Genomic DNA, 108672 nt, shown 5'->3' on the forward strand with positions numbered 1-108672 from the left:
GATAATTTCTGACTTTGCAACAAAAATAAGCCTGTCTCTACACAGCATATCGAGAAGATAAGCGGTGCTGTCTATTTATTCCAGGAGGAATAACAGAGGAACTGCAGAGTTCCTAGGAGAGTTCAAAGAAACGATTTATTCAGAATCATTTCAAGTGAAATTTGAAAACAAAAAGGTGACTAATGGAAAAAATACACACTTTTCTAGTTTATTTTATGCTTCAATTTTGCAACATGTTCAAGATTGCTGCTTGCTGTCAGTGAATGGAACATTATTGTTATATCTAGCGGTGGAAAACCCATACAGACTTGCAACTTTTCATAGTGAGAGTTTACCCCGGTCATTTTCAGAGCAGACAATCCTTGCCTGGACTCCAGACTGATACATTTTCCCTGCACTGATACATTGTAACAAATTCTCAGTGCTGTGCAGAGTTAGGGCTCATTCACGCGGCCCTTGTCCCGCCCTGCCCACGCTGAGGACAGCAAATTGCGGGCTGCAATGCACGGGCACAAAACCATGGGTCTGCCGCATGCGGATCGCGGAACCATTTATTTGAATGGGGTCCGCGATCCGTCCGTTCCGCAAAAAGATAGAGGCACTATGGAGTGCTTCCGTGGGTTCCGCGCCTCCGCACCGCATCTCCGGATTTGCGGACCCATTCAAGTGAATGGGTCCACATCCGTAATGCGATACGGCAACGGAGGGGCGACGGCCGTGTGAATAAGCCCTTACTGAGCTCGAAGAGGATTGTCCAGACTGAGTGTAGGCTTTTAGCCAAAGTTCTCCCAAGAAATAAGAATTTCTGTGTGCTGACAGCAATCAGAGGTATTGAAAATAGGCACAAAACAAAACATATATTATATGCTTTCATTATATGGCGATAAAGGGTCTTCTTTAACATAAAATCGGATCTGATAAAAAGTCCCTAATGAGTAATTACTATGGGAAATCTGATTTTCCCGTGGTTTACCTTTAAGATAATGCGTTACGTCTATTTAAAGGGGACTCTCCATTTTTAATAAAGCAGCAAGGATTCCTCCAGACACTTCTTGCCTCATCTATTCAGCTCAGAGTTCAGTGTGAATAGTGACGAGCGGCTCTAAAAATAAACTCACAGGAGATTTCTGAGTAATTGAAGTTCTGCCGCCATCAAAACTATGTAACGTAGCCTATTAGATAATAGCCGAGTTATTCATTAATCAGACTCATCTCATAAAAAGGGACTGGGACCGTTCCCCGCAGACTCACTATCAACCCTTGCCTCCTGCAGAACTACAAAGAGGACCATGGGCAACTTCCATGTAAGCTTTCTTTAGGCTCCACATTGTTTGGGCAGATGTAGCAGAGCCCAATCGGTTAGACCCAGCAAAGAATTTGAAAGATATTTAAATAGTCGATGGTTTTACATAGGACTGCCGGCAGATCGATTACATTATCTGGCAATGGAATGAGCGGACTAACCAGCCTTAAATATGTACACGAGAAATTCAGCTCTGCTACATCTGCGCAAGGGATTGATTAATATTTATTACTATTATTATTATTTGCTAATATTACATTGTAATTTATCATGTTAATATCTTTACAAAAAATCATATATTTTTATGTTTACTAAACTGAGAATATTTCTGCTGTATTTTTTGTTTGATTTTAGTTTTTTTGCATTGAGTGAACAATATAATTTAAGGATTCATTTAATTATTTCAAGGGGTTTTCCGAGCACAGCCAAAGTACTCATCAGAATAGTCTCATGTGGATTTGCCATGGTAATCCGTGGCCCAAATCCAAGGCTGAGCCCAGGATTATTACTGTGGTCAAGAAACTGATTCGGCCAAATTGGTCAACTAATTTGATTTGGGTCTGAATGAATTCTACCCCAATTGACTGGAGAGTTTGAGACTGACCCTCTGAGGTCTCCTATTTTTTTTATCTCTTGACTTTCAGTTAAAAAAATTTGTTTACCGGTATTCATTTTTTTCTGTCTCTCTTTGCCCAAATTGAATCAACAAAAATGCAGATTCAAATCCATCTTGAATTTTACAGATTTTGGGTGAAATTTGATTAGTTTACGGTCGATTCGTTCATCTCTATACACCGATAAGTGACATTTCAAATCTGCATGAAGAAAATCACTCTGTACAGTCCCTCTATAGTGTTATTATTTGGTCCCTGTATAGTGCTGTTATTTGGTCCCTCTATACTGCTATTATTTGGTCCCTCTATAGTGCTGTTATTTGGTCCCTCTATAGTGCTGTTATTTGGTCCCTCTATAGTGCTGTTATTTGGTCCCTCTATAGTGCTGTTATTTGGTCCCTCTATACTGCTATTATTTGGTCCCTCTATAGTGCTATTATTTGGTCCCTCTATAGTGCTGTTATTTGGTCCCTCTATAGTGCTGTTATTTGGTCCCTCTATAGTGCTGTTATTTGGTCCCTCTATAGTGCTGTTATTTGGTCCCTCTATAGTGCTGTTATTTGGTCCCTCTATAGTGCTGTTATTTGGTCCCTCTATAGTGTTATTATTTGGTCCCTGTATAGTGCTATTATTTGGTCCCTCTATAGTGCTGTTATTTGGTCCCTCTATAGTGCTGTTATTTGGTCCCTCTATAGTGTTATTATTTGGTCCCTCTATAGTGCTGTTATTTGGTCCCTCTATAGTGCTGTTATTTGGTCCCTCTATAGTGCTGTTATTTGGTCCCTCTATACTGCTATTATTTGGTCCCTCTATACTGCTATTATTTGGTCCCTCTATAGTGCTGTTATTTGGTCCCTCTATAGTGCTGTTATTTGGTCCCTCTATAGTGCTATTATTTGGTCCCTCTATAGTGCTATTATTTGGTCCCTGTATAGTGCTGTTATTTGGTCCCTCTATAGTGCTGTTATTTGGTCCCTCTATAGTGTTATTATTTGGTCCCTGTATAGTGCTATTATTTGGTCCCTCTATAGTGCTGTTATTTGGTCCCTCTATAGTGCTGTTATTTGGTCCCTCTATAGTGCTGTTATTTGGTCCCTCTATAGTGCTGTTATTTGGTCCCTGTATAGTGCTATTATTTGGTCCCTCTATAGTGCTGTTATTTGGTCCCTCTATAGTGCTGTTATTTGGTCCCTCTATAGTGCTGTTATTTGGTCCCTCTATAGTGCTGTTATTTGGTCCCTCTATAGTGCTGTTATTTGGTCCCTCTAGTGTTATTATTTGGTCCCTCTATACTGCTATTATTTGGTCCCTCTATAGTGCTGTTATTTGGTCCCTCTATAGTGCTGTTATTTGGTCCCTCTATAGTGCTGTTATTTGGTCCCTCTATAGTGCTGTTATTTGGTCCCTCTATAGTGCTGTTATTTGGTCCCTCTATAGTGCTATTATTTGGTCCCTCTATAGTGCTGTTATTTGGTCCCTCTATAGTGCTGTTATTTGGTCCCTCTATAGTGTTATTATTTGGTCCCTGTATAGTGCTATTATTTGGTCCCTCTATAGTGCTGTTATTTGGTCCCTCTATACTGCTATTATTTGGTCCCTCTATAGTGCTGTTATTTGGTCCCTCTATAGTGCTGTTATTTGGTCCCTCTATAGTGCTATTATTTGGTCCCTCTATAGTGCTATTATTTGGTCCCTGTATAGTGCTGTTATTTGGTCCCTCTATAGTGCTGTTATTTGGTCCCTCTATAGTGTTATTATTTGGTCCCTGTATAGTGCTATTATTTGGTCCCTCTATAGTGCTGTTATTTGGTCCCTCTATACTGCTATTATTTGGTCCCTCTATAGTGCTGTTATTTGGTCCCTCTATAGTGCTGTTATTTGGTCCCTCTATAGTGCTGTTATTTGGTCCCTCTATAGTGCTGTTATTTGGTCCCTCTATAGTGCTATTATTTGGTCCCTCTATAGTGCTGTTATTTGGTCCCTCTATAGTGCTGTTATTTGGTCCCTCTATAGTGCTATTATTTGGTCCCTCTATAGTGCTATTATTTGGTCCCTCTATAGTGCTGTTATTTGGTCCCTCTATAGTGCTATTATTTGATCCCTCTATAGTGCTGTTATTTGGTCCCTCTATAGTGCTATTATTTGGTCCCTCTATAGTGCTGTTATTTGGTCCCTCTATAGTGCTGTTATTTGGTCCCTCTATAGTGCTGTTATTTGGTCCCTCTATAGTGCTGTTATTTGGTCCCTCTATAGTGCTATTATTTGGTCCCTCTATAGTGTTATTATTTGGTCCCTGTATAGTGCTGTTATTTGGTCCCTCTATAGTGCTATTATTTGGTCCCTCTATAGTGCTGTTATTTGGTCCCTGTATAGTGCTATTATTTGGTCCCTCTATAGTGCTGTTATTTGGTCCCTCTATAGTGCTGTTATTTGGTCCCTCTATAGTGCTGTTATTTGGTCCCTCTATAGTGCTGTTATTTGGTCCCTCTATAGTGCTATTATTTGGTCCCTCTATAGTGTTATTATTTGGTCCCTGTATAGTGCTGTTATTTGGTCCCTCTATAGTGCTGTTATTTGGTCCCTCTATAGTGCTATTATTTGGTCCCTGTATAGTGCTGTTATTTGGTCCCTCTATAGTGTTATTATTTGGTCCCTGTATAGTGCTGTTATTTGGTCCCTCTATAGTTTTATTATTTGGTCCCTGTATAGTGCTATTATTTGGTCCCTCTATAGTGCTGTTATTTGGTCCCTCTATACTGCTATTATTTGGTCCCTCTATAGTGCTGTTATTTGGTCCCTCTATAGTGCTGTTATTTGGTCCCTCTATAGTGCTGTTATTTGGTCCCTCTATAGTGCTGTTATTTGGTCCCTCTATAGTGCTATTATTTGGTCCCTCTATACTGCTGTTATTTGGTCCCTCTATACTGCTATTATTTGGTCCCTCTATAGTGCTGTTATTTGGTCCCTCTATAGTGCTGTTATTTGGTCCCTCTATAGTGCTGTTATTTGGTCCCTCTATAGTGCTGTTATTTGGTCCCTCTATAGTGCTATTATTTGGTCCCTCTATAGTGCTGTTATTTGGGCCCTCTATAGTGCTGTTATTTGGTCCCTCTATAGTGCTATTATTTGGTCCCTCTATAGTGCTGTTATTTGGTCCCTCTATAGTGCTGTTATTTGGTCCCTCTATAGTGCTGTTATTTGGTCCCTCTATAGTGCTATTATTTGGTCCCTCTATAGTGCTATTATTTGGTCCCTCTATAGTGCTATTATTTGGTCCCTCTATAGTGCTGTTATTTGGTCCTTCTATAGTGCTGTTATTTGGTCCTTCTATAGTGCTGTTATTTGGTCCCTCTATAGTGCTGTTATTTGGTCCCTCTATAGTGCTGTTATTTGGTCCCTCTATAGTGCTGTTATTTGGTCCCTCTATAGTGCTGTTATTTGGTCCCTCTATAGTGCTGTTATTTGGTCCCTGTATACTGCTATTATTTGGTCCCTGTATAGTGCTGTTATTTGGTCCCTCTATAGTGCTGTTATTTGGTCCCTCTATAGTGCTGTTATTTGGTCCCTCTATAGTGCTGTTATTTGGTCCCTGTATACTGCTATTATTTGGTCCCTGTATAGTGCTGTTATTTGGTCCCTCTATAGTGCTATTATTTGGTCCCTCTATAGTGCTATTATTTGGTCCCTCTATAGTGCTATTATTTGGTCCCTCTATAGTGCCGTTATTTGGTCCCTCTATAGTGCTGTTATTTGGTCCCTCTATACTGCTGTTATTTGGTCCCTCTATAGTGCTATTATTTGGTCCCTGTATAGTGCTATTATTTGGTCCCTCTATAGTGCTGTTATTTGGTCCCTCTATAGTGCTGTTATTTGGTCCCTCTATAGTGCTGTTATTTGGTCCCTCTATAGTGCTGTTATTTGGTCCCTGTATACTGCTATTATTTGGTCCCTGTATAGTGCTGTTATTTGGTCCCTCTATAGTGCTGTTATTTGGTCCCTCTATAGTGCTGTTATTTGGTCCCTCTATACTGCTATTATTTGGTCCCTCTATAGTGCTGTTATTTGGTCCCTCTATAGTGCTATTATTTGGTCCCTCTATAGTGCTGTTATTTGGTCCCTCTATAGTGCTGTTATTTGGTCCCTCTATAGTGCTGTTATTTGGTCCCTCTATAGTGCTGTTATTTGGTCCCTCTATAGTGCTGTTATTTGGTCCCTCTATAGTGCTGTTATTTGGTCCCTCTATAGTGCTGTTATTTGGTCCCTCTATAGTGCTATTATTTGGTCCCTCTATAGTGCTATTATTTGGTCCCTCTATAGTGCTATTATTTGGTCCCTCTATAGTGCTATTATTTGGTCCCTCTATAGTGCTATTATTTGGTCCCTCTATAGTGCTGTTATTTGGTCCCTGTATAGTGCTGTTATTTGGTCCCTCTATAGTGCTGTTATTTGGTCCCTCTATAGTGCTATTATTTGGTCCCTCTATAGTGCTGTTATTTGGTCCCTGTATAGTGCTGTTATTTGGTCCCTGTATAGTGCTGTTATTTGGTCCCTCTATAGTGCTGTTATTTGGTCCCTCTATAGTGCTGTTATTTGGTCCCTCTATAGTGCTATTATTTGGTCCCTCTATACTGCTATTATTTGGTCCCTCTATAGTGCTATTATTTGGTCCCTGTATAGTGCTGTTATTTGGTCCCTCTATAGTGCTGTTATTTGGTCCCTCTATAGTGCTATTATTTGGTCCCTCTATACTGCTATTATTTGGTCCCTCTATAGTGCTATTATTTGGTCCCTGTATAGTGCTATTATTTGGTCCCTCTATAGTGCTGTTATTTGGTCCCTCTATAGTGCTGTTATTTGGTCCCTCTATAGTGCTGTTATTTGGTCCCTCTATAGTGCTGTTATTTGGTCCCTGTATAGTGCTATTATTTGGTCCCTCTATAGTGCTGTTATTTGGTCCCTCTATACTGCTATTATTTGGTCCCTCTATAGTGCTATTATTTGGTCCATGTATAGTGCTATTATTTGGTCCCTCTATAGTGCTGTTATTTGGTCCCTCTATAGTGCTGTTATTTGGTCCCTCTATAGTGCTGTTATTTGGTCCCTCTATAGTGCTGTTATTTGGTCCCTCTATAGTGCTGTTATTTGGTCCCTCTATAGTGCTGTTATTTGGTCCCTCTATAGTGCTGTTATTTGGTCCCTCTATAGTGCTGTTATTTGGTCCCTCTATAGTGCTATTATTTGGTCCCTCTATAGTGCTATTATTTGGTCCCTCTATAGTGCTATTATTTGGTCCCTCTATAGTGCTATTATTTGGTCCCTCTATAGTGCTATTATTTGGTCCCTGTATAGTGCTGTTATTTGGTCCCTCTATAGTGCTGTTATTTGGTCCCTCTATAGTGCTATTATTTGGTCCCTCTATAGTGCTGTTATTTGGTCCTTCTATAGTGCTGTTATTTGGTCCCTCTATAGTGCTGTTATTTGGTCCCTCTATAGTGCTGTTATTTGGTCCTTCTATAGTGCTGTTATTTGGTCCCTCTATAGTGCTGTTATTTGGTCCTTCTATAGTGCTGTTATTTGGTCCTTCTATAGTGCTGTTATTTGGTCCCTCTATAGTGCTGTTATTTGGTCCCTGTATAGTGCTGTTATTTGGTCCCTCTATAGTGCTGTTATTTGGTCCTTCTATAGTGCTGTTATTTGGTCCCTGTATAGTGCTGTTATTTGGTCCCTCTATAGTGCTGTTATTTGGTCCCTCTATAGTCCTATTATTTGGTCCCTCTATAGTGCTGTTATTTGGGCCCTCTATAGTGCTGTTATTTGGTCCCTGTATAGTGCTATTATTTGGTCCCTCTATAGTGCTATTATTTGGTCCCTCTATAGTGCTATTATTTGGTCCCTGTATAGTGCTGTTATTTGGTCCCTCTATAGTCCTATTATTTGGTCCCTCTATAGTGCTGTTATTTGGTCCCTCTATAGTGCTGTTATTTGGTCCCTCTATAGTGCTGTTATTTGGTCCCTGTATACTGCTATTATTTGGTCCATGTATAGTGCTATTATTTGGTCCCTGTATAGTGCTGTTATTTGGTCCCTGTATACTGCTATTATTTGGTCTCTGTATAGTGCTGTTATTTGGTCCCTCTATAGTGCTGTTATTTGGTCCCTGTATAGTGCTGTTATTTGGTCCCTGTATAGTGCTATTATTTGGTCCCTGTATAGTGCTATTATTTGGTCCCTGTATAGTGCTATTATTTGGTCCCTCTATAGTGCTGTTATTTGGTCCCTCTATAGTGCTGTTATTTGGTCCCTCTATAGTCCTATTATTTGGTCCCTCTATAGTGCTGTTATTTGGTCCCTCTATAGTGCTATTATTTGGTCCCTCTATAGTCCTATTATTTGGTCCCTCTATAGTACTGTTATTTGGTCCCTGTATACTGCTATTATTTGGTCCCTCTATAGTGCTATTATTTGGTCCCTCTATAGTGCTGTTATTTGGTCCCTCTATAGTGCTATTATTTGGTCCCTGTATAGTGCTGTTATTTGGTCCCTCTATAGTGCTATTATTTGGTGCCTCTATAGTCCTATTATTTGGTCCCTCTATAGTGCTGTTATTTGGTCCCTCTATAGTGCTATTATTTGGTGCCTCTATAGTCCTATTATTTGGTCCCTCTATAGTGCTATTATTTGGTCCCTCTATAGTCCTATTATTTGGTCCCTCTATAGTGCTATTATTTGGTCCCTCTATAGTGCTATTATTTGGTCCCTCTATAGTCCTATTATTTGGTCCCTCTATAGTGCTATTATTTGGTCCCTCTATAGTGCTATTATTTGGGCCCTCTATAGTGCTATTATTTGGTCCCTCTACAGTCCTATTATTTGGTCCCTCTATAGTGCTATTATTTGGTCCCTCTATAGTGCTATTATTTGGTCCCTCTATAGTGCTGTTATTTGGTCCCTCTATAGTGCTGTTATTTGGTCCCTCTATAGTGCTATTATTTGGTCCCTCTATAGTGCTGTTATTTGGTCCCTCTATAGTGCTGTTATTTGGTCCCTCTATAGTGCTGTTATTTGGTCCCTCTATAGTGCTGTTATTTGGTCCCTCTATAGTGCTATTATTTGGTCCCTCTATAGTGCTATTATTTGGTCCCTCTATAGTGCTGTTATTTGGTCCCTCTATAGTGCTGTTATTTGGTCCCTCTATAGTGCTATTATTTGGTCCCTCTATAGTCCTATTATTTGGTCCCTCTATAGTGCTATTATTTGGTCCCTCTACAGTCCTATTATTTGGTCCCTCTATAGTGCTGTTATTTGGTCCCTCTACAGTCCTATTATTTGGTCCCTCTATAGTGCTGTTATTTGGTCCCTCTATAGTGCTATTATTTGGTCCCTCTATACTGCTATTATTTGGTCCCTCTATAGTGCTGTTATTTGGTCCCTGTATAGTGCTATTATTTGGTCCCTCTATAGTGCTATTATTTGGTCCCTCTACAGTCCTATTATTTGGTCCCTCTACAGTCCTATTATTTCGTCCCTCTATACTGCTATTATTTGGTCCCTCTATAGTGCTATTATTTGGTCCCTCTATAGTGCTATTATTTGGTCCCTCTATAGTGCTATTATTTGGTCCCTCTATAGTGCTATTATTTGGTCCCTCTATAGTGCTGTTATTTGGTCCCTCTACAGTCCTATTATTTGGGCCCTCTATAGTGCTATTATTTGGTCCCTCTATTGTGCCATTATTTGGGCCCTCTATAGTGCTGTTATTTGGTCCCTCTATAGTGCTGTTATTTGGTCCCTCTATAGTGCTGTTATTTGGTCCCTCTATAGTGCTGTTATTTGGTCCCTCTATAGTGCTGTTATTTGGTCCCTCTATAGTGCTGTTATTTGGTCCCTCTATAGTGCTGTTATTTGGTCCCTCTATAGTGCTATTATTTGGTGCCTCTATAGTCCTATTATTTGGTCCCTCTATAGTGCTATTATTTGGTCCCTCTATAGTCCTATTATTTGGTCCCTCTATAGTGCTATTATTTGGTCCCTCTATAGTGCTATTATTTGGTCCCTCTATAGTCCTATTATTTGGTCCCTCTATAGTGCTATTATTTGGTCCCTCTATAGTGCTATTATTTGGGCCCTCTATAGTGCTATTATTTGGTCCCTCTACAGTCCTATTATTTGGTCCCTCTATAGTGCTATTATTTGGTCCCTCTATACTGCTATTATTTGGTCCCTCTATAGTGCTATTATTTGGTCCCTGTATAGTGCTATTATTTGGTCCCTCTATAGTGTTATTATTTGGTCCCTCTATAGTGCTATTATTTGGTCCCTCTACAGTCCTATTATTTGGTCCCTCTACAGTCCTATTATTTCGTCCCTCTATACTGCTATTATTTGGTCCCTCTATAGTGCTGTTATTTGGTCCCTCTATAGTGCTATTATTTGGTCCCTCTACAGTCCTATTATTTGGTCCCTCTATAGTGCTATTATTTGGTCCCTCTATAGTGCTATTATTTGGTCCCTCTATAGTGCTATTATTTGGTCCCTCTATAGTGCTATTATTTGGTCCCTCTATAGTGCTATTATTTGGTCCCTCTATAGTGCTGTTATTTGGTCCCTCTATAGTGCTGTTATTTGGTCCCTCTATAGTGCTGTTATTTGGTCCCTCTATAGTGCTATTATTTGGTCCCTCTATAGTGCTATTATTTGGTACCTCTATAGTGCTGTTATTTGGTCCCTCTATAGTGCTGTTATTTGGTCCCTCTATAGTGCTGTTATTTGGTCCCTCTATAGTGCTGTTATTTGGTCCCTCTATACTGCTATTATTTGGGCCCTCTATAGTGCTGTTATTTGGTCCCTCTATAGTGCTGTTATTTGGTCCCTCTATAGTGCTGTTATTTGGTCCCTCTATAGTGCTATTATTTGGTCCCTCTATAGTGCTATTATTTGGTCCCTGTATAGTGCTGTTATTTGGTCCCTCTATAGTGCTATTATTTGGTCCCTCTATAGTGCTATTATTTGGTCCCTCTATAGTGCTATTATTTGGTCCCTCTATAGTCCTATTATTTGGTCCCTATATACTCCTTCCCGATCATTGTTGCATGATTAACATGCCAAATGTTGAGCTAATACAGAATAAAATGGCAGATTGTTGTTTGACGATACCTTTTAGGGTCCATTCAGAAGAACGTTAGTGCTCCGCGCCCGAATTGCGGCCCGTAAATGGCAGGTCGGCAATATACGGGCAGCAGCTCCGTTTCACTTGACTGGGTCTGCGATCCGCAAGATACGGCAAACGATAAGACATTTCCTTTCTTTTGAGGTGCGGGGGCACGGGACCCCAATGCCTACGGAAGTGCTTCTGTGGGCTTCCGATCCGTGCCTCCATGTAAATTGAGCTAAATTAGCCCCAATCGATTTGATTTCAACTGGAATTTTTTATAGGGCAAGAAATCTGCTGGTGTAAAAAGACTCTCTACAACAGTACATTAGAGAAAACGCCAAATATCCAGGGCGACAGATTATCGATTAGTCACCAGCAACTAGTCATTGATACTACCCACCCAGAATAGAGATAACATGCGTTGTACTTTGGACACAGTGCTACCCTTTGTCTGCGCGGTCTGATCCATACATGCATTTGATTGTGACAGACAGAAGTCTGGCGAACGCGCAGTAATGACTCCTTTACTTATTGATTCCAGCGCCCATCCCATTTATGGCATCTGTGCTGTTATCAGCTGCTAGATAAGGCCAAACTCTAATCAAGGAGGGAACTTACCTGAACAGGTGGGCTACGGGCTTTTATGAGGATCTCAAACAGCTTGCCTGATAATCAGACAAAAAGTGCCATAAACAAGAAAAAACATTACTGACGCGTTCCCTCCGGCAGGCTGCAGATAGCTAGCAGAGGACACCGCTCCTATTACATGCAGCGATGTCCTCCTCAGCTATGCCATATCTCGTCCCCACGCTGGACAGTGGCGGCAGATCGTGATTACACAGCAAATCCACATTTTTTGCATGCTGAAAGATTTGCATTGCCTGATAAACAAGTGCAACAAAGACTCGGTCCGCAAGGGGTCCCTTTAAGAGGAGATAAGTGTTTTGTGATGCCAGTCGCAATGAAGAAACAACATGACAGAGTCCCTTTAAGAAATGGTGTTGGTACCCAGGTGTAGGAATGGCCGAATGGTATAGGGTGGCCTATAATGTCCCTTAATGTTTTGTGCACGTGTCACGGTGCTCCTACCTGAATATGACTGGACCCTAGGCGTTGGCTGTGAAGCAGACAAAGGGGGTAGTTGAATTGGGGATTGGAGAGGGTTGGGAAGAAGTTACTGTGGGAAGGGGGGCCCCATTCAAAAATTTGCTGTGGTGACCAATTCATTTCTAGTTACGCCACTGGCGCAGGCGCAAAAACAATGGTGAGGTGCACGTGCGTGAGTTTCCAGCAGTTGCTTGATGATATTGAAAGAGGAGGCAAAGAGGGGAAGAGAGCAGAGCTCCGATACAGATAGGGGTTGGGAATAGATGCTGCCACTTGGGCTTTTTTATGCTTATTTGCATGCCAATATAAAGATGGTTTTCAGGGGTAATAAAGAACTAAAAAGGAACACAAAAGTCTATCTGGGATAGGGTGTACATGAGCAACTGGCGGGCCCCAGCGGTGTATCTGCTGGAACAGAGTACCAGACTGTACAATGTAGATGTGGACTTGGCCCCATCTATTGCTGATACTTATCTCCAGGAAGCAGACCATTTATGAGGAAATCTTCTGGCAGACCTTACTTTTTTACAGTTGTTTGCAGAAGATTAGAAGGTCATGATGATCGCTCAGTAAACATTATGTTAAGCTATGCCTTGTGCAAATATCCTAACATAATGGAGCCTATAGCATTGTAAGCCACTGCAGTGATGTCATGGTGCTGACCTGTTAAAAAGCCAGGCCCAACACAGAAGTTGGGATAGGTAAATTAAGATTAATGAGGTGGGCGGTATTTTGACTGCAGTACGGTAGCTTAATATGGCACTAATAGGGTACTTATTGGTACTGTGTGGGATGAAGAGGGTAATTCTGGAAACTGTATGGCACTGAAAGTGTAGTTCTTGCAACTTTGTAGCACAAAGAGGGAACTTTATGGCACTGTGTGGGACTAAGAGGGTAGTCCTTGGCACTTTGTGGCATTAAGAGGGTACTTCCTGACACTGTGTGGCACTAAGCGAATACTTCTGGACATTTTGTGGCACTAAGAAGGTACTGTTTGCACTATGCGGCACTATGAGGGTACTTCTGGGCACTGTGTGGCACTGAAAGGGTACTTCTTAACACTTTTGCACTAAAAGGGTGCTTTTCGACACTGTAGCACTAAAGAGACACTTCTGAGAATTGTAATACACTAAGAGGGTAATTTTGGGCACTATATGGCCCTAAGAGGGCACTTCATGGCACTGTGTGGTACTAAGAAGGTAATTCTGGGCACTGTATGGCCCTAAGAGGGCACTTCATGGCACTGTGTGGTACTAAGAAGGTAATTCTGGGCACTGTATGGCACTAAGAGGGCACTTCATGGCACTGTGTGGTACTAAGAAGGTAATTCTGGGCACTGTATGGCACTAAGAGGGCACTTCATGGCACTGTGTGGTACTAAGAAGGTAATTCTGGGCACTGTATGGCACTAAGAGGGCACTTCATGGCACTGTGTGGTACTCAGAAGGTAATTCTGGGCACTGTATGGCACTAAGAGGGCACTTCATGGCACTGTGTGGTACTCAGAAGGTAATTCTGGGCACTGTATGGCACTAAGAGGGTACTTCATGGCACTGTGTGGTACTAAGAAGGTAATTCTGGCCACGGTGTAGCACTCTTGGGCACTGATATAGTAGAGAAAATGTATTATTACTATCTCATATTTAGACGACGTACAACTTTTTTTTAGTAAGTGGCACCTTTAGCTTAGTAAGGCTACGTTCACACTTGCGTTGTTGTTTTCCGGTATTGAAATCTGGCAGAGGATCTCAATATTGGGAAAAAAAATTCTGTTTAGTCCTCATGCATTCTGAATCAGGATGTCTTCCGTTCCGGCAGCATTCCGTTTTGTGACCGGACACAATACCACTGCGAGCTACGGTTTTGTATCCGTCATAAAAACGGAAGAAAACAGATCCGGCACTGAAAACAATGTAAGTCAATGGTGACAAATCAGTTTTTTTTTTTAGGAGCCTAGAAACTGGACCCGTCATCCATCTACTTTCAATGTATTTAGTGACGGATCAGTTTTTTCCGTTTTGATTTCACACAACCGCTTCCTAACGGAACGGAAGCCTCCTGATCTGCAAAATCAAAATGGATGCGTTTAATTCCAGTATTGAGATCCTCTGCGTGATGTGTGAAAATAGCCTTAGGCCTCTTGCACACGACCGTATGGCTTTTTCATTATTTTGCGGTCCACAAAAAATACAGATGACGTCCGTGTGCATTCCGTTTTTTTGAGGAATGGAACAGCTGGCCCCTGATAGAACAGTATTATCTTTGTCCGTTATGCGGACAATAATAGGACATGTTCTATCTTTGAACGGAAAAACAGAAATACAGAAACGGAAGGCATACGAAGTAACTTCCGTTTTTTTTGCGGATCCATTGAAATTAATGGTTCTGTATACGGTCCGTATACGGAACGCTAAAAAACGGGACATAAACGAAAAAATAAACGTTCGTGTGCAAGAGGCCTTAGGGCTCATGCACACGACCGTTGTTGTTTTGCTGTCTGTTTTTCACGGATCAGTTGTTCCGTATCTGAGGTTTTTTTTCTCTGATTTAAGTCCTATTCCTTTCTGTTATTCCAACAAAACATATCCGTATGGTTTCTATATGTGATCCGTTTTTTGCGGATCAGAAACTGAAACAGTAACTTATTAATCACCAAACACATGAGTAATATGGGCTGGGCATAGCATTTCTACAGTATGGATACACAAAATGCGGATGAAATACGGATGACATACGGATGTGTTCCGTGGTCCCTCTATAGTGCTATTATTTGGTCCCTCTACAGTCCTATTATTTGGTCCCTCTACAGTCCTATTATTTCGTCCCTCTATACTGCTATTATTTGGTCCCTCTATAGTGCTATTATTTGGTCCCTCTATAGTGCTATTATTTGGTCCCTCTATAGTGCTGTTATTTGGTCCCTCTATAGTGCTGTTATTTGGTCCCTCTATAGTGCTATTATTTGGTCCCTCTATAGTGCTGTTATTTGGTCCCTCTATAGTGCTATTATTTGGTCCCTCTATAGTGCTATTATTTGGTCCCTCTATAGTGCTATTATTTGGTCCCTCTATAGTGCTATTATTTGGTCCCTCTATAGTGCTGTTATTTGGTCCCTCTACAGTCCTATTATTTGGGCCCTCTATAGTGCTATTATTTGGTCCCTCTATTGTGCCATTATTTGGGCCCTCTATAGTGCTGTTATTTGGTCCCTCTATAGTGCTGTTATTTGGTCCCTCTATAGTGCTGTTATTTGGTCCCTCTATAGTGCTGTTATTTGGTCCCTCTATAGTGCTGTTATTTGGTCCCTCTATAGTGCTGTTATTTGGTCCCTCTATAGTGCTATTATTTGGTGCCTCTATAGTCCTATTATTTGGTCCCTCTATAGTGCTATTATTTGGTCCCTCTATAGTCCTATTATTTGGTCCCTCTATAGTGCTATTATTTGGTCCCTCTATAGTGCTATTATTTGGTCCCTCTATAGTCCTATTATTTGGTCCCTCTATAGTGCTATTATTTGGTCCCTCTATAGTGCTATTATTTGGGCCCTCTATAGTGCTATTATTTGGTCCCTCTACAGTCCTATTATTTGGTCCCTCTATAGTGCTATTATTTGGTCCCTCTATACTGCTATTATTTGGTCCCTCTATAGTGCTATTATTTGGTCCCTGTATAGTGCTATTATTTGGTCCCTCTATAGTGTTATTATTTGGTCCCTCTATAGTGCTATTATTTGGTCCCTCTACAGTCCTATTATTTGGTCCCTCTACAGTCCTATTATTTCGTCCCTCTATACTGCTATTATTTGGTCCCTCTATAGTGCTGTTATTTGGTCCCTCTATAGTGCTGTTATTTGGTCCCTCTACAGTCCTATTATTTGGTCCCTCTATAGTGCTATTATTTGGTCCCTCTATAGTGCTATTATTTGGTCCCTCTATAGTGCTATTATTTGGTCCCTCTATAGTGCTATTATTTGGTCCCTCTATAGTGCTATTATTTGGTCCCTCTATAGTGCTGTTATTTGGTCCCTCTATAGTGCTGTTATTTGGTCCCTCTATAGTGCTGTTATTTGGTCCCTCTATAGTGCTATTATTTGGTCCCTCTATAGTGCTATTATTTGGTACCTCTATAGTGCTGTTATTTGGTCCCTCTATAGTGCTGTTATTTGGTCCCTCTATAGTGCTATTATTTGGTCCCTCTATAGTGCTGTTATTTGGTCCCTCTATAGTGCTATTATTTGGTCCCTCTATAGTGCTGTTATTTGGTCCCTCTATAGTGCTGTTATTTGGTCCCTCTATAGTGCTGTTATTTGGTCCCTCTATAGTGCTATTATTTGGTCCCTCTATAGTGCTGTTATTTGGTACCTCTATAGTGCTGTTATTTGGTCCCTCTATAGTGCTATTATTTGGTCCCTCTATAGTGCTGTTATTTGGTCCCTCTATAGTGCTGTTATTTGGTCCCTCTATACTGCTATTATTTGGGCCCTCTATAGTGCTGTTATTTGGTCCCTCTATAGTGCTGTTATTTGGTCCCTCTATAGTGCTGTTATTTGGTCCCTCTATAGTGCTATTATTTGGTCCCTCTATAGTGCTATTATTTGGTCCCTGTATAGTGCTGTTATTTGGTCCCTCTATAGTGCTATTATTTGGTCCCTCTATAGTGCTATTATTTGGTCCCTCTATAGTGCTATTATTTGGTCCCTCTATAGTCCTATTATTTGGTCCCTATATACTCCTTCCCGATCATTGTTGCATGATTAACATGCCAAATGTTGAGCTAATACAGAATAAAATGGCAGATTGTTGTTTGACGATACCTTTTAGGGTCCATTCAGAAGAACGTTAGTGCTCCGCGCCCGAATTGCGGCCCGTAAATGGCAGGTCGGCAATATACGGGCAGCAGCTCCGTTTCACTTGACTGGGTCTGCGATCCGCAAGATACGGCAAACGATAAGACATTTCCTTTCTTTTGAGGTGCGGGGGCACGGGACCCCAATGCCTACGGAAGTGCTTCTGTGGGCTTCCGATCCGTGCCTCCATGTAAATTGAGCTAAATTAGCCCCAATCGATTTGATTTCAACTGGAATTTTTTATAGGGCAAGAAATCTGCTGGTGTAAAAAGACTCTCTACAACAGTACATTAGAGAAAACGCCAAATATCCAGGGCGACAGATTATCGATTAGTCACCAGCAACTAGTCATTGATACTACCCACCCAGAATAGAGATAACATGCGTTGTACTTTGGACACAGTGCTACCCTTTGTCTGCGCGGTCTGATCCATACATGCATTTGATTGTGACAGACAGAAGTCTGGCGAACGCGCAGTAATGACTCCTTTACTTATTGATTCCAGCGCCCATCCCATTTATGGCATCTGTGCTGTTATCAGCTGCTAGATAAGGCCAAACTCTAATCAAGGAGGGAACTTACCTGAACAGGTGGGCTACGGGCTTTTATGAGGATCTCAAACAGCTTGCCTGATAATCAGACAAAAAGTGCCATAAACAAGAAAAAACATTACTGACGCGTTCCCTCCGGCAGGCTGCAGATAGCTAGCAGAGGACACCGCTCCTATTACATGCAGCGATGTCCTCCTCAGCTATGCCATATCTCGTCCCCACGCTGGACAGTGGCGGCAGATCGTGATTACACAGCAAATCCAAATTTTTTGCATGCTGAAAGATTTGCATTGCCTGATAAACAAGTGCAACAAAGACTCGGTCCGCAAGGGGTCCCTTTAAGAGGAGATAAGTGTTTCGTGATGCCAGTCGCAATGAAGAAACAACATGACAGAGTCCCTTTAAGAAATGGTGTTGGTACCCAGGTGTAGGAATGGCCGAATGGTATAGGGTGGCCTATAATGTCCCTTAATGTTTTGTGCACGTGTCACGGTGCTCCTACCTGAATATGACTGGACCCTAGGCGTTGGCTGTGAAGCAGACAAAGGGGGTAGTTGAATTGGGGATTGGAGAGGGTTGGGAAGAAGTTACTGTGGGAAGGGGGGCCCCATTCAAAAATTTGCTGTGGTGACCAATTCATTTCTAGTTACGCCACTGGCGCAGGCGCAAAAACAATGGTGAGGTGCACGTGCGTGAGTTTCCAGCAGTTGCTTGATGATATTGAAAGAGGAGGCAAAGAGGGGAAGAGAGCAGAGCTCCGATACAGATAGGGGTTGGGAATAGATGCTGCCACTTGGGCTTTTTTATGCTTATTTGCATGCCAATATAAAGATGGTTTTCAGGGGTAATAAAGAACTAAAAAGGAACACAAAAGTCTATCTGGGATAGGGTGTACATGAGCAACTGGCGGGCCCCAGCGGTGTATCTGCTGGAACAGAGTACCAGACTGTACAATGTAGATGTGGACTTGGCCCCATCTATTGCTGATACTTATCTCCAGGAAGCAGACCATTTATGAGGAAATCTTCTGGCAGACCTTACTTTTTTACAGTTGTTTGCAGAAGATTAGAAGGTCATGATGATCGCTCAGTAAACATTATGTTAAGCTATGCCTTGTGCAAATATCCTAACATAATGGAGCCTATAGCATTGTAAGCCACTGCAGTGATGTCATGGTGCTGACCTGTTAAAAAGCCAGGCCCAACACAGAAGTTGGGATAGGTAAATTAAGATTAATGAGGTGGGCGGTATTTTGACTGCAGTACGGTAGCTTAATATGGCACTAATAGGGTACTTATTGGTACTGTGTGGGATGAAGAGGGTAATTCTGGAAACTGTATGGCACTGAAAGTGTAGTTCTTGCAACTTTGTAGCACAAAGAGGGAACTTTATGGCACTGTGTGGGACTAAGAGGGTAGTCCTTGGCACTTTGTGGCATTAAGAGGGTACTTCCTGACACTGTGTGGCACTAAGCGAATACTTCTGGACATTTTGTGGCACTAAGAAGGTACTGTTTGCACTATGCGGCACTATGAGGGTACTTCTGGGCACTGTGTGGCACTGAAAGGGTACTTCTTAACACTTTTGCACTAAAAGGGTGCTTTTCGACACTGTAGCACTAAAGAGACACTTCTGAGAATTGTAATACACTAAGAGGGTAATTTTGGGCACTATATGGCCCTAAGAGGGCACTTCATGGCACTGTGTGGTACTAAGAAGGTAATTCTGGGCACTGTATGGCCCTAAGAGGGCACTTCATGGCACTGTGTGGTACTAAGAAGGTAATTCTGGGCACTGTATGGCACTAAGAGGGCACTTCATGGCACTGTGTGGTACTAAGAAGGTAATTCTGGGCACTGTATGGCACTAAGAGGGCACTTCATGGCACTGTGTGGTACTAAGAAGGTAATTCTGGGCACTGTATGGCACTAAGAGGGCACTTCATGGCACTGTGTGGTACTCAGAAGGTAATTCTGGGCACTGTATGGCACTAAGAGGGCACTTCATGGCACTGTGTGGTACTCAGAAGGTAATTCTGGGCACTGTATGGCACTAAGAGGGTACTTCATGGCACTGTGTGGTACTAAGAAGGTAATTCTGGCCACGGTGTAGCACTCTTGGGCACTGATATAGTAGAGAAAATGTATTATTACTATCTCATATTTAGACGACGTACAACTTTTTTTAGTAAGTGGCACCTTTAGCTTAGTAAGGCTACGTTCACACTTGCGTTGTTGTTTTCCGGTATTGAAATCTGGCAGAGGATCTCAATATTGGGAAAAAAAATTCTGTTTAGTCCTCATGCATTCTGAATCAGGATGTCTTCCGTTCCGGCAGCATTCCGTTTTGTGACCGGACACAATACCACTGCGAGCTACGGTTTTGTATCCGTCATAAAAACGGAAGAAAACAGATCCGGCACTGAAAACAATGTAAGTCAATGGTGACAAATCAGTTTTTTTTTTTAGGAGCCTAGAAACTGGACCCGTCATCCATCTACTTTCAATGTATTTAGTGACGGATCAGTTTTTTCCGTTTTGATTTCACACAACCGCTTCCTAACGGAACGGAAGCCTCCTGATCTGCAAAATCAAAATGGATGCGTTTAATTCCAGTATTGAGATCCTCTGCATGATGTGTGAAAATAGCCTTAGGCCTCTTGCACACGACCGTATGGCTTTTTCATTATTTTGCGGTCCACAAAAAATACAGATGACGTCCGTGTGCATTCCGTTTTTTTGAGGAATGGAACAGCTGGCCCCTGATAGAACAGTATTATCTTTGTCCGTTATGCGGACAATAATAGGACATGTTCTATCTTTGAACGGAAAAACAGAAATACAGAAACGGAAGGCATACGAAGTAACTTCCGTTTTTTTTGCGGATCCATTGAAATTAATGGTTCTGTATACGGTCCGTATACGGAACGCTAAAAAACGGGACATAAACGAAAAAATAAACGTTCGTGTGCAAGAGGCCTTAGGGCTCATGCACACGACCGTTGTTGTTTTGCTGTCTGTTTTTCACGGATCAGTTGTTCCGTATCTGAGGTTTTTTTTCTCTGATTTAAGTCCTATTCCTTTCTGTTATTCCAACAAAACATATCCGTATGGTTTCCGAATGCGATCCGTTTTTTGCGGATCAGAAACTGAAACAGTAACTTATTAATCACCAAACACATGAGTAATATGGGCTGGGCATAGCATTTCTACAGTATGGATACACAAAATGCGGATGAAATACGGATGACATACGGATGTGTTCCGTGGTCCCTCTATAGTGCTATTATTTGGTCCCTCTACAGTCCTATTATTTGGTCCCTCTACAGTCCTATTATTTCGTCCCTCTATACTGCTATTATTTGGTCCCTCTATAGTGCTATTATTTGGTCCCTCTATAGTGCTATTATTTGGTCCCTCTATAGTGCTGTTATTTGGTCCCTCTATAGTGCTGTTATTTGGTCCCTCTATAGTGCTGTTATTTGGTCCCTCTATAGTGCTATTATTTGGTCCCTCTATAGTGCTATTATTTGGTCCCTCTATAGTGCTATTATTTGGTCCCTCTATAGTGCTGTTATTTGGTCCCTCTACAGTCCTATTATTTGGGCCCTCTATAGTGCTATTATTTGGTCCCTCTATTGTGCCATTATTTGGGCCCTCTATAGTGCTGTTATTTGGTCCCTCTATAGTGCTGTTATTTGGTCCCTCTATAGTGCTGTTATTTGGTCCCTCTATAGTGCTGTTATTTGGTCCCTCTATAGTGCTGTTATTTGGTCCCTCTATAGTGCTGTTATTTGGTCCCTCTATAGTGCTATTATTTGGTGCCTCTATAGTCCTATTATTTGGTCCCTCTATAGTGCTATTATTTGGTCCCTCTATAGTCCTATTATTTGGTCCCTCTATAGTGCTATTATTTGGTCCCTCTATAGTGCTATTATTTGGTCCCTCTATAGTCCTATTATTTGGTCCCTCTATAGTGCTATTATTTGGGCCCTCTATAGTGCTATTATTTGGTCCCTCTACAGTCCTATTATTTGGTCCCTCTATAGTGCTATTATTTGGTCCCTCTATACTGCTATTATTTGGTCCCTCTATAGTGCTATTATTTGGTCCCTGTATAGTGCTATTATTTGGTCCCTCTATAGTGTTATTATTTGGTCCCTCTATAGTGCTATTATTTGGTCCCTCTACAGTCCTATTATTTGGTCCCTCTACAGTCCTATTATTTCGTCCCTCTATACTGCTATTATTTGGTCCCTCTATAGTGCTGTTATTTGGTCCCTCTATAGTCCTATTATTTGGTCCCTCTATAGTGCTGTTATTTGGTCCCTCTATAGTGCTGTTATTTGGTCCCTCTACAGTCCTATTATTTGGTCCCTCTATAGTGCTATTATTTGGTCCCTCTATAGTGCTATTATTTGGTCCCTCTATAGTGCTATTATTTGGTCCCTCTATAGTGCTATTATTTGGTCCCTCTATAGTGCTATTATTTGGTCCCTCTATAGTGCTGTTATTTGGTCCCTCTATAGTGCTGTTATTTGGTCCCTCTATAGTGCTGTTATTTGGTCCCTCTATAGTGCTATTATTTGGTCCCTCTATAGTGCTATTATTTGGTCCCTCTATAGTGCTGTTATTTGGTCCCTCTATAGTGCTGTTATTTGGTCCCTCTATAGTGCTGTTATTTGGTCCCTCTATAGTGCTGTTATTTGGTCCCTCTATACATACGGATGTGTTCCGTGGGCGTTCCGTATTTTTTGCAGACCCATTGACTTAAATGGGGCCTCGGACTGTGATTTGCGGACAATAATAGGACATGCACTACTTTTTTGCAGAACAGAAATACGAAAATATGGAAACGGAATGCACATGGAGTACCTTCCATTGTTTTTGCGGACCCATTGAAGTGAATGGTTCCGCATACGGTCTGCAAAAAAACAGGACGGAAGCAGAAAGAAAATATGTTCGTGTGCATGAGCTCTTAGATAGATAGATAATAGATAGACATCTGCCTTTTGAACGTACCCTGAACAGAATCACCGTGTTCAGCCACATTCAAGTGGCGTTTTTATGCCACCCTCAACACATTCCAAAAAGGAGTGCCAGGGGTGTGATGGGGCATGGTCATTTATGCCAGTTTACGTTGGTTTTGATAAATGACTCCTATTATGTTCCAATTCTGCCAGTAATCCATGATCAAATATTCTTTTTTAATATATCAATTTTTCTTTTGTTTTTTCAGCCAACCATCCGCCACCATCATGATTTTAATGCAGAAGGAGATGCCAAGAAGCTGCACAAAGCTTGTAAAGGGCTGGGTAGGTGTCCAATATATGAACTGCTCCGCAGAATCAGCAACCAAGGTGTTACTTAAAGGGAACCTGTCACCAGTTTTATGGTGTCCTAACTAAGGGCAACATAAATAAGTGACTGATTCTCTTAGCAAAATGCTGGGTCACTTTCTTTAATTGACCCAGTCAATCTGCCAACATCTTGTATTGAAAAGCTCCAGCTGATAATGATGAGTCCTGAATATTTATGAGCTCCTGACTCTCCCCGCCCACCAGCTGCTGAATGACAGTTTGTTTCCATATGAATCAGCAGCAGGTGGCTATAGCTCTGAATTAAATATACGCTGGACTCAATGACATCACGCTGGACTCGAATCAGCTCATTAGCATGCGGCATATTTGTGTGTATATTATGAGGTAACCATCTGTCACACCAGTAAGTGAATACATCTAAGGTACTTTTTAGTAGTTAATGATTGTATATAATTAGTTAGATTATAATAAAAAATCCACATGACAGGTTCCCTTTAAAGGGGTTTTCTGAGATTTTAATACTGATGATAGATTAAAGGCTGCGGCTCTCACAGGAGAGCAAGGTACCTTCTCGGACAGCTGATCGGTGGGGGTCTCACCAATCAGATACTGATGACTAGGGGCGTAGCTAAAGGCTCATGGGCCCTGGTGCGAGAGTTCAGCTTGGGCCCCCCTTCCCTCAGTGCTTTGTGGCCAGGGGCAGGGAAGCTCATAGCCTTCATGCTGCCTGAGGCAAGAATTGTAACGGCACCCCCCCGTCCTCCCATGCCAAATTCTTGACCTAACCCCTACCCTCCAGCCAGAGGTGCAACTTGACCAACATGAACTTTCTATAATACTAGCATTTTCTAATGTGTCACAAGGGTCTTTGGGCCCCCTCAGGCTCCTGTGCCTGGTAGTGACTGCTACCTCTATAGCTACGCCCCTGCTGATGACCTATCCAGGTCATCATAGGTCATCAGTATTAGAATCTCGGAAAATCCTTCAATGGGGTTGGGTCAAGGATTAAAGTTATCCCCTATCCTGTGGACCAGGGCCAGATTAAAGGGTTCCAGGAGTACGGAGAACTCCATTTATTGGGAGCTCCTCAACTAATGCGAAGCCCTCCTCCACCACACGCTGGACAACATTTAGTAAGACTTGTACACTGCTTTGGAATAAACCAGGAGGAATATTCAGTGCTCTACCCCTTTTTTTACAGTTGTGAACATGCCCCATTTTCCTGAGACTCCCGCATCTTTCATGACATGTCCTCCATGTGCTATGTGGAGAATTGCCAACTCAGTTCAGGAGGTCTTCCCTTTTATCAGAAGCCTCCAGGATGTTCCATGAGAGTTGGCAAGTTCCCAGATAGCAAGTAAATGTGCTGCAATTTTGAAAATGACTTGCTAAGCTATTGCAGACTTGCCAAGCTTCACAAGTATGTTGCAAACTTGCAGCAAGTCTACTTTGAAAGTCTCCAGATTAACTTGCTTTTGCAAACTTGCTGCAAGTTCTCGTTAAGTTATTATGCTCTTGTTAGAGACCTGCCAAGCAAATTTGCTGCAAGTTGAAAAAGTGTCAACTAGAATTTGTGCTGCAAGTGTACAACTTGCCAGAGAATGTGTGCAGCAAGTTAACAAGGCTTACAATTTAACCCTGCCACAAGTTTGTGGCAAGTTATCCTTGCTATTTGGGTTTGTACTATAGATATAATAACATTCACTATTTGGAAGAGAAAAGGCATAAGATCCGCACAGCACTATTCTTGCACTCTTTCTCCTCCCATGCCAATCCCACTTTTTTAGACCTGGCGTGAGTGGTGAAAAGTCGCAGATTGCAGCGCAAAGAACCTTAGTGCCACCATCTGCGCCAGAAATACTTCTAATATAGACATATTTCTGTTAGTAAATAATTCGCTATGACTCTCAGACTGTGAGAAACAAGATTCTCTGGTCTGATGAAACCAAGATTTTTGGCCTCAATTCTAGGCATTTGGAGGAAGCCAGACACTTCTCAATACCATCCCTATAGTGAAGCATGGTGGTGGCAGGATCATGCTGTTAGGGTGTTTTTCAGTGGTTTGGTCAGGGTTGAGGGAAAGCTGAATGTAGCAAAGTACAGAGCTATTCTTATTCTTAAAGGGGTTTTCTGGGTTCAGAGCTGAACCCGGTCATACCCATATTTTCACCCAGGCAGCCCCCCTGATAAGAGCATTGGAGCATTTTATCCTCCTTTGCCCTGTGCTGAATTGCACAGGGCAAAGACATTTTCAGGAGATCCAGTGACGTACCGGGCTCTCCTTAGGGCTGCCAGGCGGAGGCTTCCACCGAGCAGTGAGCCCGGTGATGTCACCGGCACTGATGGGTGGGCTTTAGCTCTGCACTAGCCTGTAAAACGGCTAGGGCAGTGCTAAAGCCCACCCATCAGAGCCGGTGACGTCACCGAACTAGGGTTGTTGCGGGTATCGAAATTTCGATACCCAATCGATACTTTTGTACTGGTATCGATACGATACTGGGATTTACATTCTTTCGATACTGGGCTTAGCTGCTGCGCAGTCTAGTATCACAGACCATGAGTGCGCTGCTGTGAGCGCGCTCATGTTCCCTCAGCAGCACAGGGGAGAAGGAAGCAGTGTCCCCCCCCCCCGTGCTGCTGCTGTCGCTGCCACCAGTAGGGAGAGAGGGGCGGGCGCACTGCGCCACCAATGATAGGACTTTTCCTACACAGAGCGGCGCCCAGAGATGTCCCAGCACTTACCATTATTCCTGGGCGCCGCTCCGTTCGCCCGCTTTGCCCCGTTACTGTCTCCTCTCCTGCTCCATATGCTAATTACTATCGGAGCAATGGGGAGGAGACATCAGCTTCACTAGTGGGCGTTCCTTCTCCCTGCGCTGCGATGCGATTGGACAGCGCTACAGCCAGGGAGAAGGAACGCCCACTAGAGAAGCTGATGTCTACTCCCCATTGCTCCGATAGTAATTAGCATATGGAGCAGGAGAGGAGATAGTAATGGGGCACAGCAGGCGAACGGAGCGGCGCCCAGGAATAATGGTGAGTGCTGGGACATTTCTGGGCGCCGCTCTGTGTAGCCTAATACTTAAAGTCTGGACCCAGGAAAAGTAGTCTAACACATAATACAGGAGGCGGGTGCCGGCAGCAGAATCGCATTGCCGGCACCCTGCCCCTGACAGGGAGCTGCGATCAGCGGTAGTTGATCCCTCAGGTGCAGCACCTGAGGGGTTAACTGCCGCTGATCTGCCAGTACCCGCCTCCTGTATTAAGGGGTAATTATCATTGGTGGCACAGTGCGCCCGCCCCTCTCAACCCCCCAGTATTAAAATCATTGGTGGCAGTGGCCACAGGGTCCTCTCCCCCTCATTGGTGGCAGTTGCAGCTTCTGATCGGAGCCCCAGCAGTCAGTTACCATGGCAGCCAGGACGCTACTGAAGCCCTGGCTGCCATGGTAACATCCCTGCTGCTGTGTGTACTATGCACAGGGCAGCAGGGACAGTGTGAGGTCCTATTCACCCTGATAGATCTCTATCAGGGTGAATAGGACAAGGGATGAAAAAATCCTAGGTTCTGGCCCCTAAGGGGGGGAAATAGTTATTAAATAAAAAGTGTAAAAAAAAAAAAATGTACCAAAATATTAAGTATAAATCACCCCCTTTCCCAATTTCACATATAAAATGTATAAACAATAAATATCACATATCGCCACGTCAGAAAAGTCCAAACTATTAAAATTTAAAAAAATTATGCGGTGAGCGTCGTAACAGAAAAAATAAATAAAAACTGCGCGATTCGCCATTTTTTAAAATGCGGAATGCACATGGATTTTTTGGTTTATTTTTTTCGCATGGTATCGAATGGTATCGAGTTTAGCAATACTTTTTTATGGTATCGAAACCGAATCAAAAATGTAATATCGCAACAACTCTACACCGAACACACTGCTGGGCGGAAGCCTCCACCCGGCAGTGTGTTATTGTAAATAAAAGAGCGATCATGCGCAGGACAAGGGTGATCATTCGAGCATGCTCCGATGCTCTTTTCAGGGGGGCTGCCTGGGTGAAATTATGGGTAGGTCCGGGTTCAACCCCTTTAATGAAAACCTAATCCAGAGAGCTCTGGACCTCAGATTCACCTTCCAACAAGACAATGACCCTAAGCACACAGCCAAGACAACACAGGAGCGGCTTAGGAACAACCTAGGTTTGAATTCGACCAAAGACAACCTCTGCATGGAGTTTGTATGTTGTCCCCGTATTTGCGGGGTTTCCTCTCACACTCCAAAGCATACTGATAGGGACCTTAGATTGTGAGCGCTCCATTGGGGACATCTTGAGGATAAGGTCTGTACAGCGCTGTGGAATATGTCAGCGCTATAGAAGTGCATAAAATAAATAAATACATAAAAAACCCTCTGTGAATGTCCTTGTGAGTGGGCCAGCCAGAGCCCTGACTTGAACTCAATGGAACATCTCTGGAGAGACCTGAAAATGGCTGTCCACCGACCGAAAATTCCCAATCCAGGTGTGGAACCCTTGTGGCATCATCCCCAAGAAGACTGGAGGCTGGAGTCACTGCCAAAGGGGCTTCAGCTAAGTTCTAAGTGAAGGGTCTCAAAAAGTTTGTCCTTCTCAATCATTATCAATGATTTCTAGCGTTCTGTTTTCACTTCCTCATTATGGGGTACTCGGCGCAGAACGACGGAGAAGAACTTTGTTTTTTTGCACAAGGTCGGAGCACAGCAAAATGAGAAAAAAAAGGGAAGGGTCTGAAGACTTTCTGAATGCTCTGTATGTCTATATAGACAGCCTGGAACACCCTCCCTGGACTAAATGTTATGCCTGATATCATTCCCACCAAGCATTTCAGGTTCTCCTTCCTTGTACTTACACAACTGCTGCCAGTTAAATCACCTACGTTTGGTCTGTAGAGCCCCCTAGTGACCAGGCTGTATATTGCCACAGGTATTAAAATACTGGCAAATTCTGCTCCTAAAACACAGATGACATCCGTGGGACATTCGTATTGCATGCGTTTTTTTTTGTTTGTTTTTTGCGGAACCATTGTAACAATGTCTGTTACGGACAAAAATAGGACATGTTCTATTTTTTTTGTGGAACGGACATACGGAAACGGAATGCACACGGAGTCATTTCCGTTTTTTGTTTTGCTGACCCATGGAAGTGAATGGTTCCACATACGGATCTAGAAAAAAATGTGTTTGTGTGCATGAGCCCTTAGTCTTTTGTTAAAGGGGTTGTGTCACTTCAGCAAATGGCATTTATCATGTAGAGAAAGTTAATACAAGGCTCTTACTAATGTATAGTGATTGTCCATATTGCCTCCTTTGCTGGCTGGATTCACTTTTCCATCACATTATACACTGCTCATTTCCATGGTTACGACCACCCTGCAATCCATCAGTGGTGGCCGTGCTTGCACACTATGGTGAAGAGCACTGGACCACGCGCGCTCCAATGGCCCCGGCCACCAGAGAGGCCGGCGCCTTTTCCTAAAGTGTGCCAGCACGACCACCGCTGCTGGATTGCAGGGTGGTCATAACCATGGAAATGAGTAGTGTATAATTCAGCCAGCAAAGGAGGCAATATGGACAATCACAATACATTAGTAAGTGCCTTGTATTAACTTTAGCTACATGATAAATGCCATTTGCTGAAGTGACAAAACCCCTTTAAGGAGCACCCGCGAGTGGAGCAATGCATTTAACCCTTAGGATACCGGAGGTTTTTTTGTTTTTGTGTTATCATTTTCTTCCCTATCTTCCTTGAGCCATAACTTTTTTATATTTCCGGTCACATAGCTGTATGAGGGCTTATTTTTTGTGGGACAAGTTGTACTTTCTAATGCGATCATTAATTATAGCATAAAATATAGTGGGAAGCAGTAAAAAAATTCCAAATGAGGTGGAATTGGAAAGAAAAAATGCAATTCCACCACCGTTTTACGGATTTTGTTCGCACAGCATTCCATTTGCGGCAAAACTGACCCATGCCCTTCATTATCTAGGTCAGTACGATTACAACGATACCCCATATGTGTATGTTTTTCTGTCTAAATAGTGTAAAAATAAATGAAAACTTTGAAAAAAAAATTTACATCACCATATTCTGACCCCCATAACTTTTTTTATAGTTACCGGTATATCTACGCAGCTGTGGGGGCTTATTTTTTGCGGGACAATCTTTAGTTTTTATTCATACCATTTTGGAGTGTGCGTTTTGATCATATTTTGTTACTTTTTTTGGGTAAGAGAAGCAATGAAAAAAATGCCAAATTGGCCATTTTGATCCTTTTTTCCGTTACACCATTCGCCGTATTGTAAAAATATTTTTATATTTTAATAGTATGGGCGTTCTTGGTCACGGTGATACCCATGATGTTAAATTTTTCGTTATTTAGGTATTTTTTTTATTATTATACGGAAAGGGGACTGATTTAAACATTTATATATTTTTTTAAATGTTATATATTTTTTTACATTTAATTTTTTTTTTATGATTTTGAAGCTCATACATGAGCATATAAAATGCAGCTTTTATTTTTTAATTTTGAACAATCATAGATTTTTAAACTGGACTTATTAGTAAGAATTGCTCATTTCTTATGTTGGCCTGCCATCTGGTGGCCAAAATAAGAATTGCAGCTTGAATGTTCTCAGCCTCTTCAGCGAGGCTGAGCGCATTCAAACCAATTACCTGCATCCCCATTGGCCGCAGGGGATGCCAGGTAACACTCCCGGATCTCACTTGATCACGGCATCTAAAGCCTTTAATTACCGCGATCGGCATAATTGCCGCAGGTCTCTGCTATTTCACTACCAGGCCATGTTTAGCCTACAGCGCTGGCAGCTAAAGGGTTAAAATAATAATATATATATATATATATATATATATATAGTATATAGCAACCACGCAGTCCTATATGTGGTCTGACCCTGAATTCATCTGTCTGCCTCCTCTTGTATTGCCTGTAGAAGAGTAACCGAGGCAGGTGGAAGGAGGTAACACAGGACTGCAGGGTCAGACTACAGGGGGTCTGCTTGTAGTCTGCTGCCATGGAGACACATAGGTCTGCACAGGAGCTGTGTACACAAAACAATATGATAGTTTTAATCAAGATTATTTGCAAAGTTGATTCTCTTCATAGGAAGGGTTACGTACTGAAGGTCGTGGATCCACCCCGATCGCCTCCTCACACTGACGACAATCATCTCTCTCTTGTATTTCATCAGGAACCGATGAAAAAGTAATTATTGACGTGCTGGCAAACAGATCTTCTGAACAGCGACAGCAAATAAAGCAAAAATTCAAGACCATGTATGGCAAGGTACAGTGTATTGTGTACTAAGAGTAACATTCACGCTAAGAGCACCTGTCAGCAGGATCAACCCTATCAAACCAGGTACTCTATCTCAGTGTTTCCCAACCAGTGTGCCTCCAGCTGTTGCAAAACTACAACTCCCAGCATGCACGCACAGCTGGAGGCACACTGGTTGGGAAACACTGCTCTATCTGGTAGGGTTGATACTGCTGATTAAAAAGAAACCCTGCCTTGTGAAAATCGGTTGCAGTATCCCTGAGAGAAAAATACATTTATTATTAATGCAAATGAAGGTTTCAATGCACAGGAGGGAGGGGCCTTGACCTCAGCTTTCCTCCTCTGGCCACGCCCCTCTGTGCCCTGGAGCCCTCATTGGCATGAAGAATAAGGGTCCATTCACACATCCGCAATTTCGTTCCGCATTTTGCGGAACGGAATTGCGGACCCATTCATTTCTATGGGGCAGCACTATGTGCTGCCCGGATCCGGAATTGCGGATCCGCACTTTCAGGTCCGCAATTCCGATCCTGAAAAAAATATAACACTGTCCTATTCTTGTCTGCAATTGTGGACAAGAATAGGCATTTTCTATTAAGTGCAGGCGATGCGCGGTCCGCAAAATACGGAATGCACATCGCCGATGTCCGTGTTTTGTGGATCCGCAAAACACACACGGACGTGTGAATGGACCCTAAAAGTCATTTTTTTCTTTCGAACGCCACAAACTGTTTGCACAAGACAGGTGTCATTTTAACCCTTTCAGCCCCTGAGTTTTTACGTTTTCGTTTTTCACTCCCTGCCTTTTTTTGGGGGTCTTTTTTTTACATTCATAAAGCTGTATGAGGGCTTGTTTTTTTGTGGGACACGTTGCAGTTTATACTGCCACCGTTTACTATTGCATACGATGTAGTGGAGAGCTGGAAAAAAAATCCAAATGATGAGGGTGAAATTGGAAAAAAATTAAAATAAAATAAAAAAATATATATATATACGCAATTCCGCAACAGTTTTATGTTTATTTTTTTTTTACGACACTCACTATACAGTAAAACTAACTTGTTACGGTAGTTTCATTCTCCGAGTCACAGCGATACCACAAATATACCGTTTGTATTAGTTTTTTCTTTTTGTCGCCATATTCTGACCCCTAAAAAAAAAACTGTGAATAGACCATTTTGACATTTTTCCCATTTTGCCGTTTGTCGTATGGGATTAATATTTTTATACTTTAATAGTACGGGGGGTTTCGTGCACAGAGATGTCCATAATGTTTTTTTTTTTTTTTTTTGGGGGGGGGGGGGGGGGGGGGGTTTATTAGAATATTTATATATATATCTATATATATATATATATATATATATTTTTTTTTTTTTATTTTTTATTATTATTATTTATAAAGTGGTAATATTACATTGGGATTATGGCTTTTTATATCTTTTAATACCCTCTAAAATCCTATTCGCAGCTGCTGTCTGACATTACAACCAGAACACCCAAGTCCTTCTCTCGTTCGGTTGGCATGATCATATCTTCTGCCATTCACAATATTTTGCCTTATTATTGTTTTCTTCAGGAGTTAGAAAAAGTATTAAAAAGTGATCTAAGTGGTGACTTTGAGAAAACCGTCTTGGCGTTGCTTGACCGCCCCTGTGAATTTGATGCAAGAGAACTCAGAAAAGCCTTGAAAGGAGCAGGAACCAATGAATCTCTGCTGGTCCAAATCCTGTGTACAAGAGCCAACCAGGTACTGCGTCCTCATAGCTTCTTCACTTTTAGATTGTCCCCATCTTTGTAACCATTTTTATTGATTTAATGCATATAAAGGATATCTGCAGCAACTTTGCAAACAGATATTTTACCATTTTGCTCATTCGGCTACGATGCAAACCTATGTGCTTCCATGGAAACAGACTACGAACAAAGCCTTTGTGTAGTCAGATCCTGCAGCCTGTCCGTTTTCTGCCTGTTTTTGCTTACAAACAGTATCAGGCCTCATGCACGCGACTGTGTCCGTTTTGTGGGCCGCAAATCACAGATCCTCACATTTTGGATGCCAGCCTTGTACTTCCCGCATTTTCATCTGATGAATGAGTGTTTCGCTCGTTCATTGGGTGATCGGCTGCACCTTTAGACGGGCAGAATGTCGAGAATGAGCATGCGCAGATACGTTAAACCCTGATAATCTGTCCGACTATCGCGCCATGTAAACCCAGCATTAGTGACCCTTTAAACCCCCTGCTGACTCTGTCCCAATCTACAGAGCAAAGCTGACAAAAGCTGCAGAAAACAGGAAATATCAGCCCATCGTGTGTGCTAAAGTGTGAAGACTAATTGCATAAAAAATAATTGCATTAAAAAAACACAATGAAAAATAATTGCCCCCCCCCCCCGATAAAACATTAACTAATACGTCATTGGCTGATAATACTTATGCTTAGATTCTTTGCTATACATGGTCATGTGGGATTCTGGATATTGTTATAATATACTATCAGATTGCTACTTCCCTGAAATCAGTGTACAACCAGAAGGAGGAGTCAAAGAAACAGGGAGGGGCAGAGGGAGGGGACAGAGGGAGGGGCAATGGGAGGGGCAGAGGGAGGGACAGTAGGAGGGGCAGAGGGAGGTACAGTGGGAGGGGCAGTGGGAGGGACAGAGAAGGGGCTCTGCATATCTATGGATGGGAGGTGACTCTGTGACTTATACCATACCAACTATACATCCTGCAAAAAAATAAAAATAAAAAAATGCAGAAATTCTATATTATATGTATCTTTATTATAACCATCTTTATTTTGCAGCAAATACGAAACATAAAAGAGTCCTACAAGAGACGTAAGTACCGTTACTCCTCTGAACTAATATACTATGGCGACTGTATTTTCACATATTACATTTCTACGTGTCCATTTTTTTAGTGTTTGACAGAGATTTGGAGGATGATGTCAAGAGTGACACCAGCGGTTACTTCAAGAAGATACTGATCTCACTGCTGCAGGTATTTAGTTATACTATAAGTTGTGCATAGTGACATACCTACCATGGAGGCGGACTAAAGGACTGCTATGGGGTCCCAGCGCAGTACTGCTTCTCTTGTTCCTGACAAAGATTCACAGTATTTTCCATAAGTCACCACTAGAGGGAGCTCAGTGCATAGAGATTATTCATTGCATTGTAAGTGAATGAATTCCTATGCACTGAGCTCCCCCTAGTGGTGGCTGCAGGCATATATATAATATACAGTGTGAAGGGAAGCATGAGATTAAAGCTGCTTTCGCATCTGCGCCAGAAGCTCTGTTCGGGGCTTCCGTCACATAATTCATAAAAATAGCAGGACTTTTTTGTCCTCCTAAATGGAAAACCCAACAGATCCCATTATAGTCAATGGAGTCTGTTTTTTGTTTAAAAAAAACGTAAATCCATCAGAAATCTGGGTGTCACACTTTGCCTTCTGACCTGCCTCGGTGTGTTTGATGCATGCGAACAGAGAAACTTGGTCGGGCAGGGGGGTCTAATAATACATTTTGCTAAGTAGCCCTATGAGACCTGTGTACGCACCTCTGGTGATCAGAAAAGTTTAAAATCAGGCAACAGGCAATGCAAAAAAACACCTTCTATCTTATCCATCTGTACCAAGAACCATCACATTTCTATTGCCCCATGCTGGCTCCTTATAGCCAAACTTCATTTGCCTAAAATATAGGATACCCCACCAGTCCACATACTGTAACTCCCATCTTTTGGAAAACTTGCACATAGCAGTAATTTTTTACACTACACCTCGCCTCTAACCCTGCCCAATGCCTATCTATACATACCCAAACCCCCAGCCACCAGACAGAAAAAGTGCCCCATGCATTGTAAGAATACCCCCTTAGTGCCGCCCTCACAGTAAGGATACCCCATTAGTGCCACAACGCCTTAAAAATGTCCCCTTAGTGCTCTTCAGACAGTAATGATCCACTGTTAGTGCCCCTGACATAGTATGATGCCCCCTTGGTGTCTCCCATGCCAGTATGATACCCCCCAAGTGCCACCCCACACAGTATAATCCCCCAAGTGCCCCCCACACCACAAAATGCCCTCAAAGTGCCTCCCCGCACAGTATAATCCCCCGGGTGCCCCCCACACCACAGATTGCCCTCAAAGTGCCTCCCCGTACAGTATAATCCCCCGAGTGCCCCCCACACCACAGATTGCCCTCAAAGTGCCTCCCCACACAGTATGATGCCCCTTAGTTCCCTCTCACAACAGAATGCCCCCTAAGTGTACCCCAGGCATAACAATGTTCCCATAACTGCTCGCCCACTCAGTGAAATGTCCCCGTAAGTGCTGCAACACAGAGTGATACCCCATAGTGCCCCCTACAGAATAGAATGCCCCTTAAGTGCCCTCTCACAGTGGGATATCCCCTATTTCTCAACACAGAGTAATACCCTCAAGTGTCCAGTATGATGCCCGCTTAAGTTTCCCCCATACAGAGTGATGGCACGGGCAGTTTGGCACATGTTGGAGGTCCATGATTTTGCATTGGGCCCATGAGGTTCAAGTTGTGCCTCTGGGCACAAGGTAGGTTGGGCCCCCTCCGTGTCCAGGGCCTGGATGTGACTATAAGCGCTACACCTCCTACATCTATTCCTCCGCCTAAAAAGTAGAATAAAATCTCCAAAGACAACAGTGGAGACAATGGAACAGCACCATGAGTCAGATCCTGCTGTCTGGGTAAAGCCGTCCCTGGTACTTTCAGAATTTCAATTACGATACCTCAAATAGCTGTGGTTTACAGCCGCCAACGACCCAGGACAATACGTAAGACATAATATATGACCGCACTGATTTTTTTTTTTTTACATGGTTCTAAATTTACCCCGGACTCCATGAACCCTGTACTTTTTTGCACCACGAGAGCAGCTTCAGACTAAGCCTAAAGTAACTTAGAACGGTTTACAATGGGTTAAATGGGAATCAAATACCATCATAAAAGTGGAGCGGTGCTGTCTTCAGAATTTTTTGTAATTTCAGACAAACTCTAATCAAAATAGTACATTAAATTTATGTGATGTGAGTAATCTGGATGTTACATCTTGTCTTATACTCAGCCCTATTAAATGCTGCATTCAGACTTTAATGGAAAAATACTGAACTGTGACAATCTTTGAATTTTTGGTGCAATCATTTAAAGGGGTTGTCTGATTTAGAAAATCCATTTTCTTACACCCTATTAGAGAATTCTGAACTTTGTTCAGGATCTTTACCTCTTGGCCAGAGAGGAGAACACTTTCAAAGAGCGTCTCTCGCTCTGGAGGACCTGTCCTATTCTGTATTATGCAGACGACAACCTATTGATATAAATGAGCACTGTGTAATTCTTGGTCTGTCCTGCGGTGGCACTGCAGGAAAACTAAACACCTACTACCAGGTTCCCCCACAAATTACAGCTGATCGCTGGAGGTCCCAGAATGAAGACAATTTATGATCATCAGCTCATTGTCCTGGGATGTTTCTAACAAGTAGGGGTTGTCCAGGGCAGACAGCCCTTTTGATACATCGAAGAGAGGTTAACTTTGTCCATAAACGATAGGTAATTGCTGACGGATCCTCCACAGTTTTGCCTGATAGCTGATGTAATGGGGAAAATCGGACTGGACTGTAGGGATGTATACTGGGTAATTCTTTCATTTCCACTCATCTAATAAGGTCCCCATGTAGCCATGGTGAACTTTCTTGGGAATGGGAGATCCTAAGTGGTTCAGTAGGTACAGCAAAACTCCTCTAAATCAGAACTTCTTGGTCTGAAGTCTTGAAGATCCAAGCCTGGAAACCAAACTATGGGTGATGAACACTGGACACCACCAGCACTGAATATAATGGTCTGAATGTGGTGGTGGTGGTGGTGCGGGGAGTAATTTTGTAATTACGGATTATTGATGTGGTAATATGAAAACTATGAGAATCTGGACCTCACGATATGTACTATACATTTTTTTTTTTTTAGGCAAACCGAGATGAAGGTCTAGACATTAATAAGGACCAAGCTGGTGAGGATGCCAAGAAACTATATGAAGTGAGTAATCCTGATATATTGCAGATCTGGAGAGATATCAATGGGAAAACGATCAGGACTTTTGTGTTTATATATTGCATAGATGACATTTCTTTAAAATATGTCGAATTAAAGGGGTTGTGTGTAATATGGATGACCTACTGTCACGGCTGTGTCACGGTATTGTTGTTGTTCGCCGTGACACGTGTGCTGTGCATGCTGGTTGCCAGGGGCAACGTGTTGTTGTTGCAGCATGTTTTTACCTTCCTCTTTCCCCGTCTGGTGCTGGTGGGGTTAACTACCTGGCTGGGTGTGGCCACTCAGGGTTTATATTGCCTGTGGCTTTCAGGATGGAGTCAGTTGTACTCCATCCTTTGTTGGTGCTGGAGCTTTGCTCCTTTCCTGGGTGTTCCATCTGCCCAGTCCTTGAGGGCCACCTAGTGGGACATCGATGTCTTCCCGTTGTCACCTTCCCTTCACTATCCGTTTGGTGTTGTTTATGTATGGGTGAGTGTTATGTCTAGTTTGGTGTTCCATGTCTGGTCTGTCTATGGTGTATGCTCAGTCCTGCTTGGATGCTAGACATCTCACCGTGTATCTGTGCCTTCGGTGAGAGGGCCCCAGGGTTCCCCGAAGGGGGAACTACTAATCAGTGAGCAGCTCTGCCTGGTGCCTTCATGCATCCTTTCCACACGGGGGTCCAGGCAGTTACTGGTGTGCTGGTTCCTATGTTTGGTGTTTGTACTGTGTCCTGTTTGGTGTGTGGGCTCCAGTACATATGCACGGGTTCCAGTCATGTGGCTGCAGCAGGTAAGTGTGGTGTTCTAGTTCTTACCTGCCGATCCAATAGCTATTGACGGTATCACGATCGGCGTAACTGTCACATACGTGACACGGAGGGAGGAAAAGAGGGAGGCCCTGCCCTAGTGAGAGGGAAGGTGGTGACCCCTGACTCACCTTGCGTCTGGCACCTGGCTGCCCTGTCGTCCCTAGACGGGTTCCTCACCCGTACGCCGATCACGTGCCTAAAACCCTGGCTTTCCCTAGGATGAGCCCTAGATAGTGAACAGGGCGGTGGGAACACTAGTCCGCACCACTAGCTCTAGAGGAAAACACCAAGGGGAGGTCAGACAATACAAACTAAACATATAATCCCAGGTGGGCAACAACAGGAGACAACAAAAGCCCAACAGGGATCCGGAGGGTAGCACTCTGGAACAACAACCAGATTCTCAGCTCCAGTGGGTCAGTATAGATGTCCAGGCAGGAAGCTCTATAACTGGCAACAAGAGAAGTGTGAGAGGAGAATATAAGGAGTTTGGGAGTGGCAGACAAGAAACAGCTGAGGAGGAGAAGCTACGGATCCCTGAGTGAGACAAAAAGGATAGCAAGGCAAACACAGAAAACAAACACTAAGAAACACCGTGATCTTTAGACATAGAGCGCGCAGCCACCCGCTGCGACTTCCTGACCCCGGGTATAACGGAGTCAGGCGTGGCTCTTGACACCCTCATGACAGTACCCCCCCTTTCACGAGGGGCCTCCGGACACTCAGGACCAGGTCTCTCCGGATGAGAGACATGGAAAGCCTGAATCAACCTGTTGGCGTTTACCTCTGACGCTGGAACCCACATTCTTTCCTCGGGACCGTAACCCCTCCAATGCACCAGATACTGAAGAGAGCGGCGGACCCGACGAGAATCAACAATTCTGGATATTTGAAACTCCAGATTACCATCCACAACAACAGGAGGAGGTGGCAGCGGTGATGGTTCTAGAGGTGGAACATACTTCTTGAGCAACGACTTATGGAAGACGTTATGGATCTTAAAAGTCTGAGGTAGCTCCAGGCGAAAAGCCACAGGGTTAATGACGGCTACAATTTTATAAGGACCAATGAACCTAGGACCCAGTTTCCAAGAGGGAACCTTCAACTTAATATTCCTAGTAGACAACCACACATAGTCATTCACTCCTAGGTCCGGACCTGGCGACCGTTTCTTATCGGCCATGCATTTGTATTTACCACTCATATTTTTCAAGTTAGCTTGCACCTTCTGCCATACCGATGAAAGAGATGAAGAAAACCGTTCCTCTTCGGGAACCCCAGAAGACCCCCCCTCTTTGAAAGTACAAAATTGGGGATGAAAACCGTATGCACCAAGAAATGGTGACTTGCCAGTGGATTCCTGACGGCGATTATTTATGGCAAACTCGGCTAACGGTAAATATGATGACCACACCTCTTGGTTTTCAGACGCAAAACACCTTAAATATGTTTCTAGGTTTTGGTTGGTACGCTCAGTCTGTCCATTCGACTGAGGATGGAAAGCTGAGGAAAAGGATAAGTGTACCCCTAAACGGGTACAAAAAGCTTTCCAAAACTTAGAAATAAACTGGGTTCCCCGATCCGAAACCACATCGGAAGGGACCCCGTGAAGCTTCACGATTTCACTGATAAACACCTGAGCAAGAGTCTTAGCATTAGGAAGTGCGGGTAGCGCAATAAAGTGTACCATTTTGCTAAACCTGTCTACTACTACCAAGATAACTGTTTTACCCGCAGACAAAGGTAAGTCAGTGATGAAATCCATTGATAGATGTGTCCATGGTCTATTGGGGATGAAAAGTGGCAATAAAGACCCTGCTGGACGTGTATGAGAGACTTTCGCGCGTGCACAAGTAGAACAAGTAGACACGAAATCTATTACATCCTGACGCAACCTTGGCCACCAAAAACGACGAGACAATAGCTCCAAGGTTGCTTTACTACCTGGGTGCCCAGCAAGTGCCGAATTATGATGTTCCTTCAATAACTCAAGACGCAGGTTCAACGGTACAAACAATTTCTCTGAGGGGCAAGAGGCCGGGGCGTCCCCCTGGGCCTCTAACACCTTTCCCTCTAGAACAGAGTGTACAGCCGAGACAACCACTCCTCTTTGTAAAATAGGTACCGGATCACTAACATTACCCCCTCCAGGGAAACTACGAGACAATGCGTCTGCCTTGGTATTTTTTGCCCCAGGACGATAGGTGATTACAAAGTTAAATCTGGTAAAGAATAGCGACCACCTAGCTTGTCTAGGGGTGAGACGCTTAGCCGATTCTAGGTACAGAAGGTTTTTGTGATCCGTAATTACCGTGACGGGGTGGATTGCTCCCTCTAAGAAGTGACGCCACTCTTCAAACGCCAGTTTAATTGCCAACAGTTCCCTATTTCCAATATCATAGTTCTTTTCTGCTGCAGATAATTTTTTGGAAAAGAAAGCGCAAGGACGCCATTTGCCAGGAGACGGACCCTGAGACAATACAGCCCCCACTCCCACCTCCGACGCATCAACTTCAACAATAAAAGGCTGGGAGACATCAGGTTGAATTAGAACAGGTGCCGAGGTAAATCTCTCTTTTAGAGAGGAAAATGCAATTTTAGCGGCGTCAGACCATTTAGAAAAATCAGTCCCCTTCCTAGTCATGTCAGTAAGGGGTTTAACGATCACTGAATAATTTTTAATAAACTTTCTGTAGAAATTTGCGAAACCCAAAAACCGTTGTAGAGCTTTAAGGTTCTCAGGAAGATCCCAATCTAAAATTGCCTGGACCTTCCTAGGATCCATACGGAAACCTGAAGCGGATAATAGATATCCCAGGAACTGTATTTCCTGAACGGCGAAGACACATTTTTCAATTTTCGCATATAATTTATTCGTCCGTAGGACCTGCAGTACTTGCCTGACATGTACTTCATGTGTTTTCAGATCAGCCGAATAAATTAAGATATCATCTAGGTATATGACTACAAACCTGCCGATGAGATGACTAAAAATATCATTAACGAAATGTTGGAAGACAGCAGGGGCATTGGTCAGACCGAAAGGCATGACTAAATTTTCGTAATGCCCCTCAGGGGTGTTAAAAGCTGTCTTCCACTCATCCCCTTCCTTGATACGAATCAGATTGTAGGCCCCCCTAAGATCAAGTTTGGAGAACCACCTAGCACCCGCAATCTGATTAAAAAGGTCAGGAATGAGAGGAAGAGGGTATGGGTCTCGGACGGTTATCCGGTTTAGCTCACGGAAATCTAGGCAAGGACGCAGGCCCCCATCTTTCTTTTTAACAAAGAAAAACCCTGCAGCCACGGGTGAAGAAGAGGGTCTGATGTGTCCCTTGGCCAGACTCTCGGAGATATAATCTTTCATGGCTTGTCTCTCGGGACCCGAAAGATTATACAACCTGGACTTGGGTAATTTTGCACCGGGAATCAGGTTAACCGGGCAATCATAAGGACGATGAGGTGGTAGCTTCTGACAACCCTTTTCAGAAAAAACGTCCTCAAAGTCCGAAATAAATGTAGGTAGGGAAGCTATGGAGGCGATTAAGCAATTGTTATTCAAGCAATTCTCTCTGCAATGCTCACTCCACTCCAATATCTCCCTGGCCTGCCAATCCACCACTGGATTGTGCGCTACCAACCAGGGAAGACCCAATACCACAGGAGAGGGAAGGCCCTCCAGAACGTAACATGAAAGACGCTCCTTATGGTGGTCCCCTACCCGAAGATGTAAGTTATGGACAACGTGAGTGAGGTTTCTCTGAGACAGAGGAGCAGAGTCAATAGCGAATATGGGAATGGGTCTCTGCAGCGTACAGAGAGACAAACCCATAGTGCGGGCAAAATGGGCATCTATCAAATTTACCCCTGCACCACTGTCTAGAAAAAAAGAAATAGACTCCGTCTTAACACCAAAAACAATAACCGCTGGCAACACAAATTGAGATGTTCGTATGGAGGAAACGTATACCCCCCGGCTGACATCCTCCGCACAGCCTGGGGTTAGTAGTTTTCCGACGGTCTTTTGTTTTTGGGAAAGGAGGGACAGACATTAATGAAATGACCCTTCCCCCACAGAAAAAACAAGCCCCCCACCTACGGCGAACCTCAGGAGGACGGACCTGACGAGAAGTTCCTCCTAGCTGCATAGGCTCATCCAAGTCCGTACAGACTAACTGCTGCTTGGGAGAGGTTACCGATTGCTCAGGAATTTTCGATCTCTCCCTAAGACGTCTATCTATCCTGATAGAGAGGGACATAACAGCATCAAGGGAAAGGGGGGTCTCATACAGCGCCAGCGCATCCTTAACCCTTTCAGATAACCCAGAGCAGAACTGACTCCTGAGAGCCGGGTCGTTCCACTGAGTATCCGTAGCCCACCTGCGGAACTCTGAGCAATATTCCTCTGCTGGCCGATCTCCCTGTAGGAGTCTCCGTAACTTCGACTCAGCCAGGGCGACACGGTCAGGGTCATCATATATGAGACCCAAAGCCCCAAAAAATCCCTCCACTGACCGGAGAGCCTGGGAACCAGGGGGTAACGAGAACGCCCAGGATTGCGGGTCCCCCTGAAGCAGGGAAATAACAATCCCCACCCGCTGTTCTTCATTACCTGAGGAGTAAGGGCGCAGCTTAAAATATAATTTGCAGGCCTCACGGAACAACACAAATTTGTCCCTTCCCCCAGAGAATCTGTCAGGAAGAACAACCTTGGGTTCTGTAAAAACCTGGTTACCCATAGCAACCGCTGGGCTTACGGTCTGCTGCATTTGCTGCTGCTGTTGGAGGACAGACGCCTTCAATCCTGCCACCTCCAAAGACAGGCCTTGAAGCTGTTTTGCCAAGGCAGCAATAGGATCCATATTGGATTCTAAGTAGAGAAAAAAAAATTAAATATATATATATATATATATATATTTTTTTTCTCAAAAAATAAGGGCCAGTTATAATATCACGATCGGCGTAACTGTCACATACGTGACACGGAGGGAGGAAAAGAGGGAGGCCCTGCCCTAGTGAGAGGGAAGGTGGTGACCCCTGACTCACCTTGCGTCTGGCACCTGGCTGCCCTGTCGTCCCTAGACGGGTTCCTCACCCGTACGCCGATCACGTGCCTAAAACCCTGGCTTTCCCTAGGATGAGCCCTAGATAGTGAACAGGGCGGTGGGAACACTAGTCCGCACCACTAGCTCTAGAGGAAAACACCAAGGGGAGGTCAGACAATACAAACTAAACATATAATCCCAGGTGGGCAACAACAGGAGACAACAAAAGCCCAACAGGGATCCGGAGGGTAGCACTCTGGAACAACAACCAGATTCTCAGCTCCAGTGGGTCAGTATAGATGTCCAGGCAGGAAGCTCTATAACTGGCAACAAGAGAAGTGTGAGAGGAGAATATAAGGAGTTTGGGAGTGGCAGACAAGAAACAGCTGAGGAGGAGAAGCTACGGATCCCTGAGTGAGACAAAAAGGATAGCAAGGCAAACACAGAAAACAAACACTAAGAAACACCGTGATCTTTAGACATAGAGCGCGCAGCCACCCGCTGCGACTTCCTGACCCCGGGTATAACGGAGTCAGGCGTGGCTCTTGACACCCTCGTGACAGACGGTCTCCTCTTTTCCCTGCATCTAGGCCGGATGAGACTCCTGTTCTTCCGTACCTTTCATTATCTGTAGGGCTGTTCAGGAATTCCAGGGCCCGAGGTTCCTGGGTATGAGTCGTCCTACCATCTGGGTCCGCTCATATGGTGTGAGGAGTCAGGGCCAGGATTAGGGTGGTTGTAGGAGGTGACCTGCTCCCTTTTCCCTGTTTCCAGGCCTAGTTGCTCTTCCCGCTTCCAATTGGAGTTCGGTTGGGAGTTTCCCCCCACTCCCCACCATGACACCTACCCTACGGAAATGTCGTCAATATCAAATCGGTAGAGGGTCTATCTCCCAGCACCCCTACGAATTAGCTGTTTGAAGAGCCAAGGTGCTCCGGTAAGCTCTGCAGCCTCTTCCTAGGCCAGTGATGTCACGCTAATTGGTCACATGGCCTAGGTGCGGCTCAGTCCCATTCAAGTGAATATGCCTGGGCTGTAATACCAAGGACAGCCACTATACAATGTACGGTGCTGTGCTTGGTAAGCTGCAAGGAGAGTTGCAGCCTCCTCCAACAGCTGATCACCAGGAGTGGTGGGAGTCATCAACCCACTGATGGTGAGGATAGGTCATCAAAATAAAACACTCAGAAAACCTCTTTAAACCAAATCAAGATCCTTATCTAATGGCATGATCAAAAGGGAAACTTGAGTCCTTAACCATCCTATTATATCAACTTTGGTCCTGGCTACTTTTGTGGTATTACACTTTTGCACAAGTATTAGGCAACTGAGTATTTTGACCATATTATCATTTTTATGCACATTTTCTAACTTCAAGCTGTATAAACTTTAATGCTTATTGGATTTAAGCATATCAGGTGATGTGTATTTGTGTAATGAGGGGAAGTGTGGCCTAAAAGGATCAAGACTCCATATCAAAGTGTGCATAATTATTAGGCAAAATGGGTCAAAAAAGAGATTTAACTGACTCTGAAAAGTCAAAAAATTTATTTCAGAGGAATGCAGCACTCTTGAAATTGCTAAGATCTTGGGGTGTGATCACTAGGGTTGAGCAAAGCATGCTTTGGATCATAGATCCGAAGTCGCTTTGTTCAAAACGTCGTTTGAATGCTGCGAGAAGGTGAAATTCGTTCAGTCCAAAGTCTCGTGGACTTTGATTGTACAACTTGAAAACCATTTTAAAGCAGCAGTTTTAAAATGGTTTTCAAGTTGTACAATCGAATGCCAAAGTTCTTCACCGAAGTCTCTTGAGATTTCGGACTTAATGAATTTCCCCTCCACGCAGTCAATACATTTGAATACTGGACGGAGATCGGTCTCCGTACAGAATTTAAACAAAGTTTTGAACAAAGCGACTTCACATATATGATCCGAACTGTTATTCGCTCAACCCCGACGTTTTGTTGCAAGCGCTGCATTGATCTGTTGCTTCTCGTCACAATATACATTGCTTTTCAGCATTATTACTAGTATACAACGCCATAGTCCGCATAATGTACACAAGGCATTTGTATGCATTTTGATCAAAGTGCATAAGTCCAATCACACGTCACTGTTGCCTCTTTCGAGTGCAGCGCCACATGGCAACCACCACTCACCGCCAACACAGCACGCACAGGCGGCGAGACCCAGCAGCCCAACAGCACCCCTGCTTTCAGACTGATCGCCCTTGGGACTGGGCCCAACCAACAGGCACAGCATTAAATCCACAGCAGCAACCAGGCAGTACTGCATCATGTGACCAGGAGTCTAGAATTCACCTGTCCATGTGGTCTCAGAACTTCAACTGAGACCAAGTAGCCTTCAATCTATATGCAGTCTTCTGCTAACTAAAAACACCGGGGCCGAATGAGAGGAGCGAGGATACCATGAGAGAAAGACAGAACACTAATACAATTCCAAAAAGAGATGGATCGCACATCCACAAGCTCTGCATTGATCTGTTGCCTCTCAGCACAATCTACATTGCTTGTAGTGATTGACACGTGGTGCTGCGCCAAATTAGAGTAGGTCCCACCTGAAAGAGGCAACCATAACGTGGTGAGTGGGCTTATGCACTTTGATCAATATTAGAGATGAGCGAATTATTAAAAAATTCAATTCGGTTGCTTCATCAAATTCTACAAAATATTGCGCCTCCCCAGTCATTGAACCTGACCCTCAGATGCCGCGTTCATACATGATCTCAGCTTGTGAGTCCCCTGATGATTTGGGTCACACCACCCAAGGAAACGTGTTGGGACAGCACTTTATATATAAGGACCCTGGTATTTATCCTCACATTGAGCTGGGTATCCTAGGAAGCATTTAGGGATGGCTTAGAGGGGTCGCCCCTTGTCAGGGTGGGTGCAACGCTACCAGGGCGTTACAGAACAGCTCAGGCCAAGTAGGGGCGAATAGGGTAAGATACCCAGCTCTATGACTTGGGAACCCAAAATACTGTGTACAACTGAGATGGTAAGACCGTTCCTTTTTTTTTATCGAGCCCTGGAACCAATTGCACTATTGTATACATTGATATATTATAGAAAATTGGGCTATATTTCATTACGATTAAAATAAAAGTTAGCTATTAGCTTTTCCACAAGGCCACCACATTAATGTGAATTGTGATTTGAATTATGGTTGCCCTATTGATACTATTGTAACCACGATTAATTTTGGTTGTGTGATTGCTGTAAATTGTGCTGAGAAGCAACACATCAATGCAGAGCTTGTGGATGTGCGATCCATGTTTTTTCTCTTTTTGGAATTTTTTTGCAAATACTAAATAAGGAGAAGAAACATGTTGAGAAAAAAAGATGCAAATTAACTGCCAAAGATTTAAGGAGAATCAAACGTGAAGCGACCGGGAAGTCATCATCCTCCAGTGCTGTCATGTTCGAGAACGGCAACCGCCCTGGAGAGCCAAGAAGTACAAGGTGTTCATTGCTGAGACATGGTCAAGGTGAGGAAGCCTGAAACCCGACCACCACTGAACAAGACGTGGAAGTTGAAACATGAAGACTGGGCCAAGATATATCTGAAGACAGAATTTTCAAAGGTTTTGTGGACTGATCAGATGAAAGCGACTCTTGGCGGACTGGATGGATGGGCCTGTGCCTGGATTAGTAATGGGCACAGAGCTTCACTTCAACTCAAATGGCAGCAAGGTGGAGGTGGGGTGTTGCTAAGAGCTGGTAATATTAACAATAAGCTAGTTGGACCTTTTTTGGTGAAGATAGACTTAAAATCAACTCCCAAACCTACTATCGGTATTTAGAAGACACTTTCTTCAAGCAGTGGTACAGGAAAAAGTCTGCATATTTCAAGAAAACTATGATTTTTATGCAGGACTATGATCCATTGCATTCATCAAAGTCTCCACTGCATGGCTCGCCAGTAAAGGCCTTAAAGGGGTTGTCTGGGTTCAGAGCTGAACCCGGACAAACCTCTATTTTCCCCCAGGCAGCCCCCCTGACTTGAGCATCGGAGCAGTTCATGCTCCAATGCTCTACTTTGCGCTGTGCTGAATTGCTCAGGGCAAAGGCTCTTTTGTTTACAATAACACACTGCCGGGCGGAAGCTTCCATCCGGCAGTGTGTTCGGTGATGTCACCGGCTCTGATGGGCCGGCTTTAGCGCTGCCCTAGCCGTTTTACTGGCTAGAGCAGCGCTAAAGCCCGCCCATCAGTGCCGGTGACGTCACCGGGCTCCCTCAAGAAACCCAGTATGTCACCGAGTCTAAGAAAACTTCACTTCCGGCAAAGAATTTCCTATAAGAAAACGGGGCTTCAGAAACATGTGGAAAAGGTAGGACATGGATGTATGTTATATGTATGTCTGGCTTGTACTAATGGAACAAAGTCGTCAATCCCGGACAACCCCTTTAAAGATGAAAGAATAACGGCATGGCCCCCTTCCTCACCTGACCTAACCCCTATTGAGAACTTGTGGGCCCTTCTTAAACTGGAGGTTTACTGTGAAGAAAAACAGTCCACCTGTCTGAACAATGTCTGGGAGGCTGCGGTTGCTGCTGCACCAAAAGTTGTTCGTTAACAGATTAAGACACTGACTCCATGGATGGAAGGCTTATGACTGCTATTCTTTTTGGGAAATGTCAGAAATGTTTATTTGTAAATTTAGAGTTTTTTTGTTTATTATTCTCACTTGATGAAAATGAACCGGTGAGATGGAAAATGTTCCTTTTTCATTCAGTCACATAATAATTCTGCATGCATAGATCTTCTCTTAAGAAAGCAAAAACCTCACTTTTACTTAGGTTTAAGGTTTATTAACATTTTGGATTGACCGCCAGTAATGTAGTTGTTCAATAATAAAAGTAATCCTTAACTAGAAAAGCTACAATTTCTGGGGAAAATGTATAAAGTGTTCTTGCCTCCACCAGTAGTCTACAACTGGAGTGGGCAGAGTAACTGGGTGGAGTGGCTTGAGTAACTGTGGAAAGGTTGGACTGGGCAGAGTAACTTTATGGAGTGGGCAGAGTAACTGTGTTGAGTGTTTCAAGTGAGTAAAGATAGTAAACATTACACTAACCAATTGATTATACAAATTTAAAAAGTGCACATGGCAAGCTTGATAGAGTGAGAAATGCATTTCAACTTTTATTTATTTATATAGCACATTTAATTGCAATGTTGTTGCCCAAAGTGCTTCACAGTTACATTAAAACATACATTTATAAAAACATGGTGGCAGTTTAGAAATCATGTCCTGATTTTTCAGCTCACACTCTAGCTTTTGTCACTCTGCTGGCTGCTCACACACCTGGGTTCCTATGGCAACTCACTCTACAGCAAGGGCGGAGAAGAGCGGTTAAAAACAAACTGCTCCAACTTGCTCACTTCACTGGCGGTTGCCATCTATAAACGGTTGTATTTTAAAAATTATAAATCCTACAGCGAAGAGCTTTATATTGTGAGAATCACAAGACCCAGACCTACATTTTGATGTATGTCTCTGAAATATTAAAAATGAAGGCACAGTCGCAGTTTAGAAATTGTCCTTCAAATTTGAGGTGTCCAGAGTGGAGTTTTAATGAATGTCAATGGGCGTTGTGAGTTGCAAACAAGTGGTCATATTGTGAAAACTATCAGGACTATAACTTAGCCATGGACATTTTTAGTGGCAGCAGGGATAGCTTAACGTTTTGATATAAGATTTGTGTAGGTGCTTGAAAATGAGGGAGTGGTGGCAGTTTATCATGTCCTGATTTTTCATCTCACACTCTAGCTTTTGTCAGCTCCCACTCTAGTTTTGAACATTCCGCCATTCATTGCTATGGGACCAATTTCGCCACAAAACTCCGATATTTTGTGAACCATTCGGCGAAACGTTCCACAAAGTAATAGCACACCAATCGGGAATAATCCACACGTTTCGGGAAATTACTGTCTATGTAGTGTAAAAACTGTGGGAGGAGTTAGGGTGCTAAAGTTGGCTATAATAATAAGAATATATATGTGAGATAACAGTAAGTGGTCTTGCCATGCAAGAACGCTTAAAAATACAACTTGCCTAAAAATTGTGCACTCAGTGTATTTAAGCACTGTGTGGAGGTGTAATTTTCCAGCAACATTTGTTGTGTACTAAATGGCGCTTTTGCCTTTGTACTTTAAGGCAGTATTATCTGGAACCTGTATGATACTCTTAGGCTACTTTCACACTACCATTTTTACTGGATCCGACATGGTTCAGCAATAACGCTTCCGTTACTGATAATACAACCATCTGCATCCGTTATATACGGATCCGGTTGTATTATCTTTAACATAGCCAAGAAGGGGGGACGGATCCGTTTTTCGATTGTGGCAGATTGCGGCAGAGAAAATGGATCCGTCCCCATTGACTTGCATTGGGGGTCCTCACGGATCAGTTTTTCAGTTTTTCCCAGGACGGAAAGCAAAATACAACCTGTTGCGGTTTGCTCTCCAGTCTGGGAACACAACTAAACGGAACGGAATGCATTTTGGAGTATTCTGTTCTGTTCAGTTCAGTTTTGTCCCTGATAATGAATGGGGGCAAAACTGAAGCGTTTTTTTTTCGGCATTGAGCCCCCTATGATGGAACTCAATGCCGGAAAACTTTAAAGCTAGTGTGAAAGTAGCCTAATTTGCACAGTTTTGGGAGGTAACCGCGGTACCACAGATTTTTGCCTCCACCGATATTGACCTGGCCCTTCGTCATTACACACATGTGTTTCCTGTTCCTCCTTTTTGGGTAAGGCCACATGGTCTGGCAGTCACACGCTGCCTTAATCCAGGCAATCCACCGTGGCCAATGGCCACACAGTTTTACTGCAAAATCGTATAGCCATTGGGCAGCATGGGCAAGGTTTTGGTCCCATGCGGCAGCTGGACTGTGTGGCTTGTGTTGATCCAGAGAAAGACAACATCAGAACCTCCGTGTGTTAGTTGCCAATTGTCTTCTAGAAAGGGGGTACAAAAAACTTTCCTGCAAATACGTGAATTACGAGAATAAGCACTCTAACTTTACTTTAGAGCCCAATTTTATGCTAGATCCAAGAATCCAAAAATTGCCTCATGTAGGCAAGAGCAAATGAACTGTACTAGAAGTGATATAGAATTTTTGGAAACATTTCTGTGCAAAAGCGGAGTCAGAAAGGGTGTCAGGGTGGGTAGAAATTTACCATCTATGTGACCGTTGTACTGAAGAGCACATATACGTTTACTATGGGATGAGTGCAATCTCCATAATGCATTACACATGATTGTCTCCACCCAAATATATTTTGCTTATTTCTTCATTTTTTCCCCCCTAGGCCGGTACAAATCGATGGGGCACAGATGAGTCGGAGTTTAATGTTATCTTGGCAACGAGGAACTACATGCAGCTACAGGCCACATTTAAAGCATATGAAATTGTACGTGGTATGGACATTGATATGCTACGCTGGTCCTGGATGTAAAGACTGTGTGATATGATGATGAGTTTTACAATATCCAATATTTAGTAGAATAGAACTGTCCCTCTAATACATCACCCTTACATAGGTCACCATATTTAGGTGACAGATTCACTTTAACATAGGGGAGCGCTGGCTCGGCTAATTCCGTTGACCCCATAAAAATGAATGGTATCGGTGGCCGCGTAAGCATGGTGGGCTCCCATTCAGTACTATGGGGAGATCACTTTGGTGGTGGCCGGACTTGGGGAAACCAGGGGTCTTCTGGCCCCCCGCTCCGTTTTTGGTGTAGCGATATGCCCCCATTGTCTCAGACGGGAATACCCTTTAAGATGAATAATTGGATGTACAGAGCCCGCACTGATCCGATAGTGATGACCTATGCTGAAGACAAATCATCAATTCCAGAAAAAACCTTTAATAAATTACTGTTTCTGCTTTTTCGCAGCTACACGGGAAAAACATTGAAGATGCAATTAAAAGTGAAACATCCGGAAACCTGAAGAAAGCTTATCTTACAATTGGTACGTGTGATTGGAATATTCACTTACAGGACATCAAATTCTCCTCTTTAAGGTTTCTTAAAGGCTATGTACACCTTCAGGGGCATTTTTATATAATTGCATTTTATTAATTTTGGGCTAAAAAAATAATTTTTTCAATTAGTCTTTATTAAAAATGTTCAGCCGTTTCTGAGATTCAAAGGTGGCCATACAGATGGATCGGCTGACAGCTATCACTACCGACTCCCTCGTGACTTCCCCATACACATAAGTGTTTGACTCGGCCAAGTGTCTATGTGTATTCGATGGGGAGAGAGGAGAAAGCTGCTGCCAGACACTCATTTGCCCAATCATTCGCTCTCCGACAGTCCGGAGCTCCCCATACTCTTTGGATTATCAGTCAAACTTGCCGTTCACTGATGCTTAGGCAGCATTTAGATCTTCAGTCAACATTCGTTTCGGCAGATGTTGAGGAAAACAAGGATGGGGAGTGTTGGATTTAACCTGCCCGATCCTGTGTTCTCAAGGCAGATAAGCTGCTGTCAGTGGTGCCGGCAGCAGCTTATTCACCTCTCCGCCTCGAGAACATGCATGCTCGGCTGTGGTCAGGAGGCCCAGCTGTGTATGATCATCTTTAAGCCATATGGTTGCCCATCTTCTCAGCTGCAAGGCACTTTTGATTATATCTGGACGTAGTAGATGAAGTCCAGCTCTCAGGTGGTATATCCTTAATTAGCCTTCTCAAGCACGGATCCTGGAGGTGTCCACTCCACACCCAACGATAATCCTTTGAAAATAATCAAATAGATCCAGCGAGTAAAATCAGTGAATGTTAAAATGCACACACAGACATGGTGATAGACTGACTCGTTTCAACCGATAAGGTCTTAGGTCGAAACGCGTCAGCCTATCACTGTGTATTTTAATATTTTCTATCTGAAATAAAAGAATTCACAGATTCTACTCGCTGGATCCATCTTATGACTGCAGATGATAGTCCAATGAGCCAGTAGGACTCGCAGTCTAGTCAGTGGGGGATGGGTAGTCATGAGAATTTTATAACTGAAGAACAAATTCTGCAACCCCTTTAATGTGGGCTTCTATATTGTCTGTAGTGTGCAGAGATGTGTGCGCAAATACCTAGTCTATTTGTATGGAAGTATTCCCCAAGCTCTGAATCCAGCAGCCATACTGACCCATACAAATATGACACATTTCCATAACTTTCTTGCTGGCTTGTGGTATTAATTCAGTATTTTATAGGCGCATTTTTTTGGCCATCATGTCTATAGTATGGGTTATTACGTAGACACTCCATGACAATATTACCAGAGCCACTGGATGGTTTGGTTTTGGCACTGAATGGTGGTAGTATTTGGACACTATCTACCTATGCTACATGGGCACTGTATGGCGCTTCTATTAAATATGCCCTGTTAGGTGCCTTTATTTGGAAGAGGGTTACAATCTACGATTTATCCACACACGATGCCCAGAGAGATATCACCTGTACATAGAACTCAGAGAGATAAGTCAGGGGTTAATAATCTGTTCCAGATCCCAGGAGATGTGTGCATCCAAGAATGCGGTGGACTGTAAGTAGACGTGTCTGGAAGGATGTGGTCGCGGAGCTTATGTGAGGGCTTTTGTTTTATTCTGGCGTGAGAGGTACTTAGTGCAATTCTCCCAGCTGGCTCGGGAGGCAGGGAGCCAGGAACCAAACGCGTAACCCATCTGTACTGACATGTTCAGACATGGATCCCAGTGATTCCATGAATATTTATTGTCTGTCGGAGACTATGCAGAGAATTTGGGAAACTTCTAGAGGTCCTGGCCCATATGCTGAAAGCCTCCATGCTGGAATGGAGTATTAGAGGGCGATGTCACATAGAACGCTGGTGTAAACACTACATCTCCTGCAATGCTCTACAGCAGAGCATGCTTAGACAGTAGACCAGCCAACAGGTGATACCTTACAGCTTGAAAGATAAAGGTGGCAGATATATCGAAGGCTGCGAGCCACTGCTGCCCTGCTTAGTTTGCGTAGCAGCCCAGAGCCACCTCCTTGTGTCTTCTGGGCTGGGCTTGCTTTGTCCCTACACGCAGGCTGGGGCCTGCTTGTTGGCAAGGTCTCTTCTCCTTTGCCCCTAGGGCACCTCCTCTGCCCCTTAAGGCACCTTCCCATGTGGAAGAATACCTAAGCAATAGGTCCCTTAGCTTGCTACGCTCCTGCAAAGGTGTGCTGTATTCTCTTGTCTGCCTGTGTACTGACCTCTGCCCATTTACTGTATTCTGACCCTCCACTGCCGGACCTCCATATTGACCCTTCACTGCCTGTCCTGACCTCATACAGATGTCACGGTCCCTCCAGTGACAGAGGTTAGAAGATCTAAGAGACTGGCTGCACATTAGGTTATCTGACAGCCTATCTGTTTTCACTTGTTGCAGTGTTGTTGGTAATGACCACATCTCTTGTCTCAGGTAGCTTGTGGTCATTACTGCTCCTGTATTTAGTCTGGACTCACACTTCGTACCATGAGGTTGATATTCTCTGCCTTGAGTTGGAAGAGCTGGTGTGTGGTCCTCATCTGAGTTCCTGCTCATCCATTTTCTGTTGAAGTTAAGTGTACTTCTCTTGGTATTTTGTTGCTCCCATTTGCTTGTTGTTTACTAGGCCTCAGGGAGACGCTGGTTCATTCATCTGGGAAGGAACCAGTAGTCTCAGACCCTGTCACTAATCCTAGGGATTTTCAGGGTTACTGTGGACTAGGTTTCCGGTGTATGAATATTCCCACCTTCAGGGTCTATATATACTGACAGGAGTCAGGGCTAGGTTAAGGGCTTCCTTAGATGGTCACCATTTCCCTTTCCCTAGCCTTGAGGCCTAGTTCCTGGTCATTTTCCTTCTGTTGTCATTCTGGTGTTCCTCCCCTCCCCCTACACTGTGACAACAGATTACCGTATAGCATGTACTCCGCCAGCCCTGACCTCATCCTGTTCCCGACTATGATTTTGCCCAAGGGGCGAACTGGCCATAGACCCTACAGGTAAATTTCCTGGTGGGTCGATGCCCAGGGGGCCGCCTGAGCCCTCCTCATGGCTGCCAGATGTGTACATATTGATCTGATCCTTTTAGCATTAATTAATGCTAAGGGCATCCGGTACATATGTACCTTTCCAATGATTGCAAGTGCCCTCCTGAACTCAACTGTATCACCGTCCTCAGGACAGTAATACAGTTGAATACTGTGCTTAGAGCAGAAGTATTTTGTGTGGCACGGCACTTGCTTCTGTAGAGGCAGTATTTTGTGCTGCACTGTGGTATTTGGTTCTGCTGGGGCAGTATATTGTGCTGCACTACAGTATTGCAGGCTCTGCCTAATTCTTTTGTCCTTGCCTACTTTTATTGCCCCACCTTCTGTAAATTTGAACCTGCCTACAACATGGGTCCACTTTTAGGGCTACTTTAAGTTCCTAGTCCGTCCATGATCTTACCTGACCCCTCGGTGCCCCGCACCAATGTCTCTGACTGCCTTGGGTCAGCTGTCAGTCACACAGAGGCTATTCCAGCAGGTATTAGCCTGGTAGTTCCCCTGCACTGAAGTCCGGATCTCTGTACAGGGGTTAAAGGGTGAATACCAGGAGACTGCCAGGATAACGCCATTAGGCTAGTCCTAAACCAAATCTGTTAATACAGTGCCTCTGCCCCCACTGCCGTGGCCATGTACCATATAATGGTGTCGGTCAAACACTCCTTCAGGTGCTATTCCTTCTGACTTCCCTGTAAACATGCACTCTTGGCTCAAGAGGAAAATAAGCTGCTGCCAGACACACACAAAACGACTGGGCAACATGTCCGGCCCTTTTTCCCTTGTCATGGTAGAGTTGGGACACCCGCATACAAATTCGATGGTTGTCCAGTCCTGCCAAAATCGGGTTTTGGATGACATTCTTCTAATGTGTATAGCCACCTCAAGAATTAAGAATGCAGCTCTAGATGTGAATGGGCTAAAAAGAATCATACTGTATGTTCACACAGCTGGATTTGTGAGAAGATAAAGTGTAGTCCTTGTCTCTGGAGGACCGTGGAGGTCCATACAAAATACTAGACACCCATGGAATTCTCTGTATACCCTGTAATGCCTCTTTATTCCTGCGGGAGTGCTATACCAACAAAAAGATCATTGACTTTCTGGGTTTGCTGCTCTTTGAAGGAGCTCCCAGCACCACACGGTATGTTTTTTTTTTCTCTGTGCCTTCGTATGCAGTACTTTAGTTGACAATATTCACTTTATGTGGATTTCGTGAGGATTTTCTGCATAGGTAGCCTAAAGGTGGCCATATGCATTAGATGAATGTCGTCCAAACCTGATTTCAGTAGGATCGGACAGTCATCTAATTGGTAACCTCGCAACTGATCTGCTAAAGAAAGGTCTGCCCTACCATTGTGCCTGGTTTAATAGGGTTGCTCCTGCTGACAGTTAGATAGTTACATAGTTAATACGGTTGAAAAAAGACATAAGTCCATCAAGTTCAACCAAGGTATAGGTGGGGAAACGAATCCTAGAAGGAAATTAAACTAAGATTTATACACATTTTTATAAACATTAATGTTGTTTATTTTTGAGAATTCATCTAAACCCTTTTTGAAACTGTCTACTGTTCCTGCTGTGACCACGTCCTGAATAAGTCTATTCCACAGATTCACAGTTCTTACAGTAAAGAAGCTTTGATGCTTCTGGAGACTGAACGTTTTCTTCTCCAGTCGGAGGCAGGGCCCCCTTGTCTTTTGAAGGCTTTTACATGTAACAGTTTTTCACAGTATTTTTTGTACAGCCCATTTTTATATTTGTATAGGTTAATCATGTCCCCCCCTTAAACGTTTTTTTTTCCAAGACTAAATAAATTAAATTCTTTTAATCTTTTTTCATAACTAAAACCCTTCATGCCCCTTCTCAGTTTAGTCGCTCTCCTCTGTACTTTTTACAGCTGCAGAGCTTCCTTTTTATGGACTGGTGCCCAGAACTGAACTGCATATTCCAGATGAGGCTGCACCAGCGCTTTGTAAAGTGGTAATATTACATCCCTGCCCCGCGATTCCATGCCTCGTTTAATGCATGACAATATCCTGGTGGCCTTAGAAGCAGCTGATTGACATTGTATGCTGTAATTTAATCTACCATCTACAAGGACACCCAAATCTTTCTCTATAAGTGACTCTCCCAGTGCTACATCACCTAGGACATATGAAGCACAGAGATTATTACTACCAAGATGCATAACTTTACATTTATCCACATTGAACCTCATTTGCCAAGTTGATGCCCAATCACTCAGTGTCCAAGTCAGCTTGTAGTTTATGGACATCTTCCATAGACTGTACAGTTCTACACAGTTTAGTGTCATCTGCAAAAATAGACATGGTGCTATTAATCCTGTCCTCAATATAATTAATAAATAAATTATATAATAGAGGACCCAGCACTGAACCTTGGGGTCACCACTTATAACCCGGGACCATTCTGAATAGGAATCATTAACCATAACTCTCTGGACACGGTCCGTCAGCCAGTTTTCAATCCAATTACAAACTATACTTTCCAAGCCTATTGGTCCTGTGGAGGACCTTGATTTTTTTTTTAATATGGGCACCACATTTGCCTTGCGCCAATCACTTGGCACTGTACCAGTACCTAGAGAATCTTTAAAAATTATAAAACAGGGGCACAGCAATGTCTGAACTGAGCTCTTTAACCCTTAGGCTACCAGCACCGTCAGGGCCGGTGCAATGATTGTTGCCAACACAAGCGAAGCTACATTTTGACACCCCCTCCCCGCAGCTCACCTGGCCCTGGTCCCGTCTGCATCAGCTGGCTTCTCCTCTGTGTGGTCCTAGTATCTTCGCTCTGCTTTAGACAATCGCTGGTTTGAGGACTGTATTTTTCGCCCTATAAGATGCACCGGCCATAAGGCGCACCTAGGTTTTAGAGGAGGATAATAAGAAAAAAAGATTTTCCATTACACCTCAGGTCAGACCAGCAATCAGACCCCCAATGTTATTCAGACCTCAGATCAGACCCCCCATGTCAGCCATTATGCCCCCCATGTCAGCCATTATGCCCCCCATGTCAGCCATCATGCCCCCCATGTCAGCCATCATGCCTCCATGTCAGCCATCATGCCACCCATGTCAGCCATCAGCCACCCATGTCACATTTCTCCCCCTGAATGTCAAATCACCTATGTCACATTAGCCCTCCATGTCACATTTCTCCCCCTCCATGTCACATGTTTCCCCCTCCATGTCAAATCACCTATGTCACATCAGCCCTCACATTTCTCCCCCTCCATCCATGTTGCCACATTTCTCTCCCTCCATCCATGTTGCCACATTTCTCCCCCTCCATCCATGTTGTCACATTTCTCCCCCTCCATCCATGTTGTCACATTTCTCCCCCTCCATCCATGTTGTCACATTTCTCCCCCTCCATCCATGTTGTCACATTTCTCCCCCTCCATCCATGTTGTCACATTTCTCCCCCTCCATCCATGTTGTCACATTTCTCCCCCTCCATCCATGTTGTCACATTTCTCCCCCTCCATCCATGTTGTCACATTTCTCCTCCTCCATCCATATTGTCACATTTCTCCCCCTTCCATCTATGTTGTTACATTTCTCCCCCCTCCATCATGTACATTTCTCCCCCCTCCATCATGTACATTTCTCCCTGCGGGCCGCACAGACAGACTACTCAGAGACATTTGCCCACACAGTTACTCACCAATAACAGCTCCGCCTCCAGTCTCCAGACCTCTGCTCCCCAGTCTACACCAGTTGCTGTTGCCTGCCGCCCAGCTGGGCAAGTCTGCAAGTTATGTATTAAAAAAAATATAAATAAAATAATAATAATTTTTTAGCTCAGGCGCCGCCCCCCCCCCCCTTCTCTGCGCCCTCAATCAGCCGCTTGGTCTGGCTTATTATAGAGCCGGCCCTGAGCGCCGTACATGTGAATGGCATGGGTCAGTTTTGCCGTAAACAAAATGCAGTGGGAACATAACCCGTAAAACGGTGGGGGATTCAGTTTTTTTTCCAATTCCACCCTATTTGGAATTTTTTTTACCACTTCCCACAACATTTTATACCATAATTAAGGGTGGCATTAGAAAGTACAACTTGTCTCGCAAAAAATAATCCCTCATACAGCTATGTGACCGGTAAAATAAAAAAAGTTATGGCTCACGGAATATAGGGAAGAAAAATGAAATCGAAAAAATGAAAAAACCTCCGGTAGCCAAAGGGTTAAGAACTCTTGGATGTAATCCATCTGAACCCAGAGCCTTGTTCACATTTACCTTATTTTACTTATCTTGGACCATATCTACAATTAGCCAATTGAGTATATCACTGGATGTACTAACAACCCCCGCGCCCCTTCTTTTGTATATACAGAGCTAATAAACCTTTTTAGTAACTCTGCCTTTTCCTTAACTTCAGTGACTACCCCCCTTTACCATTATTTAGGGGACCTACCTGCTTAGACCTTGGTTTTTTAGCATTTATATATTTTAAAAACTTTTTGGGATTTATTTTGCTTTCTTTTGCTACCTGCTGTTTGTTTTGTATTTTTGCTAATTTTATCTCCTTTTTACAGATTTTATTAACCCCTTTGTAATCTTCAAACGCTACAGCTGACCCCTCAGATTTGTGTTTTTTAAATGCCTTTTTTGTCTTTTATCGCTCTTTTTACAGTAGCTGTAAGCCACGGGGGGTTTAATTTTAGCCGCTTATACTTGTTACCTAAAGGAATAATTTTTTTTTAGTGCAATTACTCAATGTGGATTTGAATCTCTCCCATTTATCCTCAGTATTATTATGTGACAGTAGCTGCTCCCAGTCTATGCCCTGAAATGCTGCCCATAACCCAGGGAAATTTGCCTTTTTGAAATTCAGTGTCTTTGCTCTGCCTGACAGAGTTTGCTTCTTATAGTTTAGGGGGAATATAATTATATTGTGGTCACTATTACCTAGTGTTTCTCAAACAGTAACATTACCATCATTAGAGATTACCAGATCCAACAGAGCATCGCCCCCAGTGGGAGCTTCTACAAACTGGCCCATAAAGTGGTCCTGCAGCAAGTTGAGGAATCTTCTCAGTTTTAGTGCAGAATTTCAAATAGTACTTGAAGGGGTTATCCAAGAATTCTGTAATGCCCCACCATATGCCCGGGCCCCTCACAGAGGTTGTACTCACCTCACTTCACGGCACCTGCGTCAGTCCTGATGCCCGCATGGCTGCCGCTGCATCTCTCCGTTGCGCGGATGAAAACATCCGTCTTCGGGGAGGCAGCCAATAGCAGGCCGCGACGAGAACGAGCCTCCCTAGTATCACCCGCGATGCTAGGGAGACTTGTTCCCGTCGCTGACTGCTATTGGCTGACTACCCACAGACACCAGGGTTTTTCATCCGTGTGACGGGGGATGCAGCGGCGGGCATCGGGAGTGACGTGGGTGCCGGGGAGCGAGGTAAGGGGCCCGGGCATATGGGGGGCATTTTAGATCTTGGATAACCCCTTTAAGTCTGTGATAAAATTCTGCAACACATGTAGCGTACGCTTCTAAAGTGTTTCCGCAGAAGAAATTCTGCAGAGGATATACCATATGTGAATCCAGTTTTACTATCGAGTTATATATTGACTACTATTCCCAGCATGCTTGGACTCATAGCTGCCGCTGCTAATGACTGGACCCCAAGCATCAAGCAGAATGATTTGTACATTTCCCTTAATGTGATTATGAAACGTCACTAGGGTCAGACACTAGCAAAGCTCCGCTGGGAGAAGGATCCGGGTCAGGATCGGGGCAGGACATGCGTGAGACTGCATTGACATGTTCCCAAAATGGAATTCCTGGCAACTGTCTGTATGAGTCATGTGTCAGCGGGTTTAAGTGGTCTGTGCCCGCCGCCCCCGCTGCTTGTACTGTGAGGAAATAGCTTATTATCGTACAAACAAGATTATTAATGTGAAGGCAATTCACGTCTCTGCTGCTCCTGACTAAAATGTTATCCGCTGTACTATAGGGACTGTCTAAATTGGGCGACACCTTCTCACATGGTGAGTCCCCCTATCAGCGGCTGACAGGTGCTTGCTGGCGGTTCTGGGAGTTGGACCCCCACTGGTCTGATACTAATGACCTATCCTGGGGATAGTGCGAGCCCGCAGGGGAGGTGAGAGCAGGGAGGACGGGAGTGGTTGCGGAGGCGAGGATAGGAGTAGCAGTACCCATGGTGGTAGTCCTCACCCTGGCACTCCCAGTGATGGGAGGGGCGCACCCTTACTTCCCTTTGGGGCACACCTTCGACTTTTGGGGGCCTCCTTCCTGGTGGTGGCTGGGGTGCAAGGCAGAAGAGCAGCTTCAGGACACATGGTGGAGGAGGCAATGACCAGGCCCGTTTGGTTAGAATAAGTTCTCTCTCTTTACTGAGCAGAGGATGGGCGTTAGAGTAGAAATGCAAACAGCAGGCACAGTTCTCAGGATTCTCCCAAAGGCTGTATATAGGGGGTAGCAATGATGGTTGTAGGCCTCCTTGAGTCCTTAGATTCAGATAGCCAGTCCGTCTCAGACGTGTGGCGGCTGCCCGAAGCAAATAACCCTTACCACAAGCAGTAAAGTCTATCTTCACAAACATGTGTTTACCTTATTGTCCCAGTCCAGCACTGCCTTAAATTGGTCCTCAACCATCTGTAAATATATTCTATGGTTTCTTTCTCCCTGGGAGCGATCCTTAATAAAGTTGCTTTCTAGCAATTTTCCACTCTCAGGAATGGTGTTTTCCTGGATAAGTTCCTCTTTAGGGCCTACTTGACAGAGCACATCAAAGCAGGTCTTGTTGCTTGCCTGTTTAGCAGCTAACTCTCTCCTGTACAAACCAGGAGAGCATAGCCAGCCTGTCTCCTGGCAACTAACTGAAGACTGCAACCTGAGTATAACCCTTTGGGATTCACAGTGCACAAATCCTCATCACAGTAAACATTAACCCTTTTAGCAGTGATCCACAATAATAACCCTATTAGCAGTGATCCTCAGGGTCACTGCAATAGGACCATTAGTATTCTATTCCCGGAAAACCTATTTAAGCTTGAAATATAAATTGTATGCAGTAAGCTCCTGAGCTCCCCCTAGTGGTGACTGCAATGCAGAGTTATAACTTCTGTGTCTATGCAGGGGATTTGGAGCTCTGTATCAGGAAAATGGACCTTTGATCACTATAAAGATATTTTATAAAATTCAGAGCAAATAATTTTTCAGCATTCGGTACCTAATTAATACATCGGGACCAGTCATGGCACTTTCAGCATTAATACTATAAACCATATTCCATTTTTTTCTATTTTTTAGTACAATGCACAAAGGATTGTCAAGGATATTTTGCCAAGAAACTTAACAAAGCCATGAAGGGAGCTGGAACAGACGAAGACGCATTAATCCGAATTCTTGTCACCAGGGCGGAGGTAAGAGACTCCTGGAATCTATGGTAGACATATACGCCTGTGACACAATCTCGTTTTTATATCCATCATTCTGATTCGAAAAGTTATTTTGACGTATCTTAGTGGCTGGTTAGAGTTAAAAGAACTGCACTAAGTAGCAGTCTGCAATAGTCATTCCTTCCATCATCTTCATACCCAGTGATGTAGTCTATACCCATACCTTATAGACTGTAGGTGGACAGTACAGGGTCCGTTAATAGGTCTATGATGACTGTAGTATACTATTGCCCTACAAACTGACTGTGTACTTATTAGTACATTAGAAAAGTGTATGTACTATGGTATTATATAAAGTACAAATATGAATAATTAATACAAAGGGTTAAAAAAAGGTTCATAAAAAAAACTGTAAAAAATAAAAAAATTAATAAAAAAAAACAGTCTCATTACCTCTTTTAAACACTAGGGGGCAGAGACATTATGTCCACAACATACAATACCCGCCGTACGGCTGTAGAGATGAGGCCCCTTGTGGTGTTTGCTATAGACTTCAGCCAGAAATTAGGAAAGTCTTGGGAAAAGACAGACATGATGAGGACATACAGGAGAGGGAACGCCGGGACGTGCATTGTATTCATCTATGTCCAGTAGATACCGCTGGCCACACAATGTACAGACTGTACTGCACATTACTGTGCATAGTATTATATATCATACTACTGTGTATAGTATATCATACAACTGTATATAGTATTATATATCATACTACTGTGTATAATATGATATATCATACTACTGTGTATAGCATTATATATCATACTACTGTGTATAGCATTATATATCATACTACTGTGTATAGTATATCATACAACTGTGTATAGTATTATATATCATACAACTGTATATAGTTTTATATATCATACTACTGTGTATAGTATTATATATCATACTACTGTGCATAATATGATATATCATACTACTGTGTATGGCATTATATATCATACTACTGTGTATAGCATTATATATCATACTACTGTGTATAGCATTATATATTACACTACTGTATATAGTATATCATACAACTGTATATAGTATTATATATCATACTACGCTGTATAGTATTATACATCATACTGTGTATAGTATTATATATCATACTACTGTGTATAGCAGGGGTACTCAAGTACTTTTTCTAAAGGTCCACATACCTTTACAACACCATTGGCGTGTAGCGCTGCATTATTATTATAATTTTTTTTCAGTAATCCACACCAGTTTTGGTCAGTTTGCAGTATTCGCCAGCGAACACATGCAGGCTGCCATCTTTAGTAAGGTAGACTCACCCGTCCGGCGATGCACAGGTAAGCCCTTACCTGTGCTGTGTCGGGAGCCGGTCTGAAATCAAATGTAGTCACCGGGAGCAGGCAGTTCAGAGAACAGCCCGATGAAGGCCCCCGGCGACTGTTCACGGAACTGCCTGCTCCCGGTGACTGCATTTCATTTCAGACCGGCTCCCGGCACAGGCACAGGCAATGGCTTACAGTACAGGCAAGGGCTTACTTACAGTAAGAATGTCCTTTCAGTGCTCCCTAACAATAACGATGCCCATTTAATGCTCCTCAGACAGTATGATATCCCTTTAGTGCTCCACAGAGTATGATACCGCTAAGTGTACCCTCACAGCAGGGTGATCACTTGGTGCCCCCAGACCTTATGATGCTCCTTAGTGCCCCTGACACATTGTGATGTCTCCCTAGTTCCTCCCCACAGACTATGAATACCCTAAATGCCCCCTCACAGTAGTATTGCCCTATCTGTGACCCTAGTAATGCCCATTGTACCCCTTCACAGTAATAATGCCCATTGTGCCCCCTTAATAGTAATAATGTCCATTGAGCCCCCTTAATAGTAGTAATGCCCATTGTGCCCCCTTCACAGTAATAATGCCCTCTGTTCCCCCTCCACAGTAGAAATGCCCATTGTGCCCCCTTAATAGTAGTAATGTTCTCTGTGCTAGTAATGCCCATTGTGCCCCCTTCATAGTAATAATGCCCTCTGTGCACTGTGCCCCCTTCAGAGTAGTAATGCCCTCTGTGCACTATGCCCTCTCCATAGTAGAAATGTTGTGCCCCCTCCATAGTAGAAATGCCTATTGTGCCCCCTTCACATTAGCAATGCCCTCTGTGCCCACTCCAAAATAGAAATGCCAGTGTGTCCCCTCCACAGTAGAAATCCCCATTGTGCCCCTTCACATAAGCAATGCCCATTGTGCGCCCTCCATAGTAAAAATCCCCATTGTGCCCCCTTAATAGTAGTAATGCCCTCTGTGCTAGTAATGCCCATTGTCCCTCCTTCACAGGAATAATGCCCTCCATCCCTCTGTGCACTGTGCCCTCTCCATAGTAGAAATGCCCATTGTGCCCCCTCCATAGTAGAAATGCCCATTGTGCCCCTTCACATTAACAATGCCCTCTGTGCCCACTCCAGAGTAGAAATGCCCATTGTGCCCCCTCCATAGTAGAAATCCCCATTGTGCCCCTTCACATTAGCAATGCCCATTGTGCCACCTCCATTGTAAAAATCCCCATTGTGCCACTTTAATAGTAGTAATACCCTCTGTGCTAGTAATGCCCATTGTGCCCTCTTCACAGTAAAAATGCCATCTGTGCCCCCTTCAGAGTAGTAATGCCTTCTGTGCACTGTGCCCCCTTTAGAGTTGTAATGCCCTCTGTACACTGTGCCCCCTTCAGAGTAGTAATGCCCTCTGTGCACTGTGCCCCCTCCATAGTAGAAATGCCCATTCTGCGCCATCCATAGAAGAAATGCCCATTGTGCCCCTTGACATTAGCAATGCCCATTGTGCCCCTCCAGAGTAGAAATGCCCATTACCTTAGGTTACTGCACTGTATATGTACCATAGGTTACTACGCTGTATATAGTACCTTAGTTTACTGCACTCTATATAGTACCTTAGGTTACTGCATTGTATATAGTACCAAAGGTTACTACACTGTATATGGTACCATAGGTTACTGCACTGTATATAGTGCCATAAGTTACTGCACTGTATATAGTGCCATAGGTTACTGCACTGTATATAGTGCCATAGGTTACTGCACTGTATATAGTGCCATAGGTTACTGCACTGTATATAGTGCCACAGGTTACTGCATTGTATATAGTACCAAAGGTTACTACACTGTATATGGTACCATAAGTTACTGCACTGTATATAGTGCCATAAGTTACTGCACTGTATATAGTGCCATAGGTTACTGCACTGTATATAGTGCCATAGGTTACTGCACTGTATATAGTGCCATAAGTTACTGCACTGTATATAGTGCCATAAGTTACTGCACTGTATATAGTGCCATAAGTTACTGCACTGTATATAGTGCCATAGGTTACTGCACTGTATATAGTGCCATAGGTTACTGCACTGTATATAGTGCCATAGGTTACTACACTTTATATAGTACCTTACGTTACTGCACTGTATATAGTACCATAGATTACTGCACCGTATATAGAACTATAGGTTACTGCATTGTATATAGTACCTTAGTTTACTGCACTGTATATAGTACTGTAGGTTACTACATTGTATATAGTACCTTAGTTTACTGCACTTTATATAGTACTATAGGTTACTGCATTGTATATAGAACTATAGGTTACTGCATTGTATATAATACTATAGGTTACTGCACTGTATATAGTACCTTAGGTTACTGCACTGTATATAGTAATACAGATCACTGCATTGTATATAGTATTGTAGGTTACTGACTGTATATAGTACTATAGGTTACTGCACTGTAAATAGTACTATAGGTTACTGCACTGTATATAGTAATACAGATTACTGCATTGTATATAGTATTGTAGGTTACTGACTGTATATAGTACTATAGGTTACTGCACTGTATATAGTACCATAGGTTACTGCACTGTATATAGTACTATAGGTTACTGCATTGTATATAGTACTATAGGTTACTGCATTGTATATAATACTATAGTTTACTGCACTGTATATAGTACTATAGGTTACTGCACTGTATATAGTACCTTAGTTTACTGCACTGTATATAGTACTATAGGTTACTGCACTGTATATAGTACCTTAGGTTACTGCACTGTATATAGTACCTTAGGTTACTGCACTGTATATAGTATTGTAGGTTACTGACTGTATATAGTACTATAGGTTACTGCACTGTATATAGTACCATAGGTTACTGCACTGTATATAGTACTATAGGTTACTGCACTGTATATAGTACTATAGGTTACTGCATTGTATATAGTACCTTAGGTTACTGCATTGTATATAGTACCTTAGGTTACTGCATTGTATATAGTATTGTAGGTTACTGCACTGTATATAATACTATATAATGTCCAGCAGTATTGATCCCTTTAAAACATAACTTTTACTAATCAGATTATAAAAAAATACCACCGTGGTGGTTCACCAGTGCATAAGTGAAAAAGACATACAACAAATAATATTAGATGCAAAGATATGTCTGGGAGCTAGTCGTCAATACACTAAAAGAGGGACGAGTGAACACAGGGCAGCAGAGGGGAGGAGTGGGTATGCCTATACTCTCCCTAAGCTCGCCCTGGCTATAACCTCAGCCCAGGGACGTCCCCTTGTGGTGGAGACTCCCTGTCCTCGTTCCTGGGCTGACTGCCCTGCGTTTACCCTCCTCTTAAAAATAACAAGGGATGCTCCCCAGAACATTGATGGGTGTAATCATGTGTCCCTGGTAAAAAAATTCCAGCAGGGCCACTGAGATGGATACAGACCGATAAAGACCAATACAATAAAAGGTGAATTGGATAGATATCACCTTTAACCTATAGGGGCTGAGGTTAGGGAGAGGTTATAGCCAGGGCGAGCTTAGGGAGAGTATAGGCATACCCACTCCTCCCCTCTGCTGCCCTGTGTTCACTCGTCCCTCTTTTAGTGTATTGACGACTAGCTCCCAGACATATCTTTGCATCTAATATTATTTGTTGTATGTCTTTTTCACTTATGCACTGGTGAACCACCACGGTGGTATTTTTTTATAATCTGATTAGTAAAAGTTATGTTTTAAAGGGATCAATACTGCTGGACATTACACTGTGATTTTCAGATCCTTTTTCATTGATTTATATTGACTAAGCTGGACATTTATATAATACTATAGGTTACTGCACTGTAAATAGTACTATAGGTTACTGCACTGTATATAGCAATACAGATTACTGCATTGTATATAGTATTCTAGGTTACTGACTGTATATAGTACTATAGGTTACTGCACTGTATATAGTACCATAGGTTACTGCACTGTATATAGTACTATAGGTTACTGCATTGTATATAGAACTATAGGTTACTGCATTGTATATAATACTATAGTTTACTGCACTGTATATAGTACTATAGGTTACTGCACTGTATATAGTACCTTAGTTTACTGCACTTTATATAGTACTATAGGTTACTGCACTGTATATAGTACCTTAGGTTACTGCACTGTATATAGTACCTTAGGTTACTGCACTGTATATAGTATTGTAGGTTACTGACTGTATATAGTACTATAGGTTACTGCATTGTATATAGTACCTTAGGTTACTGCACTGTATATAGTAATATAGATTACTGCATTGTATATAGTATTGTAGGTTACTGCACTGTATATAATACTATAGGTTACTGCACTGTATATAGTACTATGGGTTACTGCATTGTATATAGTACCTTAGGTTACTGCACTGTATATAGTACTATAGTTTACTGCACTGTATGTAGTACTTTAGGTTACTGCACTCTATATAGTACCTTAGGTTACTACACTGTATATAATACCTTACGTTACTGCACTGTATATAGTACCATAGGCTACTGCACTGTATATAGTACTATAGGTTACTGCATTGTATATAGTACTGTAGGTTACTGCACTGTATATAGTACTATAGGTTACTGCATTGTATATAATACCTTAAGTTACTGCACTGTATATAGTACTATAGGTTACTGCATTGTATATAGTACCTTAGGTTACTGCATTGTATATAGTACCTTAGGTTACTGCACTGTATATAGTACTATAGGTTACTGCACTGCATATAGTACCTTAGGTTACTGCACTCTATATAATACCATAGGTTACTGCACTGCATATAGTACTATAGATTACTGCATTGTATATAGTACCTCAAGTTACTGCACTGTATATAGTGCCATAGGTTACTGCACTGTATATAGTACTTTAGGTTGCTGCACTCTATATAGTACCTTACGTTACTGCACTGTATATAGTGCCATAGGTTACTGCACTGTATATAGTACTATAGGTTACTGCACTGTATATATTACTATAGGTTACTGCACTGTATATAGTACTATAGGTTACTGCACTGTAAATATTGCCATAGGTTACTGCACTGTATATAGTACTATACGTTACTGCACTGTATATACCGTTTCTGATGAAGATGATTTTCTCCTTTTTTTACAGATTGACCTTGAAACAATCAAACAAAAATACCAGGAGCTGTACAAGAAGAGTCTAGCGGAAGCCATTAAGTCAGACACGTCGGGAGATTTCGGCAGGCTTCTGGTTGCTCTTCTGCACTGAGTCACGTTGTCCGCCCGGCAGAGGACGAGGCGCTGATCTCTTTCAATCTCAATGTTTTCTCCACATGTCATCTGCAATGTTAACACAAACTGAAATAAATTCTACATTCTGTCTTCATTTTCATTGTGTACATGAGGCAGATCCTCAGCCTGAGAGCGACCACTCACCTCCCGGCCATCACAGGACATCACAAAATCCTCAATAGCTCCATAATTGCCATGGTGCGAGGTGTTTATGCCCATGGACCTCCAAGAATTTATCCATCAACTCACTAACTGTTTTACACCACCAAGGACTATTATCAACCGCTTCACTATCCTTGACCACCAGGGACTGTTAATCCCTTCACTACCCTAGACCACCAGGAACTTACTCCATCCGTCACAGACACCGTCGAGCATATACATCATCCAGATCTATACACCACCATAGCCTATAGGTGATTTACGCCACTGTTAGACATCCATTGCAGCCTCCATGTAATGCATACAGCAGGAGCTTTTCCTGGCATACACTTTAAATGGAGAACATAAGTCTGTCACTACCCTACACCACCTGTGATTTTATCGTTAACCTCTTCACTGCCCTAAACTATTATGGATGAGGGAACTGATCCCTGTATAACCCACCAAGGATGTTCCCATTAACCCATTCACCCCAGGCCAACAAGAATGTCTAAACACCAAGGATGTCTTCATTAACCCCCTTTGCCACCCTAGACCACCACAGTCTTCAACTGGCAGTTTGGTATTCTAGTTTCTGGTATGTTTTCACAAAGATCCACTCACTTATCTGGATTTGGATATGTAGCATCATACACCAGTACTACCCTTCCTCTGGGATGTCGGCCATCATATTATGACACAATGAAAAACATACTGACAGCAATGAAACACATGAGTACAACAGGTCACAGGATACACTGACAGTAAACAATAGGTAAGAACATAATATTAAGAGTCTGGAAACAAAAGAACAGAACTTACACCCCGGCAACCAGAGAAGCAAAAGGCCTGGACTTTTAAAGGCTTAACCAATCAACAGCATTTCACGAATTTCACCAGGCCAAGCTAGGAGATACCATGGCCCAGATTCAGATGCAAAGCTGCCCCAAACAATGTTAGTACACAGATGAGGAACAGCCACTATGTGGTTTAGTGTACTTGTGCTTGGTCTTCATCAGTTTTGCTCCCCAGTTCCTGAGCTTATAATTTCAAAAAAATGTTGTCATAAATATTGTATCTTTTGAATAGGGATTTGGTTTGCATGGTGCAGTGGCAGCATGATACACTGGGTCCCCCAGACACCGTCAAGGTGTCACCACTTGTTGCTGCTCTCCGGAAGAGATGGTAAGGCGTGGTGCACCCCAAATGGGAAATAAGTCCAGAGAGTCAGGGTCTGCAGTGAACCAGTATGCTTCTTTACTGGAGGAACTCAAGTGCAAAACAATGCAGGCAATGCACTGAGCTGTTTTCTCCAGTCTCCTCCGGGGCAGAAGAAGGTTTCATGCTGAGTAAAGACCTAAGCTAGCTGTCCCTCTCTTTCAGAAGGTTGGAACCCTGGCCAAAGGTTGGTGGCCCAGGGTCTGTGGCTCAGTTGTCCAGCTGGCCCCCATGGTCATGGTCAATGGGCTGGTAATGTCACGGCGGACAGGATCTCAGATACACAGACAACCAAATACACAAGTGTCTAGGCTAGATGCTGGGGACAGGTCACCTCCTAGCACATCCCTGACTTCTCTCCTGCTGCTGCTAAGCCCACATTCAGACCTTGATGGTAGGTATGAAGTGTCCTCGTGCCTGGACTGCAAACACCCTAGAATCCCTGAGATGGTGAAAGGGAAGAAGGGGCAGAAGACACACAAATAGCCTAGACCGCAAACCACACAAACAGAAATAAAACTTATCTGAGCTGGAACAGACAATTCTTCCTTCCTTGAATCCAAGGCCAGACAAATCTATAACCCGCACTGCCCTCTGGGATTGAAGGCAATTTAAGCCAATGACCCCACTCAGAGCACCTGAAGGAAGGCGGATCCAGCATGATTCCAAAACAAACAAAAGGTTAGACACGTGCTGCCAATCTGACAGACCTCCGCACACCGTCCGAGCAGGGCATGACAGTACCCCCCCTTCTACGGGTGACCTCCGGGCTCCCCGGACCAACCTTATCCGGGTGGGCTATGTGAAAAGCCCTAACCAGTCGGCTGGCGTTGACCTCCAGTGCCGGAACCCACATCCTCTCCTCGGGGCCGTATCCCCTCCAGTGTACCAGGTACTGAAGGGAACCCCGAAGAACTCTAGAATCAAGAATCCTGGAGATCTCGAACTCTAAAATTCCCATCGACCAGAACAGGAGGAGGGGGCAATGGCGATGGTTCCACTGGTCTCACATATTTTTTCAATAAAGATCTATGGAACACATCATGGATCCTCCAAGTCTGCGGAAGATCCAGTCGAAACGCTACTGGATTGATCAGTGCAGATAATTTGTACGGGCCGATAAATCCTGGACCCAGTTTCCAAGATGGCACTCTCAATTTAATATTTTTAGTGGACAACCACACCAGATCACCCACACACAGGTCCGGACCAGTCACACGTCAGCCATTCGCTTATATCTCTCACCCATCGTCTCCAAATTCACTTGTATCCTCCGCCAGATAGAGGATAAGGTAGAATAAAACCTTTCCTCCTCTGGCATCCCAGAGGAACTAGTCCCAGAAAAGGTACCAAACTGGGGATGAAAACCATATGCGCCAAAAAATGGCGACTTACCCGTGGATTCCTGTCTACGGTTATTCAAAGCAAACTCCGCTAAGGGCAGGAATGAGGACCAGTCCTCCTGATTCTCCGTCACAAAGCACCTCAAGTAGGTCTCCAGGTTCTGATTAGTACTCTTCGTCTGTCCATTCGCCTGCGAAACGATCAACTACCACCAAAATTACTGTTTTCCCCGAGGAACTCGGCAGATCCGTAATAAAGTCCATGGACAAGTGCGTCCAAGGACGAGACGGAATAGATAAAGGAAGGAGTGAACCAGCCGGTCGAGTATGAGCAACCTTAGATCGTGCACAGGTCTCACACGCTGCCACGTAATCCTCAATGCTTCTAAGTAACCCGGGCCACCAGAACCTCCGAGACACAAGGTCACAGGTGGACTTACCACCAGGATGTCCGGCAAGGACAGTGTCGTGATGTTCCTTGAAAACCTTGTATCGCAGTTCTTCGGGAACAAACAACCTCCCTGGGGGACAGGAACCAGGAGCCCCCTCCTGGGCTCCCAACACCTCAATCTCCAATTCGGGATACAGAGCGGAAACCACAACCCCGTCAGCCAAAATCGGAGCAGGATCCTCTGAATCGCCTGCAATGCCTCCTCCGACCAAACAGAGATGTCAGTGCCCTTCTTTGTCATATCAGTCATAGGTCTAACAATGGTGCAATAGTTTAGAAAAAAATTTCTATAATAGTTAGTAAACCCCAAGAACTGCATCAAAGCTTTCTGATTCTCTGGTCGGTCCCATTCCAGAACCGCCCGGACTTTTTCGGGGTCCATACGAAAATCAGAGTAGGAAAGCAGATATCCCAAAAACGGAAGCTCCTGCACAGAAAACACACATTTTTCCAATTTGGCATATAACTTATTCTCCTGAAGGATCGTCAAAACCTGTCTCACATGATCCTGATGGGTCTTCAGATCAGGAGAGTAAATTAAAATGTCATCTAAGTAAACTATAACGAACCTCCCCACCAAGTGATGAAAAATGTCATTGACGAATCGCTGAAATACCGCTGGCGCGTTCGTCAACCCAAAAGGCATAACCAGATTCTCAAAATGACCCTCGTGCGTATTGAAGGCCGTTTTCCACTCATCCCCCTCCTTGATTCTGATCAGATTGTAGGCCCCTCTCAAATCCAACTTGGAGAACACCCTGGCACCAACAATCTGATCAAAAAGGTCGGAGATCAAAGGAAGGGGATACGGATCCCGGACCGTAATACGGTTTAATTCCCGAAAATCCAAACACAGTCTCAGTGATCCATCCTTTTTCTTGACAAAGAAAAAACCTACTGCCACCGGAGACTTAGATGGCCTAATATGACCTTTTGCCAAACTCTCGGCGATATACTTTCGCATGACCTCTCTTTCAGGTTGGGAAAGATTGTAAAGGCGAGACTTTGGCAACTTAGCTCCTGGGATGAGATTAAGGCTACTTTCACACTTGCGTTCAGAGCGGATCCGTCTGAGACAGATCCGCTCATATAATGCAGACGATGGATCCGTTCAGAACGGAACCGTCTGCATTATATTGCAAAATAAATTCTAAGTGTGAAAGTAGCCGCAGACGGATCCGTCCAGACTTTACATTGAAAGTCAATGGGGGACGGATCTGTTTGAAAATTGAGCCTTATTGTGCCAAATTCAAACGGATCCGCCCCCATTGACTTACATTGTAAGTCTGGACGGATCTGTTTGCCTCCGCACAGCCAGGCGTACATCCGAACGCTGCAAGCGGCGTTCAGGTGTCCGCCTGCTGAGCGGAGCCCAAACGCTACGGACTGATGCATTCTGAGCAGATCCGCATCCACTCAGAATGCATTAGGGCAGTACCCGTTTGGGGTCGCTTGTGAGAGCCTTCAAACGGAACTCACAAGCAGAGCCCCGAACCCAAATGTGAAAGTAGCCTAACTGGACAATCATAGTCACGATGAGGGGGCAATTCCTGGGTCCCACCCTCCGAAAAGACATCCGCAAAGTCTGAGAGATATTGAGGTAGAACCGCAGTGGACACACCAGAGATAGATGTGCCAAGACAATTCTCCGAACTAAATTCTCCCCAACCAATAATTTGTCTTGCTTGCCAATCAATAATTGGATTATGTTTTGTCAACCACAGTAAACCTAGGACTATAGGAGCAGGTAAATCCCTCATGACAAAACAAGATATAAACTCTACATGTGAATCACCCACCCTCAACTGAATACCATGTGCAATATGAGTGAGACTCCTTTGAGAAAGAGGTGAAGAATCTATTGCAAACACCGGAATCTCCCTTTCTAAAGTGCACGTACTTAGACCCAGATTTTGAAGAAAAAGAAAGTCTATAAGGTTTAACCCAGCACCACAGTCAATGAATACCTCAACAGAAAATTTTCTTGAGTCTAGCGCCACCATACCTGGAAGGAGAAAATGAGAATTACAGGGAGCTTGTTCCACTACTCCATTCACGCTACCAAGAGTCAGGACGTTTTTATTTTCTTTCATATCATCATGCGGTTTAACAAAAGGACAAGCAAAAACAAAATGGTAACTTTTTCCACAGTAGTAACATCGTTTATGTAATCTCCTAAAGTTTCTCCTACCAGAACGAAAAGATATCTGACCCAACTGCATGGGTTCCTCCCCTACCCCAGAGTTATAAGTAATATCACCCTGGGCAGCAGGTGAGACGAGACCACACACAGAAGGGATCCCTTGCGCGAAGGGACCCTTACTCCTCTCTCTGATACATCTATCCAACCGTATAGCCAAAGACATGGCATTCTCTAGAGTATCTGGGTACTCATGAAAAGCCAGGGCATCTTTCAACCTCTCAGATAACCCCTGACAAAACTGACTACGTAAGGCAGGGTCGTTCCACCCTGACTCAGTAGCCCATCTCCTAAACCAGGGATGTCAAACTCGTGGCCCTCCAGCTGTTGCAAAACTACAACTCCCATCATGCCTGGGCATACTACAGCTATCAGGGAATGATGGGAGTTGTAGTTTTGCAACATCTGGAGGGCCATGAGTTTGACATCCATGACCTAAACTCTACGCAGTAAACCTCTGCAGTATGTTCACCCTGTAATAAGTTACGCAATTTAGATTCTGCAATCGAGACCTGATCTGGGTCATCGTAAAGAGAAAAAGCCCAAGATTGCGCGTCCCCTTTAAGCAGAGACATGATGATACCAACCCTCTGACTTTCATCACCTGACGAAAATGGACACAGTCGAAAATACAATTTGCATGACTCTTTAAAGCGGATAAAATCATCCGTACCCCCTGTAAATTTCTCGGGAAGAGCGACCTTAGGCTCCCCACCAATTTGACCTGCACCTGATGCCAGAAACCTCTGACACTGTGTGACCGAACTACGCAGATCCGCAACCTCTAGGGATAATCCCTGCATGCGGTCAACCAGTGCATCAATTGACGCTATCACAAAACCGCTGAGTAATGGCAGTCACAGTATGGCGGGTTATAATGTCACGGCGGACAGGATCTCAGATACACAGACAACCAAATACACAAGTGTCTAGGCTAGATGCTGGGGACAGGTCACCTCCTAGCACATCCCTGACTTCTCTCCCTATGCTGCTAAGCCCACATTCAGACCTTGATGGTAGGAATGAAGTGTCCTCGTGCCTGGACTGCAAACACCCTAGAATCCCTTAGATGGTGAAAGGGAAGAAGGGGCAGAAGACACACAAATAGCCTAGACCGCAAACCACACAAACAGAAATAAAACTTATCTGAGCTGGAACAGACAATCCTTCCTTCCTTGAATCCAAGGCCAGACAGAAATCTATAACCCGCACTCCCCTCTGGGATTGAAGGCAATTTAAGCCAATGACTCCACCCAGAGCACCTGAAGGAAGGCGGATCCAGCATGATTCCAAGACAAACAAAAGGTTAAACACGTGCTGCCAATCTGACAGACCTCCGCACACCGTCCGAGCAGGGCATGACAGGTAACCTGAGGACTGTGGCTTAGCGTCCCCCTCTCAGCGTCTTCTTCTGGTCACTCATGCAGTCTGGCAGAGTGTCTCCTACTAAGCACTGGTCCCAATCTGCAGACTCGCAGAGTATCTCCTTATAAACATTGGTTCATATCTGCTGACAACCAAGAGCTATGACAGCTCCTTATATACGGTTTCTAGATGTACTAGAACCTTCTAGTGGGTGGAGTGGAGAATCACAGCCTAAACAGAAACATTGATACAATTTCTGTTGAGTGTCTATCATAGAGTTTCAATGCAAGTCTATGGGGATGAATAAGCAGTTTTTCAATACATAAGCATTAAGTGTTCAGACATAAACAACAGAGCTAAACCAGACGGTCAGAAGGTCAGTGTGTTTAATTTTTTCCCCTCCAAATCTTTGCACAGGTAGAAAGATCCAAAGTCATTCAGTATTAGGCTACTTTCACACTTGCATTTTTGCCGGTACCTGCAGGGATCAGCAAAAACACTTCCGTTATTGATAATACAACCAAATGCATCCGTTATGAACGAATCCGGTTGTATTATCTATAAAATAGCCATGACCCACCACCATTGACTTGCATTGTGTGTCATGCCAGATCCGTCATTGCTCCGCATCCCACGCCAGACAGAAAAAAGCTGCTTGCTGCGGTTTGCTCTCCGGTATGGGAACATAACCAAACGGTACGGAATGCATTTTGGAGCATTCCGTTCTGTTTAGTTCAGTTTTGTCCCCATTGACAATGAATTTACCGGAAAAGTAAAACGCAGATGTGAAAGGGGCCTTAGCCTGCTGTGCATTAACCCTTTCCACAGTGCAGTGCAGCTATAGTGTAATAACAGTGCAAATGAACAGGATATATTAATATGGCTTTGCATAGTATGGCTTTGCATAGTAGTAATAAGGGCAAATTTGCACAGACGTCCATAGTCCAAAGTACCCTTGCTCCAGGACACTACAATAGGGCCCCCTTGGGATGTTGCTGTGTGGCCCTATCCCTATCCAGATTTCCTCTGGTTGTATCAGCCATAACTATACAGAATACAGATATAGTTAGAGTTCTTCCTTCCAATCAGTTGCCCGGAGTTTGCAGAAATCTCTGTTATTGCAAGAAACAGTAGAAAACTGAGTTTCCACCATCGCCAGAAGTCCTCCTCTCTGTTTACAGCCGTCTCCTACTGCAGTTACTGTAAGACACGGAACTGGAGAAGCTTCTAGAGCAGCCGCTAAATCCTTGTATCTGGATAAGCTTTATATATAAACATTTGCTGGAAAAACAAGGCCGGGACATGATGTGTAACTCCACAGACCCAACGTCAGGTCACATGTCCCAACACCGGGAGGCCAGCATACGGCTAATATTAGCATCTCCCATCATGCCTGCCCAGCAAGGTTCCGAAGTCGCCCCACAGTAAGCTAGGTTAGAAAGCAGGACCTAAAAGACAAGCACTGGACAAGCAAGAAAATGCCCTATCCAGGTAAGTCTATCTCTCTATCTATCTATCTATCTCTCTATCTCTCTATCTAGTTGGAGCTGGGCAATTGCCCAGGAACCTTATTTACAAGACAGCCCCAAAGATGTGAACATCAGGAGCATACTTAAACCCCTAAGTATTGTTTTGGGAATTTAGTTGCAATGCTACATGTGAACTATATGGCAGCATTACTTGGGCTCTTTAAGGGTGTATTATTAGAAAACTATCTTAATTTAGCAGTTGGTCTTATGTGGGCTGTATATGACAACATTATTTTGGCACTATATGGCATTATTACAGTATTTGGGCTATTTAGGATAGTATTATTGGATAGGGTACATTATTTGGGCATTATATGCTGGTATTATATAGGGTGTATATGGCAACATTATGAGGGCTCTTTAAGGTAGTATTATTGGATAGGGTACATTATTTGGCCACTATTTGCTGGTATTATGTGGGTTGTATATGGCGCTATTATGAGGGCTTTTTAGAGTAGTACTAGCTGATGACCCGGCGTTGCTCAGGTTTTTATTTATTGCAATTTTATATTAAATAACAGTGACTTTCACAATGGCCGCCCCTTTAACTGTGACCACCACTTTAACAGTGACTTTCACAGTGATCGCCCCATTAACAAGTGGCCACCCCTTTAACAGTGACTTTCACATTTGCCGCCCCTTTAACAGTGACTTTCACAGTGGCTGCTCCTTTAACAGTGACCGCCCTTGTTACAGTGACTTTCACAGTGACCTCCACGGTGCCCGCCCCTTTAACAGTGAACTTCACAGCACCCGCCCCTTTAACAGTGAACTCCACAGCGCCCGTCCGTTTAATAGTGGCCCCTGCCCCCCATGCATGGAGCAGTGTAGTTGTGCTGTTATACGTCATATGACTGAATATTTCAGGATCTGCGAACTGCTAAAACCTGTGATCAGTTGTTATGGCAACCTGGAGTAGGGCCTGCGAGCTTCTATTGGCTGATAAGGGACATGTGACCCTGTGTATGGCAGTTAGGATATGTAGAGAAAGACTTGCAGGCTTGTATTGGCTAATGCAGGTCATTTTTTGGGAATATCTCAGGAACGGTACGTCCTAGAGAGCGGAGACCCCAGAAATATTTCTTTCCAGGTAGCAGGGGATGTGTATATCAAGTTTCGTTAAAATGGATGGTTGCGTTTTTGAGTTTTTGCGGAACATACGCACATACGTCTTTTTTTATATATATAGATTATTGGATACAGTATATTATTTGGGCTTTATATGATGTTAGAGGTAGGCTGTATATGGCAGTATTATTTTGTCAGTATTCTTTGGGCTCTTTATTAGAATACTGCATATTACTTGGGCAGCACATGCTTGTATTATGTAAGCTGAATATGGCAATATTATTTTTAAACTATGGCAATATTATGTCGGCTCTTCAGATTAGTATTATGCAGCCTGCATTTCCAATCAAGCCTCTGCCTTTGTAGAAACAGTGGGATGGCGTCTCATCACACTGCCCTTGCTCTGGTCTGAGTCTTATCTAAGTGCAGCAATGATAGATCAGTGATATGTGATACAGCTTCAGCCTGTCTTCCCTGTCTCCTGCTTGTCATAGGTTTCTTGTCACCTCCCACACACTGGAGGCTAGGAAAAGCAGTGTGAAGCTACATATCATAGGAAACACTGTAGATTCTGCACAAAGTACTCACAGTTATGACATACTGGCAGTGTGATTCAGAGGCATTTCATAACTCAGCAGATAATCATTATACGGACTCACCTATTATATGACAGATATTCTGGTCTCTTAGACAAGGCAGAAATGATATCTTTAGAAGATTTGTAGACATAGGTGACACATAGAGGAACTAGGAGGGCTGATCAAGGTGAGGAGGGGTCTGAGAGTTGGTCGGAGGGATCCGATAGGTGATGATGTAATCATATAGCTTTCAGGAGGTCACTCGCGCAGGAGAGACTGCTCCTCAACTACGCAGGAGGAGAGCATGCTCTGGAATGGTGGTCAGACTTGAGATCACATGACCAGGTTCCAATAATAAAAGGGGTTCACAAATAGAGCTAGGAGAAATCAAATTGCTTTAAAATGGTCAGAGCTTTGGTTTTCTCAAACTTCCCTGTATTGACATAGTGGAAAAGATCAAATATTGGCTTCCTGTAACCACCACTAGGGGGAGTATGCTGCATACAGCTTTGTTACTGAGCTCAGAGAATATATAGTATACGGTAAGCTCCTATGCCCCCCCCTATTGGTGGGTAGAGGCAGACAGAATTTGATAATTTACCTCTATGTCTGTGAAGGTGATTTGGAGCTCTGTATCACAAAAAAGTTTTGACTGTTATAAACATATATTAACCCCTTAATGCATAGTCATGCACATCTAAGTGATTGGCGTAAAGGGGAATGGAGAAGGCTCATGCGCTAAGCTCCCTCCATGCACGGCGGATGCTGGCTGCATAATATAGCTTCCACTTGCCAGAAGTAACCGGGAACAAAGATAACGCCAACGTCATTAAACTCCTCCGATGTCGCAGTCAATAGTGAACGTAGCATCTGTGAGGTTAGACAGAGGGAGTAGGCTCCCTCTGTCCTCTAATTGGAGCCTCCACTGTGAAATTGCAGGGCTTTGATCCATTGCTATGACAGCCTGGGGTCTTCTAAAGGCTTCTAGTGCTGTCCGCTAAGGCTACTTTCACACTGGCGTTTTGGCTTTCCGTTTGTGAGATACATCATGGGCTCTCACAAGAGGTCCAAAACGGATCAGTTTTGCCCTAATGCATTCTGAATGGAAAAGGATCCGCTCAGAACGCATCAGTTTGCCTCCGTTCAGCCTCCATTCCGCTCTGGAGGCGGACACCAAAACTCTGCTTGCAGCGTTTTGGTGTCCGTCTGACGAAACTGAGCTAAACGGCACAATAGAAAACGGATCCGTCCTCCATTGACTTTCAATGGTGTTCAATACAAACTGATCCGTTCTGAACGGATGCAGACGGTTGTATTATCTAAACGGATCCGTCTGTGCAGATCCATGACGGATCCGCACCAAACGCGAGTGTAAAAGTAGCCTAACCGATTTTACCAATGTTAGGCCCCTTTCACACGGGCGAGATTTCCGCGCGGGTGCGATGCGTGAGGTGAACGCATTGCACCCGCACTGAATCCGGGCCCATTCATTTCTGTGGGGCTGTGCACATGAGCGGTGATTTTCACGCATCACTTGTGCGTTGCGTGAAAATCGCAGCATGCTCTATTTTGTGTGTTTTTCACCTAAAGCAGGCCCCATAGAAATGAATGGGGTTGCGTGAAAATCGCAAGCATCGGCAAGCAAGTGCGGATGCGGTGCGATTTTCACGCATGGTTGCTAGGTGACGATCGGGATGGGGACCCGATCATTATTATTTTCCATTATAACATGGTTATAAGGGAAAATAATAGCATTCTGAATACAGAATGCATAGTACAATAGGGCTGGAGGGGTTAAAAAATAATAATAATTTAACTCACCTTAATCCACTTGTTCGGGCAGCCGGCATCTGTTCCTTCTTCTTTTGTGAGGAATAGGACCTTTGATGACGTCACTACGTTCATCACATGGACCATGTGATGAGCGTAGTGACGTCATCAAAGGTCCCTTTCCTCACTGAACAAGACAGAAGAGATGCCGGCTGCGCGAACAAGTGTATTAAGGTGAGTTCATATTTTTTATTTTTTAACCCTTCCAGCCCTATTGTACTATGCATTCTGTATTCAGAATGCTATGATTTTCCCTTATAACCATGTTATAAGGGGAAATAATACAATCTACAGAACACCGATGCCAGACCCGAACTTCTGTCTGGGTACCACATTCAGTTTTTATCACGCGCGTGCAAAACGCATTGCCCCCGCGCGATAAAAACTGAACAACGGAATGCAATCGTAGTCAAAACTGCGTACCTACTCATGCGGGTTTGCCGCAATGCACCGGGACGCATCCGGACCTAATCCGGACACGCTCGTGTGAAAGAGGCCTTACACAAAAAATAACTAAACAATAAAAAAATAAACATACGGTAACAAGTATCACCACATCCAAAAATGCCTGAACTATCAAAGGGAGTCTGTCACCAACTTGATACGTTTTAAAGCTCATACACACAAACGTATGTATTTTGCGGTCCACAAAACACGGATCTGCAAAAACAGATGAAATCCATGTGACGTCTGTGTTACATCTGTTTTTTTTGCTGATCCATTGTAGCAAGGCCTGTCGGATAAGAATAGGACATGTTCTATTTTTTTCGTGGAACTGACTTGTGGACATACGAAAATAGAATGCACACAGAGTCATTACCGTTTTTTTTTTGCTGACCCATTGAAGTGAAGCGATCAAAAAGTCAGATGCAAAATAATAATAATTAAAACTAACGCTTGCCCTGCAAAAAAAAGGAGCCATTACACAGCTGTGTAGACAAAAAAGTTTTTTTTTTTTACAGTAGGAAAACAACTGAAATTATATAAATGTTGTATTGCCGTAATCGTGCTGACCTGCAGAAAAAGGCTGTAATGTCATTTTTAGTGAACGATAAATACTAAAGCAACAAAAAAAATGGTGAAATTTCGTTTTATTTTCAGTTTCACCCCACAAAGATTTTTTTCTCGTTTTCCAACACAATCTATGGTTGATTAAATGGTGCCAATACAAAATACAACTTGTCCCTAAAAAAAAAAAAAAAAGCCCTCATATGACTATGTGAATGGAAAAGGGTTCTTGGAAGGCAAAAGGGTAAAAACAAAAGCTTCAGCCCCAGTTAAAGATGAAATCAACAATAAAAAAATATGTACGATCTTATGACCTTTTGGAGTGCAGACTAAAAAAAGAAATATAGACAAAAACAAAATAAAAATAAATAAAAAGAATGTACCCTGCCACTTGCCCCTAGCTTCTAGCCCCATACCCGGGGGCTGAAAACAATATATTCCCAATATAAAAATGAAAATTGCACTTTGTACTATAAAAAGGTAAAAAAAAAAAAATCTGATGAATAACTTTTTTTCCCTTTTTTAAAAAAACATTTTCACAGGTATAAAAAATAAACACCAAGCACACTGTAATATAAAAATGCCATAAAATGAAGCTCCATGTATTACTGAAAACAAAATGTTAACATGATTTGAATAACTGAACAACAAAATGCTATTGCATGTACTAAAAAGACAAAAATGTGTTTGTCATGAAAGGAGCAAAATGGCCCTGTATTGAACTGTTTAAAGAGGTCTTAATTTTTTTATAGGCTGGAAAAAGATAAGAGGATTTCTGCTCTTGTATGGCTTTTGACTTGATCTGTCTACCACACAAGTTAATGGGTTTTATTGATTGGGGACTTATCTAATCGAAATAATCCAGTCATCATGGATGGCAAATCCACTGAAGCCTTACTCTTCCATGATGAAGACTTCTCCGGTGACTTGATGAGGCAGCTGAACAAGTTGAGAGAATCCAAATTACTTACTGATGTCACCATTTGTAGCGATGACTGTGAATTTCCATGTCATAGGAACGTCCTGGCCTCCAGTAGCCCATACTTCAAGGCTATGTTCTGCAACAATTTTAAGGAAAGTAGCCAGGACAAGGTGCCTTTGATAGGCATTGACTCAGACACACTTCACCGGATTATTGTCTACGTCTACACCGGGGAGATCCTCATAACTTTGGAGAATGTCTTTAGTCTCATTCAAGGTGCTTCACTACTACAGTATGAAAAACTGTTGGGAGCTTGTTCGAAATTCCTCCAGGCCCAAATAAATCCTCAAAATTGTTTAAGTATAATCCAACTTTCTGAATTCTTTAGCTGTAAGAACCTTAAAAAGAAAGCTCGACAAATGGCTTTGCAATATTTTAAAGATGTGTCCATTTCTGAAGACCTGAAGGATCTTGGTGTCTCAGAACTGTTGGATTATATAGGTGATGATAACCTTTGTGGTGAAGAAGAACAAGTGTTTGAGGCTCTGATGACCTGGATCAGACACGATGAACAAGGTCGAAGGTGCTACATACAAGACTTATTTCAAAAAGTCAGACTGCAGTATGTCCATCCAACTTTCCTTTTCCATTTCATTGCCAATGACCCTCTTGTTCAGTCTTCGGTGTCTTGCAGGAGAATGTTAGAATCAGCATGCAGAGTATTGTTTGCTCATAACACATCCATCTCCCCCAATATAAAGCCAATGTGTCATGTTCCACGTCGATTTTCTCATCAAGAGTTCCTCATCAACGTGGGAGGTCGGAAAGACAACCAGCAGACCACCAGAGACGTCTTGTTGTATAATGAGAAGACCAACCAGTGGTTAAAGCTTGCCAAGCTGCCAACACATCTACACAAGGCTTCAGCAGTTGGGTTGCATGGAAATGTGTATGTTCTAGGTGGGTTATTTATTGGAGACAAAGAAAACATTGTTACCTCAAGCGTTTACATTCTGTCTCTCAAATTAAATCAATGGCGCAAAGGAGAACCCATGCTTCTCCCTCGGTATTCCCACAAGAGTATCGGGCACCAAAACTATATCTTCTCATTGGGAGGAATTGGAGCAAAACAACAAATTCTGAGCTCGGTGGAGAGGTTTGATAGTATTTATAACTCATGGGAGGCAATGGCCAGTATGCCAGTGGCTGTTCTTCATCCAGCGGTAGCCACCAAAGATGAAAGGATATACCTTTTTGGTGGAGAGGATGTGATGCAGAATCCAGTCCGACTTATACAGGTAATCCATGGAATACATACAGTGTAGCCCAGACTGAAAAACCTATTGCCCACACCAGCCTCCAATTCACCACAATTCATTAAAGAGTTTTTCTGGGGAGAATTTTTTTTGAAGGACAGAAGTGGTTAAAAAAAAAAGAAGTAAGACATTACCAATCCCCTGCCGCTGCTCTGATCCCCACTGCTCTCCACTTCCTGGTCCCAGCTCAACATACAGGAAATGGCTTGACTCAGCCAATCACTGGCTGCAGTAGTGACCTGCCTCAGCCAGTAATTGGCCGAGCGGGCATTCCAAACCGTTTCCTGTGTGTTGTGCTTGGACCACGAAGTCGAGAGCAATGGGTGCTGAGCAGAGTCAAGGGATCGGTGAGTTGAATAATGCTTACTTCATTTTTAAACTCATGGAGGTTCCATGTAACCCATTTGAGTGGATCGGCAGGCAAACAAGCAAGGGCGTTTACACTCCATTTAAAGTCTCTGGGACTGCAGGAGACAGTCAGATGTTGTACTTGGCTTTCTTCGGCAGTCTCCCAGACATCTTGGCTGCTCCATTCAAATGATAACCCCCATTTTCATGATCATTGAGGGTCTTAAGTTTTTCTACCAGGAGAACCCCATTATGCTATGACTGATGTAAAAAATTAAAATCAGACATCATATAGTACATGACAAAGCTTTCTAACAAAGCTAGAACCAGCCCTGTACCTGACATGGATCCAGAGATCTCCCCATTCATTGCTCCAATTGTTCTGCTAGATTAATTTCAGTCTGGCAGCTCCAGGGGCGTGTCCTTTCTCAGGGGTAGTTCTTTCTCTGTAACTGCCACAGCTTCTAACAGAAGATATGGCTGGTGACTGTTGAAGGTTTAATCTGAGCATGTGCTTCCACCTCAGTGAGGTAGTCAAGAAATAAGGACAATAACAAGCAGCAGGTGGCGCTATACAGATACATTTTATTGAATAGCTCAGTGGCTATACTACATTTTGAATAACATGCAATTAGAAAAGTATTCATATCCAGATGCTGGTTTGAAAAATGTAGAATATATTTGGGGGCAGAATCCCTTTTAGGACTCCTGCACATGGCACATAGTCTGTCCATGTGGGTTCCCTATGCACTGTGTGTGCTGCTGTACAGTGCTTCCTCTGTAGAATCTTCCATATTAAATCAAGGGATATGGAGGTATAGTATGGCCCCAGAGACTTCTTCCACGTTACAGCCTTATCTTTTTTTAGACAAAGGAGCCTTAATACAATCATGTGCATCAGGCCTTAGACCAGGGGTCAGCAACCTTTGGCTCTCCAGCTGTTCTGAAACTACAATTCCCAGCATGCTCCATTCATTTATGTGGGAGTTCTGAGAAGAACAGAGTGAGTATGCATGCTGGGAGTTGTAGTTTCACAAAAGCTGGTGTTGCCTACCCCTTTAGACTGTATGATGAGATTCTTAGTCACTGACTAGGTTTGGTAGATAAGTTGTAAATGTTCATGACAGTGGAAACTGCGGTTCAGGGATTCTCCAAATGTAAAATGAAGCACTTGGGGTGAAGGAGCCGTTCTGTGAGCTCTAGTTAGGCCTAGGGCTGCAGCTAGCGATTATTTGAATAATCGATTAGTTGTCGATAATTTCATCGATTAATCGGGAAAAAACACCAAAATGACAAAAAAAGGGGTTTATATGAATTCACTTGAAAAATTATGTTCAAAGGCCATATTAAAATTTAAATTGTGAATGGCACTGTTATGGGGGATCTGTGGATGGCACTATTATGGAGGGGTTCTGTGGATGACACTGTTATGGAGGGGATCTGTGGATGGCACTTATGGAGGGGATCTGTGGATTGTACTTATGGAGGGGATCTGTGGATGGCACTTATGGAGGGGATCTGTGGATGGCACTTATGGAGGGGATCTGTGGATGGCACTTATGGAGGGGATCTGTGGATGGCACTTATGGAGGGGATCTGTGGATGGCACTTATGGAGGGGATCTGTGGATGGCACTTATGGAGGGGATCTGTGGGTGGCACTTATGGAGGGGATCTGTGGATGGCACTTATGGAGGGGATCTGTGGATGGCACTTATGGAGGGGATCTGTGGATGGCACTTATGGGGGGGATCTGTGGATGGCACTTATGGAGGGGATCTGTGGATGGCACTTATGGAGGGGATCTGTGGATGGCACTTATGGAGGGGATCTGTGGATGGCACTTATGGGGGGGATCTGTGGATGGCACTTATGGAGGGGATCTGTGGATGGCACTTATGGAGGGGATCTGTGGATGGCACTGTTATGAGGGGACCTGTGGATGACTATGCTATGGGGGGATCTATGGATGACACTATATAGCATCTTATGCTATATGTGTCATCCACAGATCTCCCCCATAACAGTTCCATCCACAGATCCCCCATAACAGTGCCATACACAGATCCCCCTCCCATAACAGCCCTGGCCCCTCCGCTCACAGCAGTATTCCTTAACCGGCAGTAACTTTTACTTTAAATCACTGCATCTTCTTTTACCTTACAATGAAGCTCCAGTAACAGGCAGAGCGGGCGTCGGCGTAACGTCACTTACTCACGTGACGCGCCTGCTCCACCTACTTTATGAATAAAGCAAGCGGAGCTTGCGCGTCACGTGAGTAAGTGACGTTACGCCGCCCGCTCTGCCTGTTACTGGAGCTTCATTGCAAAGTAATAAAGATGCAGTGATCTAAAGTTCAAGGACCCGCAGGCATAGAGCCTGACCACCCGCTCCCGCCCGCATAACGAATCCCGTTATCGAATAATATCGATAACGTCGATTAATCGTTGCAGCCCTAGTTAGGCCACATCAGGAGTTTTGTGGTCAGTTCTGGAGACCTCACCCTTTAAAATAGAAAAGGTCCAAAAACTGATCACAAAAATGGTGGAAGGTAGTAAGCAAAAAAGTTTCAAGAAAACATTTAAAAGGGGGGTGTCCAATTTGGATCAACATCCTTTAAAATAATCATTTATGAAGGCAGCTGTCATTTTGAAATCTATTTCTTTTACCTTTATTGCTCCTATCTCTCGTTCTGATCTGGTGTCACATGACCATGTCCATGCAGCTCTTTCTTATGTGATGTTATGTGCATGGGCGGGGCAGTAAGAGGGGAGTGTCTATGTAACTAGCTGGGTGGGAGGGGCTATAATCTAGCTGGGTGGTGTTAGAGGCGGTGCTGGAGGTGTGGTGGAGAAGTGCATCATGGGATTGGTTAGATACAACAACATAAAGTGCAATATACAGGACAGAAACAAACCAGAGGGATCGGTTTACATGGTGAAAATAGGCGTTCCAAACATACCTGTGTGTACTTTGTGACAATACCAGAATCACAGCATTATATCCATTACATCGGAAGATATAGCCATTAGAAATCAAACTTTTAACTTTCAACTCCATTCTCTGCCATCCCGATTTCTAATAGCTATATCTTACGATGTGATTGATATAGTGCTGTGATTCTGGTATTGTCTGAAAGCTTGAAATGCATTCAGACACATCCAGGCCCATATCTAGCTGTTACCAGTCCCAAGGTATGAGCAGATAAAGCACTCCTCCCCTCTAGGTTTGCTTTGGGCACAGGGAATAGCAAACCCTGCCAAACTACATTACTTGCATTCCCCATGTCATAACAATTCTGGAGCCTCTGTTCTTAGGACTTTATGTTGTGCCATTTCTCTGTTATTTCTACTAGAAGTTTATGAATCAATGGCCAGCAGTCTGCAGTAAGCGTACAGATTGGTGTTACCAGTTGGGGGTGTGTCCCTGCACAGTCTGAGACCAGCAGCACTGATTGGACAGAGTCAGACACACCCACTACTGGTAACACCCAGCAGTACCTTTACTGCAGACTGCTAACAACTTGCAATTTGTAAACTTCTAGCAGGAATGATACAGGCTCCAGAAGTGTTATTACATGGGGAATGCAAGTAGTTACTAATACAGACATGTCAGGAGAGGGGAGAGCTCCTCTTTAAATAAGGTTCTGGAGGGAAGTGTTTTAATAAGAAGTTTAAAGGGGTTCTCCGGGAATTAAGAAAATAAAAATACTTAAATATTACTTTATTATAAATGTATTCCCAAATACCTTTAGTAAGGGTACTTTCATATTAGCGTTATTCTTTTCCGGTATTGAGTTCCGTCATAGGAGCTCAATACCGGAAAAAAACTGATCAGTTTAATCCTAATGCATTCTGAATGGAGAGCAATCCGTTCAGTATGTATCAAGATGCATCAGTTCAGTCCCTCTTGCGGTATTTGGCCGGAGAAAATACCGCAGCATGCTGCAGTATTTTCTCCGTCCAAAATTCCGGAACACTTGCCGGAATGCCGGTTCCGGTATTAATTTCTATTGAAATATATTAGTGCCGGATGAAGCATTAAAATTGCCCCATTGACGGATGCGGTCTTCCGGTCTCCGCATGCGCAGACCTTTAAAAATGTGAAAATAATAAATACCAGATCCGTTTTTCTGGATGACACCGCATCCAGATCCGTCTACAAATGATGCCCATTTGCATACGGATTTCTGGATCCGGCGATGGAACTGCCTGCCGGATCCTCACAACGCAAGTATGAAAGCACCCTTAGTTATAATGGCTTGTTTTGTCTGGGGAACAATCTTCAGGAGAAATAAAATGGCCGCCGTCCTACTAGTACACACAAAACCTGTCCTAATCACATAGGCGGACAAGTTACTTCACAACACTGATCGAAAAAGCTGCCTCGTCCTCCTCTCTGCTCTGCTTGTCAGGGATTATGATCCTGAAGACAGTTTAATATGATCTTCAGCTGAATCTCTGTAGGAATGGAGTTCATGAGGAGACAAGTACAGAGAGGAGATGGGAATGTGGCTGATGAGCAGCAGCTCTTGTATGCAGTCTCCAACCACAGTCTGTCCTGTCCTTCCTCTCTGTACTTCATGTCTCCTCATGAACTCCATTCCTACAGAGATTCAGCTGAAGATCATATTAAACTGTATTCAGGATCATTGTCCCTGGCCAGCAGAGAGGAGGATGAGGCAGCTCTTTATCTCAGTTCTGTGTGATTAGGACGGGTTTTGTGTGGACTAATAGGACAGTGGCCATTTTATTTCTCCCAATGATTGCTCCCTAAACAAAATGAGCCATTAAAACTAGTGAAAGGTATTAGGGAAGATATTTTTAATAAATTAATATTTAAGTATTTTCATTTTCTTAATACTCGGAGAACCCCTTTAATCCATGAACAAAGGGGCACAACTTGAAATGAGTGAGGGATGATCAGAAGTAATATCAGAGGAAAATATAAATTCTTGTCCTTCTTCTCTTCTAGGTTTATCATGTTTTCAGAAACATGTGGTTCAGGATGGAGACCAGAATGGTAAAAAATGTCTGCGCCCCAGCAGTTCTTGTGGGGGAGAAGATTATAATAATCGGAGGTGAGTTCTTAAAGCAGAGGCTTGAAAAGTGCTGCACAGACTGGGGTGAGGAGACTAAGAGATCCCCAAGATTTCACCCCATAACCCCTGTATAGGTAGTGATCTGACGTCACTGCTGGAGATTACCAGGTTGCATCCCCAGAATAGTACTTCTCATATACAGTGCCAGAAGAGTGTCTCCCGTATAGAGTGCAGGAGAGTGCTTCCTATATACAGCACAACAGAGTGTCTTCCACATGCAGCAGAATAGAGTACGTCCATATACAGTGCCAGCCGAGTGCTTCTGATATACAGCACAGCAGAGTGTCTCATATATACTGTAGAATGCAGTACAGTGCTTCCTATATACAGCACAGCAGAGTACCTTCTATATCCAGCACAATAGAGTACGTTCATATACACTGCCAGCAATGTGCCTGCAATATACTGTAGAATGCATAGTAGAGTGCTTCCCACATACACGACAGTAGAGTGCTTCCCATATACAGCATGGTAGAGTGCTTCCCATATACAGTGCAGTAGAGTGCTTCCCATATACAGCATGGTAGAGTGCTTCACATATACAGTGCAGTAGAGTGCTTCCCATATACAGTGCAGTAGAGTGCTTCCCATATACAGCATGGTAGAGTGCTTCACATATACAGTGCAGTAGAGTGCTTCCCATATACAGTGCAGTAGAGTGCTTCCCATATACAGCATGGTAGAGTGCTTCACATATACAGTGCAGTAGAGTGCTTCCCATATACAGTGCAGTAGAGTGCTTTCCATATACAGCATGGTAGAGTGCTTCCCATATACAGTGCAGTAAAGTGCTTCCCATATACAGCATGGTAGAGTGCTTCACATATACAGTGCAGTAGAGTGCTTCACATATACAGTGCAGTAGAGTGCTTCCCATATACAGTGCAGTAGAGTGCTTCCCATATACAGCATGGTAGAGTGCTTCACATATACAGTGCAGTAGAGTGCTTCCCATATACAGTGCAGTAGAGTGCTTTCCATATACAGCATGGTAGAGTGCTTCCCATATACAGTGCAGTAGAGTGCTTCCCATATACAGTGCAGTAGACTGCTTCCCATATACAGTGCAGTAGACTGCTTCCCATATACAGTGCAGTAGAGTGTTTCCCATATACAGTGCAGTAGAGTGCTTCACATATACAGTGCAGTAGAGTGCTTCACATATACAGTGCAGTAGAGTGTTTCCCATATACAGTGCAGTAGAGTGCTTTCCATATACAGCATGGTAGAGTGCTTCCCATATACAGTGCACTAGAGTGCTTCCCATATACAGTGCAGTAGACTGCTTCCCATATACAGTGCAGTAGACTGCTTCCCATATACGGCATGGTAGAGTGCTTCCCATATACAGTGCAGTAGAGTGCTTCCCATATACAGTGCAGTAGACTGCTTCCCATATACAGTGCAGTAGACTGCTTCCCATATACAGTGCAGTAGAGTGTTTCCCATATACAGTGCAGTAGAGTGCTTCACATATACAGTGCAGTAGAGTGCTTCACATATACAGTGCAGTAGAGTGTTTCCCATATACAGTGCAGTAGAGTGCTTTCCATATACAGCATGGTAGAGTGCTTCCCATATACAGTGCACTAGAGTGCTTCCCATATACAGTGCAGTAGACTGCTTCCCATATACAGTGCAGTAGACTGCTTCCCATATACGGCATGGTAGAGTGCTTCCCATATACAGTTCAGTAGAGTGCTTTCCATATACAGCATGGTAGAGTGCTTCCCATATACAGTGCAGTAGAGTGCTTTCCATATACAGCATGGTAGAGTGCTTTCCATATACAGAATGGTAGAGTGCTTCCCATATACAGTGCACTAGAGTGCTTCCCATATACAGTGCAGTAGACTGCTTCCCATATACAGTGCAGTAGACTGCTTCCCAAATACGGCATGGTAGAGTGCTTCCCATATACAGTTCAGCAGAGTGCTTCCCAAATACAGCATGGTAGAGTGCTTCCCATATACAGCACAGCAGAGTGCTTCCCATATACAGCACAGTAGAGTGCTTCCCATATACAGTTCAGTACAGTAGTTCCCACATACAGTTCAGCAGAGTGCTTCCTATATACAGCATAGTAGAGTGCTTCCCATATACAGCACAGTAGAGTGCTTCCCATATACAGTGCAGTACAGTAGTTCCCACATACAGTTCAGCAGAGTGCTTCCTATATACAGCATAGTAGAGTGCTTCCCATATACAGCACAGTAGAGTGCTTCCCATATACAATGCAGTAGAGTGCTTCCCATATACAGCACAGTACAGTGCTTCCCATATACAATGCAGTACAGTACTTCCCACATACAGTTCAGCAGAGTGCTTCCTATATACAGCATAGTAGAGTGCTTTCCATGTACAGTGCTTCCCATATGTAGTGTCAGCGGAGTGCCCTCAATAATGGTGCCTGTCACTGCCACTAGGGGGAGCTCACTGCATACAGTATTTGTATATTTATACAGCCACGACAGAAGTCAGCTGTGGATGGAAAAGCTGCACTGCCCAACGGCTCGTGGGTTAATCATTTGGATATTCTGCTCTATGTAACTCAATGCAGTGAACTTTCCCATAGAAATGAATCATAATGAGATCCTCTCATAACTTTTGTTGTCCCAGGTTACACCAGAAGAATAATCGCCTATGACATGACACAAAATACATTTGTCAAATGTGCCGACATGAAGGACAGAAGAATGCACCATGGGGCCACCGTCATGCAGAATAAAATTTACGTAACGGGCGGCCGGTGTCTGACGGTGGACAACACCATTGAGGACTCAGATTCGTTTGACTGCTATGACCCCGACACCGACACATGGACTTCCAAGGGGAAACTGCCTCATACATTATATGACCATGGCTGTCTCACGCTGCAGTGCATCCCTACCCAATTACACTGACATTGTGGCAAGGACGACGTACTGTCAAGTGGTATGGTCCAAGAATCCCTCAGAAACTGTGGATGCATGCTTGCACTTTTTGCAGTTCTTCTACAGAGTAAAGTCCCACAAAGGGTTTCACCACCTGAAAGGGACGGAGTTGCAAACCTAAATTTTATTTTTTTCTGGACAATTTATCCAAAACATTTTTTTTTTTTACAGAAATTGGAAAACTATAATGAACCATCAAGATGATAATGAATACATGTTTATCGGTCAACTAATAGTGGTCACATTACCAGCATTTACTGCTGAGAATTAAAATCAAAGTGACCCGCTCAAGTACCACCGGCCTCCAAAAATATCATGGACATATCTAATAGTTTTCATGCCGATAAATAAATAAATATGGCTAGCTCACAGTAACATTAACACATTTAAAAAGCCCCCTATTTTTACAGACTATCCAGAAATTTCTGGACAGTTGGCAACTATGGAAAGGGATGATGAGACAATTGTTTCCATGGTTACAGACTACAAAACAATCCTGCATGTAGTCTGATCCTGGCGTCATGTGTTAATTCTCTACCTCCTCTTCTTAGTAACCTATAGATAGTAGAAATAGGGGCACATATAAGGGACTAGCACATGACGACCGGGTGTATGTGTAACCAGGGAAGCACTTTCTGCATAGGAGCTGTATACACAAAACAGAATATTTTTAAGTATATGTATAAAGTAAAAAAAAAACGGGGAAGGGGGGGGGGGGGTGGATTTACTAAGGAAAATGCGCCAAAATACTGGCTGAATTTGCACCAAAAGACTGGTTTACATCTTTTGATCCACAATTATTAAAGGAGTTCTCCTGGACTCTCCTATATTGATAACCTATCCTCAGGGTAGGTCATCAATATCAGATCGGCGGGGGTCCGACACCCAGGACCCCCGCCAATCAGCTGTATGAAGGGAAGGCGTTCTCAGTGTGCATGTGCCATCTTCCATCTCTCTTCCTGCTCGCCATAGACATAGCAGCAACGAGCTAATTGGTGGGGGTGCCGGGTGTTGGACCCCCCTACCCCATCTGATATTGATGAGGGAAAAAAAAAGTTACAGAAAAAGTTCCAAGTGTACTCCAGTCCACTGGTGGCGTACAAACTGTAATAAATATCCATAAGTATTTTGTGCAACAAACGTACAGTTGTGTTCAAAATAATAGCAGTCAGACATCACTAACCTGATCAATCACTGTTTTTGGTAGAAATAATATTTCTATATGGCAAATAATTTACTAGCAGGTGTAGTAGAGTAATAGAAATCCAACAGACCCAACAGTCATGACATGCATGCTGCTGATTCTGTGTAATTGAATCACTAATTGAAAGGGGCATGTTCAAATAATAGCAGTGTGGGGTTCAATGAGTGAGGTCATTCATGCTTTGAAAAACAGGTGGCAATTATTGCCCTTATTTAAGGAAGGAAGGAAGGCAGCAAATGTTGTACATGCTGGTTACAGTGCATTTCTCTCTGAAATTCTGAGAAAAATGGGTCGTTCCAGACATTGTTCAGAAGAACAGCGTACCTTGATTAAAAAGTTGATTGGAGAAGGGAAAACATATAATGAAGTGCAGAAAATGATAGGCTGCTCAGCTAAAATGATCGCAAATGCTTTAAAATGGCAACTAAAACCTAAAAGACGTGGAAGAAAGCGAAAAACTACCATTCGAATGGATAGAAGAATAGCCAAAATGGCAAGGACTCAGCCAACAATCAGCTCCAGGAAGATCACAGAAGGTGTAAAGCTCCCTGTGAGGACTGTTACAATTAGAAGACGCCTATGTGAAGCCGAGCTATCTGCAAGAAGCCCCCGCAAAGTCCCAGACATGTGCTGAAGAGGTTACAATTTGCCAAAGAGCACATTGACGGCCTAAAGAGACATTTTGTGGACTGATGAAAGTAAGATTGATCTTTTTGGGTCTAGTGGCCGGAGACAGTTTGTCAGACGACCCCCAAACACTGAATTCAGCCCCAGTACACTGTGAAGACAGTGAAGCATCTGGCGCAAGCATCATGATATGGGGATGTTTCTCATACTGCTGTGTTGGGCCTATTTATCGCAGACCAGGGATCATGGATCAGTCTGAATACATCAGAATACTTGAAGAGGTCATGCTGCCTTATACTGAAGAGGAAATGCCCCTGAAATGGGTGTTCCAACAAGACAACGACCCCAAACACACCAGTAAACGTGCAACATCTTGGTTCCAGACCAACAAGATTGACGTTATGGAGCGGCCAGCCCAATCCTCGGATCTTAATCCAATAGAAAACTTGTGGGTGACATCAAAAATGCAGTTTCTGAGGCAAAACCAAGAAATAGAGAAGAACTGTGGAATGTAGTCCAATCATCCTGGGCTGGAGAACCTGTTCACAGGGGCCAGAAGGTGGTGACTCCGAGCAACACAGACTGTCCAGCAGTTCTCAGAAACAGCGGTTATACAACTAAATATTAGTGAAGTGATTCAAAGGAAAGCAAAATCTTCAAACATTTTTCAGTTTATATAGTGAATGTTTGAGTTTGTAAAGAAGAATACAAACACTGCTATTTTTTTGAACAGTCTAATATTCACTTTTCTTCAATGTTTTTAGAGGAACACCACAAATTTGATATATTTTTCTTCATGTTTTGATTTGGAATAGAATGTGTAGTGTTCCCAATGCATTTGTGTGGATGGAAATAAAAGCTATTAGAAGGATTTTGAGCTTTATTCACTTTTTTAAACACACTGCTATTATTTTGAACACAACTGTAACAAATGACGTGCCACATCTTGTAAATTTGTAGCCAAAAATTGGCTTCAAACCAAGCAGACACTCCCCAAAAAATAAATAAAAAAAAGCCAAAAAAGTTTCATATTGAGACACTACTCCCACTGTGTTTGCTGCAGCTTTAGACTGTCTGGTTTAAAGGGAGTCTGTCACCACATTTTAGCATGTTAGACCGTTAAAATAGGGTTATGTGATCCAGCCAGAACATAAAAACGGTACCTTTGTGGTAGAAAACGGCCTTTTCAATTTGCAGAAAACGAACTTATAAGATTATCTTCTGAGCCCTCTCAAGTGCCCAGGGCGGTCTCTCAATCCTCGGAGCCCCAGGCAGGCACCTCCTAAACGGCTGATAACTCCGCCCTCCGTGCGCCTCTGCCCGCCCGTTTACTCCCCTCCCCTGTCCCTTTCCACTGCGGCTGTGCGGTACAAATCGTAGCGGGCGCATGCGCAATAGGTATTGCGATGCCCTGCCAGGAGCGGGCATCGCATTGCGCATGCGCCCGCTACGATTTGTACCGCACAGCCGCAGTGGAAAGGGACAGGGGAGGGGAGTAAACGGGCGGGCAGAGGCGCACGGAGGGCGGAGTTATCAGCCGTTTAGGAGGATCACATAACCCTATTTTAACGGTCTAACATGCTAAAATGTGGTGACAGACTCCCTTTAAATATTTGCATTTGGTAAGTTTCCCCTGGTGTTTTTTATTCGTGGACCTTTTTTTCCGTGCCTTGATTGTTTTCTATTTTGATGCTACAGTTTATATAATTTTTTTGTGCTTCCTTTTGTCTTAGTGGGAGGTAGGGCCGGACTGGCCATAGGGCAGACCGGGCATCTGCCCGGTGGGCCGAAAACAATCAGCTTAGCCGTCGGCTGAGTTTTTTTTTTTATTAATGTGGCAGCAGCCGGGCTGTCCTCAGGACAGCGATATAGATGAATGGAGCAGGGGAGAGGCGTCTCCCTTGCCCATTCCTCTGATAGGCTACAGGCCTAGTGCCTGTAGCCTATCAGAGGCCGGTGCAGGCGGAGCGATGACGTCATCGAGCGCGCCGCCCAAGCCGTACAGCGCGGGACACAGGCCGGAAGAGGCCTGCATCGCATCGCTGACAGCAGCATGGAGGTAAGTATATGAGTTTATTGTTTTTATTATTTAATTTTATACTATACTGTGGCAAGAAGGGGGGTGGGTGCCCTATATACTGGAACAATATAGGGGGGGGTCGGCACTATGGAGAAGAGGGGAAGCACTATGGGGCCATATATACTGGCACAATATGGGGGGGCACTATGGGGCCCTATATACTGGCACAATATGGGGGGACACTATGCAGAAGAGGGGACGCACTATGGGGCCCTATATACTGGCACAATATGGGGGGGCCCTATATACTAGCACAATAGGGGGGGCACTATGCAGAAGAGGGGACGCACTATGGGGCCCTATATACTGGCACAATATGGGGGGGCCCTATATACTAGCACAATAGGGGGCACTATGGAGAAGAGGGGAAGCACTATGGGGGCCCTATATACTGGCACAATATGGGGGGCCCTATATACTGGCACAATAGGGGGCACTATGGAGAAGAGGGGAAGCACTATGGGGCCCTATATATTGGCAAAATACGGGGGCACTATGGAGAAGAGGGGAAGCACTATGGGGGCCCTATATACTGGCACAATATGGGGGGCCCTATATACTGGCACAATAGGGGGGCACTATGGAGAAGAGGGGAAGCACTATGGGGCCCATATATTGGCAAAATACGGGGGCACTATGGAGAGAGGGGAAGCACTATGGGGCCCCTATAGATTGGCACAATACGGGGGCACTATGGAGAAGAGGGGAAGCACTATGGGGCTCTAATATTGGCACAATACGGGGGCACTATGGAGAAGAGGGGAAGCACTATGGGGGGCCCTATATACTGGCACAATATGGGGGCCCTATATACTGGCACAATAGGGGGGGCACTATGGAGAAGAGGGAAGCACTATGGGGCCCTTATATTGGCAAAATACGGGGCACTATGGAGAAGAGGGGAAGCACTATGGGGGCCCTATATACTGGCACAATACGGGGGGCCCTATATACTGGCACAATACGGGGGCACTATGGAGAAGAGGGGAAGGAGCACTATGGGGGCATATACTGGGGGCCCTATATACTGGCACGCATTATAGGTGAGCACTATGGAGAAGTGGGGGACAAGAGCACTATGAGGGCATTATATAGGGGCATTTAATACTGGCACCCATTTTGATGCCACTATGGGGAAGGGAGGAAAGGAGCATTATGGGGGTATCTATGTGGGGCAGTCTATAGGGGCATTTTATACTGGCACATTATGGAGGGCACTATGGAGACGGGGAAGGAGCACTATGGGGGCATCTTCTGGGGGGACTATATAGGAGTATTTTATACTGGCACAAATTATAAGGTCACTATGGGCACCTAAGCTCAACTGGTGGCACTAAGTGTTTTTTGTAGTGGCACACAGTACGGGTCATTGGAACACATGAGGGCACTCTGGGGACATTGGCTCTACTGGGGGTACTAAGAGGAGGTATTTCTTTTTTTACTGCCACACAACGGGGCATTTTTTGTACTGGTGCACATTATAAGGGGGGGGGGGGTTCTACTGTCACACATTATAAAGAGAATTATTACTATCGGGGCATTATGGTGGGCTTTATTACAACTGGAGGACTATGGGAGCATTATTACTTGTGGGACACAATTACTGTTGGGGGCACTGTAGGAACACTATTACTACTAAATGCACGCTGGCAAATAAATAATTACTATTGTTGGGACTTTGGGGGCACCATTACTTTGGGGGCACCCTGGCACAGCATCAGCTTAGCACCTTTTGCAGTATAGTTTTGGGGAGCACAGCTTCTCAGTATTGGGGGTGCATGATGGGATGTTAATAGAAGGATGATGGAAAAGTAGGAAACTAAGATGTCTGTCAAACTCTGCAGAGACGTGAGATGGCTGAAAGAAATGATCATGGCGGTCTGGTCTGAATGGAGAAGATGAAGAAAGAGAACGTCTACATCAGAGGAGACGTCACTGGATATAAGAGGTATGGGGCGCTGTATGAGGCTACTGTCACATCTGCGTTAGTGATCCTGGCGGCTGTTTCGGGTGAGAAGTCACTGGATCCGGCACTGCTGGATGCTGACGGAATGCCCGCCAGTCCCATTAACTATAATGGGGTACGGCAGAGATCCGGCCACAATCTGGGACATAAACCGCCGCATGCTGTGCTTTGTGTCCAGTCGATTCCTTGCATTACCGTACTAAGACCCCTAATGTCACCTGAGGACCCCCAAAGAAGCTTGTGTGTTGGCTGAAGCCTTCCTATCTTACTGGTGGCTGGCCCTGCCTCTCAATTGTGCTTCCGGTTTTGGCTCCGCCCCTAGACTGCAAGGGGGTGGGGCCTGTTGGTCAGTTTTTATCGTGCGGGTGCAATGCGTTTTGCACGCGCGTGATAAAAAACTGAATGTGGTACCCAGACCCGAACTTCTTCATAGAAGTTCGGTTTTGGGTTACGTGTTCTGTAGATTGTATTATTTCCCATTATAACATGGTTATAAGGGAAAATCATAGCATTCTGAATACAGAATGCATAGTACAATAGGGCTGGAGGGGTTAAAAAAAATAAAAAATAAATTAACTCACCTTAATCCACTTGTTCGCGCAGCCGGCATCTCTTCTGTCTTCTTTTGTGAGGAAAAGGACATTTGATGACATCACTGCGCTCATCACATGGTCCATCGCATGATCTTTTACCACGGTGATGGATCATGTGACAGACCATGTGATGAACGTAGTGACGTCATCAAAGGTCCTATTCCTCACAAAAGAAGACAGAAGAGAAGTCGGCTGCGCGAACAAGTGGATTAAGGTGAGTTCATTTATTTCTATTTAATTTTTTAACCCCTCCAGTGCTATTGTACTATGCATTCTGTATTCAGAATGCTATTATTTTCCCTTATAACTATGTTATAAGAGAAAATAATAATGATCGGGTCCCCATCCGATCGTCTCCTAGCAACCGTGTGTGAAAATCGCACCGCATCCGCCCTTGTTTGTGGATGCTTCTGATTTTCACACAACCCCATTCATTTCTATGGGGCCTGCGTTACGTGAAAAACGCACAAAGAGGAGCATGCAGCGATTTTCACGCAACGCACAAGTGATGCGTGAAAATCACCGCTCATGTGCACAGCCCCATAGAAATGAATAGGTCCGGATTCAGTGTGGGTGCAATGCGTTAACTCACGCATCGCACCCGCGCGGAAATCTTGCCCGTGTTAAAGGGGCCTTAGAAAGAGATTGGCATGTACTATATGATGTGTGATTTTCATTTTATACATCAATCATGGCATAATTCCTTTGAGTAGCCAGGATTTGCATGTATGCAAATATACAGGGTGGGCCATTTATATGGATACACCGCAATAAAATGGGAATGGTTGGTGATATTAACTTCCTGTTTGTGGCACATTAGTATATGTGAGGGGGGAAACTTTTCAAGATGGGTGGTGACCATGGCGGACATTTTGAAGTCGGACATTTTGAATCCAACTTTTGTTTTTTCAATAGGAAGAGGGTCATGTGACACATCAAACTTATTGGGAATTTCACAAGAAAAACAATGGTGTGCTTGGTTTTAACGTAACTTTATTCTTTCATGAGTTATTTACAAGTTTCTGCCCATTGTGTTGGATTGTCAATGCAACCCTCTTCTCCCACTCTTCACACACTGATAGCAACACCGCAGGAGAAATGCTAGCACGGGCTTCCAGTATCCGCATATGCTGTGAAGATACGAGATGTGCAGCACCTGAAACTACGGATACTGGAAGCCCGTGCTAGCATTTCTCCCGCGGTGTTGCTATCAGTGTGTGAAGAGTGGGAGAAGAGGGTTGCATTGACAATCCAACACAATGGGCAGCACATTGAACACATTTTATAAGTGGTCAGAAACTTGTAAATAACTCATGAAAGAATAAAGTTACGTTAAAACCAAGCACACCATTGTTTTTCTTGTAAAATTCCCAATAAGTTTGATGTGTCACATGACCCTCTTCCTATTGAAAAAACTAAAGTTGGATTCAAAATGTCCGACTTCAAAATGGCCGCCATGGTCACCACCCATCTTGAAAAGTTTCCCCCCTCACATATACTAATGTGCCACAAACAGGAAGTTAATATCACCAACCATTCCCATTTTATTAAGGTGTATCCATATAAATGGCCCACCCTGTATATTGTTTGACTTTCCTTATTCTGGATCAACGCATTTAGAAATCAGAAACGGATCGGAAATGTTGAATTTTTTCAGGTAGGATGTATTTTCAGCCACCACCTAAATAGTTTCTCAGCAGATCCTTCCAAAATAAGTCAGTGATATAATATAATGAATGACTATATGATCTGTTGACTTATACTTCATGTATTTTATGTATTTGTGCTCCTATTTCTTACATCAGTCTTAAAAAATAAATAAAAAGGTTTGTGTAAGATGTGTCAGATTTATGAAGAGGCGCACTATAGGAGCTGGTGTACATTTCATATGGAATTTGTCACTTTTCCACAAAAGTAATATTCGATTTGCATGGCCACATTCACATGCACCACCAACTTTGTAGAAAAATGAAGAACGTAGTGTAAATCAGCAAAAAGTTGGAAAATTTTGTACATAAGGGGCTAGTGGTGCAACTTTTGTATACCAGTAAATGGCCTTTAAAGGGGTTATCCCATAATTGATGTAAAAAATATGAAAATCAGACACCTTATAGGACATGACAACCTCTTTCTAACAAAGCTAGAACCAGCCCTGCACCTCACATGGATCCAGAGATCCACTCATTTATTTCTCCAATTGCTCTGCTAGATTCAGTAGCTCAGGCTAGCAGCTCAGGGAGGGTGTGATCTTTCTGCTGCAGCTCTCTCCCTATTCACAGTTCAGGTGGGGCGGTATCCTTTCTCAGGGGTGTGTGTCCTTTCTGCTGTAGCTCTCTCCCTGTCATAGCTTCTAACAGATGATTCCAACAGTTGAAGGATGGAACTGGGCATGTGTGATCACCTCAGTGATGTTAGTAAGTTGGACAGAACAATAAGGAAAAGAGCAAACAGCAGGTGGCGCTATACAGATACATTTTATTGGATAACTCAGCAGCTATACAAGATTTTTAATTACATGAAATTACAAAAGTATTCATATCCAGGTGCTGGTTTGAAAAATGTAGACTATTTTTCATGGGACAACCCCTTTAATCAATTCACCCTCAATGTCAAACTTGTCCACAGAAAGTACCTGGTATTGTAGCTCAGGCCCATTCAAGTGAGGTTTAATACCAGATACAGACCATGGACAACGGCTGCTTTTAGTGGCGATCAGTGATTTGCTGATCGGGCATTGCCTGTGTATCAGGAAGGTACCAGGAAGCAGAGACCATGGGAGACCTAGTGAGTATCGAGGGATCAGTGAATATAGTATATTTTTTTTCTGTTTAAGGCTATGTACACCTTTGGAGGCAATTTTCGTTTATGATTGTATTTTACTCATTTTTGGCTAAAAATCATATTTTCAGTTGGCCTTTATTAAAAATATTGAGCCATTCTGTCAAAAAGGGTTAACGGTTTTTCTAGCTGTGTGACTGGTACTTTCACTTTGGTCATGATAATAAACCTTATCTCTAAACTACTAAGAGGTCATAAACACTTATTTAAGCTACAGTCTTATCAGTAAGATATGAACTGAGCTATAATGAGTGTTTATAATGTCATAGATCAGAGATAAGGAGTCCGTCAGCTCCCCAAATGACGGAAAAGACAGAAAATCCATAGGCTGCTACTAGAGCACCTAAGCTCTGTACAGAAAAAAGGATTCCATATTCTTAATAAAGACCAATTGAAGGGCAGACCTGGCCGCTCTTCGCCTGGTAGATTTATGGCGGATACCGCATCCAGGACAGTGGCGTAGCTAGAAATGACTGGGCCCCACAGCTAATTTTTGAATGGGGCCCCCCTCCTTTAGTAATTTTTTCGCAACCCCATCCTTTCATGCCGCCCCCATTCCTGTGGCTAGTAAAGATCGTTCTCTCAGACCAGGCCCGGCAGCTGTTCCATCCGTTTTATACACTGTCTATACTGTTACTGTATATAATTTCATTGTGCAATTAATTGTGCAATACTGTTGAGGGGGCCCTGACAAAATCTTTTAGTCCTCCTCCTCCTGGATGGGCCCCTTCTGGGTCAGGGTCCCAAAGCAGCCGCTTCCCCTGCTTCCCCTATAGTTACGCCCCTGATCCAGGAGTCAGGGATTACAGCTTCCACTCACAAGCCCACAATAGTTACAGTAGATTGGATCATTTGTTCATCTCACATAAGCTATTAGACTCAGACCCCCGCTGCTCAATGGACGGGTTCTTGTGGTCAGACCACTCCCCTGTCTATGGCCTTATACAACCGCATCTTACAAAACAACATTCATTCTCTTGGAGGTTAAATGATAATCTGTTACATGACATAGTATGCATGTCAGATATTAGAGCTGCTATTTCGGATTTCATTGAAAACCACCAATCAGACACGACCCCACCACCCATAAAATGGGAAGCTCTAAAATGTGTTCTTAGGGGCATCTTCAGCTCACACGGAACCAGACTTAAGAAGGAACTTTCACACAAGCTCTCCTCACTTCTTGTAGAGTTAGATCACAAGGAGGCCCTTAATAAGATCTCCCCCTCTTGCCAACTTAAAGCTGACTTATCTTCAATCCGCCAACAAATCCTTCAGATCTTAGATCAAAGAACACTTTGTGTTAGAGACAAAATTAAACATGGCTTTTTTGAATACGGTGATAAAAGTGGGAAATGACTAGCGAGAGCATTACATCCTCGGATTCCCTCCTCATATGTGTCATCTTTGAACACATCTTCTAAAGGAGTGGTACACGCCCCTTCTGATATAGTATCTGAATTTCAGGCATACTAAGATAAACTCTATAATCTCGAAACAGAGAGAGACACCACGTCAGAAGCATTCCTACAAGACATACAACATTATCTGAACCAATTCGGCCCTTCACGTATTCCAGATGACTTAGCTTCCGGCCTGGAAGATGACTTCTCTCCCTCAGAACTCCTATATGTTGTAAAAGACCTCAAAAACGGGAAAAGACCAGGACCTGATGGTCTGACACCACTCTTTTATAAGATGTTATGCGAGGAATTATCCCCAATCATCCTACAAGCTTTCAATTCAATCTCGGCAGACTGCCCCTTCCCGCGTCAAACCCTTCAGGCCTGCATTACGGTGATTCCGAAGCCAGATAAAGATCCCTCCTCATGTGTAAACTTCTGGCCTATTTCCCTACTGAATGTAGACCTCAAACTCTATGCCAATTTATTAGCCCTAAGACTACAGCCACACATTCCTAACGTAGGGAACAAGTGGGCTTTGTTCCAGGCAGGGAAGCACGAGATAATACACTGAAGTCTATAGGTATTATTGCTAGATCTAGGTTGACTAAGACGCCATTATGCCTCCTTGCAGTTGATACAGAGAAGGCATTTGATAGGGTTGGCTGGCAGTTTCTGGCAAAAACGCTGGAGTGTGTGGGACTGGGAAGTAGGATGATCAGTAGGACACTGTCACTCTATGCCTCTCCCTCAGCGTAGGTCCGAGTGAATGGCCTTTTATCAGACCCCTTTACTATTCGGAACGGGACACGCCAGGGATGTCCTCTCTCCCCATTTCTGTATATCCTGGTGATGGAGTCTCTAGCCAATGCTATCAGAAGCAATCCATCTATCAAGGGCATACAGATTGGGAAAACGGAACACAAGTTATCACTATTTGCAGATGATCTCCTGCTGTTCCTTTCCTCTCCAAGATTAGGGCTTCCCTCAGTCCTCCGCGAATTTGAACTTTTTGGGCGCCTTAGTAACTTTAAAATTAATTTCCAGAAGTCAGAAATATTAAATATTACTTCACCCCATAGTGAAGTTATACACATTAGAGATACATTCTCATTTCGCTGGGCCTCGCAATGCATTAAACACCTCTGGATTTGCTTACCGGCGAACCCTACCCATCTTTTTAAACTTAACTTCAAACAGATGCTCAGAACCATTGAATCACTCCTTCAGAGATGGTCTTCCCTTCACATCTTATGGTTCGGTAAAATTAATGCCCTTAAGATGGACATTTTGCCCAAACTCCTGTACCTTTTCCAGACGGCCCCCTGTGATATCCCTCAGATATTCTTTACCCGACTTCGTAAGATGGCTTCTCAATTTGTTTGGAGTGGCTCTAGGGCTAGGTTAAGTTACAATGTCCTGTCTCGCCCGAAAGCTAGGGGAGGAACTGCGTCCTAGATCTCTTTCACAATCACACTACAAAACTGTGGGTAGAGATAGGACACGAACTGGATCCATATTTAGCAACGGGTATTTTTTTGTTACCTCTCTCTCTCCAACTGCAATTACCTCAAACACAACTCTCATCACTTTTGTTAACATTAGCAAAATTATGGAGTAAGTTGCAACTTACTCCATGATTTTGCTAATGTTAACAAAAGTGGTGAGAGTTGTGTTTGAGGTAATTGCAGTTGGAGAGAGAGAGGTAACCAAAAAATACCCTTTGCTAATTTCAGCACCAGGACCGCTAACGGTCACCCAGATCTGCCCGATGGCATCAAAAGCCTTCCAACTTTTAGGGACCACAACTTAGCCCCGATTAGGATCCGAGATCTATATAATGAACGAGGCCTACTCCCCCTCAATGAACTTTCACACCACTTACCCAATTTGGCAGGACGCTGGTTCCAATACTTTCAACTTCGTAACTTTCTCAACTCCCTGGCTCCTGGTTCGCAGTTATAGGCCTCTTTAACTGATTATGAGAGATTGTGTACTGCGGATTCTGGGCCAGGACACGCTGTGTAACTGGTCTACAGCCTGTTGGGCACTGGTGGGATTGGAGATGGGGCAGCCAACGCTCAGGGGAATACTCATGGTTTCATCCTGGCATGGGAAAAGCATCTGGAGGTTTCCCTAACTAAGGAACAGTGGGGAAGAGCACTTTTGCTTACACACAAATCCTCCATATCAAGTCTAATTCAGGAACTTAATTATAAGATTTTGACATGTTGGTATAGGACACTGGTAAAGATTCACCAGTTCTACCCCTCGGCCCCCAATTCCTGTTGGCAGTGCATGGTGGGATTGGGCTCCATGATCCACATATGGTGGGACTGCCCAGAAGTAGCACCACTATGGCAGGATGTATTCGCCTTATACAACAATCTGTACCGGTCCCATATATCACCCTCTCCTCTGATAGCATTACTGTCTATATTTCCGGGTCGATTCCAACAAGTGAAAAGAGGAGCACTCAAAACTTTTATTCATTCCATGAGACAGATAATCGCCCGTAAGTGGAGGTAGACTGATAGCTTGAAGTGAGTAACCTGAGTAACCGCACTCAATGCTCTTGTCCACATGGAGGAGTTGAGTGCGGAGGTCCATAACCAGAGGTCTGTTTTTACACAAACCTCGGAACCTTGGTTCCAATTTTGGGAATCAGCGCAATTTTCGGCTTGGTTGACCAGTGGTATTATCATCTGTCAAGATTACATAGAATACCGGTGTCATCTTTTGGATTCTCGCCCTTTCCCTCCCCCCCCCCCCTCCTTACCCTTCATATGTCTTGTCTCAGTCTTTCCCCCTGTTTGTACTTGTTGACTCAATGTTGCTAATATGGTGTTTTAATTTAATTATTACTATTAAGAAAGGCATATATCTTGTTATGTACCTGGATGTAGGTTCTTTCCAAAACCTTCTTCTAGACATCATTTTGGATGTGTTTTGTATTTGTGTACAACCTATATGACGGTACCTTTCACTTATAATCCTTCTTTCAATAAAAACTGATTATACCATAAAGACCAATTAAAAAAATATTTTTAGCTTAAAATGAGTATAATGAAATAATAAAAAAATTGCCCCCATAGCCTTTAAGTTGCTCCGAGCCCTGCTGCTGCTGAACAGCCTTTTTAGTAAGCATTAGGTCAGAACACTGGTTTAACACCGCATAGAACTGGTCATATAATTGAGGTACAGGAACACTACGGTAATATATTATAGATGTAGGACTGGAGGCAGCCATAATGTAATATTATGGACATTTTTACAATGATGCATTGGCAGAACATACTAGAAATAGATTTCCATACGACACCTGTCTCCAAGGATGCATCATTCTCATAGTAGGGTTTAATAACAACCTGGTTCCACCTAGTCATGTCTGAAATATCGGTTACATAATGAACTTATAATAGATCGCATCATTTTATTAGTATACGTCATGTTTTATTGCATCTTTATACTCTCAGTGGTTGTGTCCTTGCCGCTATTAGGCCTGAATGTAAAGTATGTGCACCTTTCAAGAACATCTGGTGCCCACACAGTAGGTACATTCAGCAAATGCGGGTGTAGTCCTTGGATGAGAATAATCAAATGTATCGGGATCATACAGATTTTAGACTATACTACCTACATTAAAGGGGTATTCCCATCTGAGACAATGGGGGCATGTTCCCATTGCCTGATAGGTGCGGGTTGAGAACGGAAAGTGGTGGTTGAAGGTGGGGTTTCCCCGGGTCTGGCCACCAATAAGTGCTCTCCCTATAGAAAAGAACGGGAGCGCCCCCGCTTCCATTTATTTTTATGAGGCAAACGGAAATAGCTGGCTCGGCTTTTTTCGATGGCCCCATAGGAATGAAAGGAGGGCAGCCGCACATACACGGTGCGCCCTCCGGGATTTTGCCATCTGCTTTTACGAGATAGGTGTGAGTTCCAGAGGTGGGACCCGCACCTATCAGACAATGGGGGCATATTCTAGCGATATGCTCCGATTGTCTGATATGGGAATAATCCTTTAATAAAATATAACTCTTATGGACGCCTCTGCTGTAGAGTTGGCAAATCTCTTGGGTGTCAGCACCACCAAGTGATTAGCTTTGATTATGTGTGGCTGTGGGGTCAAATACAGAATGGAAGAGGGGTCATGGAATATAAAAGGCCATGGCCTAAATTGAAAGGGGGTGTAGTTTAAGGAAAAGGGGTGTGACTAGCCGACCTAAAAATTCCCTTGACTACTACTGATGAGTCTGGTCTAACAGTGGATGTCTAACAGACAAACTGCTGACAGTTTCCGAGCAGCTGACATAAAATAACTCAGCAATGGTAACTTAGTGGAAAGGGATATCTGCAATTGTTTGGTCATGTACTGTAACTGTACTGTAATGTTATCTTATACACTGCTATATAATGTGACTCACCCAGTATGCTTAAGCATGAGACAGGCATGTGCAGAGTTAACCATTCTGGCCCAGTCCTCTCTGAAGATTAGGGTGTGGGCTAGCCCCTCCCCCTAGTTCCAGAAGATTCTAGTGGTTCTAGGAGTAAGAGTGTGAGGACAAGCCTAGAGGTGGCCAGGAGCAGACAGTATGTGCTCCTCTTCTCAGGCATTCGACTTGAATGCTCCCGGAGACTAACAGATCTCTGTGTGTTCTTCACTACTCCAGAGATACTGCAAAGACAAAACTAAAGATATTCTGAAAAGCTAGAGTGTTTCAGTCAGCAAGGTGACCAGAATAAAACATTACAGACTTTGCTACTGCATAGGGGAAGTGTCACGGCAAGTGGGGATAAGAGGAACACCAAGAAAACAAACAGGAACAGGTAGACAAGGCCACAAAGCTAGGGAGGAGGGAATGGTAACCTCCTAACAATCCCCGAGCCTCTCCCTGACTGCTGACAATATTAGAAAGTCCTGCAGGAGAATGAACTCATACGCTGGAACCTAAGCCCTGCTGACATTGTAGCAAACCCTAACTTAGGGAGCAGGGAGTGAGACAGCCGATACCTTCCACCGTGAAGGTACCAGAGTCTCCCTGAGACCTAGAAGAAACACACACACAAAGGAGAAAACAGGAGGGCTTAGCTTGAGACGAGCGAGGAGTAGAGGGAGGATTCACAAACAACCAGTAAGTCAGCAGTAAGAGGCGGATTTAAATAGAGCCTCTTAAACAGCTAACGAGCGGAACCTGTGGAGAGGTGGGATCCTGCCCACAACAACAAACAGAAAGGAAACACAGAAAGACCTGTCAGATAGACTCTCCGATCTTCTCAGATCTCTCACAGGGCAGGCAGTGACAAGAAGCAAGTTAAGAGACCCAATGCACCCTTGATTTGTGGATTTAAGGTCTACAATATTTTAATTAGCATTTTAGGCACTGCTGCAGTGGAGGGATAACGAGTTAAGACACTCCAGATATGATTTTGGCCATTCCTATTATTGGAACCGCACGTCGTTTGTATTGAATCGCGTGAATTGCAGACATTGGAACAGATTATGGTTGCTAGCTAGAGATCCCAGTACTAAAGACTGTAGCAAGAGAAATAGTAATCTGGGGTGGGAGTCATTGGTTTCAACTACTTGTTTATATCATGCTTGGACATCTAGGGAGAATTTGCACTGTGTACAGACAATTGCTGGAAGTACTATTTTGTGTACCGTAAAGAGAGACTTTTGTTAAGTTCCATCTGGCCTGGTTACTGACACTCCTAGCATCACATGCTGGCCATTACATTATTTCAAGCCCTGCCTTGCACCCACATGGACATTTAACATCAAGGGTACCCCCCAAACTACCATTAGGCAGGAGCCCTGGCTACAGAGAGTGCCCCTCCTTTGCTGCACCAGCCCCAGAGTGCCATGGCCCGACGGAGTACACCGTGACACATCATCAGGGCCACAACTACTCCCATCCTCTGCTCTGGCTCCTCAAGTATAAGTGATTACATTAAATGAACACTTCCAACAGAACGGATACACTGGGACACATTGATTACTGTGTTTAATTGTTGACTTTGGCAAAAAAGTGGCACAATTTGGAGCAAGAAAAATTGCATTTAGTGGTTTCGTTTTTAGCCACAGTGATAATTCTAGCAGAAGACTCCCAGCCAACGTGTCTATTCAATCTAATAGTAAATGTAGACCACCGTGTTATGTCTAGTACAGGGCCTGAGGGAGCGGAGCATGACACAAGTAAGTATAGCTCAGGGTATTTCTTTCCCTTTCCACAAAAGTACATTTTTGGTGCATTTCAAAAGTACAACTTGTCCTGACACTAGCTTTTCAAAATAGTTTTCATATGTTATAGAGATATATTAAAATGTAATCGCTGGGTGTCGCTGGGGGTCTGAGCATTGAAATGCCTACCAATCCCTAGAACAAGGTGAGAGAAGCGCGAGCATATAGAAACATAGAGACATAGAATGTGTCAGCAGATAAGAACCATTTGGCCCATCTAGTCTGCCCAATATACTGAATACTATGGATATAACTACTATGGATAAGGTCATCTTCTATTGGGTGGTCAAAATGATAGTGGTGTCAAGTAGATTATTTTAATCTTTGCTATGTAAACAGTGTCTGGTCCTAAAGTGGTTAAAATGTAAATGTATGGACATTAGGTCTTCTGATTGTACTCTACTTTCTTCATCCTTTTGTTCTCCATCTGTCCCACACCACCATGAATACATCTCCTGACTGCAGAATTTACTACTGAGGAATCCAATTTCTATTTGTCAAATAAGACATATTCTAATGCCAAGAAGCTACTGGGTTATAACATCGGTTGCTGTCCGCCGATGTTCCCCTGTTTACTGCCGCGGTTCTGGGCTCTGTGTTCAGCCGTGATCTGCTTCGGGTGTTTCCCCATTCACTAACCACAGGCCTGGACTCTGTCTCTGCAGGCATCAGCAGTCCTGGAATCCGCTCCACGGATTCCTTCCAGCAATGGACACAGCATACTTTCAGCTTCTTCCCTGTAGCACTTCCTTAAGGGATGGCGCGTCACTTCCTGTCATTTTAGGGCTACCACATAAGACGGTGCTGACCAATCTTAGCCCTCCTTCACCTATATAAGTGGCTCAGCCGCCTTCCCAGGAGCCTGAGCAACCAGATCCATGTGTCCTGAAAAGGTTGCTGTTATCTCTGCTTGTGTTCCTGTGTACCTGACCCGTGCTTGTGTTTCTTAACTCTGCTACCTGTTTGATCTTTGCCTGCTTTGCCTCAACTCTCCTGTTGCCCACCCGGATTGCCTGACCTGTACCTGTGCGGCCTGCCCGACCCGTTGCTTGTTTGACTTCACCTCTCCCTCA

At 43.6% G+C, this 108672-nt stretch overlaps 2 protein-coding genes across 2 annotated transcripts; both read left to right on the forward strand.

Moving 5' to 3' along the window:
• The first annotated feature begins 1223 nt into the window (after positions 1–1223).
• On the forward strand, positions 1224–67391 carry ANXA13 (annexin A13). The gene is made up of 11 exons (XM_044294896.1): positions 1224–1304; positions 22812–22887; positions 30143–30237; positions 31805–31975; positions 33033–33066; positions 33150–33229; positions 36227–36295; positions 49490–49591; positions 50082–50157; positions 60536–60648; positions 67155–67391. The coding sequence occupies exons 1-11, from the start codon at positions 1290–1292 to the stop codon at positions 67272–67274; spliced, it is 951 nt and encodes a 316-aa protein (XP_044150831.1). The 5' UTR covers positions 1224–1289; the 3' UTR covers positions 67275–67391.
• A 7625-nt stretch (positions 67392–75016) lies between these two features.
• Positions 75017–91028, forward strand: KLHL38 (kelch like family member 38). The gene is made up of 4 exons (XM_044294155.1): positions 75017–75506; positions 80781–82248; positions 87588–87693; positions 90334–91028. Exons 2-4 carry the CDS (start codon positions 80899–80901, stop codon positions 90615–90617), a joined length of 1740 nt encoding a protein of 579 aa, XP_044150090.1. The 5' UTR covers positions 75017–75506; positions 80781–80898; the 3' UTR covers positions 90618–91028.
• Positions 91029–108672: the final 17644 nt, after the last annotated feature.

This window comes from Bufo gargarizans, chromosome 5 (assembly GCF_014858855.1).
Source record: "Bufo gargarizans isolate SCDJY-AF-19 chromosome 5, ASM1485885v1, whole genome shotgun sequence".
In the NCBI taxonomy this organism is placed as follows: domain Eukaryota; kingdom Metazoa; phylum Chordata; class Amphibia; order Anura; family Bufonidae; genus Bufo; species Bufo gargarizans.

Coding starts and splice junctions, on each gene's coding strand:
- ANXA13 (XM_044294896.1), top strand. Junction 30,238..31,804: donor TCAAGACCATGTATGGCAAG/GTACAGTGTATT, acceptor TGTTTTCTTCAG/GAGTTAGAAAAAGTATTAAA. Junction 33,230..36,226: donor TACTGATCTCACTGCTGCAG/GTATTTAGTTAT, acceptor TTTTTTTTTTAG/GCAAACCGAGATGAAGGTCT.
- KLHL38 (XM_044294155.1), top strand. CDS start 80,899: ATGGATGGCAAATCCACTGAAGCCTTACTCTTCCATGATGAAGACTTC. Junction 82,249..87,587: donor ATCCAGTCCGACTTATACAG/GTAATCCATGGA, acceptor CTTCTCTTCTAG/GTTTATCATGTTTTCAGAAA. Junction 87,694..90,333: donor GAAGATTATAATAATCGGAG/GTGAGTTCTTAA, acceptor TTGTTGTCCCAG/GTTACACCAGAAGAATAATC.